Source organism: Hemitrygon akajei, unplaced genomic scaffold (genome assembly GCF_048418815.1).
Source record: "Hemitrygon akajei unplaced genomic scaffold, sHemAka1.3 Scf000133, whole genome shotgun sequence".
Classification (NCBI taxonomy): Eukaryota; Metazoa; Chordata; class Chondrichthyes; order Myliobatiformes; family Dasyatidae; genus Hemitrygon; species Hemitrygon akajei.
Genome location: NW_027332019.1, coordinates 1,309,208 through 1,453,386, shown reverse-complemented (window position 1 = coordinate 1,453,386; position 144,179 = coordinate 1,309,208).

The following is a 144,179-nucleotide window of genomic DNA, read 5'->3' as shown; positions in this document are numbered from 1 at the left end:
CCACTTTTTATCTAATATAAAGTCTCGGGTGGCTGGAAAACGATGCTGGAGAGGCAGTGACGGGAGACAAGGAAATGGCAGACAAACTGAATAAGTATGTTGTGTTTGTCTTCACTGAGGAAGACACCAGCATAATGGTGGAACTTCCAGGTGTCAGGAGTCAGAAGTTTGCTAAGTTACCAGAACCAGAGTGAAGGTTCTTGGGAAACTGAGAGGCCAAGTTAGATAAATCACGTGACCCAGATGGTGTACACCCCAGGGTTCTGAAAGAGGTGGCTAAAATGATTGTGTACCCATTAGTAATGAACATTCAAGAATCACAAGGTTCTGGAATAGTTTGGCAAGAATGGAAAATTGCAAATGTCACTCGACTCTTCAAGAAGGGAGAGAGGCAGAAGAAAGGAAACTATAGGCCAGTTAATCTGTCCTCAGTGATTGGGAAGATGCTGGAGTCGATTATTAATGATAAGGTCTGAGAGTACCGTGTCACAAGATAAAATAGGCCATAGTCAGCATGGTTTCCTGAAGGGAAAATCTTGCCTGACAAACCTGTTGAAATTATTTTAAGAAATAACAAGCAGGATAGACAAAGTAGAATCGATTGATGTTGTTCACCTGGATTTTCATACGGCTTTTGACATGATGCCTGACATGAAGCTGCTTTAACAACCCACGAGCCCATGGTATTGCAGGAAAGATTCCAGCATGGACAGAGCCGTGGCTGATTGAGAGGAAGCAAAGAGTGGGTATAAAGGGAGCCTCTTGACGAGTGGGTTCCACAGTGGTCTGTGTTGGGACTGATACTCTTTATGTTAAGTGTCAGTGATGTGCATGATGAAACTAATGACCTTGCTGCAAAGTTTTCAGACGATATGAAGATGGTTGAGGGTCAGGTCATTTTAAGGAAATAGAGAGGCTATGGAAGGTCTTCAACAGATGAGGAGAATGGGCAAAGAAGTGGGAGATGGAATACAGTGTCAGCAAAGGGTATCAACATGCACTTTGGTAGCAGAAATGACAGGGCTGACTATTTTCTAAATTGTCCCTAAAGGTCAATTTGCAGATCGAGTCTGTGGTGAAGAAGGCAAATGTAATGTCAGCATTCATTTCAAGATGAATGGAATATAAACGCAGGGATGTAATGTTGAAAATTTTGTAAGCACTGGTGAGGCCTCACTGGGAGTACTGTGAGCAGTTTTGGACACCTTATCTTAGAAAAGATGTGCTGAAACTGGAGAGTGTCCAAAGGAGATTCACGTAAATGATTCCCAAATTAAACGTGTTGTCATATGAAGAGTATTTGATGGCTCTGGGCCTGTGTTGATTGGAATTCAAAAGAATGAGAGGAGACCTAATTGAAATATATCAAATAGTGAAAGGATTAATAGAGTGGATATGGAGAGGATGTTTCCTATCTTGGGAGAGTCTAAGACCAAAGGACACAGCCTCAGAATAGAGGGGTGTCTTTAGAATGGAGATGAGGAGGAATTTCTTTAGCTACAGAGTAATGAATCTATGGACTCTATGGACAGTGAATCATTGGCAGCTGTGGAGGCCAAATCTTCATGTACATTTAAGGCAGAGGTTGATAGTTTCTTGATTGGTCAGGGCATGCTGGGCTTCCAGGAGAAGGCAGGAGATTGGGGCCAAGAGGGAATTTGGATCAGCTAAAATGAAATGGCGGAGCAGACTCGATGGGCCAAATGGCCTAATTCTGCTCCTATATCGTATGGTCTTAAAGCAACCTCTCATTTAACATCAGCAAGAGCCAGGAGCTGATTATTGACTTCAGGAGGAGGAAACAGGAGATCCGTGAGCCAGTGCTCATCAGAGATCAAAGGCGGAGAGGGTCAGCAACCTTAAATTCCTCAATGTTATCACTTTCCAGGATCTGTCTTGAGCCCAGCATCGAAGTGCAATTACGAAGAAAGCACAGCAACATCTCCATTTCCTTAGAAGCCTGCAAAGATTCAGCATGACATCTAAAACCTTGCCAAACCTCTATAGATGTGTGTGGAGAATATGTTCAGTGGTAACATCATGGCCTGGTATGGAAACACCAAAGCCCTTGAAAGGAAAATCCTACAGAAAGTAGTGAATACGGCCCAGTACATCACGGGTAAATCCCACCCCACCACTGCGCACATTTCTCTGGTGCGCTGTCATAGGAAAGCTACATCTATCATCAAGGAACCCACCAAGTGGCACATGATCTCTTCTCACTGATGCCATCAGGAAGAAAGAGCAGGGGTCTCAGGACCCACACCACCAGGTTCAGGAACTGTTATCACCCTTCAAACATCAAGTTCTTCAAACAGAGGGGATAATCTTACTCAAATTCAATTGCCCCATCACTGAGCTGTTCCTATAACCAATGGAAACTTTCGCAGATTCTTCATCTCATGTTCATGATAATTATTTCTTACTTATTATTTTCTATTTAATATTTGCACAGTCTGTTGTCTTTTGCACATTGTACTTTATCTACGATGTTGGGTTCGGGTTTTCATTGATTCAAAAATCATTCTTGGATTTACTGAGTTTGTCCGAAAAAAACAATCTCAGGATTGAACATGGTGACATGCGTGTACTTCGAGAATAAACTTACTTGGTAAATTTTGAATTCTACAATTAAATCTGTAAATACTCTCTCAAGCACATGTGTGATTTGTGATTTCTAAAGGTTCAGCATTTACAGGCTAAATTATTTGGCTCTGATCAGAATGATCGTCCCATCACTATGGCCCCTCTTCTGAGGTACCCCAGCTACAGGAAAGATTCCTGAATCAAACTGGGATCACTGTTTCAAGCGTGCACGCACACACACAGACACACAGCATTGATGAAGTGCTTTGAACGTTTGGTCATGTATAGAATCAACTGCCTGTGCATGGACCTGGACCCACTGCAATTTGCCGATTGCCACAATATGTCTACAGCAGATGCAATCTCACTGGCTCTCCACTCGGCCTTAGATCATCTGGACAATAGCAATACACAAGTCAGGCTGCTGATTACAGCTCAGCGTTCAACACAATCAGACCCTCAATTGTAATCAACAAGCTCCAAAACCTGGGCCTCTGTACCTCCTTCTGTAACTGGATCCACACCAGGAAACCTCAGTCTGTGTGAATCAGAAATAACATCTCCTCCTTGCTGACAATCAACACTGGCACACCTCAACGATGCGTGCTCAGCCCACTGATCTACTCTCTCTACACCCACGTCTGTGTGGCTAGGCTCATCTATAAACTTGCCGATGACACAACAATTGTTGCTGGAATTTCAGACGGTGATGAGGAGGAGTACAGGAGTGAGATAGATCAGCAAGTTGAGTGGCGTCACTGCAACAACCTTGCACTCAACATCATGAAGACAAAGGAATTGATTGTGGATTCAGGAAGGGGAAAGTCGAGGGAACACACACCAGTCCTCATCATGGGATCAGCAGTGAAAAGGGTGAGCAGTTTCCATTTCCTGCCTGTCGGCATCTCTGAGGAACTATCCTGGGCCCAACATATTGATGCAGTTACAATGAAGGCACAACATCAGCTACATTTCATTCGGAGATTGAGGGGAATCGGTCCGTCACTAAAGATACTTGCAAATTTCTACAGATGTACTGTGGAGAGCATTCTAATTGGTTTCATCACTGCCTGGTGTGGAGAGACCACTGCACAGGATCGGAAAATGCTGCAGAAAGCTGTAAACTCAGCCAGCTCCTTCATGGGCACTGGACTCCACAGCATCCAGGACACATTCAGAAGATGATGCACAAAAAGGTGGCATCATCATTAAGGACCCCCATGACCCAGGACATGTCCTCTTCTCATTGCTACCATCAAGGAGGATGTACAGGAGCCTGGAGACACTCTCACCGGTTCAGGAACAGCTTCTTCCCCACTGTCAGATTTCTGAATGGACAAAGAACCCATGAACATCCCCTCAGTATTTTCCGTCTCGTTTTGCACTACATTTTAAATATAATTTTACACATTCTAATTGTAATCTGTAGTTTTTATTACTAAATATTGCAATGTACCGCAGCCACAAAGGAACATATTTCACCACATTTGCCGGTGATATTAAACCTGATTCCAATACACAAACACACACAGCTGGGCTCAGACATACAGCACTCTCACATTCCTCCCTTTGTGACACCCTGCTTGCTCCGTGGCCCCCGGTATGAAGCTCAAACTGTTGCAACACCTGCCCTTTAAATTCATGGCTGAGGTTGTGTTGTGTCTGATCACTGTTTGAGTTCGATATTAAATGAAGAGCATTGAATGGGAAGGAAGGTTTGAATAGAAGAATAAAGATCTCCTCTGAAGGTATATGGGGTCCTGGTGACAGCGTACATGGAACACTGTACACAGATCTGGTCTCCCTCCCGGAGTCAGCCTGTGGTATGAAGGGAATGAAGAGATTTCCCAGATTGATTTAGTAGGTGAGGTAGTGTCCTCGGAGAGATTATACTGACCAGGCCTGTCTCAAAATTAAGAGAAATAAAAGGTCGTCTGACTGAGACAGACACAGTCTCACAGGGTATTGACAGGGTAGAGGCAGGAATGATGTTTCCTTTGGCTGTGGTGAGGAACCGGGGTCACAGAATCCGAGTTCACCTCAGCAGGACTGAGATGAGGAGATATTTCCTCACCCAGAGGGCAGTGAGTCTTTGGAATTTTCTCCACAAGGTTTCTAAATTTGAAGGACAAATTTTGGGGCTCTGCGATGCTGGGAACATTGCGCGAAAGTGGCGCTGAGGTCAAATATCAGGCATGTTCTGAGTGAAAGGCAGAACAGGCGCAAGAGGCCGAATGGCCTGCTCCAGTTTCTTATTTTCTAAAGTCCGAGTTTACCTTTGCGCCAGGTTCTCCCTTGACCTTCAGCCTGTCCTTTTACACAGGGGAGCGCTCACAGCACCGGAGTTCCATCGGCAGCCGCTGCGGGCCAGCTCACGGATCCCAGCAGCAGGAGACAGGACTGGGAGTAAACTCCGGACAATAGGCCCCGATCCACGGCGGGGAAAGACCGGGCACCCTCTGTGTGGCTGAAATATCTCACGGAATCTCCGCCCGAATCTTCACCTCCGCCATCGGAAGGATTCAAAACTCCGGCCGCTGTTGCAGCCTTTACACGGGGAGCTGCTCCCAATCTCGGGTCTCTCACCGGGTCCACTCGCTCCCGATTCCATTGTTCGGCCGCTCAGCGTCCCGCCCACTGACACTCCTCAGCCAATGGAGGCAAGAGTCTCCCAGTGTTGTTCTCTGATTGGCTGTGAGTGTATCCGAGGGCGGACTGCTGCCGGGAGATGGAGATTTCAGTCACAGTTTGTTCTCAGAATCAAAGCAAGTTCCCCGAGGCTCAAAGTTCAAGTAAATTTTATTATTATTTTTTAATATTTTAAATTTTTATTGAACACAAACAAAAACAGAAACACTAAACATATGCTAACAAAGCCAGGGAATCACACAAAAGCAGCAACAAATATATAACTATTAACTTTCAATATACAAATAAACAAGGAAATCCACTCTAAATACTGTTGGACAGAAGGAACTGTATCTAAGAGGAGTCACAAAACAGGAACATTAACAGAGATAACGCAAAACGTTCACAGATTTGTACAGTCTTTACAGCTTTCTGGTTACGGGAAGTTTTCAAAGTATAAACGTAGTTTGAAGTCTGACGTAAAAATCTAAATGATGGTTTCTTATTGCTGTGATTGCATTTATGGATATAAAATTTGCTGTAAATTAACAAAAGCTTTATGATAAAGGAATGATCCCTATGAGATTTGGTGTTATTAGTAAACCCAAATAAGACATTTTGAAAACAAAAAGTAAAATCCACATTAATATATTGATCTATAAATTGACAAACATCAACCCAAAATTTTTTAACATATTCACAATCCCAAAACAGATGAAATAAATCCTCTGGATATAAACCACAAAAAGAACAGTTAGTTTCAATATCAGAATTAACCCTTGTCAAATAAACACTGTTTGGATAATATCTATGTATAATTTTAAATAAGCCCCAAATACTCCTCCACCTCAGATTCCCCAAGCGACTATTCCAAAAACTAACAGAGTACATATAAGTCGCCACATACAACTCCTACAAACATACAGAGCAAAGCTACAGAACGGTAACTATACCTGGATCACTGAATGATCAACCAGAGTGCAGAAGACAACAAACTTCGCCAATGCAAATAAACAACGAGAACATGAAATGACAGCAGCGGCTGCCAATAGATGTCCGGTGCACTCAGCGCTCCCTGTTCAATCTGACAGGCCAAGATGCAGTGAGGTGCAAAGGTAAACTCGTGTTTCAGAAAATCAGAAATAGAGAAGGTGTGGCCATTCGGCCCCTTGCACCTCTTCTGCCCTTCACTCAGAACATGCTTGACTTTTGACCTCAACACCACTTTCCTGCAACTTTCCATCACCGCTGAGCCCCAGGATATGTCCACTCAATTTAGAAACCTTGTGGAGATAATTGCAATGATTCACTGCACTTTGGGTGAGGAAATTTCTCCTCATCTCAGTCCTGCTGAGTTGTCCTCGGATTTTGAGACTGTGAGCACTGGTTCCACACCTTATGGGAAACATCATTCCAGCCCTTCCACTGTAAATATCCTGTGAGATTGTATTTCTCTAATTCTGAGAGAGGGATGTGATCTGTCTCAGTCAAACCACCTCTTATTTCACTCATTTTGAGACAGCCCAGTACGATGATTTGTTGTGGGAGCATCTCTATGGACAGCAGGTGAGGGCAGTTATCCTGTGTTGTTCCACAGCCTGATGGTTGAGGGGTAGTAACTGTTCCTGACCCTGGTGGGGTGAGTCCTGAGGCTCTTGTACCTTCTACCTGATTGCAGCAGTGAGAAAAGAGCCTGCCTGTGTGGTAAGCCTGATCACAGCCGCCTGTATCACCGTCCCCTCTGGCCTGACCTATCCGGGACCAAAGGGATTGTGGAGAGTAAATGTGGCACTCTGTCGAGTATCACTGTGATCCGTCCCCTCTGGCCTGCCCTATGTGGGTCCAAAGGGATTGTGGAGAGTAAATGTGGTACTCTGTCGAGTATCACTGTGATCCATCCCCTCTGGCCTGCCCTATGTGGGTCCAAAGAGATTGTGGAGGGTAAATGCAGTATTCTGTTGAGTATCACTGTGATCCGTTCCATATGGGCCTGCCCTAGCCGGGACCAAAGGGATTGTGGAGAGTAAATGTGGTACTCTGTCGAGTATCACTGTGATCCGTCCCCTCTGGCCTGCCCTATCCGGGACCAAAGGGATTGTGGAGAGTAAATGTGGCACTCTGTCGAGTATCACTGTGATCCATCCCCTCTGGCCTGCCCTATGTGGGTCCAAAGAGATTGTGGAGGGTAAATGCAGTATTCTGTTGAGTATCACTGTGATCCGTTCCATATGGGCCTGCCCTAGCCGGGACCAAAGGGATTGTGGAGAGTAAATGTGGTACTCTGTCGAGTATCACTGTGATCCGTCCCCTCTGGCCTGCCCTATCCGGGACCAAAGGGATTGTGGAGAGTAAATGTGGTACTCTGTCGAGTATCACTGTCATCCGTCCCCTCTGGCCTGCCCTATCCGGGACCAAAGTGATTGTTGAGAGTAAATGTGGTACTCTGTCGAGTATCACAGTGATCCATCCCCTCTGGCCTACCCTATCTAGGACCAAAGGGATTGTTGAGAGTAAATGTGGTACTCTGTCGAGTATCACTGTGATCCGTCCCCTCTGGTCTCCCTGCCCCTTATTATTCTTGTCTGTGATTGCAGTGTGACAATTCCTGCCCCAATGTCCCCTCTTTCTGCAAACCCCGTTTCTGTCCTTAGCCAAGTGTCCTCTTCATCTGCACCGTCTGCACGATCCTGCCACCCGTTCTGGGTTCTTCGTCGGGACCCGAACTCCAACTCCTCACTACCGGTTCTCTGTGCACACTCTCGCTTTCCCCCAGTCCCTTTAAAGAGTCAATTGCGCTCCATATTCATCAAAATTTATGTCACCCGAGGCCAGGTCTGACACAGCAAATTGAGATTAGTTAACATAAAGGAATGGGCAGGCTTGGGTCTGAGACAGTATAGAAAAGTCTGCACTGCCAGCTGGACATACTGATCTGTCCAGGGGTCTGCCGGCATTGGACTCTCACATATCCTTAAAACGTGCTATAAAGTACGCAAGGGATTCTCCTTTTTTCTGTAGTTATCCGGTAAACTCACCAAAATCCGCATGCAGTCCGGCTGTCATTCAAATGGTTTCCCTTACCTCAGCGACCCACCGTGCCATGGCTTGTATTACATCAGCCCCTCTGGTGGTTCCCGGTCACCTTCGGGTATCTGCCTGGGAAAGGGGAACCCACTCCCTTTCCCTATCCGAGAGGTTCCATATATAACCCTGAGGAGTGACAGAAGTCCCCGGGCAGGGTCTGGAAAGGGGAACCCTCTCCCTGTCCCTGTCCGAGAGGTTCCATATATAACCCTGAGGAGTGGCACAAGTCCCCGGGCAGGGTCTGGAAAGGGGAACCCTCTCCCTGTCCCTGTCCGAGAGGTTCCATATATAACCCTGAGGAGTGGCACAAGTCCCCGGGCAGGGTATGGAAAGGGGAACCCACTCCCTGTCCCTGCCCGAGAGGTTCCATATATAACCCTGAGGAGTGGCACAAGTCCCCGGGCAGGGTCTGGAAAGGGGAACCCACTCCCTGTCCCTGTCCGAGAGGTTCCATATATAACCCTGAGGAGTGGCACAAGTCCCCGGGCAGGGTCTGGAAAGGGGATCCCACTCCCTGTGCCTGTCCGAAAGGTTCCATATATAACCCTGAGGAGTGGCACAAGTCCCCGGGCAGGGTCCGGAAAGGGGAACCCACTCCCTGTCCCTGTCCGAGAGGTTCCATATATAACCCTGAGGAGTGGCACAAGTCCCCAGGAAGGGTCTGGAAAGGGGAACCCACTCCCTGTCCCTGTCCGAGAGGTTCCATATATAACCCTGAGGAGTGGCACAAGTCTCCGGTCAGGGTCTGGAAAGGGGAGCCCACTCCCTGTCCCTGTCCGAGAGGTTCCATATATAACCCTGAGGAGCGGCACAAGTCCTCGGGCAGGGTCTGGAAAGTGGAACCCACTCCCTGTCCCTGCCCGAGAGGTTCCACATATAACCCTGAGGAGTGTAGACAAGTCCCCGGGCAGGGTCTGGAAAGGGGAACCCACTCCCTGTCCCTGTCTGAGAGGTTCCATATATAACCCTGAGGAGTGCAGGCAAGTCCCCAGGCAGGGTCCGGAGAGTTTGGCAAGTCTGTGTGAGTCAATTATGGAACGCCATTGGTTTTTTGAGCAGGTCAGAAGCAACATTAATCGTACTCCACATCTCACTGGGGTGCAGGGCTTTGAAATTGGAATATCTCCCACAGTTATTCAGGGAAACTGTCTGAAATTTCCCCAAAAGATCTATCTGCTGGCTCAGATCTTATTCCCTTTGATTTTGTCATCTGCCGTGTCTGTCCCCAGCTAACAGGTGTTAATTCGGGGAGCCATTCCGGCCCAGCCCCTCCGGGCGTGGAAACAACAGCCGATGCAGAGGGAGCATCGGCAGGTGGTTATCGAGGCCGCTGTTGGACGTCTGCAGCTACTTCAATGACCTCTGAGGGGTCTCCAATTGGTCACACAGGGGAGGGGAGCAGAAGGAGCCGGCAACTGTGGCCACCAGAAATATTGGTGCATATTGGACCAATAGCATAGGTAGGAAAGGTGCAGTCCTCAATAGATATACAAACACAGATGCCTGTGTTGATTTAGATGCATATCATATTTTTTTTACTGAGTTAAGTATTGTATGTAATTAGTTTTGCTACAGCAAGTGTATGGGACATTGGAAAAAAAGTTGAATTTCCCCATGGGGATGAATAAAGTATCTATCTATCTATCTATCAAACGTATTACGGAGTGATGTAGAACACTGAGAAGAGACCTTAAGCGTACTGATGCCTCGATTCTGCCTGAGCCACGTGCCAGTGAAGGTAAGAACAGGATGATTGACAGATGACAGTGTGGCTGTGAAACTGGTGCGGAGGGGCAGGGTCCGGGATCATTAGTGAACATAGGACCTGTACAACAGGGACTGTTTACACCTGAACTCGGGGGGGGTGGGGAGGGTTAGTGTCTGCTGATATCCATGCGGGTAGGATTGCCAGAGCTGTCCGAGAGGTTTTAAACTAATTTGACAGCAGATCTGAACTGGAGTGATAGGGCTGAGGAGAATGTTGTTAGTTTTCAAACAGCAGCAGTGTGTAGTGAGACTGCCACCATTGAGAGGCTGACGACAGGGCAACATTTCAGTGGGCGGGATGAGTTGCAATGCAAAAGGGCGAGAAAATGAAAAAGGTGATGAATACAGAACTGAAGGTTTTATATTTGAATGTGAGCAATACATGGAGTAAGGGAGATGAACTTGTGTCACAGTTACAGATTGGCATTGTGGGCATCACTGAATGGTGGCTGAAGGAAGATTATAGCTGGGAGCTTCATGTCCAACGATACAGATTGTACTGAATGGACAGGCAGGGAGGCAGAGGGGTGGGGAGGTTCTGTATGTAAAAATGAAACCAAATCTTCTATCTGGTGAAATGGGATTGCAAGGTTTAGAATACAGACATGTAGGGGTGAATACTGATGCACTCAAATATTTTCTATTTTATATATGTAATTCCTTTTTTCACTTTTTGGTGATCTATTTTCACACTGACACAAGAAAGTTTTTGTTCTGTTGATCAGTGTGAATAAAACAAATCTAAATGCACTCTGTCTCAATGTTGTAAAACAATAAAAGATGAAAACTTCCAAGGTGGCCGCATACTTTTTATAAGCACTGCAAGTGCAATTACGAAGAAAGCACGGCAGTGCCTCTCCTTCCTTTGAAGTTTGCAAAGCTGCAGCATCACACACACACACACACACACACACACACACACACACACACACACACACACGCACACACACACACACAGACACACACACACACACTCACACACACGCGCGCACACACACACACACACACACACACACACACACACACACACACACACACACACACACACACACACACACACACACACACACACACACACACACACACACAGAGTCATGACTAGAATCAACTCCTGTCTGTGCATGGACCTGGACCCACTGCAATTTGCCGATTGCCACAATATGTCTCCAGTAGATGCAATCTCACTGACTCTCCACTCAGCCTTAGATCACCTGGAAAATAGCAATACACAAGTCAGGCTGCTGATTACAGCTCAGCATTCAACACAATCAGACCCTCAATTGTAATCAACAAGCTCCAAAACCTGGGTCTCTGTACCTCCTTCTGCAACTGGATCCTCACCAGGAGACCCCAGTCTGTGTGGATCAGAAATAACATCTCCTCCTTGCTGACAATCAACACTGGCACACCTCAACGATGCGTGCTCAGCCCACTGCTCTACTCTCTCTACACCACGTCTGTGTGGCTAGGCTCATCTATAAACTTGCCGATGACACAACTATTGTTGCTGGAATCTCAGACGGTGATGAGGAGGAATACAGGAGTGAGATAGCTCAGCAGGTTGAGTGGTGTCACAGCAACAACCTTGAACTCAGCATCATGAAGACAAAGGAATTGATTGTGGATTCAGGAAGGGGAAGTCGAGGGAACACACACCAGTCCTCATCGTGAGATCAGAAGTGAAAAGGGTGAGCAGTTTCCATTTCCTGCCTGTCAACATCTCTGAGGAACTATCCTGGGCCCAACATATTGATGCAGTTACAATGAAGGCACAACATCGGCTATATTTCATTCACAGATTGAGGGGAATCGGTCTGTCACTAAAGACAATTGCAAATTTCTACAGATGTACTGTGGAGAGCATCCTAACTGGTTGCATCACTGCCTGGTGTGGAGAGGCCACTGCACAGGATCGGAAAATGCTGCAGAAAGTTGTAAACTCAGCCAGCTCCTTCATGGGCACTGGACTCCACAGCATCCAGGACACATTCAAAAGATGATGCCACAAAAAGGTGGCATCCATCATTACGGACCCCCATAACCCAGGACATGCCTTCGTCTCATTGCTACAGGACCCTGAAGAGACACTCAATGTTTCAGGAACAGCTTCTTCCGTCCACTGTCAGATTTCTAAATGGACAATGAACTCAAGAATATTTCCTCAGTATTTTCCCTCACATTTGCCACTACATTTCAAATTTAATTTTATAAATACTTGTTCTAATTTATAGTTTTTATTACTATGTATTGCAATGTACTGCAGACACAAAGGATCACATTTCATCACATATGCCGGTGATATTAAACCTGATTCTGATACACAAACACACACAGCTGGGCTCAGACATACAACACTCCCACATTCCTCCCTTTGTGACACCCTGCTTGCTCCGTGGCCCCCGGTATGAAGCTCAAACTGTTGCAACACCTGCCCTTTAAATTCATGGCTGAGGCTGTGTTGTATCTGTTCACTGTTTGAGCTCGATATTAAATGAAGAGCATTGAATGGGAAGGAAGGTTTGAATAGAAGAATAAAGATCTCCTCTGAAGGTAAATGGGGTCCTGGTGAGAGCGTACATGGAGCACTGTGCACAGGTCTGGTCTCCCTCCCAGAGTCAGCCTGTGGGATGAAGGGAATGAAGAGATTTCACAGATTGATTTAGGAGGTGAGGTAGTGTCCTCGGAGAGATTATACTGACCAGGCCTGTCTCAAAATTAGAGAAATAAAAGGACGTCTTACTGAGACAGACACAGTCTCACAGGGAATTGACAGGGTAGAGGCAGGAATGATGTTAACTTTGGCTGTGGTGAGGGAAGGGGTTCACAAAATCCGAGTTCAACTCAGCAGGACAGAGATGAGGAGAAATTTCCTCACCCAGAGGGCAGCGAATCTTTGGAATTTTCTCCACAAGGTTTCTAAATTCGATGGACAAATTTTGGGGCTCTGCGATGCGCGGAAGTGGCGCTGAGGTCAAAGATCAGACATGTTCTGAGTGAAAGGCAGAACAGGCGCAAGCGGCCGATTGGCCTGCACCAGTTTCTTATTTTCTAAAGTCCGAGTTTACCTTTGCGCCTGGTTCTCCCTTGACCTTCAGCCTGTCCTTTTGCTCAGGGGAGCGCTCACAGCACCGGAGTTCCATCGGCAGCCGCTGCGGGCCAGCTCCCGTATCCCCGCAGCAGGAGACAGGACTGGGAGGAAACTCCGGACAATAGGCCCCGATCCAAGGCGGGGAAAGACCGGGCACCCCCTGTGTGGCTGAAACATCTCACGGAATCTCCGCCCGAATCTACACCTCCGCCATCGGTAGGATTCAAAACTCCGGCCGCTGTTGCAGCCTTTACACGGGGAGCTGCTCGCAATCTCGGGTCTCTCACCGGGTCCACTCGTACCCGGTTCCAAACTTCGGTCCGCTCAACGTCCCGCCCACTAACACTCTTCAGCCAATGGAGGCAAGATTCTTCCAACGCTGTTCTCTGATTGGCGGTGAGTGTGTCCGAGGGCGGGCTGCTGCCGGGAGCTGGAGATGTCAGTCACCTTTCGTTCTCAGAAACAAAGCAAGTTACCCGAGGCTCAACGTTCAAAGTAAATTTTATTATCAGAGTACATATAAGTCGCCACATACAAATCCTACAAACATACAGCGCAAAGCTACAGAATGGTAACTATATCTAGATCACTGAAAGATCAACCAGAGTGCAGAAGACAACAAACTTCACCAATGCAAATAAGCAACGAGAACATGAAATAACCGCAGCGGCTGCCGATAGATGTCCGGTGCTCTCAGTGCTCCCTGTTCAATCTGACAGGACAAGAAACAGTGAGGCGCAAAGGTAAACTCGTGTTTCAGAAAATCAGAAATAGAGAAGGCGTGGCCATTCGGCCCCTTGCGCCTCTTCTGCCCTTCACTCAGAACATGCTCGACTTTTGACCTCAGCACCACCTTCCTACAACTTTCCATCACCGCTGAGCCCCAGGATATGTCTACTCAATTTAGAAACCTTGTGGAGATAATTGCAATGATTCACTGCACTTTGGGTGAGGAAATTTCTCCTCATCTCAGTCCTGCTGAGTTGTCCTCGGATTTTGAGTCTGTGAGCGCTGGTTCCACACCTTATGGGAAACATCATTCCAGCCCTTCCGCTGTAAATATCCTGTGAGATTGTATTTCTCTAACTCTGAGACAGGAATGAGATCTGCCTCAGTCAAACCACCTCTTATTTCACTCATTTTGAGACAGTTCCAGTACGATGATTTGTTGTGGGAGCATCTCTATGGACAGCAAGTGAGTGCAGTTATCCTGTGTTGTTCCACAGCCTGATGGTTGAGGGGTAGTAACTGTTCCTGACCCTGGTGGGGCGAGTCCTGAGGCTCTTGTACCTTCTACCTGATTACAGCAGTGAGAAAAGAGCCTGCCTGTGTGGTGAGCTTGATCACAGCCGCCTGTATCACGGTCCCCTATATGGGACCAAAGGGATTGTGGAGAGTAAATGTTGTACTCTGTCGAGTATCACTGTGATCCGTCCCCTCTGGCCTGCCCTATCCGGGACCAAAGGGATTGTGGAGAGTAAATGTGGTACTCTGTCGAGTATCACTGTGATCCGTCCCCTCTGGCCTGCCCTATCCGGGACCAAAGGGATTGTGGAGAGTATTTATGCTACTCTGTCGAGTATTACTGTGATCCGGGCTCTCTTCCTGCCCCTTATTATTCTTGTCTATGATTGCAGTGTGACAATCTCTGGCCCAATTTCCCCTCTTTCGACAAACCCCGCTTCTGTCCTTAGCCAAGTGTCCTCTTCATCTGCACCGTCCGCACGATCCTGCCACCCGTTCTGGGTTCATCGTCGGGACCCGAACTCCATCTCCTCACTACCGGTTCTCTGTGCACACTCTCGCTTTTCCCCAGTCCCTTTAAAGAGTCAATAGCGCTCCCTATTCATCAGAATTTATGTCACCCGGGGCCAGGTCTGACACAGCAAATTGAGATTAGTTAACATAAAGGAGTGGGCAGGCTTGTGTCTGAGACAGTTTAGAAAAGTCTGCACTGCCAGCTGGACATACTGATCTGTCCAGGGGTTTGTCGGCATTGGACTCTCACGTATCCTTAAAACGAGCTATAAAGTACGCAAGGGATTCTCCTTTTTTTCTGTAGTTATCGGGTAAATTCACCAAAATCCGCATGCAGTCGGGCTGTCATTCAAATGGGTTCCCTTACCTCAGCGACCCACCGTGCCATGGCTTGTATTACATCAGCCCCTCTGGTGGCTCCCGGTCACCTTCGGGCGTCTGCCTGGGAAAGGAGAACCCACCCCCTGTCCCTGTCCAAGAGGTTCCATATATAACCCTGAGGAGTGGCACAAGTCCCCGGGCAGGGTCTGGAAAGGGGAACCCACTCCCTGTCCCAGTCTGAGAGGTTACATATATAACCCTGAGGAGTGGCACAAGTGCCCGGGCAGCGTCTGGAAAGGGGAACCCACTCCCTGTTCCTGCCCGAGAGGTTCCATATATAACCCGGAGGAGTGGCACAACTCCCTGGGTATGGTCTGGAAAGGGGAACCCACTACCTGTCCCTGCCCGAGAGGTTCCATATATAACCCTGAGGAGTGCAGGCAAGTCCCCGGTCAGGTTCTGGAAAGGGGAACCCACTCCCTCTCTCTGCCGGAGAGGTTCCATATATAACCCTGAGGAGCGACACAAGTCCCTGGGCAGGGTCTGGAAAGGGGAACCCACTCGCCATCCCTGTCCGAGAGGTTCCATATATAACCCTGATGAGTGGCACAAGTCCCCGGGCAGGGTCTGGAAAGGGGAACCCACTCCCTGTCCCTGTCCGAGAGGTTCCATATATAACCCTGAGGAGTGCAGGCCAGTCCCCAGGCAGGGTCTGGAAAGGGGAACCCACTCCCGGTCCCTGTCCGAGAGGTTCCATATATAACCCTGAGGAGTGGCACAAGTCCCCGGGCAGGGTCTGGAAAGGGGAACCCACTCCCTGACCCTGCCCGAGAGCTTCCATATATAACCCGGAGTAGTGGCACAAGTCCCTGGGTAGGGTCTGGAAAGGGGAACCCACTCCATGTCCCTGCCCGAGTGGTTCCATATATAACCCGGAGTAGTGGCACAAGTCCCTGGGTAGGGTCTGGAAAGGGGAACCCACTCCCTGTCCCTGCCCGAGAGGTTCCATATATAACCCTGAGGAGTGTAGACAAGTCCCTGGGTAGGGTCTGGAAAGGGGAACCCACTCCCTGTCCCTGTCCGAGAGGTTCCATATATAGCCCGGAGTAGTGGCACAAGTCCCTGGGTAGGGTCTGGAAAGGGGAACCCACTCCCTGTCCCTGTCTGAGAGGTTCCATATATCACCCTGAGGAGTGGCACATCCCCGAGCAGGGTCTGGAGAGTTTGGCATGTCTGTGTGAGCCAATTATGGAACGCCATTGGTTTTTCTAGCGCGTCAGAAGCATCACTAATCATACTCCATAACTCATCAGGGTCCAGGGCGTAGGATTGAGATTCCTCTCACCATTATCTGGGGAAACTGTCTGAAATTTCTCCGATTGACCTATCTGCTGGCTCAGATCTTATTCCCTTTGATTTTGTTATCTGCCGTGTCTGTCCCCGGCTAACAGGTGTTAATTCGGGGAGCCATTCCGTCCCGGCCCCTCGAGGCGTGGAAACAACAGCCGATGCAGAGGGAGCCTCGGCAGGTGGTTATCGAGGTCGCTGTTGGACGTCTGCAGCTATTTCAATGACCTCTGAGGGGTCTCCAATTGATCAGACAGGGGAGGGGAGCAGAAGGAGCCGGCAACTGTGGCCACCAGAAATATTGGTGCATATTGGACCAGTAGCATAGGTAGGAAAGGTGCGGTCCTCAATAGATATTCAAACGTATTAGGGAGTGACGTAGAACACTGAAAAGAGACCTTAAGCGTAGTGATCCCTCGATTCTGCCTGAGCCACGTGCCAGTGAAGGTAAGAACAGGATGATTGACAGATGACAGTGTGGCTGTGAAACTGGTGCGGAGGGGCAGGGTCCGGGATCATTAGTGAACATAGGACCTGTACAACAGGGACTGTTTACACCTGAACTCGGTGGCGTGGGGGCGGGGGAGTCAGTGTCTGCTGATATCCATGCAGGTAGGATTGCCAGAGCTGTCCGAGTGGTTTTAAACTAATTTGGCAGCAGATCTGAACTGGAGTGATAGGGCTGAGGAGAATGTTGTTAGTTTTCAAACAGCGGCAGTGTGTAGTGAGACTGCCACCATTGAGAGGCTGACGATAGGGCAACATTTCAGTGGGCGGGATGAGTTTCAATGCAAAAGGGTGAGAAAATGAAAAAGGTGATGAATACGGAACTGAAGGTTTTATATTTGAATGTGTGCAATACATGGAGTAAGGGAGATGAACTTGTGTCACAGTTACAGATTGGCATTGTGGGCATCACTGAATGGTGGCTGAAGGAAGATTATAGCTGGGAGCTTCATGTCCAACGATACAGATTGTATTGAATTATATTATTTTCTATTTTATATTTGTAATTAATTTTTTCACTATTTGATCATCTATTTTCACATTGACACAAGTGAGTTTTTATTTCTGTTGATCAGTGTGAATAAAACAAATCTAAATCCACTCTGTCTCAATGTTGTAAAACAATAAAAGGTGAACATTTCCAAGGTGACAATAAACGGACTGAGTGTCCTCATAATCTAATCTAAGTGCAATTACGAAGAAAGCACGGCAGTGCCTCTCCTTCCTTTGAAGTTTGCAAAGCTTCAGTATGACATCGAAAACTTTGACAAACATCTACAGATGTGCGGTGGAGAGTATCTGCATCGTGGCCTGGTATGGAAACAGCAAAGCCCTTGAAAGGAAAATCCTACACAAAATAGTGGATACGTCCCAGTTCATCACAGGTAAAACCCTCCCATCCACCGAGCACATCTCTATGGAGTGCTGTCACAGGAAAGCAGCATCCATTAGGCAGGACACACACCAACAAGGACATGCTCTCTTCTCACTGCTGCCATCTGGAAGAGGGTGCGGGATCCTCAGGCCCACACCACCAGGTCAGAAACAGTGACTACCCCTGAACCATTAGGCTCACGAACCAGAGGGCATAACTTCACCGAAATTCAGTAACCCCTTCACTGAACCATTCCCACAACCTCTGGACTCACTTTCAAGGACTCTTCATCTCATGTTCTTCATCTTTATTTCTCATTTATTTATTATTATTATTTCCTTTACATTCACAGTTTATTGTCTTTTGCATTTAGTTTCTTGTCTGTCCTGTTGGGGTCAGTCTGTCAGTGATTCTATTATGGCTCCTGGATTTCCTGAATTTTCCCCAAAAAAATGAAACTAGGATTGTGCATGATGACATGCTTAAACTTTGATAACAAACTTACTTTGTAGATTTTAAATTGTATAGTTAAAGGGAGACATACACACACACACACACACACACACACACACACACACACACACACACACACACACACACACACACACACACACACACACACACACACACACACACACACACACACACACACACACACACACACACACACACACACACACACACAGAGTCATGACTAGAATCAACTCCTGTCTGTGCATGGACCTGGACCCACTGCAATTTGCCGATCGCCACAATATACCTACATCAGATGCAATCTCACTGATTCTCCACTCAACCTTAGATCACCTGGACAATAGCAATACACAAGTCAGGCTGCTGATATCAGCTCAGCGTTCGATACAATCAGACTCTCAATTGTAATCAACAAGCTCCAAAACCTGGGCCTCTGTACCTCCTTCTGCAACTGGATCCTCACCAGGAGACCCCAGTCTGTGTGGATCAGAAATAACATCTCCTCCTTGCTGACAATCAACACTGGCACACCTCAACGCTCATCTATAAACTTGCCGATGACACAACTATTGTTGCTGGAATCTCAGACAGTGATGAGGAGGAGTACAGGAGTGAGATAGATCAGGAAGTTGAGTGGTGTCACAGCAACAACCTTGCACTCAACATCATGAAGACAAAGGAATTGATTGTGGATTCAGGAAGGGGAAGTCGAGGGAACACACACCAGTCCTCATTGTGGGATCAGATGTGAAAAGGGTGAGCAGTTTCCATTTCCTGCCTGTCAATATCTCTGAGGAACTATCCTGGGCCCAACATATTGATGCAGTTGCAATGAAGGCACAACATCGGCTATATTTCATTCGGAGATTCAGGGGAATCGGTCTGTCACTAAAGACACTTGCAAATTTCTACAGATGTACTGTGGAGAGCATTCTAACTGGTTGCATCACTGCCTGGTGTGGAGAGGCCACTGCACAGGATCGGAAAATGCTGCAGAAAGTTGTAAACTCAGCCAGCTCCTTCATGGGCACTGGACTCCACAGCATCCAGGACACATTCAAAAGATGATGCCACAAAAGGTGGCATCCATCATTAAGGACCCCCATCACCCAGGACATGACCTCTTCTCGTTGCTACCATCAAGGAGGATGTACAGGAGCCTGGAGACACTCTCACCGGTTCAGGAACAGCTTCTTCCCCACTGTCAGATTTCTGAATGGACAAAGAACCCAGGAACACCCCCTCAGTATTTTCCGTCTCGTTTTGCACTACATTCTAAATATAATTTTACACATTCTAATTGTAATCTGTAGTTTTTATTACTAAATATTGCAATGTACTGCAGACACAAAGGAACAAATTTCATCACATTTGCCGGTGATATTAAACCTGATTCCGATACACAAACACACACAGCTGGGCTCAGACATACAACACTCCCACATTCCTCCCTTTGTGACACCCTGCTTGCTCCGTGGCCCCCGGTATGAAGCTCAAACTGTTGCAACACCTGCCCTTTAAGTTCATGGCTGAGGCTGTGTTGTGTCTGTTCACTGTTTGAGTACGATATTAAATGAAGAGCATTGAATGGGAAGGAAGGTTTGAATAGAAGAATAAAGATCTCCTCTGAAGGTATATGGGGTCCTAGTGAGAGCGTACATGGAACACTGTGCACAGGTCTGGTCTCCCTCCCGGAGTCAGCCTGTGGGATGAAGGGAATGAAGAGATTTCCCAGATTGATTTAGGAGGTGAGGTAGTGTCCTCGGAGAGATTATACTGACCGGGCCTGTCTCACAATTAAGAGAAATAAAAGGCCGTCTGACTGAGACAGACACAGTCTCACAAGGTATTGACAGGGTAGAGGCAGGAGTGATGTTTCCTTTGCCTGTGGTGAGGAACCGGGGTCACAGAATCCGAGTTCACCTCAGCAGGACTGAGATGAGGAGATATTTCCTCACCCAGAGGGCAGTGAATCTTTGGAATTTTCTCCACAAGGTTTCTAAATTTGAAGGACAAGTTTTGGGTCTCTGCGATACTGGGAACGTTGCGCGAAAGTGGCGATGAGGTCAAAGAACAGGCATGTTCTGAGCGAAAGGCCGAAAGGCCTGCTCCTGTATGTTATTTCCTAAAGTCCGAGTTTACCTTTGCGCCTGGTTCTCCCTTGACCTTCAGCCTGTCCTTTTGCACAGGGGAGCACTCACAGAACTGGAGTTCCATCGGCAGCCGCTGCGGGCCAGCTCCCGTATCCCAGCAGCAGGAGACAGGACTGGGAGGAAACTCCGGACAATAGGCCCCGATCCACGGCGGGGAAAGACCGGGCTCCCTCTGTGTGGCTCAAACATCTTACGGAATGTCCACCCGAATCTTCACCTCCGCCATCGGAAGGATTCAAAACTCCGGCCGCTGTTGCAGCCTTTACCCGTGGAGCTGCTCCCAATCTCGAGTCTCTCACCGGGTCCACTCGTTCCCGATTCCATTGTTCGGCCGCTCAGCGTCCCGCCCACTGACACTCCTCAGCCAATGGAGGCAAGAGTCTCTCAGTGGTGTTCTCTGAATGGCTGTGATTGTGTCCGAGGGCAGGCTGCTGCCGAGAGCCGGAGATGTCAGTCACTGTTTTCAGAATCAAGCAAGTACCCCGAGGCTCAAAGTTCAAAGTATTTATTATTATTTTTTTTAATTTTTATTAAGCACAATCAAAAACAGAAACACTAAGCATATGCGATCAAAGCCAGGGAATCACACAAAGCAGCAACGAATATATAACTATTAACTTTAAATATACAAATAAACAAGGAAATCCACTCTAAATACTGTTGGACAGAAGGAACTGTATCTAAGAGGAGTCACAAAACAGGAACATTTACAGAGATAACCCAAAACGTTGACAGATTTCTACAGTCCTTACAGCTTTCTGGTTATGGGAAGTTTTCAGAGTATAAACGTATAGCTTGAAGTCTGACGTAAAAATATAAATGAAGGTTTCTTATTGCTGTGATTGCATTTATGGATATAAAATTTGCTGTAAATTAACAAAAGATTTATGATAAAGAAATGATCCCTGTGAGATTTGGTGTTATTAGTAAACCCAAATAAGACATTTTCAAAACAAAAAGTAAAATCCACATTAATATATTGATCTACAAATTGACAAACATCAACCCAAAATGTTTTAACATATTCACAATCCCAAATCAGATGAAATAAATGCTCTGGATATAAACCACAAAAAGAACAGTTAGTTTCAATATCAGAATTAACCCTTGTCAAATAAACATTGGTTGGATAATATCTAAGTATAATTTTAAATAAGCCTCCACCTCAGATTCCCCAAGTGACTATTCCAAATACTAACAGAGTACATATAAGTCGCCACCTACAACTCCTACAAACATACAGAGCAAAGCTACAGAACGGTAACTATATCTCGATCACTGAAAGATCAACCAGAGTGCAGAAGACAACAAACTTTGCCAATGCAAATAAACAACGAGAACATGAAATAACCGCAGCGGCTGCCGATAGATGTCCGGTGCTCTCAGCGCTCCCCTGTTCAATCTGACAGGACAAGAAACAGTGAGGCGCAAAGGTAAACTCGTGTTTCAGAAAATCAGAAATAGAGAAGGTGTGGCCATTCGGCCCCTTGCGCCTCTTCTGTCCTTCACTCAGAACATGTTTGACTTTTGACCTCAGCACCACTTCCCTGCAACTTTCCATCACCGCTGAGCCCCAGGATATGTCTATTCAATTTAGAAAACCTGTGGAGATAATTGCAATGATTCACTGTACTCTGGGTGAGGAAATTTCTCCTCATCTCAGTCCTGCCGAGTTGTCCTCGGATTTTGAGTCTGTGAGCGCTGGTTCCACACCTTATGGGAAACATCATTCCAGCCCTTCCGCTGTAAATATCCTGTGAGATTGTACTTCTCTAATTCTGAGACAGGAATGTGATCTGTCTCAGACAAACCACCTCTTATTTCACTCATTTTGAGACAGTCCCAGTACGATGATTTGCTGTGGGAGCATCTCTATGGACAGCAGCTGAGTGCAGTTACCCTGCGTTGTTCCACAGCCTGATGGCTGAGGGGTAGTAATTGTTCCTGACCCTGGTGGGGCGAGTCCTGAGGCTCTTGCACCTTCTACCTGATTACAGCAGTGAGAAAAGAGCCTGCCTGTGTGGTGAGACACATCACAGCCGCCTGTATCACAGTCCCCTCTGGCCTGCCCTATCCGGGACCAAAAGGGATTGTGGAGAGTAAATGTGGTACTCTGTCGAGTATCACTGTGATCCGTCCCCTCTGGCCTGCACTATCCGGGACCAAAGGGATTGTGGAGAGTAAATGTGGTATCCTGTCGAATATTACTGTGATTCGTCCCCTCTGGCCTGCCCTATCCAGGACCAAAGGGATTGTGGAGAGTAAATGTGGTACTCTGTCGAATATGACTGTGATCCGTCCCCTCTGGCCTGTCCTATCCGGGACCAAAGGGATTGTGGAGAGTAAATGTGGTACTCTGTCCAGTATCACTGTGATCCGTCCCCTCTGGCCTGCCCTATCCAGGAACAAAGGGATTGTGGAGAGTAAATGTGGTACTCTGTCGAGTATCTCTGTGATCAGTCCCTTCTGGCCTGCCCTATTCGGGACCAAAGTGATTGTGGAGAGTAAATGTGGTACTCTGTCGAGTATCACTGTGATCCGTCCCCTCTGGCCTGCCCTATCCGGGACCAAAGGGATTGTGGAGAGTACATGTGGTACTCAGTCGAGTATCACTGTGATCAGTCCCCTCTGGCCTGCCCTATTCGGGACCAAAGGGATTGTGGAGAGTAAATGTGGCACTCTGTCGAGTATCACTGTGATCCGTCCCCTCTGGCCAGCCCTATCCGGGACCAAAGGGATTGTGGAGAGTAAATGTGGTACTCTGTCGATTATGACTGTGATCCATCCCCTCTGGCCTGCCCTATCCGGGACCAAAGGGATTGTGGAGAGTACATGTGGTATTCTGTCGAGTATAACTGTGATCCGTCCCCTCTGGCCTGCCCTATCCGGGACCAAGGGGATTGTGGAGAGGGAATGTGGTACTCTGTCGATTATTACTGTGATCCGTCCCCTCTGTCCTGCCCTATCCGGGACCAAAGGGGTTGTGGAGAGTAACTGTGGTAGTCTGTCGAGTATCACAGTGATCCGTCACCATGGCCTGTCCTATCCGGGACCAAAGGGATTGTGGAGAGTAAATGTGGTACTCTGTCGAGTATTACTGTGATCCTGGCTCTCTTCCTGCCCCTTATTATTCTTGTCTGTGATTGCAGTGCGACAATCTCTGGCCCAATGTCCCCTCTTTCTACAAACCCCGTTTCTCTCCTCAGCCAAGTGTCCTCTTCATCTGCACAATCCGCACGATTCTGCCACCCGTTCTGTGTTCTTCGTCAGGACCCGAACTCCATCTCCTCACTACCGGTTCTCTGTGCACACTCTCGCTTTTCCCCAGTCCCTTTAAAGAGTCAATTGCTCTCCATATTCATCAGAATTTATGTCACCTGGGGCCAGGAATGAACCAGCGAATTGAGATTAGTTAACATAAAGGAGTGGGCAGGCTTGGGTCTGAGACAGTTTAGAAAAGTCTGCACTGCCAGCCGGACACAGTGATCTGTCCAGGGGTTTGCCGGCATTGGACTTTCACGTATGCTTAAAACGAGCTATAAAGTACGCAAGGGATTCTCCTTTTTTCTGTAGTTATCGGGTAAATTCACCAAAATCCGCATGCAGTCGGGCAGTCATTCAAATGGGTTCCCTTACCTCAGCGACCCACCGTGCCATGGCTTGTATTACATCAGCCCCTCTGGTGGCTCCCGGTCACCTTCGGGCGTCTGCCTGGGAAAGGGGAACCCACTCCCTGTCCCCGTCCGAGAGGTTCCATATATAACCCTGAGGAGTGGCACAAGTTCCCGGGCAGGGTGTAGAAAGGGGAACCCACTCCCTTTTTCAATGAATTCAAGTAAAGCCCCTGGTCCGGACGGTTATACTGCTGAATATTTTAAATCCTTTTCTTTTATACTCGCTCCTTGTCTTTGTAAAATTTTTAAAGATGCGGTAACGGTAGGTAAATAACCACAACCTTTTTATGATGCCTCCATTTCTCCAATTCTTAAAAAAAGATAAAGACTCCATTGAATGTGAATCCTATCGGCCAATATCCTTGCTGAATACGGATTCTAAGATTTTTACCAAAATTTTGGCCACTACATTAGAAAATGTATTACCTCAAATTATCTCTGAAGATCAGACTAGATTTATTAAAACCTGTTATTCATCTTTTAACATTAGAAAATTAATTAATGTAATTTATACTTCTTCATCTAAAATACCAGAATGTCATTTCCTTAGATGCTGAAAAAGCGTTCAATAGATTTGAATGACTATATTTATTTAATACGTTGCAGAATTTAAATTTTAGCTAAAAATTTATATCATGGATTAAATTAATGTATTATAAACCTTTGGCTTCGGTTCATACCAATAATCAAAGATCTTTTTTTCAGTTGTTCCGTGGTGCGAGGCAAGGCTGCCCTTTACGTCCTCTATTATTTGACATTGGTTTGGAACCTTTAGCCGTTGCCATTCGTGAATCACCTAATATTTTTGGTATTAGCCGTGGGTAAGGGACATAAGTTGTCATTATATGCTGATGATTTGTTACTATACATATCTGACCCTGAGAGATCTATTCCTGCTATTTCATCCTTGCTTGCTCAGTTTAGTAGCTTTTCTGGCTACAAACTGAATTTTAATAAGAGTGAATTATTTCCATTAAATATGCAAGTTCCAATTTATAAACACTTACCATTTAAAGTTGTCACAGATCATTTTACTTATTTGGGTATTAAAATTACCAAGAAATATAAGGGTTTTTTTAAAGTTAATTTGTTCCCTTTAATTGAACAAATCAAGCAACTTGTTACCAGGTGGTCCCCATTATCTCTGTTATTGGTTGGTCGCATTAATACTATCAAGATGATAGTAATACCCAATTTTTTATATTTATTCCAAGCATTACCAATTTGTATTCCTAAATCTTTTTTTGATGTTATTGACTCCAAAATATCCTCGTATGTGTGGCAGAATAAAAATCGTAGATTAAGTAAAAAATATTTACAGAAGCCTAAGAAGGAAGGTGGTTTTGCTTTGCCAAACCTGAGATTTTACTATTGGGCAGTTAATATTCAATATTTAATATTCTGGACACAAGAATCGGTCATAGTACCTTGCCCACGGAGGGTAAATTTGGAGTGTAAATCTGTACAAGACTTCTCATTGTTTTCTATTTTAGGATCTTCCCTTCCTTTTGCTTTATCTAAACCGAATAAACAAATAACTAATCCTATAGTTAAACATACATTAAGAATATGGTTTCAATTTCGTAAATTCTTTGGCTTGAATAATCAAGCCCTATTATATCTAACTTCTTTTTCCAGCCCTCTTTTATGGACCAAGCCTTTGTGTTATGGAAAACAAAAGGTATAACATGTTTTCGTGATCTATTTTTAGATAACAGTTTTATGTCCTTTGAACAGCTATCCAACCTAAAACTCATTTTTTAAGATACTTGCAAGTAGAAATTTCTTGAATGTTAGTATTTTCTGAAATTATGTCCAATGGACATTACAGAAAAAATTCTAGCTCTGAATCCTTGCCAGAAGGGTTAAGTAGCCATCATTTATCATATGATCATGAAAATACAGCCAGGAGTATCAGAAATAATTAAGAAGGAATGGGAAAAAGAACCTCACTCTCTTATACCCACAGAGCAGTGGGAGAAAATTTTACAATTCGTCAGTTCTTCTTCTATTTGTGCTAAACATGCCTAATACAATTTAAGGTTGTTCATAGGGCTCACATGTCCAAGGATAAACTCGCTCGATTTTATTCTTATGTTAATCCAACCAGTGACAGATGTCATTCTGAAGTCGATTCATTGACCCAAATGTTCTGGTTTTGCCCCTGTTTGCAAAATTATTGGAAAGATATTTTTGGTATTACTTCAACAGTTCTGAATATCAAATTGCAACCGCATCCTATTACTGCAATTTTCGGTTTACCAATGGTGGATAATAGTCGTTTATCCCCCCTCAGCCCGGTGGATGATTGCACTTGTTACCTTAATGGCTAGAAGATCTATCCTATTGAATTGGAAAGAAATTAATCCTCCAACTATATTTCAGTGGTTTTCTCAAACTATTTCTTGTTTGAGTTTAGAAAAAATTACAAGTGTTGTCTTTGACCCTTCAGTTAATTATGAAGAAACTTGGAGACCATTTATTCAACATTTTCATATAAGCTAAACTGACTTTTCCTAAACCTTACTTTTACTATCTTTAATTATTTGGATTGAGGTGCAGAGTTATTGACGCTACTGTGTATAATTTATATAACGCAATGGCCCATGTCGGTTAGGATTTTTTTCATTTTTTGGGGGGTGAGGGTTTCTTATTTTCTCAATTTTTTGTAACCACTGTGAGTTTGGGAGGTTATTATCATTTGTACTTATACCTTAACCTATTAATTATGTACTCTCAAGCTCTTTGTATTCATGTTTCATTTGTGTTTCTTTAAAATCAATAAAAAGATTTAAAAAGAAAGGACTATTCTGAGGAAATGGTGGAATAGGCTCAACGGGCCGAGTGGCCAGACATGCTCCTGTTACTTATTTTCTAAAGCACGAGTTTACCTTTGCGCCTTGTTCTCCCTCGGGTTTCAGCCGTTTGGACGTACTTAGAAAATGTATAGAATAATGACCATAACAGAATCAGGCAGTGAAAGATCAGCCAGAGTGCTGAAGGTAACGAACTGTGCAAATGCAAATACGGAGAAACAGCGATAAATAACAAGAGCATGAAATAACCGCAGCGGCTGCCGATGGATCTCTGGAGCTCTCACCGCTCCCCTGTGCAATCCGAATGGCTGAAAACCAAATTACTGCAGTGGAGACGAGAGGGCCCCTCCCAGTCTGATCCTTGCTGCATGCCCGGAGATCACTCCCACAGCGCGCTGCCCCGAGATTACTGCAGTGGAGACGAGAGGGCCACTCCCAGTCTGATCCTTGCTGCATGCCCGGAGATCACTCCCACAGCGCGCTGCCCCGAGATTACTGCAGTGGAGACGAGATGGCCCCTCCCAGCCTGATCCTTGCTGCATGCCCGAGATCACTCCCACAGCGCGCTGCCCCGAGATTACTGCAGTGGAGACGAGAGGGCCCCTCCCTGTCTAATCCTTGCTGCATGCCCGGAGATCACTCCCAAGCGCGCTGCCCCGAGATTACTGCAGTGGAGACGAGAGGGCCCCTCCCAGTCTGATCCTTGCTGCATGCCCGGAGATCACTCCCACAGCGCGCTGCCCCGAGATTACTGCCGTGGAGACGAGAGGGCCCCTCCCAGTCTGATCCTTGCTGCATGCCCGGAGATCACTCCCGCAGCGCGCTGCCCCGAGATTACTGCAGTGGAGACGAGAGGGCCCCTCCCAGTCTGATCCTTGCTGCATGCCCGGAGATCGTTCCCACAGCGCGCTGCCCCGAGATTACTGCAGTGGAGACGAGAGGGGCCTCCCAGTCTGATCCTTGCTGCATGCCCGGAGATCGCTCCCACAGCGCGCTGCCCGGAGATTACTGCAGTGGAGACGAGAGGGGCCTCCCAGACTGATCCTTGCTGCATGCCCGGAGATCACTCCCACAGCGCGCTGCCCCGAGATTACTGCAGTGGAGACGAGAGAGCCCCTCCCTGTCTGATCCTTGCTGCATGCCCGTAGATCACTCCCACAGCGCGCTGCCCCGAGATTACCGCAGTGGAGACGAGACGGTCACTCACTTCTTTGCGGACTGTGGGCAGCCGAAGATCTGCGGAGAAAGATGCAAGGGCCTGTGCCACAGCAGCTGGGTGACAGAAGTCTCACTGATCCTCGGGCTGTTCCCAGGATCCACAGGAAAACGGACAGCGAATGCTGCTGGAAAATCATCAACTCGGGGAAAGACGCTCGAAACTTGTTGGCCTGCCATCACACCGAGATGTCCGGAGAGCACCGGTTCCCATCCTGGGGTCCACGGTTACTGGCATTGGTCTTTGGCATAAAAATGTTTGCGAAGCCCAGTCGTACAGGAATGCTGCCGACTGACACATTCCAGACTACAGGGACACCATTGGAACTACAGGGATCCTCTACACTGGACAGGGAGTGGCCGGGTTGGCTGAGGAAGCCTCACAGTTATTGTAGTAGTGAACCCTCCCAGGGGGGCACATGGCTTCTCCTTTCAGCGCAGGACTTCAATCGTCTTCCAGGGGAAGGTCGTTCCGACCGCAGGGATGAGGCCTTTGGAGATTCAGCTGAAGTTTTTGCCGCTCTAGGTTTTTACGGGATGGGGTTACTATGGCCATCCCTCCTCCGCTCGTAGCCGGGCTTAGACAGTCCTTGGCCGCGTTTTCTTATCTGTTGCCCGTTTAATGTGTTTTTGATCCCACACTAAACAAAGAAATGGCCAGAATTTCCACTGAACACATCCAACAAAACCATACACGACGAAATCTGCAGATGTTGGAAATTCAAACAACACACACAAAACGCTGGTGGAACACAGCAGGCCAGACAGCATCTATAAGGAGAAGCCCTGTCGACGTTTCGGGCCGAGACCCTTCGTCATGTTCATTCCCTGAGACTGCAGCGCGAGTAGTGGACAGTCGCGGTACTGCAGGGGATCAGCAGCTCCCCGAAAGTGAAAGCATTCTGAATCAGGAAGTGCTGGGAGTTAACATGGCTTCGAAAGGACCGGTCGAGAGTTTGAGCGAGGAGGCAATTTGTCCCATCTGCCTGGATTTCTTCACCGAACCCGTATCACTGGAGTGCGGACACAACTTCTGTCGCTCCTGTATCACACAGTATTGGGAAAGGGAGGAGAGAAACTCCTGCCCGGAATGTAGAGAGGAGATTGCTGACCGCACCCTCAGGGTCAGTCGGGCCTTAGCAAATCTGGCTGAAAAATTTCGAAATCTAAACCTGAATCCGAAAGGGAAGGAAAGTAAACGTCACTGCGAGGAACATGAGGAAGAACTGAAGCTGTTTTGTGAAACGGACAAGACACTGATCTGTGTGATTTGCGCAGCTGCGCAGGAACACAGAGAGCATCGATTCATGCTGATTAAAGAAGCTGTTAAACTCTACAAGGTAAAAACTAAACGTTACTTTAATACTTAACACATTTCCTTTGCCCTAGATTCCATTACACGAGCCTCCATAACCAACACATCATTCTTGGCAACTTGCGCCATCTCCAACGGGATTCTAGCATCTCTCCGTCCCACAGCCCACCTCCTCACCCCGCAACTCTCCGTTCTCTATACGGATCGCGCTCCACGTACTGTATCGCCCTGATCCACTCGCTCCTCCCCACTGATCTCCCTCCTGACACCGACACCTGCAAGCGGGACAATTGCTACACCTGACTCCTAATCTCCTCCCTTGTCACCATTCAGGGCCGCAAGCAGCCTAGTTCCTGCCGTTTCTTCCATGGTCGATTGTCCTCTCGTATTACATTCCTTCATCTCCAGCCATTTACCTCTTCCACCTGTCCCCTCTCAGCTTTTCACTTCATCACCCTCCCCCATGTTCCCCCTCACGTTGTCTCACCCGTCACCTGTCAGCTGGTTCTCGTCCCCAACCTTTTTATTCTGGCTTCTGTCCCATTCCTTCCCAGTCCCAATGAAGGGTCTCATCCCGAAACACCGACTGTTTATTTACCCTGAATAGATGCTGCCTGACTCACTGAGTTCCTCCAGCATTTTGTGTGATAATCGGGTTTGATCATCTGTTTCTTTTGATGCATCTTTGTTTCTATTTCCTTCACTCTCTGACTTCCAGGATCAGCTAAAATCTTCCTTAGACTCTCTCACAAAAAAGAAATCAGACTTCCAGGAAAAGGAGCAGCAACAGAAAGAGAAGATTTCCGGAGTTCAGGTGAGGCTTCCTGGGCGGAATTTCTGATATTACTGTCGAGATTTGCTCCATTTAATGAAGAATAGCCGAGTATCGCAGCTCCAGTGACCTGGGTTCGATCCTGACCTCTGCTGCTGTCTGTGTGGAGTTTGCATGCTCTCCCTGTGGCCATGACAGTTTCAGACACATCCTAAGGACATGCTGGATGAATGGTGAATAACAATTAACCCTGTGAAGGTGGAGGAGGTTGTATGTGAATCAGGTGGGAGTTAATGGGGGTTTATGGGTCAATGGGGAGAATAGGTTTCAGGAAAACGTGACTGAATGGGGTTGATGGGAATGTTTCAGAGCTAGCATGGACATTATTGGACCAAATGGTCTCCTTAATGTCATCAGGAAATACACACAGCAATTTAGTAAATTAATCTTCACCTTTCATCCGACAGGAACAATCACACAGCCTTCAGTCCCTCATCACATCCCAGTTTGCTGAACTGCGCCAGATTATCACTGAAAAAGAGCAGAGCTTACTCAGGGATCTCAGGGAAGAGGAGAAGAGGATTCTCAACCCAATGGAGAAAAATCTTCGAGAGATTCAAGAGAATATAAGGATTATTCAGGAGGAAATCACTAAGTTAAAGGAACAGATGGATCAAAAAGACAGTGTGATATTTCTCAAGGTGAGGGATTATATTTCAATTTGTTTCTGTCAAAGGGCACTAAATGAACAGTGGTATATTTGAAATAAACGCAGCACAGCGGCCAATTCTAACAAATCAATTGCCGCTGCTGGTGACATCACACAAGTTGTTATACTTGCATGATGCGCCCTCCCATCACTCCAATAATGACATTTCAAAATGTCCAAGAAGCAATGTCCTTTATCAGTAAAATACAATCTGGAAGCGATGAAACTTCAGGGTAATTTATTGTAAAGTAAGCTGCAACACAGCGGTCAAGAACAGAATGACATCCGCCCGTCCCCAGCTCAAAACCGCCCAGAACAAAGCACAGATACGTAACTTTTTCCCTTCACTTTTACCATGCCTGCACTCACGTGATGAGTTACCATAATAAACATGTAACACAGAATACAATACAGACGGAAACAGATTCGTTGCTCCTACACACAGCATTTACAAATGGCAGTAAACTGTTTCTCACCAGACAATTGATGCATCTATTCAGGATTATTGTTGTCCCATAATAATAAGATTATTAAGGGATTGGACACGCTGGAGGCAGGAAACATGTTCCCGCTGATGGGTGAGTCCAGAACTAGAGGTGACAGTTTAAGAATAAGGGGTAGGCCATTTAGAACAGTGATGCGGAATAACTTTTTCACCCAGAGAGTGCTGGATATGTAGAATGCTCTGCCCCAGAAGGTAGTGGAGGCCAAGTCTCTGGATGCTTTCAAAAGAGAGTTAGATAGAGCTCTTATAGATAGCGGAGTCAAGGGATATGGGGAGAGGGCAGGAACAGGGTATTGATTGTGTATGGTCAGCCATAATCACAGTGAATGGCGGTGTTGGCTAGAAGGGCCGAATGGCCTTCTCCTGCACCTATTGTCTATTGTCCCAAAACTGGACTTCCACAAATTCTGTACATCCCAGGACAGAATGCAAATTTCTCTGAAATTATTTACTCTGACCACAACAGAGAGCTGCTGACTGTGTCCTTAATTCTACATTAAATACCCTCTAAAACTCCCATTAACACCCAGTTCCAGTCACAGGCTGTGAGTGTGTCTGGTGCGGTTGGTGTGAGGGTCTCTTTGTCAATCAGTGAGAACAAAGAATTTGACCCACACATCAGACTTATCTTCTGTATCCGGTTTCCATCAGATTAGGGAAACTATTATTGTCTCTTTACTTTTACAGATAACATTCAAATGAACGTTCAATCGTTCAAAACATACCCAGGCCATTCGGCCCATTTTCTCCTCTCAATTTCCCTGCTTCACAATCCTCCTGCCACCTACTCACCACAACCAGCAACAGTGCCCCGAAATCTCTGGTCCCTCACGTGTTTATCCAGCCTCCCCATTACATTCAATCTCTGCTGTTCCATTTCAGCCAATCCTGTGGCACTGAGTTCCACATCCTCTTCACTAAATTTCATGTGTAATTTGTTAAAATCCATCTGGAATTACATCTCCCCATAAGGCTCCCCATAACTAGAGGTACTTCCTCCACCCGCACACAATCACATACATCACTGATCTTAAATTCCTCCATCCTATCACACTGACGTCATATCCAGATGATAATGCACAGCCTGTCCTGTCTTCCCTGTAAGTTTCATCCTCTCAGTAATGGTCTGACATTCAGAAACTTTCCCTGTCATTTACCCCGTGGTTCTGTATTGTCCGTGTGTGTGAGTGATTGCGGGAGTGGGAATTTTCAACACCTTGTAATGATTTGGATGAAATTCAGGATGTGGACAATAAGTCCAAGTCTAATCAGATTTGTGTTTTATTTATTTCAGGAGGAAGCTTGTCGGAACAGGAGGTAGGACATGGTCTTTACTGAAACCCTGAATGGATTTCTAAAATAGTTCAGAATAGCAATTTATAACCAGCAGTTTAATATTTACAGGATTAATGACGATGTCCAGGAATTGTCAGTGTCAGATGAGACCCTACCGGTTGAAAAATTGGATCACCTCTATTTGTTGAACACAGTGCTGAGAGAAACGCTTGATGCTATTAATCGAGGTAAAACTTACAAAGATTCATTTCTCCTTGTTTATGAAGCTCAATTTAGTTTCAATTTTGGGACAATGACATTGCAAGTAAAAGCAAAGAGTCCTGAAAATAGAATTTGGAGAGCTTGGTAGAAAGCTCAGAACCAGCACCCCCAGGGTTGTAATTTCTGGATTGCTGCCTGTGCCACGTGCTGGTGAGGGTAGAGACAGGATAATTTGACAGATAAACATGGCTGAGAAGCTGGTGCTGGGGACAGGGATTCAGGTTCTTGGATCATCGGGATCTCATCTGGTGGAGGAATGACCTGCTCAAAAGGGATGGGTCGCACCTGGACCCGAGGGAGAACAATATTCTCACAGAGAGGTTTGATAGAGCTGTTGGGGAGGGTCTGAACTAATTTGGTGGGGGTGGGGCTGCTCGGGAACTGGAGTGGAGAGATAGGACTGATGGTAAAATGCAAAGATAGCGTGCAGTCAGATTGTCAGATAGGGCGGACAGATGCGAGGACAAAATTGCGGCCAGCACGGTGAGTATCAGTGCATTAGGGACACAGAATTAAAAAGGGTAGCAGATACAGTACACAAAGTGTTATATCTCAATGCATGGAGTATGAGAAATAAGGTGGATGATCTTGTTGCACTATTACCGATTGTCAGGTATGATGTTGCGCCCATCACGGAATCGTGGCTGAAGGATGGTTGTAGTTGGGATCTGAATGTTCAAGGTTACACAATGTATCGGAGGAAGGAAGGAAGGCCGATGGGGTGGTGTGGCTCTGCTGATAAATCAGCAGCAAGATGTGACATAGGACTGGAAGATGTTGAATCTTGTGGGTTGAGGTAAGGAACTGAAAAAGTAAAAATGACACTGACAGCAGTCATATACAGGCCTCCCAACAGTCAGTGGGTTGAGGCCCACAGATTACAACTGGAAATAGAAAAGGCTGATGAAAAGGAAAATGTTATTATAATCATGGGAGATTTCAACATGCAGGTCAATTGGGAAAATCAGGTTGGTAAAGGATCTCAAGAGAGTGACTTTGTTGAATGCAATGTGATGGCTTTCTAGAGAAGTTTGTCGTTGAGCCTACTCGGGGAACAGCTCTACTGGATTGGATGTTATGTATTGAACCAGAGGTGAGTAGTTAAAAGAAACCTTAGGAAGCAGTGCTCACAACATGTCTGAGTTCAACTTGAAATCTGATATTGAGACAGTAAAATCTGACATTGTAGTATTTCAGACGATTAAAGAAATTACAGCGGTCTGAGAGAAGAGTTGGCCAAAGCAAATTGGAAGGAGATGCTGGCAGGGATGAGAGCAGAGCTGAAATCGTGTCAGTTTCTGGGAAAATGAGGAAGGTGACGGATAGATTTGTTCCAAAAATAAATAAATACTAAAATGGCAAAATAGTAAAACCGTGGCTGACAAGGTAAGACAAATTAACGTAAAGACAAAAGAGAAGGCATACAACTAAACAAAAATTAGTAGGAAGGCAGAGGATTGGGAAGCTATTAAATATCTACAAAGAGGAACTTAAAGGATGATCGGGAGGGGAAAAATAAACAAGAAATTGATTTGAATTGAATTGATTTTATTACTTACATCCTTCATATACATGAGGATTAAAAATCATTATGTTATGTCTCCACCTAAATGTGCAATGTGCAGTGTATAGTAATTTACGATAAACAATATGTATAACATGCTGGTCAATATAACATAGAAATACAGATGTGTCAGCACGAGTTAATCAGTCTGATGGCCTGGTTGAAGAAGCTGTCCCGGAGCCTGTTGCTCCTGGCTTTTATGCTGTGGTACCGTATCCCAGATGGCAGCAACTGGTACAGTTTGTGGTTGGGGTGACTCTGGTCTCCAAAGATCCTTTGGGCCCTTTTTACACACCTGTCTTTGCAAAACAAGTTAGCAAACAATATCAAATTGTTTTTCAGGTATTGTAAGAAAATAAAACAGAGACGAGAGTGGATATAGGACCGCTAGAAAATGAGGCCGGATATATAATAACGCGGGATAAGGAAATGGCAGATAAACCAAATATTTTGCACCAATCTTCACCGTGGAAGACACTAGCACTGTGCCCGGTGTTGAAGGCTGCGAGGGAAGAGAAGTGAGTGCAGTTACTGTTACAAGGGAGAAGGTGCTCAAAAAGCTGAAAGACCTAAAGGTACATAAGTCACCCGGACCAGATGAACTGCATCCTAGTTTTCTGAAAGAGGTTGTGGTAGACATTGTGGAGGCATTTCAAATGATCATTCGAAAATCATTGGACCCTGGCATGGTGCCAGAGGACTGGAAAATGGCAAATGTCACTTAGCTCTTTAAGTAAGGAGGAAGACAGCAGAAAGGAAATTATAGACCAGTTAGCCTCACCTCTGTGGTTGGGAAGAAATTGGAGTCAGTTGTTAAGTATGAGGTTATGGAATACTTGGTGACACTGGACAAGACAGGGCAAGTCAGCATGGCTTTGTTAAGGGAATATCCTGCCTGACAAACCTGTTGGGATTGTTTGAGGAGATTACAAGCAGAATAGATAAAGGGGATGCAGTGGATGTTGTATATTTGGAATCTCAGAAGGCCTTTGACAAGGAGCCACACATGAAGGTGGTGACCAGGTTAAGAGGCCATGGTATTACAGAAAAGTTACAGGCATGGTTAGAACATTGGCTGTTTGGTAGGAAACAGTGAATGAGAGTAAAGTGATCCTTGTCTGGTTGGCTGCCAGTGACTCGTGTTCCACAGGGGTCAGTGTTAGGACACCTTCATTTTAAACTGTATATCAAGATTTAGCTGATGGAATAGATGATAAGATATAGGAGCAGAAGTAGGCCATTCGGCCCATCGATTCTACTCCACCATTCAGTCATGGGCAGATCCAATTCTTCCAGTCATCCGCACTCCCCTGCTTTCACCCTATACCCTTTGATGCCCTGGCTAATCAAGAACCTACATATCTCTGCCTTAAATATGACTTGGCCTTCACAACCACTTGTGGCAACAAATTCCACAGATTTTCCACACACTGGCTAAAGTAATTTCTCCGCATCTCAGTTCTAAAAGGAAGTCCTTCAATCCTGAAGTCATACCCTCTTGTCCTAGAGTAGATGGCTTTGTTTCCAAGTTTGCATATGATAACGAAGATTGGTGGAGGGGCCGGTAGTGTTGAGGAAACAGTTAGGCTGGACAAGGACTTGAATGAGGAGAATGGGAAGGAAAGTGGCAAGTAATACACAAGGTTGGACAATGCATGGCCATGCACTGTGGTCGTAGAAATAATGTGCAGAATCTTTTTTCAAATGGGGAGAAAACCCAAAAAGCTGAGATGAAAATGGACTTAGCAGTCATTCTGCAGAACACCCTAAAGGTTAACTTGCAGGTAGAGTCAGTGGTGAGGAAGGAAAATCCAGTGTTAGCATTCAGTTCAAAGGGTTTTGATAGCATTCAATCCAAGATCAGGGATGTGATGTTGAGGCTTTATAAGGCAGTGGTGAAGCCTCACCTTATGTATTGTGAACAGTGTTGGGCTCCTCATCTAAGAAAAGGTGTGCTGGCATTGCAGAGTGTTCATTTCATAAGGATGATTCCAGGAATGAAAGGGTTATCATACGAGGAACATTTGATAGCTCTGTGTCTGTACTCGCTGGAATTTGGAAAGATGAGTGGGGATCTCATTGAATCCTTTTGAATGTTGAAAGTCCTAGACAGAGTAGATGTGGAAAGGATGTTTCCCCTGGTGGTGGAGTTTAGGACAAGAGGGCACAGCCTCAAGATAGAGGGGGGTCTATTTAAAACAGATGCGGGGAAATTTGTGCCAACAGCTGGTGAATTTGTGGAACTTGTTGGGTGTATTTAAGGCAGAGCTTGATAGGTTCTAGATTGGTCATAGTTATCAAATGTTACGGGGAGAAGACCAGGTAGTGGGGCTGAGGAGGGAAAAAAGGATCAGCCATGATTGAATGGCGGAGCAGACTCGATAGGCAAATGGCCTAATTCTGCTCCTATGTCTTACGGTGATCAGACCACTACATTGAAGCATTGTGAGAATGAGCTCGGACACACCAACAAGCATTGACATGGGTCAAGATTTCATCTCGGGAGAAGCACACACAGCATAACCGGCCTGGCAAAGCTCCCTCACACACATACACAGGAAGGATTGGCAGATTGTAGTCAGAGCCTCAGCAATGTACGTTGTTATTTCCCTCAGTAACCTGGAAACCAATCTCTTCAAAGACAGTCATTTATTCATTTAAACAACTCAATCAAGTGTGACACACGGCCACTGAAATAGGCACAAATTCCCATTTAGGATTGAAATCTGCCGTCCTTACCCAGTCTGTCTGTTCTGTGGCACTGAGCTGCCCTCTGACGTGACGTCACATCAACACTTCACAGACAGACTCCGGGGTGAGATTCCTCAGGAGGATGATCTGGGAGGGTTTGACGGGCGTTGAACTCACGGCCCACATCATCAATTTGCAAGACTAAGATGTCTTCTTGAGCCTGGCCTATTTGTGTGTGTTTACCCCCCTCCCCATCCCTCCAACCATTTCCCATCTGTGTATCTGCCCAAATTTATTTTAAAATATTTTATTTTTACCTGATTCTACAGCGTCACAGGCCTTGCTGAATTTCATGTGGACAGTGTGGAATAGGCTGATGAATACAGGACTGAAGGTGTTTTTTTTAGATTTGGACAAGAAGGGCGGCGTGGGAGCTAAATTCTGAAGGAAGGCAGTTTTTTAAAAACTTTGCGTACAAGAACGGCGAGACTGCGCAGGACAGCGCGGAGAGTTTAAACAGATAACCACCCTATACAGCGGGCAGCGGAGTGGCTGGCAGCAGAGTGTAGGGCTTTGGCTCAACGGGCTTAGGCGGTAACGGGAAGAGGCGAGAGCGAGGAACCGACTCTTTTTCTCCCCTTGGCAAATCGGCCCGGACGGACGGGGGAACAGCAGGGCACATTAACTAACGGTTTAAAAAGTTTGTGTGTTTGGCGAGGTAAGTGGGTGAGTCGACCTATCTTTCTTTGTTTCACTCCTGTAGAATTAGGTAGCATATCTGCAGGGTTAGTGCTTTGCTCAGGGTGTCAGATGTGGGAATCCTGGGAGACCTCCAGCCTCCCTGATAGCCACATCTGCACCAGGTGAACCGAGATTCAGCTCCTCGGAGACCGTGTTAGGGATCTGGAGCTGCAGCTTGATGACCTACTGCTTATTAGAGAAAATGAAGAGGTGATAGACAGGAGCTACAGGGAGGTAGTCATCCCTAGGCTACAGGGGTCAGAAAACTGGGTGACTGTCAGGAGAGGGAAGGGAAATGCCCGGATAGTGGAGAGCACCCCTGTGGCTGCCCCCCTCAGCAACAAGTATATCGTTTCGGATGCTGTTGAGGGGGATGACCTAACAGGGGACGGCCACGGTGACCGGGTCTCTGACATTGAGCCTGGCGCTGTTGTGCAGGAGGGAAGGAGGGAGAAGAGGAATCGGGTAGGCATAGGGGATTCCATAGTCAGGGGAACAGACAGGAGATTCTGTGAGCCTGGTAGAGATACCCGCATGGTGGGCTGCCTCCCAGGTGCCAGGGTACGGGATGTCTCGGATCAGGTCCAGAATATTCTGAAGGGAGAGGGCGAGCAGCCAGCTGTCTTGGTACATGTTGGTACCAATGACATAGAGAGGAAAAGGGAGGAGGTCCTGAAGAGAGATTTCCGGGAGTTAAGAAGGAAGCTGAGAAGCAGGACCTCCAGGGTAGTAATCTCAGTATTGCTACCTGTGCCACGTGCTAGCGAGGGCAATAATAGTAGGATCAGGCAGATGAATGCGTGGCTGAGAGTCTGGTGCAGGGGGCAGGGCTTCAGATTCTTGGATCATTGGGATCTCTTCAGGGGGAAGTATTGCCTGTTCAAAAAGGACGGGTTACACCTGAACCATAGCGGAAATGTTTAATAGAGCTGTTAGGGAGGGTTTAAGCTAATTTGGCAGGGGGATGGGAAACCGGAATGATAGAGTGGAGGAGGGGGAAAACAGAATTAGAGAGCAGTAAAGATGTCAGGAAGGACAGGCAGGTGATGGGGCAAATTTGCAGCCACTGGGATGAGTTGCAGTGCAATCAATGCAAAAAGTACCAAATACTGGACTTAAGATATTATACTTAAATACACACAGCATAAGGAATAAGGTGGATGATCTTGTCGTACAGCTACAGATTGGCAGGTATAATTTTGTGGCCATCACTGAGACGTGGGTAAAGGATGCATGTCTCTGACAGCTGAACGTCCAAGGATACACGGTGTATTGGAAGGATAGGCAGGCAGGCAGAGGGGGTGGCGTGGCTTTATTGGTAAGAAATGACATTAAATCATTAGAAAGAGGTGGCATAACATCAGAAGGTGCAGAACCTTTCTCGGTTGAGCTAAGAAATAGCAGGGGTAAAAGGACCCTGATAGCAGTTATTACAGGCCTCCTAATAGCTGCAGTGAGGTGGACTACAAATTACAACAGGAAATAGAAAAGGCTTGCCAGAAGGGCAGTGTTATGAGAGTTGTGGGGGATTTTAACATGCGAGTGGATTGGGAAAATCAGGTCGACACTGGATCTCAAGAGAGAGAATTTGTAGAATATCTACGAGATGGCTTTTCACAACAGCTTGTTATTGAGCCCACTAGGGGATCAGAGGTACTGGATTTGATATTGTGTATGACCCAGAGGTGATTAGAGAGATTGAGGTGAAGGAACCGTTAGGAGGCAGTGATCGTAACATGATTGAGTTCACTGTGAAATTTGAGAAAGAGAAGCCGAAATCCGATGTGTCGGTATTGCAGTGGAGTAAAGGAAATTACAGTGGCACGAGAGAGGAACTGTCCAAATTTGACTGGAAAGGGACACTAGCGGGAGGACGACAGAGCAGCAGTGGCTGGAGTTTATGCGAGAAGTGAGGAAGGAGCGAGACAGATATATTCCAAAAAAGAAGAAGTTTTTGAATGAAAAAAGGAGGCGACCATGGCTGACAAGAAAAGTGAAAGCCAAAGTAAAAACAAAGGAGCGGACATACAAGGAAGAAAAAAAATAGTGGGAAGACAGAGGATTGGGAAGTTTTTAAAAGCTTACAAAAGGAAACTAAGAAGGCCATTAAGGGGGAAAAGATGAACTATAAAAAGAAGCTGGCAAATAATATCAAAGAAGATACTAAAAGCTTTGTCAAGTATATAAAGAATAAAAAAACGGGTGAGAGTGGATATAGGACAGATAGAAAATGATGCTGGAGAAATTGTAATGGGAGATAAGGAGATGGCTGAGGAACTGAATCCTCACTGAGGAAGATATCAGCAGTATACCGGACACTCAAGGGTGTCAGGGAAGAGAAGTGTGCGCAGTCACAATTACGACGGAGAAAGTACTCAGAAAGCTGAATAGTCTCAGGGTAGATAAATCTCCAGGACCAGATGGAATGCACCCTTGTGTTTTGAAGGAAGTAGCTGTGGAGATCGCGGAGGCATTAGCAATGATCTTTCAAAAGTCAATAGATTCTGGCATTGTTCCGGAGGAGTGGAAGATTGCAAACGTCACTCTGGTATTTAAGAAGGGGGCAAGGAGGCAAAAAGTGAATTATAGACCTGGTAGCTTGAGAAATGGTTGGGAAGTTTCTGGAGTCAATTGTCAAGGATGAGGTTATGGAGTACCTGGAGGCATATGACAAGATAGGCCAAACTCAGCATGGTTTCCTTAAAGGAAAATCCTGCCTGACAAACCCATTGAAAGTTTTTGAGGTAATTACAAGTAGACTAGACAAGGGAGATGCAGTGGATGTTGTGTATTTGGATTTTCAGAAGGCCTTTGACAAGGTGCCACACATGAGGCTGCTAAACAAGATAAAAGCCCATGGAATTACGGGAAAGTAACGTACGTCAATAGAGCGTTGGCTGATTGGCAGGAAACAGAGAGTGGGAATAAAGGGATCCCATTCTGGTTGTCTGCCAGTTACCAGTGGTGTTCCACAGGGGTCCGCGTTGGGGCCGCTTCTTTTTACTTTGTATATCAACGATTTGGATTATGGAATATATGGTATTGTGGCTAAGTTTGCTGATGATACAAAGATAAGTGGAGGGGACGGTAGTACTGAGGAAACAGAGAGTCTGCAGAGAGACTTGGATAGATTGGGAGAATGGTCAAAGAAGTGGCAAATGAAATACAATGTTGAAAAGTGTATGGTCATGCACTTTGATAGAAGAAATAAACGGGCAGTCTATTATTTAAATGGAGAGAGAATTCAAAGTTCTGAGATGCAACGGAACTTGGGAGTGCTCATGCAGGATACCCTTAAGGTTAACCTCCAGGTTGAGTCGGTGGTGAAGAAGGTGAATGCAATATTGGCATTTATTTCTAGAGGAATAGAATATAAGAGCAGGGATGTGATGTTGAGGAGCTATAAGGAACTGGTAAGACCTCACTTGGAATACTGTGTGCAGTTTTGTGCTCCTTATTTAAGAAAGGATGTTCTGACATTGTAGAGGGTTCATAGAAGATTCACTAGAATGATTCCGGGAATGAGAGGGTTAACATGTGAGGAACATTTGACCGCTCTTGGACTGTACTCCGTGGAGTTTAGAAGAATGAAGGGGAACGAAATCATTGGCAGTTACAAACTTAGGCAGGTACGACTTTGGTCGAAGGAATAAGGCATAGACAATTCTGTAAACAGGGCGAAATTCAAAAATCAGAGGTGCAAAGGGACATGGGTGTGCTTGTGCAGGATTCCCTGAAGGTTAACTTGCAGTTTGCGTCAGTGGTAAGATTGGCAAACTCAATGTTTGCTTTCATTTCGAGAGGATTAGAGTACAAGAGCAAGGATGTAATTCTGAGGTTTTATAAGGCATTGGTCAGACCACACTTGGAGTATTGTGAGCAGTTTTGCGTTCCTTCTATCGGAAAACATGTACTGGCATTGGAGGGGGTCCAGAAGTTTCACAAGAATGATTCCGGGAATGAAAGAGTTAGCATATGAGGAGTGTTTGATGGTTCTGGGTCTGCACTCACGGGAGTTTAGAAGAATGGCTGATTTATTATCCCTCTCAACCCTATTCTCCCGCCTCCTCCCATGACTTTTGAGACTCTGACTGATCAAGAAGTTTATTTATTAACTTTTGCTTTAAAAATCAAACAGGAGAAAATCTGCAGATGCTGGTAATCCAAGCTACACAGGTCCTGATGAAGGGTCTCGCCAGATCTCTCTGACACCTGTCTGGAGAGAGTTGATGTTGGGAGGATGTGGGTGGGTCGAGAACGGTAAGCACAGCCTCCGACTATAGGGATGTCCATTTAGGACAGAGATGAGGAGGAATTCCTTTATCCACAGGATAGTGAGGATGTGGAGGCCAAATAATTGAGTATATTTAAAGCAGAGTAACACACACAAATTGTTGGGGGAACAGCAGGCCGGGAAGTTTCTATGGAAAAGAGTAAACAGTCCACGGTTCAGACTGAAACACTTCATCAAGACCTGTGTTGCTTAAGGGTTCCTGCAAATTCATCCCCTGTCCTAATATGGGGCTAAAGGGGATGGGGTTGTGGGAAAGGGGACAAAGTCATCCTCATCTCCCGTCTTTGCCCCCTCCACCCTCTCATTACGTCTACACACACAGTACACCCACGGGCTTTCCACCCCTCCCCATCCTGGTTCAATCTGCCATTCATCTCTCCCCTACTGGTTTCCATTAGCACCTCCTTTACTGTCTCAAACCATCACACTCCCCCACTTCACACTCACAAATTGTAGTGAGCAGTGTATGACGGGCCTGTTCCTGTGCTGTACAACAGTACTCTGTTCTCTGTTCCCAGTTTCGAAGAATGAGAGGAGATCTCTTGGAAACACAAAATTCTTTCAGGGGTCAACAGGCAGGAGTGAGGGAGGATGTTTCCCCTGTCCAGCGGAAAACCCTTGGGGAGACATTAGTTGTCCATCCGCTTTGTAGAGTTAAAGGTTCGTGTCGGCCACCCGACCGCACCTGAGGCCCAGCGGCCTTTCCCCCGATCCCCGGGGCCGCGCTGCCCGAGTCTCCCCCGATACCCGGGGACTCTCTAATTCTCTGCTTCTCGCCCCAGTCTCTGTCACCCTGGATGTGGAAACGGCAAGTCCGCTGCTCGAGGTGTCTGAAGATCGGAAGAGTGTGAGACGGACCCGGACCTGGAGGAATCTCCCTGACACCGGGAAGAGATTTACAGACCGGCCTTGTGTGCTGGGATCGGAGGGATTCACATCGGGGAGACATTACTGGGCGGTGGAGGTGACGGGGATTCGAGTCTGGTGTCTGGGAGTCGCCGCAGAGTCTGTGGAGAGGGAGGGACTCATTCTGAGTCCGGAGACCGGATTCTGGGTCATCAGGCGGTATTATAACGTGTTATATCGGGATTGTGACGTGCTTCGTGTTCGCACCTATCCCGAGTCCTGTCTCAATGCCGATCTCATTCCCGGGAGGGTGGGAGTTTGTCTCAGTTACGAGTCCGGAACAGTTTCATTTTACAACGCGGTGACCAAGTCCCATCTCTACACCTTCACTGGGAATAAATTCACGGGGAAACTTTATCCTTTCTTCTGGACTTGGGATGGAATCCAGTGGCTGAGAATCTGCTCTTGTTCCGCTCCGGGTCTGTAAACGGGTCGGGTCCCGGGACCGGCATCAGGAGTGAAGTCCCTGTAAATATAAATGTGCGGAGAGTGCAGCTAAATACGTGGCTAAGGAGATGGTGCAGGAGGGAGGGCTTCATGTTTCTGGACAATTGGGCTTTGTTCCCGGGAAGTTGGGGCCTGTTCCGACGGGATGGTTTGCCCCTGAACTGAAGGGAGACTAATATTCTTGCGGGTAGATTTGCCTGTGCTACTCCGGGGGATTTAATCTAGATTTGCAGAGGGAGGGGAACCAGAGTGTTAGAGCAGATAGTGAGGTGGAGGAGGATAAGGAACGTGAGAGGACTGCATGTATAGACGGAAATGAAAAAAAAAGCTTTATGCATGATATAAATATTCTCAGGTGCATCTATTTCAATGCTCGGAGTATTGTAGGTAAGGCAGATGAGTTTGGGGGTGGATTGACACGTGGGATTACGACATTACTGCTCTCAGTGAGACGGTGGCAGGAGGGGCAGAACTGGCAGCTTAATGTTCCGGTAAAATTGGAGAAGGGCCAATTTTGTGGAAATGAAAAAGGATCTAGGAAGAGTGGATTGGGATAAGTTTTTTTTTCTGGCAAGGATGTGTTCAGTAAGTTCAAAGGTGAAATTCTGAGAGTGAAGTTTGAACGTTCCTGCCAGGTTTACAGGCAAAGTTAACAGGCATCGGGATCCTTGGTTTTCAAGGGATATTGGCGATCTGGTTAAGAAAAAGGGAGAAGTGTATAGCAGGTATAGGCAACAAAGAACAAATGAGCTACTTGGAGAGTATAGAAAATGTAAGAAAATATTAAAGAAGGAAATCAGGAAGGCAAAAGACATGAGGTTGCTTTGGCAGATAATGTGAAGGAAAACCTGAAGGGTTTCTACAAGTATATTAAGAGTAAATGGATAGTAAGGGACAAAATTGGTCCCCTAGAAGATCAGAGTGGTCGTCTATGTGTGGAGCCTCATAAGATGGGGGAGATCTTAAAGAGTTTTTTTGCATCAGCATTTACTCAGGAAACTGGCATAGTGTATATGGAAGGAAGGGAAACAAGCAGTAGTGTCATGGAACATTTGTAGATTAAAGAGGAGGAGGTGCTTGCTGCCTTACAGCACATAAAAGTAGATAAATCCCCCGGGCCTGACTTGATATTTCCTCGGACCTTGAGAGAGACTAGAGTAGAAATTGCAGGGGCCCTGACAGAAATATTTAAAATGTCCTCAGCCACGGGTGCAGTGCCGGAGGATTGGAGGGTAGCTCATGTTATTCCATTGTTTTAAAAAGGCTCCAATAGTAAACCAGGTAAATACAAGCCAGTGAGCCTGACATCAGTAGTATGTAAAGTATTGGAAGATGTTCTGAGAGATCGGATATACAAGTATTTGGACAGCCAAGGGCTGATTAAGGACAGACAGTATGGCTTTGTGCATGGTAGATCGTGTTTAATGAATCTTGTAGAGTTTTTCGAGGAGGTGACCAAGAAAGTAGATGAAGGTAAGGCTTGGATGTTGTCTACATGAACTTTAGTAAGGCCTTTGACAAGGCCTTACTAATGGGAGGTTAGTTCAGAAGGTTCAGACACTAGGTATCCATAGAAAGGTTGGAAACTGGATTCGAAATTGGCTGTTTGGGAGAAGACAGAGAGTGGTAGTGGATGATTGCTTCTCAGACTGGAGGCCTGTGACTAGTGGTCTGCCTCAGGGATCTGTGCTGGGACCATTGTTTGTTGTCTGTATCAATGATATAGATGTGGTAAATTGGATAAGCAAGTTTGCTGATGATACCAAGATTGGAGGTGTTATGGACAGCGAGGAAGGCTTTCAAAGGTTGCCGAGGCATCTGGACCAACTGGAAAAATGGGCCAGAAAATGGCAGATGGAATTTAATGCAGACAGGTGCGAGGTGTTGCATTTTGGAAGGACAAACCAAGGTAGGACATACACAGTAAATGGTAGGGCACAGAGGAGTGCGGAGAAACAAAGGGATCTGGGAGTTCAGGTACATAATTCCCTGAAAGTGGTGTCACAGGTAGACAGGGTTGTATACAAATCCTTTTGCATCCTGGCATTCATAAATCAAAGTACTGAGTATAGGAATTGTGATGTTATGCTGAGGTTGTATGAGACACTGGTGAGGCCAAATTTGGAGTATTATTTGCAGTTCTGGTCACCTAACTATAGGAAGGAAACTATAGGGTGAAAGGGGAAAGGTTTAGGGGGAACACGAGGAAGAACCTCTTCACTCAGAGAGTGGTGGGAGTGTGGAACGAGCTGCCATCTGACATGGTAAATACGGGCTCACTCTTACGTTTTAAGAATAAATTGGATAGATACATGAATGGGAGAGGTTTGGAGGGTTATGGACTGGGTGCAGGTCAATGGGACGAGCGGAATAAAGTTTCCGCACAGACTAGAAGCGCCAAATGGCCTGTTTTCTGTGTTGTAGTGTTCTATGGTTCTACGGAGTGAAATAAACACGAGATGAGAATTATTGATCGATTAATTTTAACTCGTTCACCGCATCCGTCAACGGAACAGAAACACCGGGGATTCAGCAGCAGCTGTGGGCGGCGGGTCCTGAGCTCCCCCGGGTCCTAAAGTCCACTTGTAATGAGACAGGTTAAATGGGACAAGTGGGGGCGGTGCTGACCGGAAAAGACAGTGAAGATTGTTCATTAAGTTCATCTGCCATTTCTTTGTCCCCCATTACTACTTCACCAGCATCATTTTCCAGTGGTCCAGTATCAACTCTCATCTCCCTTTCACTTTTCATGTAACTGAAAACTAAACTTATAGTATCCCGATTTATATTACTGGCCAGTTTGCCCTCATATTTCGTCTTGACCATTCTTATGGCTTTTTCCATTGCCTTTTGTTGGATTTTAAGAGCATCCCAATAATTCAACATCCCACTCACCTTTGCTACCTTATCTGCCATTTCCTTAGGTTTAACACAATTATTACATGCCTTTTCCTGCTCAAACTGTGAATTAATTTAAAGTCAGTCCCATAATTTAATAAAGTTTTAATCTGAAAACTATCTACCCTCGCAAAGATTGTACTGAAGATTGCACTTGATTTTTCTTCAGCCTTATACGCTTCACATTGAAATAGTATGTGTTTCGACAGTTTCATAATGACAAAATGTACATGACACAGAATGAAGTTTTCCAATTAGATACAAGGCATAATTAAGAATAGTGTGGGCATTTCTATGTCATGTCAATATCATTCCTTCCCTTGTTTTAAGCCCTTCTTCTATAAACCCAACCCAGGTTTATGTAATGTGTAAAGGTGTCTGTCCTTATGTCCATTATCCTATGTCTTGCCATAAGCCCCTAATTCTTAACACTACCAACGCTTTAGCTTCTAATTTGCTCAGATGAAGGTCGATAACCACAGCTTAACATTTAACAGCTTTTGATGCTAAACAGTCAACCCCATCATTTCCCTCAACCGTGTGAAGCAAACTTAATATATGAAATACAGTTTGACAAGTTTCCAACAGTCAATCTGACCGACTGCCAGAATGACCTGTTTAAGACTCATCAAAACCGAAATGTATTCTGAGCAAATTATAAGGACCAATTTCCTCCACCCACTGTAAGCCTAAACTGTTGGCAAAGTATTCTGCCTTCTATGCTGATAAATGACTATAAGTTATTTCTTTATCATTACCTGCAATTCAGGCACATAAAAATAGCCACACCAACATCCCCAGTTAACTTTTCTTTTGATTCGTCTGTAAAAATGTTTACTGTAGGATAATAACTTTCATTAATATACTGATGAACCAACAGACTCTCAGGCAGAACTGAATCCGATCGTGTAACCTAAGATCAACTGAAGCCATGGGAAAAAACAAGGTGGGGTTACAGAGAAAGCTACAGTGGGACATATTGTATCATCAAATACACCCATATTCCCAGCGTGGTATGAACCCAGCCACCCAAAACAAAAAACCCTCTTCTTGTGATGTCCTCAACCGTCCTCTAGCACAACTTTAACAGGATGATCATTTCCTTGCCCCCGCAAATTAATCCAGTATGTTGACATCAACTTTAACCTCTGTTACTTTGAGAGCAATTGTCCCATTGCAATCAGTAAAGCCAGAACACGAGACAACATTACCGTACCAGAACACAATCTTTAAGTCTGTAATTGTATCACATAAAAACATTTTTAATTTGAAGATGAAGCTGATCCATAAGCCACACAGACATAATCAAAAACAGATCAAATTAAACAAATATAATTGGTCAACAAAGATTTTCAAATTGCACCCAAGAAAACCCACATAGTTGTCTGAGGAGATTTAAAGACGAAACATGCTTTGACAGGGAGAGAGCGAGGACCAGTGACTACAACTCCCAGAAGCCCCACTGATGACATGGTGGTGTTGTTTAGGGGTAAAGTATAAAAGCAAAATGGAGGAAAATGTAATGCATTACGTTTTCTGTACTGTGTCGTGCCTTCAATAAAAAAATAAATTAAAAAAGTGATTCCAGCGAGAAATAGATACAATATAGAACAATACAGCACAGTACAGGCCCTTTGGCCCACAATGTTGTACCCACCGTTAAATTCTGCCTCCCTAAGCTTAAATTCCTCCACATACCTGTCTAGTAGGCTCTTAAACTTCACTAGTGTATCTGCCTCCACCACTGACTCGGGCAGTGCATTCCACTCACCAACCACTCTCTGAGTATAAAATATTTCTCTAATATCCCCCTTGAACTTCCCTCGCCTTACCTTAAAGCCATGTCCTCTTGTATTGAGCAGTGGTGCCCTGGGGAAGAGGCACTGGCTGTCCACTCTATCTGTTCCCCTTAATATCAACTATACCTCTATCATTTCTCCTCTCATCCTCCTTCTCTCCAGAGAGTAAAGCCCTAGCTCCCTTAATCTCTGATCATAATCCATACTCTCTAAACCAGGCAGCATTCTGGTAAATCTCCTCTGTACCCTTTCCAATGCTTCCACATCCTTCTTATAGTGAGGTGACCAGAACTGGACAGAGTACTCCAAGTGTGGCCCAACCAGAGTTTTATAGAGCTGCATCATTACATCGCCACTCTTAAACTCTATCCCTCGACTTATGAAAGCTAACACCCCATAAGCTTTCTTAACTACTCTGTCTACTTCTGAGGCAACTTTCAGGGATCTGTGGACATGTAGCCCCAGATCCTTCTGCTCCTCCACACTTCCAAGTATCTTGCCATTTACTTTGTACTCTGCCTTGGGAGTTTGTCCTTCTAAAATGTACCACCTCACACTTCTCCAGGTTGAACTCTGTCTGCCACTTCTCAGCCCACTCCTGCATCCTATCAATGTCTCACTGCAATCTCTGACAATCCTCTGCACTATGCACAACACCAGCAACCTTTCTGTCTTCTGCAAACTTGCCAACCCATCCTTCTACCCCCACATCCAGGTCGTTAATAAAAATCACGAAAAGTAGGGGTCCCAGAATTGATCCTTGTGGGACACCACTAGTCACAACCCTCCAATCTGAATGTACTCCCTGCAGCACAACTCTCTGCTTTCTGCAGGCAAGCCAATTCTGAATCCACCTGGTCAAACATCCCTGGATCCCATGCCCTCTGACTTTCTGAATAAGCCTACCGTGTGGAACCTTATCAGATGCATTACTAAAATCCATGTAGATCACATCCACTGCACAACCCTCATCTATATGCCTGGTCACCTCCTAAAAGAACTCCATCAGGCTTGTTAGACACGATCTGCCCTTCAGAAAGCTATGCTGACTGTCACTGATCAGACCATGATTCTCTAAATGCCAATAGATCCTATCTTTTTGAATCTTTTCCAACAGCTTTCCCACCACAGATGTAAGGCTCAGTGGTCTAAAATTATCCGGAGTATCCCTACGACCCTTTTTGAACAAGGGGAGAACATTCGCTTCCCTCCAATCATCCGGTAACATCCCCGTGGACAATGAGGACATAATGATCCTAGCCAGAGGCTCAGCAATCTATTTCCTCGCCTCGGATGCAGAACTGGGAAGTGGCAGATGGAGTTCAACACAGATGGAGAGATTCATTTCTGCAGGTCAAATTTGAACACAGAATATAATATTAATGGTAAGACTCTTGGCAGTGTGGAGGGTCAGAGAGAACTTGGGGTCCATGTCCATACGACACTCAAAGCTGCTGTGGAGGTTGGCAGTGTTGTTAGGAAGGCGTCTGGTGTGATGGCCTTCATCAACCATGGGATTGAGTTCAAGAGCTGTGAGGTGATGTTGAAGCTATATTTCTCCTAACCTGTACATAAGTAATTGTACCCCAACACGGCAGGGGTTGTACCCCAACACGACACCCCAAAACAATAGGATATTTTAAGAGATTCTTCGATAGGTACATGGAGCTTAGAAACATAGAGGGTTATACTTTCTAGAGAGATCTTATGCAGTTTCTGGAGTAGGTTACATGGTCGGTACAACATTGTGGGCTGAAGAGCCTGTAATGTGTTGTAGATTTCTGTGTTCTGTGTCAAAGACAGGCAGAGGGATTAGTTTAAATGGACATGAGGACAGCATGGAAAGGTTGGGCCGAAGGGCCTGTGTTAGTGCCGTAAGGGAGGGGTTCTGTCCCAATCATCGACTCTATTCCCCTCAACAGATGCTGCCTGACTTGACAATGTTGTTGAAAAGTTACATTGAGTTCCGCTTAGCATTCTGTACAAAGGACGTTTTGTGCTGGAAGACAGCAGAGGAAATTCTTCATGAATGAGGGGGCTTGTGTCCAGAGACCTTCAGTGATAGGAACAGACGCAGGCCATTCAGCCCATCGAGTCTGCCGCATTTCCGTCATGGCTGATCCCGGATCGCATTCAACCCCATGCACCTGTTTTATCGCCATATCCTTTGATGCCCTGAACGATCAGGAAACGATCAAGTCCCGCCTTGAATATACCCACGCACTCGGCCTCCACCGCAGTCTGCGGCAGAGCATTCCACAGATCCAATACTCCTTGGCTAATAAAAAAAAAATAACCTGCTTACCTCTGTTTGAAAAGGTGGCCACTCAACTTTGTGGCTGTGCCCCACCACAGGAAATACCCTCTCCACATCCACCTTATCCAGTCCTTTCAACATTCGGTAGGTTTCAATAAGATGCCCCGCATTTTTCTGAGTTCCAGTGAGCACAGGGTCAAAGCTGCAAAGTGCTCCTCATTTTTTTAACCCCTTCGTTCCCGATATCATCCTTGTGAACCTCCTCTGGACTCTCTCCAATGACATCTTTCAGATGACATTTCAAATTTCAGAAAGATGACCTGCCATCTTTCAGATCACGCTGCTAACTGGCCTAAATCTCTCTGCAAGTTTTGAAATCCTACTTCATTATCCACAACGCCACCTATCTTAGTATCATCTGCATACTTACTAATCCAATTTACCACCCTATCATCCAGATCATTAACGTATATGACAAACAACATTGGACCCAGTACAGATCCCTGAGGCACACCACTAGTCACTGTCCTCCAACCTGACAAACAGTTATCCACCACTACTCTCTGGCACCTCCCATTCAGCCACTGCTGAATCCATTTTACTACTTCAATATTAATACCTAACGATTGAACCTTCCTAAACAGCCTTCCATGTAGAACTTTGTCAAAGGCCTTACTGTAGTCCATATAGTCAACATCCACTGCTTTACCATCGTCAAGTTTCCTAGTAACCTCTTCAAAAAGTTCAATAAGGTTTGTCAAACATGACCTTCCACCCACAAATCCACGTTGACTGTTCCTGATCATGCCCGACATCAGATAACATGGCGAGTCCCGGTAGCTTCTTTACTTGTACAGTTGTAGCAGTGTATACTCATAAACCTACTCTCAAAATTCCAACCTGATCACCATGGAGCAGCCTGGGGAGGCCATAATAAATGAAATACCGCTCCCATGAAAATCTGGCCACCGTGGACGCCCTCTGATCCTTGGTAGGGAAAGCCTGCGCATATCTGGTGTAGTGGTCCGTGATGACTAATACATTGGCCGCGTTGTTGCATCGGGGTCTATCAACAGGAAATCCATACACACCAGGTCCAGAGGCCCTGCACTCTGCAAATGTGACAAGGGAGCTGCCCGCGTAGACAGTCTCTTCCGTCTTATGGATCGAATGCACCACTTGCTGTATTCTTCGCCCTCCAGCTTCATTAGCGGCCGGTAGAACCAATCTCTGAGCAATCGATTGGTCTTTTCAAACCCCAAATGGCCAGAGTCATCAGGAAGTGACTTCAACACTGTCCTCCGATACTTCTCAGGCTGAATCGGCTGAGAAGGCCGAGGCCGGTCCGAAGGCGACATGACCCGGTATAAACACCGCAGCAGGGACAAAAGAGACACAGGCCTTCAGTTAATCTGCTCTACTGGTCTATAAATGAAAAAAAAAAGATGATTGCAGACACAGTAATTTCAAATGGTTTCATTTATTTTCACTCACACGGTTACCGCAGTTTGTAGACAGTACAATGGCCCCCAAAGATCCGAGGGACCGTCTGGGGTGTCCTGATATAATACCTGGGTTAGTGGGGTCAGGTGACCCACACCTTGCACAGGTGACACCGCTGGTGGGGAGGGCATTATTACTCTATATTCAACTGAGCATGTGGACACTGATCTATGAGCTTAGCTGAAGCATTTGTTGTGCGAAAAAAGTTATTACTGTCCGGTCACGTGACCCTCAGACCAACAGTAGAATTTCCTGATCCTTCTCGGCCAGACGGAGGCAGAGTTGAACCCTCAGCCTGCCTTTGCTGGAGATGGTTTAGAGGTTGGATGTGACGTTTGGTCTATGTGTGGCCTCTGTCGGTCGTGGTCCACCATGGGTACTGCGCCTCCGGTAGTCACCGGGAGTGGCCTCTCCAGGGTGCAAGCCAGGGCAGAGTTGATATGGAGATCCGCCTGTTGCCCATGCAGTGGGACCCCCCCCACCCCCCCCCCCCCCACGCTGATGACAGGTCCAAAGCAACGACGAAAGTCGATACTGTTTGGTGACAGCAGCATCGCAGGAGCTGCCGTGCCGGTGCTGGGTACAGCAGTCAGCCGCCTTCGGGACTCCGACCCGGGATTTTTCCTCGGAGATTACTCCCAAAGCCTTTCCCGTGAGCGGATACAGCCGCAAGGCAGCGGAGGTTTGAAATCGGAGTTTTCCCTCTCCTAGATGAGCTATCATCCGTGGTTAACGATCCCCATCCGCCCGGGGCAACTGGTTTCAAGGCGCCAGTGGCCCTCCTTTGCCTCTTCTCCTGTCAGTGAGAACAGCTCCGCCACGTGAAGGCCAGGAGTCGGATCTGGTTGTCAGAAGCTGTTTGAAACGCGCGCCATGAAGAGCATTTGTTTAGCAGTGGGAACTCCTCCCCACTACCACCCTTCGGCTGTGACCATCTTTGGAGTCTAGAGAATAGTTATATGGGAAAGGTAAAAAAAAAAGTTGTTATTGTGGTGCAAACCACTGTATATTTATAGTATTTTTCTACATAAGAATGTTTTCATTTGTTTCTTTGTAAATACTTTTCTTCAGTACAACTTTTTGGCAGCTTTTTTACTTTTCCATCTTACATTAAATACACCCCCTTGCACTAACGTGCTGGTGAGGACTGATATCGGTTTGATTTTCAACTGGTGACCCTCGTCGTGTACACTTCCCCTCACCTGATAGCGAGGTGTGACACCCCCAAATACACATTAGATTTTCCCAGAGCAAAACCCATTTCAAACAGTTCACAAATTAGCTGCCTCCACCTTACAGAATAGCAAAACCAAAGTTCAAAGTTCAAACTGTATTTATTAGAAAAGTACCGTGAGATTCATCACACTCCAATCCGTGTGTACCCCAAATCTACAGACACACCTCCAAATCTACCCACTCACCCAAATCTACAGGCACACCCCCAAATCTACCCATACACCATATCTGACCGGACAATCAAATTCGAGTGTACGCGCTTATTCGATAATACAGCCATAAATGTAGACACATCCCCATATCAGTGTATATCCCCATATTAGCCTACACATCCCTAGATCTGTGCCCATTCCAAGATCCATGTGCAACTCCGAATCCCAATGCATCCCACAAATCAGTGTGCATCGTCAAATCCACCGACATCCCTAAATCTGCGTGCAAACATAAATCTATCTGCTCCCTGAAATCCGTGTGCAGCCCAACCCCGCTGACAGCCCCACCTAAAAAATAGATTATCCAGAGCAAGAACAGTATCAAACAGTTCACAAAATAGCTAGCTCCACCTTACAAAAGTAGCAAGAACAAAGTGCAAAGATCAAAATGTATTTATCAATAAGGTACCTATGAATGAAACAACGCTGAGATTCATGACACCTCAAATCGACCTGCACCCCCTAATCCCCCACATTCGCTGCCACACCCCTAAGTCTGTATACTTTCCCAAACCTGTGTGTAGTCCTAAACCCACTGACACCCCACATACACATTAGATTATCCCACAGCAAGAATCATTTCAAACTGTTCAGTAATTAGCTGCCTCCACCTTAAACTAACATCAAGAACAAAGTTCAAAGTGCATTTGTTATTAAGATATGAAAAATGAAAAGCGTTCTTTTTCATCACGACCCCAAATCTGTGAGCACCCCCGAATCGGTGTGCACCCACTTAACTATGCGCATCCCCGAAATCAGTGTACATTCCCAAATCCGTGCTCACCCCAAACCCACTGACACCTTCAAAGTGCACATACCAGAGCAAGAATCATTTCAAACATTTCCCAAATACCTACCCCACCTTAAAAAAATATCAAGAACAAAGTTCAACGTCCAAAATGTATTTATTATTACAGTTTTTATAAATAAGCATCTATAAATAACAACCTCACTCTAACGGGACAGGAACGACACGCTGATGGGTCAAAGCGTTTGTTTCTGCACTGCGGTTTCTTTGCCTCTCGCGTGAGCGGAACAACAGGGTGACGGGCCGGAGGGTAGTCTATGTGCTGTGGTGTTTGTGACTGACTCTAACGTTGGGAAATTATACGCAGAATTAAAAGGGTTAAAACCTAACTGAGTTATTGGCAGCCTGACAAGTCGTGCTGTGAGAATAATGTATGAACAAAGAAGTGTTTGCTACATGAGAAGCTGCACAGTGTCCCTGATCAGAGTGTGTGTGTGATAAGGAATATTTAAATCAGCTGCGCACTCTGTACTCAGAAACAGACCCTTCGTACATCATCCTGGCTGTGAGAGTGAATTACAGACACAACACCACATAGACCGTTAGGCCCCTTATCCTGCTGTTCATGTCACATTAGAGTCAGGCACAGACGTGAGAGAGAAGGAAAGGCGTTTCGGCACATCATCATGCAGATTCTGTCCCATTACATTGAAACACAGACACGACAGCACAGAAACACTCTTTCATCTCATCTTCCTGCTCGTTCTATCCCATTGTCCACAGACACTGTAGCACTGGGAGAGACGCTTCAGCCCATCAAGGTACCCATTCTATCCCATTATCAGTCGAAACTATAGCACAGGAAAAGACATTTCGGCCATTACTCCTGCCGCATCTCTCCCATTAGAATCAGTCACAGATACTACGCAATAGAAACAAACTCTCCGGCCCATTTCCCTGTTGTTCCTTTCACGTTAGAGTCAGTCACGGACACAGTACAGCAACGAAACAGACTGTGACTGAACAGGTTGGTAATGATAATTCTCCGCTAACCTTGACCCTTTGCCCGGTTAGTCACCCCCCCTCGTTCTGTCCATGGTCTAGTTTCCCCAATGTTTCACGCCCTTTTCCCTCCCGTTCCGCAGTTCCTGGGAGTTCACCGTTAAACAGCCCACAGTGAAACAATGGCTAGCTTGGCTAATCGAAACAATCCTTTCATTTAACTTGTACTGCTGGTCTATAACTCATAAAAATAAGGATTCTAGACACAGTCATTCCAAACAGTTTCATTTGTTTTCACTCACACCGCTACAGGAGTTTGTAGACAGCAGAACTAACTGGGTCAGTGGGGTCAGGTGCCCCACACCGTGCACAAGTAACACCACTGGTGGGGAGGGAGTTATTACTTTATATTCATCTGAGCATGCGTACACTGTTCTATGGATTTAACTGTGGCAATACTGTGAAATAAAACGCTAGCATGTTAGAATCTCAGCCAGGCGGAGGCAGTTTTAAACCCCCAGTCTTTCGTTGCGAGGTCGGATTTGACGGTTGTGGAATAGTTATAAGGGAAAGTTAAAAGACAAAGTTTGTCTTTGAGAAAGCATCTGTATATTTGTACTTTTTGTGCATGGGCGTTTGTTTTCATTTGTTTCTTTATAAATATTTTTTTCTCTGCACACGTTTTCGGCAGCTTTTGTACTTTTCCCTCCGGCCCTACATAAAACTCCTTGCTGTTGCGGCCTGCCATCCGTCGGTTTGTCTTTCAACAGGTGACCTCGTCGGGTTCTCTCCCCACACCTGATAGAGAAGTGTGACGCCCCCAAATGCACATCAGATTATCCCAGAGCAGGTATCATTTCACACAGCTCACCAAATAGCTGCCTCCGCCTTACAAAAATAGCAAAAAAAGAACAAAGTCCAACTTCAAGATTTATTTATCCATAAAGTACCTTGAGAGTCATCACATCCGAAATCGACCTACACCCTCAAATCCGTGTGTACACTGCAAATGCAACGAGGCACACAAATCTGTGCGCTCTCCCACATTCGTGTGCAACCTCATATTTGATAACACACCCCAGATCAGTGTGTGCCCACAAACTGGCCGACACACTCCTAGATCTGTGTGCATCCCAAAATCCATATGCACCCCACACGTCACTGTGCAGAGTGAAATCCACCGACACCCCCAAAACAGTGTGCAGCCCCTGTTTAGGGACACCCCTAAACCTGTGTGCACAAAATCTATCTGCACCCCTAAATCAGTGTGCAGCCCCAACACGCTGACACCCCACCTGCACATCAGATTACACCCCCCCGAGCAAGAACAATTACAAACCGTTCACAAAATACCTGCCTCCACCTTACAAAAACAGCAAGAACAAAGTTCAGAATTCAAACTGTATTCATCAGTAAAGTATCTTTGAATGAAACAACCTTGAGATTCGTCACACCCCGAATCGACCTACACGCCCTACTTCCCCATGTTTGCTGACACACCCCTGAACCTGCGCTTATCCCCAAATCTGAGCGCACTCCTCAGCCCAGTAACACCCCTCATACATGGAATATTACCTCAGAGCAATAATCATGCCAAACTGTTCAGTAAATAGCGGTCTCCACCTTAAACTAACAGCAAGAACAAAGTTCAAGGTGCATTTATCATTAAAATATTCAAAAATGGAACAATCTTGTGTTTTGTCAAAGTACTAATTCCGCAGACACGCCGAATCCGTGTGCACCCACATATCAGTGTGCACCTCCAAATCTATGTACACTGCCGAATCCGTGCGCACCCCAAACCCGCTGACACTCTCCACATGCCCATTCGATTATCCCAGAGCAAGAATCATTTCAAACAGTTCACAAATAGCTACCCCACCCTAAAAAATAGCAATAACAATGTTCAAACTTCGAATTGTATTCATTATTAAGGTATCTATAAATGAAACGACCTTGAGATTCGTCACACCCTCAGATGCGCCGACGCTGCCACATCTGCTTTGTGTGAGAAGCCAGAGTGTGGTATTAGATGGTCTCCTCTCTGAATAAAGGCCTGTGACCAGTGGAGTGCCGCAGCGATCGGTGCTGGGTCCGTTGTTGTTTACCATCGATATCAACGATCTGGATGATAATATGATACAGTACATCAGCAAGTTTCTGAATGCCACCAGGATTGGGGGTGTAATGGACAGTGAAGAAGGTTTTCATGTTTTTTTTTCAGCATGATCTGATCCAGCTGGAAAAATGGGCTGAAAATAACAGATCGAATTCAGTGCAGACAAGAGGGAAGTGTTGCTCTTCCATAGAACCAAACAGGGTCGGTCTTACCAAGTGAACGGAAGGGCACTGAGGAGTGTAGAAGATCAAACGGATCTGGCAATACAGGTCTATAATTCATTCAAAGTGACTTCAAAAGTATACAGATTGTTCGGAACATTGGCCTTCATAAATCAATGTATCGATTATAGGAGATGGGATGTAACGTGTGAGATACTGATGAGGCCTTGCTACGAGATCTGTGTTCAGTTATCGTCACCGAGCTACAGGAAAGCTGTAAATAAGGTTGAAAGGGTACAGGGGAAATTTACAAAGATGTTGCCAGGTCTGGATTATCTGAGTTAAAAACTGAATAGCTTAAAACTTTATCCTTGCAAAGTGCAAGATTGAGAGTAGATTTGATAGAGGTATACAGAATTATGGGGGTATAGATCGGCAAGGTTTCTCTGCTGACGTTGTGTGGAACTACAACCAAAAGTCATGGGCTAATGGTGAAAAGTGAGAAGCTTCAGCGGAACATGGCAGGTAGCCTCTTCACTCAATAGTTGAAATAGTTGCCAACAGCTGGTCATTGTGAGCTCGATTACAAGGTTTAAGCGAAGTGTGGATAGGTACACATATGGTAGAGGTAGAGAAGACTATTTAATGGTTCAGCGTGGCCTGCGCGTTGCAAATGGCCTGATTCTTTGCGGTACTTCTCTATGATTCCATTTCTATTTTTTGTCCCTAATTAGGCCATACGTTTCCAAATCATTACAAATGGTTACACATCCTTTCAGCAGTACTAATGGGAATTCACCAATTCGGGGGACAGACTGTGGGTTCTGTTGACGAGAATGAGACTCCGGAAAGGAATGTTGAATCTCACATGCCCGGGTGAGAAACACCTCGGATCGAGGATGTAGTGTTCCTCAGTGAGTGGATGAGATGCTGGAGGTCGTAGTTTACAAGTGACAGAAATGTGTGTCCGGGAAACCTCTGTATCTAGTGATCATAATTCTATCAGTTTCAAGATAATTGTGAAGATTGATATAACTGGTCCTCGGAATCTGACTGTAGTTTGGAAGCACTACAATTTCGATGTCATCAGCAGAGTTCAGGCCGGTGTAGATTGGGTTACAATGCTTTCTAAGTTGAAAACATTCAGCAGTGCAGAGTTTATATGTTCCTGTTGGAATAAAGGCCAAGGCTTCAGGGATCTTGATTTTAGAGACATACTGATGGTCTGGTTAAGAAAACGAAAGAGGCATAGACAGCTCGGATGAAATGAGTCACTCGGGAAGACGTTTCAAGGGACAGGATATAGAAACTTCTGAATATCAATAGTATTCTGTTAAACTGGTTTTGCAGATGACACCTAAATTCAGAGCGTGAGTAGGTAGCGAAGTAGGTGATCAAAACTTTCAGCATGAATTAAGCAGCTGGAAAGAATTTCTAAAAATGACAGATGGAATTTAATGCAGATCAGTGAGAGGTGTTGCACTTTGGGAAGACCAAGCAGAGAAGGACATGCACAGTGAATGGTAGGCAATTGAGGAGTACGGGAGAATGGAGGAATCTGGGAATACAGATCCATAATACCTAGGCAGGTCATAGATTGGGTCATAAATTGAGCTTTTGTCACATTGACCATCATAAGAGCAGATGATTCTACACGTGATAAAACTAAATGAAGATCCACATTGACTCTTAATACGACAAAGGGATCGATCCAGGGACCATTTATGTGAACATCCTGTGAGCCCTCTCCAACGTCAGCCCATCCTTCCTAAGATAAGGGGCACAAAACTGCTCACAATACTCCAAGTGAGGCTTCACCAGTTGTTTATAAAGTCTCAACATTCCCTCCTCGCTTTTATATTCTAGTCTTCTCGAGGTTAATGCCAACACCGCACTTGCCTTCCTCATCACCGACTCAACCTGCAAATTAGTCTTCATGTAATCCTGAAGGAAGACTCCTCATTTTTAAAAAAACCTATCACCTAATAAATAGTCTACCCTTTTATTTATTCTACCAAAGTACATTATCATAAACTGCTTGACAATATATTCCATCTGTTACATTCTGCCCTTTCTTCGGATCTGCCTAACACCTTCTGTAGCCTCTCTACTTCCTCAAATCTATCTGCGCTTTCACCTATCTTTGTATCATCCGCAAACTTGGCCACAAATCGCTCAATTATGCCATCCAAGCCATTGACATATAATGTGAAAAGAAGCGGCCCCAACACAGCCCGCTGTGGAACACCACTAGTTACCGGCAGCCAACCAGAAAAGGTTTCCTTTATTCCCACGCTTCGTAACCCGTCAAACAGCCAATGTTTTCTACATACCAGCAGCTTTTGTGTAATACCATGTGCTCTTAATTTGTTTTGCAGAGTCATGTGTGGCACCTTGTCAAAGGCCTTTTGAAAATCCAAGCAGACAAATTCCTCTGTTTCTCTTTCGTCTACCCTGATTGTTATTTCCTCAAAGAATTCCAACAAAGTTTCAGGCAAGATTTTCCACTGACAAACCATGCTGACTACGGGCTATTCTATCATGTGCCTCCAGGAACCCCGAAACCACCTACTTAATAATCAACTGCAAACCACCGGGTAATACGATAATATTTAACCTGACTCGGAATGTTTAAAGGAGATGTGCGATGCAAGTTTTCTTTTCACACTCATAGTGGTGGGTGCCTGGAATGAATGCCTGGGGAGGTGGTGGAGGCATCAAACGCGATAGAGGCTATTAGATACCATGTGAGTGTGAGGCGAATGAGGGATGTGGACCTTGTGCAGGCAGGAGAGTTTGGTATAGTAAGGCATTGAATGACCAGTTCAATTGGTTCAGAACAACACAGTGAGCAGAAGGGCCCGTACTGCTCCAAGTTGGTGAGATCACAGCTGGAGGACCGTGCGCACCTCTGGTTGGTCACCTCTGGAAGGACGTGATTAACCCGGAACGGCGGAGTAGGGATTCACGGCTTTTGCCGCCGGGACTGCAGGACTGGAGTCAGAAGGAGACTGGACAGTGACTGTCGCAGACAAGAGAAAATCTGCAGTAATCAAGGAGGTATCCTCCTTTTTCAAAGAAAGAGGCTACCTTTCTACCATAAACGCTGCCCTCAACCGCATCTCTTCCATTTCACGCACGTCTCCATCGCCTCTCTCTGCTCCTCTTTCCTCTTTTTCTTTCTTTCATGGCCTTCTGTCCCTTTCACCAACCAACTTCCCGATGAAACTCCCTCTCCCACTTTTACCTATCACTTAGTGTTTCGCACTCTCCTCCGCTCACTTTTTAAATCTACTCCTCAGTATTTTTCTCCAGTCCTGCCGAAGGGTTTCGGCCACAAACGTCACTGGGCATTTTCCATAGAGGCTGCCTGGCCTGCTGAGTTCCTCCAGCACTTCGTGTGTGTTGCTTGGATAGTGACAGCATCCCGCACACTGACACTCCTCAGCCAATGAGGGCAATCTACTCACAGCGCTGGTCGCTGTGTGTGTGTGTGTGTGTGTGTGTGTGTGTGTGTGTGTGTGTGTGTGTGTGTGTGTGTGTGTGTGTGTGTGTGTGTGTGTGTGTGTGTGTGTGTGTGTGTGTGTGTGTGTGTTTGTGTGTGTGTGTTGTGTGTCTGTTTCTCAGGACGGGCGGAGGCAGGGAGCTGGAGATGTCAGTCACAGTTAGTTATCAGAATCAAAGGAGTTTCCCGAGATTCAAAACTTCAAAGTAAATTTTATTATCAGAGGACAGATAAGTCGCAAATTGACCACCGAGATTTATTGTCCTGCGAATATACACAGAAAATCTACAAACAGTAACTATACCAGGATCAGAGAAAGATCAGCCAGAGTGCAGAAGACAACAAACTATGCAAAAGCAAATATGCAGAGATAGCGATAAATAACGAGACATGAAATAACCGCAGCGGCTGCTGATAGATCTCTGGAGCTCTCTGGAGCAATCCGACAGGCTGAAGGCCAAGGGAGAACAGGGCGCAAAGGTCAACACGTGTTTTACAAAACAAGAAACTGCAGCAGGGGTGGCGATTCGGCCACCTGCGCTGCTTTGGCCCTCACTCAGAACATGACCGATCTTTGCCCTCAGTGCCACTTTCCTGAAACGTTCCCAGCGTCGCGGAGCCCCTAAATTTGCGCTTTGAATTTAGAAACGTTGTGGAGAAATTTTCAAAGATCCGCTGCACTTTGGGTGGGGACCTTGGATTTTGAGTCTGTGAGACGCCCCAGCCAAGGGAGACAGCATTCCTACCCCTACCCTGTAAATACCCTATGAGAATGAGTCTGTCCCAGTCAGACCACCTCTTATTTCTCTAATTCTGAGACAGGCCCACTGCAATAATTGATTGCGGGAGAATCTCAATGGATGGGCAAGCGAGTGTTTTTCACCTGTATTGTTCAAAAGCCTAGTGGCTGAGATATAGTAACTATTCCTGAACCTGGTGCGAGTCCTGAGGCTCTTCTACCTTCTACCTGATTGCAGCAGCGAGAAGGGAGCCTGGCCTGGGTGGTGAGCATCTCTGATGATGGATGCGGCTTTGCTATGATAGCGTTTCATTCCGATGTACTCGATGTTTGGGAGGGATCCACCCGAGATGTACCGGGCCAAATCCAATACGTTGTGTCGGTTCATCAACCCTGCCACTTTCCTTATAAAACTGGCAACACCACCTCTCTACCAACTAACCTGTCAAGCCTAACGACAAAATAATCCTGAACAAGAATAAAAACTTAAAATGTGCTGGTTTCCTGAACAGATATAACATCCGAAGAAACTGAAAATCAGAAATGAACTTCTTAAAGTCTTGACCATTATAAATCAGAGTACTCGCATTTCATTGCAATATTTTAATCCTATTATGTATGCTCCCAAGTACACTGGGATACAGATACCCCAGCCAACAAAACTTCATTTAAAGCTTCCCACAAAACACCAGTTACACCGAGATACCTTTCTGCAGCTTTCACAATAATTTTAATTTCCTCAGCAGGATGAGATGTCTGAGCAGTACAATTCACCTCATCGATTATAAACATCAAAATCTTCATTTTATCCAGCAGTGAAGTATCTTTGGTGAGAGAACTGTGATGTCGGCATATATCCACTGACGACACAGTCTGTTCTCTGAGTGGGATCACTTTATCCAGTTTACCTGCTCTGCTTGCTGTACTTGTCCTTGAACAGGCCCTTCTGCTCACTGTGTTGTTCTGAACCAATTGAACTGGTCATTTCATGCCTTACTAAACCAATCCCTTCTGACTACACAAGGAACACATCCCTCCATTCTACTCACATTCACGTGGTATCTAATAGCCTCTATCACATCTGCCTCCCCCAGCACCCCTGACATTCACTCCAGACACCCACCACTATGGGAATGAAAAACAAAACTTGAAACGGAAATCTCCTTTAAACATCCTGAGTCAGGTTTTTAACATCATTGTCTTTTAATAATTGTTTTGTTTTTCAACAGCAGCTATGCAGAGAAAAGATACAAAATGCACTAAATTACAAAATACTTCAATAGTGCAAAAAGGACCAATGAGGATGTGTTCCCCCTTTCTCCTGAAGTGCATGCCCACTGGCATTGGACATTTCCTCCTTAGAGAAAAAATCCCGGCTGTCCACTCTGTCTGTGCCTCTCACATTCCTGTAAACGTCTGTCAGACCTCCCTCAGCCTCTGTCACTGCGGAGAAAATTACCCGAATTGTCCGGTTCCACTTTATCCAGGCAGCATCCTGTGAAGCCTCTTCCACTCACCATCCAAAACCTCAGCATTATTCCTGTATTCGAATGCAATTCTCCAGATGTGGTTCAGCTAGAGATTTATACAACTGCAACATAACTGCCTGACAATGGAACCACTATCTGGGAGTTATGAACTCGGATTCCGAGATCTCCCTGTAGATCAACACAGACCAATCTCGCCCCATGAATATAACAGCGAAGAGATAATGCTGAGGCTTTATAAGACACTAGTCAGGCCGCACTTGGAGTATTGTCAACAGTGTGGGGCCCCACATCTCAGACAGGATGTGTTGCCATTGGAGAGAGTCCAGAGGAGGTTCAGAAAGATTATTTTGGGAATGAAGGGGTTAAAGTACGAGGAGCAGTTGGCAGCTTTATCCGTGTTCACTGGAACTCAGAAAAATGCGGAGCATCTCATTGAAACCTACCAAATGTTGAAAGGACTGGATAAGGTGGATGTGGAGAAGGTATTTCCTGTGGTGGGACACAGCCACAAAGTTGAGGGGCCACCTTTTCAAACAGAGGTAAGCAGCTTATTTTTTTTATTAGCCAAGGTGTATTGGATCTGTGGAATGTTCTGCCACAGACTGCGGCGGAGGCCGAGTGTGTGGGTATATTCAAGGCGGAAGTTGATCGTTTCCTGATCAGTCAGGGCATCAAAGGATATGGCGGGAGGTCAGATATCTGTAATTCAGTGCGATCTGGGATCAGCCATGATGGAAAGGTGGCTGACTCAGTGGGCTGAATGGCCTAATTCTGTTCCTATGCCTTATGGATTATAAACATACGCCCACTCTATCATGATGAATCTCCTCTGCACTCTTCCAGCACAAAACATCCTTTGTACAGAATGCTAAGCGGAACTGAATGCAACTTTTCAAGAACGTTGTCAAGTCAGGCAGAATCTGCTGAGGGGAATAGAGTCGATGATTGGGACAGAACCCCTCCCTTACGGCACTAACACAGGCCTTTCGGCCCAACCTTTCCATGCTGTTCTCCTGTCCGTTTAAACTAATCCCTCTGCCTGTCTTTGACACATAAAACAGAAATATACAGCACATTACAGGCTCTTCAGCCCACAATGTTGTACCGACCATGTAACCTACTCTAGAGACTGCCTAGGATTTCCTGATCGTATATCCCTCTATGTTTCTAAGCTCCATGAACCTATCTAAGAGACTCTTAAAATATCCTATTGTATCCACCTCCACCATCGCTGCAGGCAGTGCATTCCATGCACCCACCACTCTCTGTGTAAGAAACTTACCCCTGACATTCCCTCGGTACCGACTTCCGAGCAGCTTAAAACTACGTCCCCTCGTGTTAGTCACTTCAAGCCTGGGAAAATGCCTCAGGTTATCCAGATGGTCAAAGCCTCTCATCATCTTATACACCTCTGTCAGGTCACCTCTCATCCTCCGTCGCTCCAAGAAGGAAAGGCCAAGTTCACTCAATCTATTCTCATAAGGCATGCTCTCCAATCCAAGAGCAACATCCTTGTAAATCTACTCTACACTTCCTATAGTATCCACATCCTTCCTGTAGTGAGGCCACCAGATCTGAACACAGGACTCCCAAGTGGGGTCCAACTAAGCCCACAGCCCTGCTGTGTTGGGGTACAATTACTTATGTACAGGTTAGGAGAAATATAGCTTCAACATCACCTCACAGCTCTTGAACTCAATCCCACGGTTGATGAAGGCCATCACACCAGACGCCTTCCTAACAACACTGCCAACCTCCACAGCAGCTTTGAGTGTCGTATGGACACTCTGACCCTCTGATCTCTCTGACCCTCCACACTGCCAAGAGTCTCACCATTAATATGATATTCTGTGTTCAAATTTGACCTGCAGAAATGAACCTCTTCATCTGTGTTGAACTCCCTCTGCCTCTTCCCAGTTCTGCATCCGAGGCGAGGAAATAGATTGCTGAGCCTCTGGCTAGGATCATTATGTCCTCATTGCCCACGGGAATGGTCCCGGAGGATTGGAGGGAGGCGAATGTTGTCGCCTTGTTCCAAAAGGGTAGTAGGGTCAGTCCCGATAATTATAGACCATTGAGCCTTACATCTGTGGTGGGAAAGCTGTTGGAAAAGATTCACAAAGATAGGATTTATTGGCATTTAGAGAATCATGGTCTGATCAGTGACAGTCAGCATGGCTTTCTGAAGGGTAAATCGTGTCCAACAAGCCTGATGGAGTTATTTTAGGAGGTGACCAGGCATATAGATGAGGGTATTGCAGTGGATGTGATCTACATGGATTTTAGTAATGCATTTGATAAGGTTCCACACTGTAGGCTTATTCAGAAAGTCAGAAGGCATGGGATCCAAGGATGTTTGACCAGGTGGATTCAGAGTTGGCTTGCCTGCAGAAAGCAGAGAGTTGTGGTGGAGGGAGTACATTCGGATTGGAGGGTTGTGACTAGTGGTGTCCCACAAGGATCAGTTCTGGGACCACTACTTTTCGTGATTTTTATTAATGACCTGGATGTCAGGGTAGAAGGATGGATTGGCAAGTTTGTTGAAGACACAAAGGTTGGTGGTGTTGTGGACAGTAACGTGGATTGTCAAAGAATGCAGAGAGACATTGATAGGATGCAGGAGATGGCTGAGAAGAGGCAGATAGCGTTCAACCTGTAGAAGTGTGAGCTGGTACACTTCAGAAGGACAAACTCCAAGGCAGACTACAAAGTAAATGGCAGGATACTTGGAAGTGTGGAGGAGCAGAGGGATCTGGGGCTACATGTCCACAGATCCCTGAAAGTTGCCTCACAGGTAGACAGAGTAGTTAAGAAAGCTTATGGGGTGTTAGCTTTCATAAGTCGAGGGATAGAGTTTAAGAGTCGCGATGTAATGATGCAGCTCTATAAAACTCTGGTTGGGACACACTTGGAGTACTCTGTCCAGTTCTGGTCACCTCACTATAGGAAGGATGTGGAAGCATTGGAAAGGGTACAGAGGAGATTTACCAGAATGCTGCCTTGTTTAGAGAGTATGGATTATGATCAGAGATTAAGGAAGCTAGGGCTTTACTGTATGGAGAGAAGGAGGATGAGAGGAGAAATGATAGCGGTATAGTTGATATTAAGGGGAATAGATAGAGTGGACAGCCAGCGCCTCTTCCCCAGGGCACCACTGCTCAATACAAGAGGACATGGTTTTAAGGTAAGGGGAGGGAAGTTCAAGGGGGATATTAGAGGAAGATTTTATACTCAGAGAGTGGTTGGTGCGTGGAATGCACTGCCCGAGTCAGTGGTGGAGACAGATACACTAGTGGAGTTTCAGAGACTACTGGACAGGTATATGGCGGAATTTAAATTTAGGGAGGCAGCGTTTAAGGGTCGGCACAACATTGTGGGCCGAAGGGCCTGTGCTGTGCTGTATTGTTCTATGTTCTATCTATTTCTCGCTGGAATCTCTCTTTTAATTAAATTTTTTATTGAAGGCTCGAAACAGTACAGAAAACATTGTGGTGGCCCCTGAACACCACCACAATGTCATCAGTGGGACCTTCTGGGAGTTGTAGTCATTGTCCTTGCTCGCTCCCTCTCAAAGCATGTTTCGTCAGCCACCACAGACGTCACCGAAACAGACCCACCGAGGTGCGAAGGGGAATCACACCGGTCCTTGCGGGCGCCGAGGCCGGCGACACCGACAGAAGCGAATAGATGAACTCCGCCATGGCGATGGAGCGGAAGAGGAGGGGCTGATCATGGGCCGATTTCCTCCAGCCTATCGTAGCTCAGAGTTAACACTGACCCCTGCTGTCATTGGCTGTAGAGACTGTCGCTCAAATGGGAACTCGGAGGGTGATTAGTTTATGTGAACGTCAGTCAGCCTTCCTGTCTTTATGAGTTTTGATTTGGATTTATAACGGGACAGGAAGCAAATTGGGAGAAATGTGAGTTTTTATGTGATGGTGCATCAGTCTCCGAGTTACATTATTAACAATAAAAGTGCAAAGGCCGTTGTGAGGAAGGAGGTTATTTACTGGAGGTTATATGGAGATAATATTGGAAGGGATATTAAACTTGCAATTGTTAAGAACATGATTTAGAAAATGGGGGGGATTTGTGGGGATCATAATATTCCAGAGTTGATTAATGAGGGCAAAATTATTGTTACTGAAACAGGGAAGGTTGTGTTACTGGCTGGGTCATTTGCTGAGATTCACAATCAGAATAATTAATGTGAAGAAGTTAAACAATGTAGGGATATGTTTTTCAGTGAATACCCTGATGTGCTGGAAGTCAGCTGTAGCAATGATAGTATCACTGATGGAGAGATTTCTTTGTATGAATTTAAGAAGTCTATTAATAATGCAGGTCAGGTGTCCCCAGGAAAGAGTGATATTTGAAATTGTAATTGTATATAATTCTCTTTTGTGAAAATATTAAATGTTTGAATCGTGCATCTACTTTCCTCATGGAAAATGGAAATAGTAGTGCCTATTCTAAAACCTGGCAGATCCCATTTGATCCTTCTAGTTAAGGGGCCTATATCGTGAATGTCTCATTTATGTAAACTTATGGAATGTATGGTAATCAAGCGCTTGAGTTACATTTTGGAAAGAGTGGTGATAAAGAGTTTTATTAGAGTGGATTTTGGAAGGGTGAAATGACGTTAGCTTCAGTTTTAGGTTATGAAGATGATATTCGGAAATGACAATTAAATAAAGATGTTGTAATAGGTGTATTTCTTGATACTGAAAAGGGAAATGATATGGAAGAAAGGACTTTTGATTAAATTAGGAGTGAGGGGGACATTGTATAATTTTTCTGAGGTTTTGTTTTTGGATGGACTGTCCAAGTACCGGTCGGCATGTTATGTTTGTGTTTCTATGAGATAGAGAATGGGATCCCACAAGGCAGTATTTGTAGCCCTTCATTATTTAATATTATGATTAATGATATTTTCTCTGAGATGGGAAAATGGGATACCCTGGGTAAATCACAATAGACAGATGGCGTAGCTTTATAAATTCGAGGTATTAATTGCAATTTACAATTAATAGGTCAAACAGTGGGCAGATTGATGAGGATTTTAAGCTTTCAGTCGTTAAAACACATTACGTGGTTTACAAATATCATTAATAAACTTGCACTTGATTTTAAATTATATGATTAATATTTTGAGTAAGTGTCAGTGGTAAGATTTCTCAGTATGTGGATGGATAATAAGCTGACATGGAAGCACCTATCAGTAAAATAATTGATACATGTAAAGGAGCTTTAAATCTCCTCAGACATCTATGTGGGTATTCTTGGGTGCAACATGAAAATCTTTGTTGACCAATTATATTTGTTTAATTGGATCTGTTCTTGATTATGTCTGTGTGGCTTATGGATCAGCTGCACCTTCAAATTAAAGATGTTTCTATGTGATACAATTGCAGACTTAAAGATTGTGTTCTGGTCTCCTGTTTTGGATAAACTGATTGCAATGGGAGAATTGCCCTCAAAGTAACAGAGGTTCAAGTTGATGTCAACATACTGGATTAATTTGCGGGGGCAAGGAAATGATCATCCTGTTAAAGGTGCGCTGGATGACGGTTGGGGACATCACAATAAGAGTGTTTTTTGTTTTGGGTGGCTGGGTTCTTACCACGCTGGGAATATGGGTGTATTTGATGATACAATATGTCCCACTGTAGCTTTCCCTGTAACCCCACCATGTTTTTTCCAATGACTTCAGTTGATTTTAGGTTACACGATCCGATTCGGTTCTGCCTGAGAGTCTGTTGGTTCATCAGTATATTAATGAAAGTTATTATCATACAGTAACCATTTTTACAGATGAATCAAAAGATAAGTTAACTGGGGATGTTGGTGTGGCTGTTTTTGTGTGCCTGAATTGCAGGTAATAATAAAGAAATGACTTATAGCCATTTATCAGCAAAGGAAGCCGAATTCTTTCCCAACAGTTTAGGCTTACAGTGGGTGGAGGAAATCGGTCCTTATAATTTGCTCAGAATACATTTCAGTTTTGATGAGTCTTAAACAGGTCATTCTGGCAGTAGGTCAGATTGACTGTTGGAAACTTGTCAAACGGTATTTCATATATAAAGTTTGATTTATATGTCTGCACATTATGGGCCCTGCACATCACACTGTTTTTGGGAAATGATGATGTTGACTGTTTAGCACCAAAAGCTGTTAAATGTTAAGCTGTGGATATTGACCTTCCACTTAGCAAATTAGAAGCTAAAGGGTTGGTAGTGTTAAGAATTAGGGGCTTATGGCAAGAAGTAGGATAATGGACATAAAGACAGACACCTTTACAGAATACATAAACCTGTTGGGTTTATAGAAGCAGGGCTTAAAACAAGGGAAGGAATGATATTGACATGACATAGAAATGTCCACACTATGCTTAATTATGCCTTGTAACGAATTGGAAAACTTCATGCTGTGTCGTGTACATTTTGTCATTATGAAACTGTCGAAACACATACTATTTCAATGTGAAGCTTACAAGGCTGAAGAAAAATCAAATGCAGTCTTCAGTACAATCTTTGCTAGGGTAGATAGTTTTCAGGTAAAAACTATTAAATTATGGGACTGACTTTAAATAAATTCACAGATTGAGCTGGAAAAGGCATGTAATAATTGTGTTAAACCTAAGGAAATGACATATAGGGTAGCAAAGGTGAGTGGGATGTTGGATTATTGGGATGCTCTTAAAATCCAACAAAAGGCAACGAAAAAAGCCATAAGAATGCTCAAGACGAAATATGAGGGCAAACCGACCAATAATATAAATCAGGATACTAAACGTTTAGTTTTCAGTTAGATGGAGAGTGAAAGGGAGATGAGAGTTGATACTGGACCACTGGAAAATGATGCTGGTGAAGTAGTAATGGGGGACAAAGAAATGGCAGTTGAACTTAATGAACAATCTTCACTGTCTTTTACGGTCAGCACCGCCCCCACTTGTCCCATTTAACCTGTCTCATTGTCCCATTAATCCCCGCAGCTGCTGCTGAATCCCCGGTGTTTCTGTTCGATTGACGGATGCGGTGAACGAGTTAAAATTAATCGATCGACAATTCTCATCTCGTGTTTATTTCACTCCATAGAACCATAGAACACTACAGCACAGAAAACAGGCCATTTGGCGCTTCTAGTCTGTGCGGAAACTTTATTCCGCTCGTCCCATTGACCTGCACCCAGTCCGTAACCCTCCAGACCTCTCCCATCCAGGTACCTGTCCAATTTATTCTTAAAACTTAAGAGTGAGCCCGCATTTACCACGTCAGATGGCAGCTCGTTCCGCACTCCCACCACTCTCTGAGTGAAGAAGCTCCTCCTAATGTTCCCCCTAAAGCTTTCCCCTTTCACCCTAAAACCATGTCCTCTCGAATTTATCGTTCCTAATCTAAATGGAAAGAACCTACTCGCATTTACTGTCTATATCCCCCATAATTTTGTAAACCTCTATCAAATCTCCCCTCATCCTTCTATGTTTCAAGGAATAAAGTCCTAACCTGTTCAATCTTTCCCTGTAACTCAACTCCTCAAAACCTGGCAACATCCTAGTAAATCTCTGCACTCTTTCAATCTCTCCAACTTCTCCATGGATACCTCATGTCTGAACTAACCTCCCATGTGGGACCTTGTCAAAAGCCATACTGACTATCCTTAATCAGCCCTTGGCTGTCCAAATACTTGTAAATCCGATCTCTCAAAACATCTTACAATAATTTACATACTACTGATGTCAGGCTCACTGGCCTGTAATTACCTGGTTTACTATTGGAGCCTTTTTTAAACAACGGAATAACAAGAGCTACCCTCCAATCCTCCGGCACTGCACCCGTGGCTGAGGACATTTTAAATATTTCTGTCAGGGCCCCTGCAATTTCTACTCCAGTCTCTCTCAAGGTCCGAGAAAATATCAAGTCAGGCCTGGGGTATTTATCTACCTTTATTCGCTGTAAGGCAGCAAGCACCTCCTCCTCTTTAATCTACAAATGTTCCATGACACTACTGCTTGTTTCCCTTCCTTCCATATACACTATGCCAGTTTCCTGCGTAAATACCGATGCAAAAAAACTGTTTAAGATCTCCCCCATCTCGTAAGGCTCCACACAAAGACGACCACTCTGATCTTCTAGGGGACCAATTTTGCCCCTTACAATCCTTTTACTCTTAATATACTTGTAGAAACCCTTCAGGTTTTCCTTCATATTATCTGCCAAAGCCACCTCATGTCTTTTTTTTTCTTCCTGATTTCTTTCTTTAGTATTTTCTTATGTTTTCTATACTCATTTGCTTTTTGTTGCCTCTACCTGCTAAACACCTCTCTCTTTTTCTTAACGAAATCACCAATATCCCCTGAAAACCAATGTTCCCTATGCCTGTTAACTTTGCCTTTAATCCTGGCAGGAACATGCAAACTCTGCACTCTCAAAATTTCGCCTTTGAAGGCCTTCCACTTACTGAACACGTCCTTGCCAGAAAAAAAATTATCCTAATCCACTCTTCCTAGATCCATTTTCATTTCCACAAAATTGGCCCTTCTCCAATTTAGAACTTCAAATCGAAGACCAGACCCATCCTTATCCATAATTAACGTGAAACTAATGATATTATGGTCACTGGACCCAAAATGTTCGCCTACACATACTTCTGTCACTTGACTGTCTGGTTTCCTAATAGGAGATCAAATATTGCATCCTCTCTTGTAGCTACCTATATATATTGATTTAGAAAACTTTCCTGAAAACATTTCACAAACTCCAAGCCATCTAGCCCTTTTACAGTTTGGGAGTCCCAGTCAATATGAGGAAAGTTAAAATCCCCTACTATTACAACTTCCTGTTTCTTACATCGGTCTACTATCTTTATACAGGTTTGCTCCTCCAATTCTCTCTGACTATTGGGCGGTCTGTAATACACCCCTATTAGTGTGGTCACACCTTTCCCGTTCCTCAGCTCCACCCATATGACCTCTGTAGACAAGCCCTCCGGGCTGTCCTGTCTACGCACAGCTGTGATATTTTCCCTGACTAGTAATGCCTCTCCTCACCCTTTCATCCCTCCCCCTCTATCACATCTGAAACAACGAATCATGTATAAACCTTAGGTGAGAGGTTATCTTTTTGTATTAATGTATTAAAAATAAATTATAAATTCTACCAATGTAACCTCTTACTAAAGGATTCTTATTCAAAACAGTATCCAACAAATCAGATTAATATATGTAAACTTAGATAATTATTTTGTAAAAACTGTCTAACCTGAAGATATTGCAGAAAATGTGTATGAGAAAGAATATTTGCTAATTAACTCTTCAAAAGTCATCAATCTACCATCACAAAATAAATGAAAATAAAAATAAATAAATCTGCAAAAAGAAAATCAGATCCCCTTAATCAATAAAAATTAAACAAGATTGGGAGAGAGAACTTAATATGACTTTTCCTAATGAAGATGGTCAATTCTTCTTTGATATGTGCCAAACAGTGTTTATTCAATTTAAAATTGTTCACTGTTACTATTTAACAAACGAGAGACTGTCCAAAATATTTCCTAACATAGACAATTATTGCAATAGGTGTAAAACTGAAGTTGCCACTTTTTCACATATGTTCTGGTCATGTTCTTCATCAAAATCTTTCTAGAAATCTTTGATTTCCACAATTTCTAAAGTTCTGAAAATTAATTTACAACCTAATGTACAAACCTTTGATTTCTGTCTATACATGCAGTCCTCGCATGACCTTTATCCTCCTCCACCTCACTATCTGCTCTAACAATCTGGTTCCCCTCCCTCTGCAAATCTTTTTTACCCCCCCCCCACGAGCAGCATTGGCAAATCTACCCGCAAGGGTGTTATTCCCCCTCCAGTTCAGGGGCAAACCGTCCCATCGGAACAGGCCCCACCTTCCCGGGAACAAAGCCCAATTGGCCAGAAACATGAAGCCCTCCCTCCTGCACCATCTCCTTAGCCACGTATTTAGCTGCACTCTCCGCACATTTATATTTACAGGGACTTTACTCCTGACGTCGGTCGCGGGACCCGACCCGTTTACAGACCCGGAGCGGAACCGGAGCAGATTCTCAGCCACTGATTTTCATCCCCAGTCCGGAAGAAAGGATAAAGTTTCCCCGTGAATTTATTCCCAGTGAAGGTGTGGAGATGGGACTTGGTCTCCGCGTTGTAAAATGAAACTGTCCCGGACTCGTAACTGAGATAAACTCCCACCCTCCCTGGGATGGGACCGGCAGCGAGACGGGACTCGGGGGAGGGGAGAACGCGGGTCACGTCATAATCCCGATGTAACACGTCATCAACGGGCCTGATGACCCAGAATCCGGTCTCCGGACTCAGTCTGACCAGTCCCTTTCTCTTCACAGACTCTGCAGCGACTCCCAGACCCCAGAGCAGATTCCCCGTCACCTCCACCTCCCAGTAAAGTCTCCCCGATGTGAATCCCTCCGATCCCAGCACACAAATCCAGTATGTGAATCTCTTCCCGGTGTCAGGGAGATTCCTCCGGGTCCCGGTATATCTAACACTCTTCCGATCCTCAGACACCTCGAGATACGGACTCGCCGTTTCCACATCCAGGGTGACAGAGACTGGGGGGAGAAGCAGAGAATTAGAGAGTCCCCGGGGATCGGGGGGAGACTCGGGCAGCGCGGCCCCGGTAATCGGAGGGAGACTCGGACAGCGCGGCCCCGGGGATCGGGGGGGAGGTTTGACCCGACGAAAGCGGGTGGACAACTAATGTCTCACCAAGGGTTTTCCGCTGGACAAGGGAAACATCCTCCCTCACTCCTGCCTGTTGACCCCTGAAAGAATTTTGTGTTTCCATGAGATCTCCTCTCATTCTTCGAAACTGGGAACAGAGAACATAGAGCAGTACAGCACAGGAACAGGCCCTTCATTCAATGTTCACTTTCATTTGTGAGTGTGAAGTGGGGCAGTGTGATGGTTTGAGACAGTAAAGGAGGTGATAATGGGAACCAGTAGGGGAGAGATGAATGGCAGATTGAACCAGGAGGGGGAGGGGTGGAAAGCCTGTGGGTGAACTGTGTGTGTAGACGTAATGAGAAGCTAGAGGGGGCAAAGATGGGAGATGAGGATGACTTTGTCCCCTTTCCCACAACCCCATCCCCCGCAGCCCCTCATTAGGACAGGGGATGAATTTGCAGGAAACCTTAAGCAACACAGGTCCTGATGAAGTGTTTCTGTCTGAACCGTCGACTGTTTACTCTTTTCCTTAGAAACTTCGCGGCCTACTGTTCCCCCAACAGTTTGTGTGTGTTACTCTGCTTTAAATATACTCAATTATTTGGCCTCCATAGCTGCCTGTGGCAGATTCACTATCCTGTGGATAAAGGAATTCCTCCTCATCTCTGTCCTAAATGGACATCCCTATAGTCGGAGGCTGTGGTTACCGTTCTCGACCCACCCACATCCTCCCAACATCAACTCTCTCCAGACAGGTGTCAGAGAGATCTGGCGAGACCCTTCATCAGGACCTGTGTAGCTTGGATTACCAGCATCTGCAGATTTTCTCCTGTTTGATTTTTGAAGCAGAAGTTAATAAGTAAACTTCTTGATCAGTCAGAGTCTCAAAAGTTACGGGGAGGAGGCGGGAGAATAGGGTTGAGGGGGATAATAAATCAGTGATTCTTCTAAACTCTCATGAGTACAGGCCCAGAACCATCAAACACTCCTCATATGTTAACTCTTTCATTCCCGGAATCATTCTTCTGAATCTTCTGGACCCCCTCCAATGCCAGTACATGTTTTCCGATAGAAGGGACCCAAAACTGCTCACAATACACCAAGTGTGGTCTGACCAATGCCTTATAAAAACTCAGAATTACATCCTTGCTCTTGTACTCTAATCCTCTCGAAGTGAAAGCAAACATTGACTTTGCCAATCCTACCACTGACACAAACTGCAAGTTAACCTTCAGGGAATCCTGCACAAGGACACCCTTGTCCCTTTGCACCTCTGATTATTAAATTTCACCCTGTTTACAGAATTGTCTATGCTTTTATTCCTTCGACCAAAGTCGTACCTGCCTAAGTTTGCACCTGCCAAACTCTACCTGTGCTACAAGATCCTTATTCCGTACACTGGTGCATTCAAATAAGACCATAAGACAAAGCAGCAGAAACCGGCCATTTAATCATGAGCCGATCCATTCTCTCATTTAGTCCCACTCCCCCACCTTCTCACCATGACCTTCGATGCCCTGTCTACTCACATACCTATCAATCTCTGTCTTAAATTCAGCCAATGACTTGGCTTCCACTGCCGCAAGAAATTCACAGATTCACCACCCTCTGGCTAAAAAACATTTCTTTGCATCTCCCTTCTGAATGGGCGCCCTTCAATCTTTAAGTCATGCTCTCTTGTACTAGACTCCCCCACCATCGGAAACAACTTTGCCACATCCACTCTGTCCATGCCTTTTAACATTCGACATGTTTCTGTGAGGTTCCCCCTCATTCTTCTAAACTCCACGGAGTACAGTCCAAGAGCGCTCAAATGTTCCACGTATCTTAACCCTCTCATTCCAGGACTCATTCTAGTGAATCTTCTCTGAACCCTCTCCAATGTCAGAACATCCTTTCTTAAATAAGGAGCCTAAAACTGCACACAGTATTCCAAGTGAGGTCTTACCAGTGCCTCAACATCACATCCCTGCTCCTATACTCTATTCCTCTAGAAATGAATGCCAACTTTGCATTCGCCTTCTTCACCACCAACTCAACCTGGAGGTTAACCTTAAGGGTATCCTGAACGAGCACTCCCAAGTCCCATTGCACCTCAAAACTTTGAATTCTCTCTCCATTTAAATAATAGTCTGTCCGTTTATTTCTTCTACCAACGTGCATGACCATACACATTTCAACATTGTATTTCATTTGCCACTTCTTTGACCATTCTCCCAATCTATCCAAGTCTCTCTGCAGACTCTCTGTTTCCTCAGCACTACCGGCCCCTCCACCGATCTTTGTATCATCAGCAAACTTAGCCACAAAGCCATCTATTCCATAATCCAAACCGTTGATATACAACGTAAAAAGAAGTGGCCCCAACACGGACCCCTGTGGAACACCACTGGTAACTGGCAGACAACCAGAATGGGATCCTTTATTCCCACTCTCTGTTTCCTGCCAATCAGCCAACGCTCTATCCACATATGTAACTTTCCCGTAATTCCATGGGCTCTTATCTTGTTTAGCAGCCTCATGTGCGGCACCTTGTCAAAGGCCTTCTGAAAATCCAAATACACAACATCCAGAACATCTCCCTTGTCTAGCCTACTTGTAATCTCCTCAAAAAGTTTCAGTGGGTTTGTCAGGCAGGATTTTCCTTTAAGGAAACCATGCTGAGTTTGGCCTATCTTGTCATATGCCTCCAGGTACTCCGTAACCTCATCCTTGACAATTGACTCCAACAACTTCCCAACCACCGATGTCTGACTAACAGGTCTATAATTTATTTTTTGGTTCCTTGCCCCCTTCTTAAATAGCAGAGTGGCATTTACAATCTTCCACTCCTCTGGAACCATGCCAGAGTCTATTGACTTTTGAAGGATTATTGCTAATGCCTCCGCGATCTCCACAGCAACTTCCTTCAAAACTCAAGGGTGCATTCCATCTGGTCCTGGAGATCTATCTACCCTTAGACTATTCAGCTTCCTGAGTACTTTCTCTGTCGTAATTGTGACTGCGCACACTTCTCTTCCCTGACACCCTTGAGTGTCCGGTGTACTGCTGATATCTTCCTCAGTGAGGACTGATGCAAATACTCGTTCAGTTTCTCAGCCATCTCCTTATCTCCCATTACAATTTCTCCAGCATCATTTTCTATCTGTCCTATATCCACTCTCACCAGTTTTTTGTTATTCTTTATATACCTGAAAAAGCTTTCAGTATCTTCTTTGATATTATTTGCTAGCTTCTTTTTATAGTTCATCTTTTCGCTCTTAATGGCCTTCTTTGTTCCCTTTTGTAAGCTTTTAAAAACTTCCCAATCCTCTGTCTTCCCACTAATTTTTGCTTCCTTGAATGCCCTCTCCTTTGCTTTTACTTTGGCTTTCACTTCTCTTGTCAGCCACGGTCGCAACCTTTTTCCATTCGAAAATTTCTTCTTTTTTGGAATATATCAGTCTTGCACATATCTCACTTCTCGCATAAACTCCAGCCACTGCTGCTCTGCTGTCCTCCCGCTAGTGTCCCTTTCCAGTCAAATTTGGCCATTTCCTCTCTCGTGCCACTGTAATTTCCTTTACTCCACTGAAATACCGACACTTCGGATTTCGGCTTCTCTTCCTCAAATTTCACAGTGAACAAAATCATGTTACGATCACTGCCTCCTAACGGTTCCTTCACCTCAATCTCTCTAATCACCTCTGGGTCATTACACAATATCCAATCCAGTACCTCTGATCCCCTAGTGGGCTCAACAACAAGCTGTTCTGAAAAGCCATCTCATAGACATTCTACAAATTCTCTCTCTTGAGATCCAGTGTCAACCTGATTTTCCCAATCCACTCGCATGTTAAAATCCCCCACAATTATCATAACACTGCCCTTCTGGCAAGCCTTTTCTATTTCCTGTTGTAATTTGTAGTCCTCCTCACTGCAGCTGTTAGGAGGCCTGTAGATAACTGCCATCAGGGTCCTTTTACCCCTGCGATTTCTTAGCTCAACCCAGAAAGATTCTTCCGATCCTATGTCACCTCTTTGTAATGATTTAATATCATTTCTTACCAATAAAGCCACTCCACCCCCTCTGCCTACCTGCCTATCCTTCCGATACACCGTGTATCCTTGGACGTTCAGCTCTCAGAGACATGCATCCTTTAGCCACGTCTCAGTGATGGCCATAAAATTATACCTGCCAATCTGTAGCTGTACGACAAGATCATCCACCTTATTCCTTATGCTGTGTGTATTTAAGTATAACACCTTAAGTCCAGTATTTTGTACTTTTTGTTTTGATTGCACTGCAACTCATCCCAGTGGCTGCAAATGTGCCCCATCACCTGCCTGTCCTTCTTGACATCTTTACTGCTCACTATCTTAGATTTATTTCTGTTTTCCCCCTAAACCACTCTATCATTCCGGTTTCCCATCCCCCTGCCAAATTAGTTTTAACCGTCCCTAACAGCTCTATTAAACTTTCCCGCTATGATATTGACCCCTTCGGGTTCAGGTTAACCCATCCTTCTTGAACAGGTAATACTTCCCCCTAAAGAGATCCCACAGATCCAAGAATCTGAAGCCATGCCCCCTGCACCAGTCTCTCAGCCACGCATTCATCTGCCTGATCCGACTATTTTTGCCCTCGCTAGCACGTGGCACAGGTAGCAATCCTGAGATTACTACCCTGGAGGTTCTACTTCTCATCTTCCTTCCTAACTCCTGGAAATCTCTCTTCAGGGCCTCCTCCCTTTTCCTCTCTATGTCATTGGAACCAACATGTACCAAGACAGCTGGCTGCTCGCCCTCTCCCTTCAGAATATTCTGGACCCGATCCGAGACATCCCGTACCCTGTCACCTGGGAGGCAGCAAACCATGCGGGTATCTCTACCAGGCTCACAGAATCTCCTGTCTGTTCCCCTGACTATGGAATCCCCTATGACTACCGCATTCCTCTTCTCCCTCCTTCCCTCCTGCACAACAGCGCCAGGCTCAGTGCCAGAGACCCGGTCACCGTGGCAGTCCCCTGTCAGGTCCTCCCCCTCAACAGCATCCGAAACGATATACTTGTTGCTGAGGGGGGCAGCCACAGGGGTGTTCTCCACTATCCGGGCATTTCCCTTCCCTCTCCTGACAGTCACCCAGTTTTCTGACCCCTGTAGCCTAGGGATGACTACCTCCCTGTAGCTCCTGTCTATCACCTCTTCATTTTCTCTAATAAACAGTAGGTCATCAAGCTGCAGCTCCAGATCCCTAACACGGTCTCCGAGGAGCTGAATCTCGGTTCACCTGGTGCAGATGTGGCTATCAGGGAGGCTGGAGGTCTCCCAGGATTCCTACATCTGACACCCTGAACAAAGCACTAACCCTGCAGACATGCTACCTAATTCTACAGGAATGAAACAAAGAAAGATAGGTCTACTCACCCACATACTTCGCCAAACACACGAACTTTTTAAACCATTAGCTAATGTGCCCTGCTGTTCCGCCGTCCGTCCGGGCCGATTTGCCAAGGGGAGAAAAAGAGTAGGTGCCTCGCTCTCGCCTCTTCCCGTTACCGCCTAAGCCCGTTGAGCCAAAGCCCTACACTCTGCTGCCACCCACTCCGCTGCCCGCTGTATAGGGTGGTCATCTTTTTAAACTCTCCGCGCTGTCCTGCGCGCAGTCTCGCCATTCTTGTACGCGAAGTTTTTTTTAGAAAACTGCCTTCCTTCAGAATTTAGCTCCCACGCCGCCCTTCTTGTCCCAATCTAAAAAACACCTTCAGTCCTGTATTCATCAGCCTGTTCCACACTGTCCACATGAAATTCAGCAAGGCCTTTGATGTCGATGATAGACCACACTTGGAGCATTGTCTGCATTTACGGTTCCCGAATATGGGGAGGATGTCATTACACTGGACAGGAGGCTTCAGGAGGATGTTACCAGGACTGGGGGCTTGGGTTAAAAGCAGAGAGTGGGTAAGCTTGGGCTGTTCAGCTGTAGTGTAGGATGTTCAGGTATGACCCCTGATCAAGGTAAATAATTCATAAGGAGCTTAAATAACGTTTCTTTTTCCAAGAAATGGGAGTACAGAACCAGAGGCCTCAGATTGAAAGTGAGACGGGAAATTTTTCTGAGTGGTCTATCGGGTAACATTCTCATAGAGAGGGAGGTTGGTAAATGGAAGTTGCCCTCAGACGCTGCAGAAACAGGTATAAATAAAATATTTTAAAATAAATTTGGGCAGATACACAGATGGGAAATGGTTGGAGGGATGGGGAGGGGGGTAAACACACACAAATAGGCCAGGCTCAAGAAGACATCTTAGTCTTGCAAATTGATGATGTGGGCCGTGAGTTCAACGCCCGTCAAACCCTCCCAGATCATCCTCCTGAGGAATCTCACCCCGGAGTCTGTCTGTGAAGTGTTGATGTGACGTCACGTCAGAGGGCAGCTCAGTGCCACAGAACAGACAGACTGGGAAAGGACGGGAGATTTCAATCCTAAATGGGAATTTGTGCCTATTTCTGTGGCCGTGTGTCGCACTCTGATAGTATATCGTGTATGTGTGTGTGTGTCAAATTTATTCGTATCTGTTTTAAATAGACGCCCCTCTATCTTGAGGCTGTGCCCTCTTGTCCTAAACTCCACCACCATGGGAAACATCCTTTCCACATCTACTCTGTCTAGGACTTTCAACATTCGAAAGGTTTCAATGAGATTCCCCCCTCATCTTTCTAAATTCCAGCGAGTACAGACACAGAGCTATCAAACGTTCCTCGTATGATTACCCTTTCCTTCCTGGAATCATCCTTATGAAATGAACCTTCTGCAATGCCAGCACATCTTTTCTTAGACGAGGAGCCCAAGTTCGCAATACACAAGGTGAGGATTCACCAGTGCCTTATCAAGCCTCAGCATCACATCCCTGCTCTTGAATTGAATACTTTTCCAAACCCCTTGAATTGAATGCTAACATTGGATTTGCCTTCCTCACCACTGACTCTACCTGTAAGTTAACCTTTAGTGTGTTCTGCAGAATGACTACTATGTCCATTTTCATCTCAGCTTTTTGAGTTTTCTCCCCATCTGAAAAAAATCTGCACAATATTTCTACGACCATAGTGCATGGCCGTGCATTTTCCAACATTGTATATCATTTGCCATTTTCCTTCCCATTCTCCTCGTTCAAGACCTTGTCCAGCCTAACTGTTTCCTCAACACTACCGGCCCCTCCACCAATTCTGTATCATATGCAAACTTGGAAAAATGCCATCTACTCTAGGACAAGGGTGTATGAATTCAGGATTGAAGGACGTCCTTTTAGAACTGAGATGTGGAGAAATTACTTTAGTCAGTGTGTGGAAAATCTGTGGAATTTGTTGCCACAAGTGGCTGTTAAGGCCAAGTCATATTTAAAGCAGGTTCTTGATTAGCCAAGGCATCAAAGGGTATAGGGTGAAAGCAGGGGAGTGGGGATGACTGGAAGAATTGGATCTGCCTATGGCTCGATGGGCCGAATGGCCTACTTCTGTTCCTATATCTTATGGTCTATTCCATCAGCTGAATCTTGATATACAGCATAAAATGATGGTGTCCTAACACTGACCGCTGCGGAACACAAGTCACTGGCAGCCAACCAGAAAAGGATCCCTTTTCTCTCATCCGCTGTTTCCTACCAATCAGCCAATGTTCTTACCATGCCTGTAACCTTTCCGTAATACCACGGCCTCTTAACCTGGTTACCACCTTCATGTGTGGCTCCTTGTCAAAGGCCCTCTGAGATTCCAAATATACAACATCCACTGCATCCCCTTTATCGATCCTGCTTGTAATCTCCTCAAAGAATCCCAACAGGTTTGTCAGGCAGGATATTCCCTTAACGAAGCCATGCTGACTTGTCCTATCTTGTCCAGTGTCACCAAGTATTCCATAACCTCATACTGAACAATTGACTCCAATTTCTTCCCAACCACAGAGGTGAGGCTGACTGTCTATCATTTCCTTTCTGCTGTCTTCCTCCTTACTTGAAGGGCGAAGTGACATTTGCCATTTTCCAGTTCTCTGTCACCATGCCAGGGTCCAATGATTTTTGAAAGATCATTTGAAATGCCTCCATAATTTCTACTGTGACCTCTTTCAGAACACTAAGGTGCAGTTCATCTGGTCCGGGTGACTTATGTACCTTTAGGTCTTTCAGCTTTTTGAGCACCTTCTCCCTTGTAACAGTAACTGCCCTCACCTCTCTCCCCTCGCACTCTTCAACACCGGGCACAGTGCTAGTGTCTTCCATGGTGAAGACTGGTGCAAAATATTTGGTTTATCTGCCATCTCTTTATCCCGCGTTATTATATATCCAGCCTCATTTTCTAGCGGTCCTATATCCACTCTCATCTCTGTTTTATTTTTTTACAATACTTGAAAAACAATTTGATATTGTTTGCTAACTTGTTTTACAAAGACAGGTGTGTAAAAAGGGCCTGAAGGATATTTGGAGACCAGAGTCACCCCAACCACAAACTGTACCAGTTGCTACCATCCGGGATACGGTACCACAGCATAAAAGCAGCAACAGGCTCCGGGACAGCTTCTTCAACCAGGCCATCAGACTGCTTAACTCATGTGGACTCATGTGCACATTGCACATTTAGATGGAGACGTAACATAAAGATTTTTAATCCTCATGTATATGAAGGATATATGTAATAAAGTCAATTCAATTCAAATCAATTTCTTGTTTATTTTTCCCCTCCCAATCATCTTTTCAGTTCCTCTCTGCAGATATTTAATAGCTTTCCAATCCTCTGTCTTCCTACTAATTTTGTTTAGTTGTATGCCCTCTCTTTTGCCTTTACATTAACTTGTCTTCCCTTGTCAGCCACGGTTTTACTATTTTGCCATTTGAGTATTTATTTATTTTTGGAATACATCTATCCTTCACCTTTCTCATTTTCCCAGAAACTGACACCATTTCTGCTCTGCTCTCATCCCTGCCAGCATCTCCTTCCAATTTCCTTTGGCCAACTCCTCTCTCAGACCACTGTAATTTCTTTCACTTCTCTGAAATAATACAATATCAGACTTTACTTTCTCCTTATCAGATTTCAAGTTGAACTCAGTCATGTTGTGAGCACTGCCTCCTAAGGATTCTTTTAACTACTCACCTCTGGTTCAATACATAACACCCAATCCAGTAGAGCTGTTCCCCGAGTAGGCTCAACGACAAACTGCTCTAGAAAGCCATCACATTGCATTCAACAAACTCACTCTCTTGAGATCCTTTACCAGCCTGATTTTCCCAATTGACCTGCATGTTGAAATCTCCTATGATTATTGTAACATTGTCCTTTTCATCAGCCTTTTCTATTTCCAGCTGTAATCTGTGGGCCCCAACCCACTGACTGTTGGGAGGCCTGTATATGACTGCTGTCAGTGTCATTTTTACTTTTGCAGTTCCTTACCTCAACTCACAAGGATTCAACATCTTCCAATCCTATGTCACATCTAGCTGCTGATTTACCAGCAGAGCCACACCACCCCATCGGCCTTCCTTCCTTCCTCCGATACATTGTGTAACCTTGGACATTCAGCTCCCAACTACAACCATCCTTCAGCCACGATTCCGTGATGGCCACAACATCATACCTGACAATCTGTAATCGAGCACAAGATCATCCACCTTATTTCTCATACTCCATGCATTGAGATATAACACTTTCTGTACTGTATCTGCTACCCTTTTTAATTCTGCATCCCTAATGCACTGATACTCACCTTGCTGGCTGCAATTTTGTCCTCTCATCTGTCCGCCCTATCTGACAGTCTGACTGCACGATATCTTTGCATTTTTACCATCAGTACTATCCCTTCACTCCACTTGCAAACCCCACCCCACCAAATTAGTTTAAACCCTCCCCAACAGCTCTATCAAACCTCTCTGTGAGAATATTGTTCTCCCTCGGTTCGAGGTGCGACCCATCCCTTTTGAGCAGGTCATTCCTCCACCAGATGAGATCCCAATGATCCAAGAACCTGAATCCCTGTCCCCAGCACCATCTTCTCAGCCATGTTTATCTGTCAAATTATCCTGTTTCTACCCTCACCAGCACGTGGCACAGGCAGCAATCCAGAAATTACAACCCTGGGGGTGCTGCTTCAGAGCTTTCTACCAACCTCTACAAATTCTATTATCAGGACCTCTTTGCTTTTACTTCCAATGTCATTGTCACAAATTTACCAAGGTATCTGGCTCTTTTCCCTCCCTCTCTAAAATGCTGCGGACACGATTCGAGGCATCCCTGACCCTGGCACCCAGGAGGCAACATACCATTCGGGTGTCCCGTTCACATCAATAGATTCTCCTGTCTGTTCCCCTGATAATTCAGTCCCCGATCACGACCACTCCCCTCTTCTGCCTCTAACAACAGTGAGAGTTGCTGATCCGGAAGTGGGAAGAACTGTGTCAGTCAGAGTCTGTACTCACAGGGCACATGAAGGACTTGTGTATTTTCCTGGCAATCCCTGACACCACACTGATACCTGCTTTTATTCCCTACAATATTATCGTCAGTATTAAATTCTCAGCTCCTCTGGTAGATTCAAGCTCATGTTTTGGCGTGCTAATGCAGTGTTCCTGGGATTGGAACACAGTGGTTCATCTGCCAGTCCCGTGTATTGGTTGTATTGTGACACTGTGCTGATGTGTTCAGGGTCTGACATCTCCAGCTGACCATGTGACAGTGATGCCTCCCAGTCAAGGAACAAGGATAAATGAATCTTTGTAAGTTTTACCTCGATTAATGGCATCAAGCGTTTCTCTCAGCACTGTGTTCAACAAGTAGGGGTGATCGAATTTTTCAACCGGTAGGGTCTCATCTGTCACTGACAATTCCTGGACATCGTCATTAATCCTGTAAATATTAAACTGCTGGTTATAAATTGCTATTCTGAACTATTTTACAAATCCATTCAGGGTTTCAGTAAAGAGCCTGTCCTACCTTCTGTTCCGACGAGCTTCCTCCTGAAATAAATAAAACACAAATCCGATTAGACTTGGACTTACTGTCCACATCCTGAATTTCACCCAAATCATTACAAGGTGTTGAAAATTCCCACTCCCGCAATCACTCACACACACGGCCAATACAGAACTACGGGGTAAATGACAGGGAAAGTTTCTGAATGTCAGACCATTACTGAGAGGATGAAACTTACAGGGAAGACAGGACAGGTTGTGCATATTCATCTGGATATGACGTCAGGCTGATAGGATGGAGGAATTTAAGATCAGTGATGTATGTGATTGTGTGCGGGTGGAGGAAGTACCTCTATTTACGGGGAGACTTGTGGGGAGATGTAATTCCAGATGGATTTTAACAAATTCCACAAGAAATTTAGTGAAGAGGATGTGGAACTTGCTGCCACAGGGGTGGTTGAAATGAAAAAGCAGAGATTGAATGTAATGGGGAGGCTGGATAAACACGTGAGGGACCAGAGATTTCGGGGCACTGTTGCTGGTTGTGGTGTGTAGGTGGCAGGAGGATTGTGAAGCAGGGAACTTGAGAGGAGAAAATGGGCCGAATGGCCTGGTTATGTTTTGAACGATTGAATGTTCATTTGAATGTTATCCGTAAAAGTAAAGAGACAGTAATAGTTTCCCTAATCTGATGGAAACCAGATACAGAAGATAAGTCTGATGTGTGGGTCAAATTCTTTGTTCTCACTGATTGACAAAGAGACCCTAACACCCACCGCACCAGACACACTCACAGCCTGTGACTGGAAATGGGTGTTAATGAGAGTTTTAGAGGATATTTAATGTGGAATTAAGAACACAGTCAGCAGCTCTGTGTTATGATCAGAGTAAATAATTTCAGAGAGATTTGCATTCTGTCCTGGGATGTACAGAAGTTGTGGAAGTCCAGTTTTGGGACAATAAACAATAGACAATAGGTGCAGGAGTAGGCCATTCGGCCCTTCTAGCCAGCACCGCCATTCACTGTGATCATGGCTGATCGTACACTGTCAGTATCCGGTTCCTGCCCTCTCCCCATATCCCGTGACCCCGCTATCTATAAGAGCTCTATCCAACTCTCTCTTGAAAGCATCCAGAGACTTGGCCTCCACTGCCTTCTGTGTGAGGTCGCCAGAGCGACAATTGATTTGTTAGAATTGGCCTCGGTGCTGTGTTTATTTCGAATATACCACTGTTCATTTAGTGTCCTTTGACAGAAACAAACTGAAATATAATCCCTCACCTTGAGAAACATCACACTGTCTTTTTGATCCATCTGTTCCTTTAACTTAGTGATTTCCTCCCGAATAAACCTTATATTCTCTTGAATCTCCTGAAGATTTTTCTCCATTGGGTTGAGAATCCTCTTCTCTTCTTCCCTGAGATCCCTGAGTAAGCTCTGCTCTTTCTCAGTGATAATCTGGCGCAGTTCAGCAAACTGGGATGTGATGTGGGACTGAAGGCTGTGTGACTGTTCCTGTCGAATGAAAGGTGAAGATTAATATACTGCATTGCTGTGCTCTGTTTCCTTTTGTCGTTAAGTTCAGTCTTTTGGAGTCCATGCTACTTCTGAGAGCATTCCCGTCAACACCATTCCTTCACGTTTTCCTGAAACCTCACTTATTGACCCGTAAACTCCCATCTGCTTTACGCACCCCCTCCCCACCTTACAGGGTTAACGGTAATTAGCCATTCATCCGGCATGTCGTTGTGATGTGTCGGAGTCTCTCGTGGTCACAGGGAGAGCATGCAAACTCCACACAGACAGCAGCAGAGGTCAGGATCAAACCCAGGTCACTGGAGCTGCGATAATCTGCTATTCTGCATTAAATGGAGCAAAACTCGACAGTAATATCAGAAATTCCGCTCAGGAAGCCTCACCCGAACTCCGGAAATCTTCTCTTTCTGTTGCTGCTCCTTTTCCTGGAAGTCTGATTTCTTTTTTGTGAGAGAGTCTAAGGACGATTTTAGCTGATCCTGGAAGTCAGAGAGTGAAGGAAATAGAAACAAAGATGCATCAAAAGAAACAGGTGATCAAACCCGATTATCACACAAAATGCCGGAGGAACTCAGTGAGTCAGGCAGCATCTATTCAGGCGAAATAAACAGTCGGTGTTTCGGGATGAGACCCTTCATTAAGACTGGGAAGGAATAGGACAGAAGCTAGAATAAAAAGGTTGGGGACGAGAACCAGCTGACAGGTGACGGGTGAGACAACGTGAGGGGGAACATGGGGGAGGGTGATGAAGTGAAAAGCTGAGAGGGGACAGTTCGAAGAGGTAAATGGCTGGAGAAGAAGGAATCTAATACGAGAGGACAATCGACCATGGAAGAAACTGGAGGAACTGGGCTGTTTGCGGCCCTGAATGGTGACGAGGGAGGAGGTTAGGAGTCAGGTGTAGCACTTGTCCCGCTTGCAGGTGTCAGTGCCAGGAGGGAGATCAGTGGGGAGGAGCGAGTGGATCAGGGCGATACAGTACGGGGAACGATCCGTATCGAGAGCAGTGAGTTCCGGGGTGCGGAGGTGGGCTGTGGGACGGAGAGATGCTAGAATCCCGTTAGAGATGGCGGAAGTTGCAGAGACTGATGTGTTAGTTATAGAGGCTCGTGTGATGGTATGCAGGACAAAGGAAATATGTTAAGTATTAAACTAACGTTAGATTTTACCTTGTAAATTTTAACAGCTTCTTTAATCGGCCTGAAGCGGTGCTCTCTGTGTTCCTCCGCCACTGCACAGATCACACAGATCAGTTGCTTGTCCGTTTCACAAAACAGCTTCAGCTCTTCCTCATGTTCTTCACAGTGACGTTTACTTTCCTTTCCTTTCGGATTCAGGTTTAGATTTCGAAATTTTTCAGCCAGATTTGCTAAGGCCCGATTCACCCTGAGGGTGCGGTCAGCAAACACCTCTCTACATTCCGGGCAGGGGTTTCTCTCCTCCCTTTCCCAACACCGTGTGATACAAGAGCGACAGAAGTTGTGTCCACACTCCAGAATTACCGGATCAGTGAATAAATCCAGGCAGATGGGACAAATTACCTCCTCGCTCAAACTCTCGACCGGTCCTTTCGAAGCCATGTTAACTCCCAGCACTTCCTGATTCAGAATGCTTTCGCTTTCGGGGAGCTGCTGATCCCCTGCAGTACCGCGATTGTCCACTACGCGCGCTGAAGTCTCAGGGAATGAACATGGTTTTGCTGGATGTGTTCAGTGGAAATTCTGAACATTTCCATGTTTAGTGTGGGATCAAAAACACATTAAACAGGCAACAGATAAGAAAACGCGGCCATGGACTGTCTAAGCCCGGCTACGAGCGGAAGAGGGTTGCCCGTATGGCTACTAACCCATCTCTTAAAAACCCGGTGCGACAAAAACGTCAGCTGAATCTCCAAAGGCCTCATCCCTGCGGTCGGAAGGACCTTCCCCTGGAAGACGATTGAAGTCCTGCGCTGAAAGGAGAAGCTATGTCCCCCCCCCCTGGGGTGGTTCACTCCTACAATAACTGTGAGGCTTCCTCAGACAACCCGGCCACTCCCTGTCCAGTGCAGAGGATCCCTGTAGTCCCAATGGTGTCCCTGTAGTCTGGAATGTGTCAGTCGGCAGCATTCCTGTAAGAAAGCAGTTCCCAAACCTTTTTTTTTATGCCAAAGACCAATACCAGTAACCGTGGATCCCAGGGTGGGAACCGCTGCTCTCCGGACATCTCGGTGTGATAGCAGGCCAACAAGTTTCGAGCGTCTTTCCCCGATGACCTTCCAGCTGCATTCGCTGTCCGTTTTCCTGCGCGTCCTGGGAACAGCCCGAGGATCAGTGAGACTTCTGTCACTCAGCTGCTGTGGCACAGGCCCTTGCATCTTTCTCCACAGATCATCGCCAGCCCACAGTCCGCAAAGAGGCGGGTGACCGTCTCGACTCCACTGCAGTAATCTCGGGGCAGCGCGCTGTGGGAGTGATCTCCGGGCATGCAGCAAGGATCAGATTGGGAGGGACCCTCTCGTCTCCACTGCAGTAATCTCGGGGCAGCGCGCTGTGGGAGTGATCTCCGGGCATGCAGCAAGGATCAGACTGGGAGGGCCCCTCTCGTCTCCACTGCAGTAATCTCGGGGCAGCGCGCTGTGGGGGTGATCTCCGGGCATGCAGCAAGGATCAGACTGGGAGGAGCCCTCTCGCCGCCAGTCAGGCGAGGTCGGTGCCTGTTGGTGAGATCTGGTGATGAGGCATTCTGCCAGATAGTCTGAACTGTCTGCTCAGGGAACCACTCCGCTGTGTCCATCCAGTCCTTCTCCTGCAGTAACTGCAGGACATTCCGTGCTGACCACTGCCTGGTGTTCTTGTGGTCAAAGCTGCTGGTCTGAAAGAACTGTCACCAATTTCATTAACACAAGGTTCACATGGAGAAGCTTCCTGATTGAGACAGACACAGTCTCACAGGGTATTTATAGGGTAGGGGCAGGAATGATGTTTCTCCGGGATGGGCAGTGGAACCAGGGATCACAGACTCAAAATCCGAGATCACCTCAGCAGGACTGAGATGAGGGGAAATTTCCCCAACACAGTGCGGTGAATATTTGGAGTTTTCTACACAGGTTTTCTACATTAAACGGACATATTTAGGGGCTCGGCGATGTTGGGAACGTTGCAGGAAAGTGGCGCTGAGGTCAAAGGGCAGCCATGTTCCGAGTGAGGGGCAGAACAGCGCAACGGGCCGAATGGCAACGCCTGCTCCTGTTTCTTATTTCCTAAATCACGAGTTTCCCTTTGCGCCTTGTTCTCCCTCGGCCTTCAGCCTGTCGGATTGCACAGGGGAGCGGTGAGAGCTCCGGAGATCCATCAGCAGCCGCTGCGGTTATTTCATGTTCTTGTTATTTATCCTGTTTCTCCATATTTTCATTTGCACAGTTTGTTACCTTCAGCACTCTGGCTGATCTTTCACTGCCTGCTTCTGTTATAGTCACAATTCTATATTTTTTCTAAGTACGTCCGCAGGAAAATGCTTCTCGGGGTTGTATTTGGTGACTTATCTGTACTCTGATAATAAAATTTATTTTGAAATTTGAGTTTCGGGAAACTTGCTTTAATTCTGAGAACAAACTGTGACTGACATCTCCAGCTCCCAGCAGCAGCCCGTCCTCACACACTCACAGCCAATTAGCGACCACCGCTGGGAGAGGGATGCGTTCATTGGCTGAGGGGTGTCAGTGGGCGGGACGCTGAGTCCCCGGCTGGGCCGGAGTTTGGAACCGGGACCGAGTGAGGCCGGAGACCGGGAGCTGCGCCTCGGGTTTCGGCTGCAACACCGGCGGGTCGTGAATCCTTTCGAAGGCAGAGCTGAAGAGACCGGCGGAGATTCCGTGAGATGTTTCAGCTACACGGAGGGCGCCCGGCCTTTCCCCGCCGAGGATCGGGGCCTGTTGTCTGGAGTTGTCTCCCAGACCCATCCCTTCCTGCTGGGAGACGGGAGCTGCCCCGCAGCGGCTGCTGATGAATCTCAGGAGCTCTCACCGCTCCCCTGTGCAATCCGAATGGCTGAAAACCAAGGGAGAACAAGGCGCAAAGGTAAACTCGTGCTTTAGAAAATAAGTAACAGGAGCATGCCTGGCCAATCGGCCCGTTGCGCCTATTCCACCCTTTCCTCAGAATAGTCCTTTGTTTTTAAATCTTTTTATTGATTTTAAACAAACATAAATGAAACATGAATACAAAGAGCTTGAGAGTACATAATTAATAGGTTAAGGTATAAATACAAATAGATGATAATAACCTCCCAAACTCATAGTGGTTACAAAAAATGGAGAAAATAAGAACACCCCCCCCCCAAAAAAAGGAAAAATACCTAACCGACATGGGCCATTGCATTATATCAATTATACACAGTAGCGTCAATAACTCCGCACCTCCATTCAAATAATTAAGGACAATAAAAGTAAAGTTTGGGAAAAGTCAGTTTAGCTCATATGAAAATGTTGAATAAATGGTCTCCCAGATTCGTCATATTTAACTGAAGGATCAAAGACAACACTTCTAATTTTTTCTAAACTCAAACAAGAAATAGTTTGAGGAAACCAGTGAAATATAGTTGGAGGATTAATTTCTGTCCAATTCAATAGGATAGATCTTCTAGCCATTAATGTAACAAATGCAATCATCCTGTGGGGCAGTGGGGGGGGGGGGGGATAAACGACTATTATCCACCATTGGTAAACCGAAAATTGCAGTAATAGGATGCGGTTGCAATTTGATATTCAGAACTGTTGAAATAATACCAAAAATATCTTTCCAATAATTTTGCAAACAGGGGCAAGACCAGAACATGTGGGTCAATGAAGCGACTTCAGAATGACATCTGTCGCTGGTTGGATTAACATAAGAATAAAATCGAGCAAGTTTATCCTTGGACGTGTGAGCCCTAGGAACAACCTTAAATTTTATTAGGCATGTTTAGCACAAATATAAGAAGAACAGACTAATTGTAAAATTTTCTCCCACTGCTCTGTGGGTATAAGACAGTGAAGTTCTTTTTCCCATTCCTTCTTAATTATTTCTGATACTCCTGGCTGTATTTTCATGATCATATGATAAATGATGGCTACTTAACCCTTCTGGCAAGGATTCAGAGATAGAATTTTTTCCTGTAATGTCTATTGGACATAATTTCAGAAAATACTAACATTCAAGAAATTTCTAACTTGCAAGTATCTAAAAAAAATGAGTATTCGGCTGGATAGCTGTTCAAAGGACATAAAACTGTTATCTAAAAATATATCATGAAAACATGTTATACCTTTTGTTTTCCATAACACAAAGGCTTGGTCCATAAAAGAGGGCTGGAAAAAGAAGTTAGATATAATAGGGCTTGATTATTCAAGCCAAAGAATTTACGAAATTGAAAACATATTCTTAATGTATGTTTAACTATAGGATTATTTATTTGTTTATTCGGTTTAGATAAAGCAAAAGGAAGCAAAGATCCTAAAATAGAAAACAATGAGAAGTCTTGTACAGATGTACACTCCAAATTTACCCATTGTGGGCAAGGTACTATGACCGATTCTTGTGTCCAAAATATTAAATATTGAATATTAACTCCCCAATCGTAAAATCTCAGGTTTGGCAAAGGAAAACCACCTTCCTTCTTAGGCTTCTGTAAATATTTTTTACTTATTCTAGGATTTTTATTCTGCCACACATACGAGGATATTTTGGAGTCAATAATATCAAAAAAAGATTTAGGAATACAAATTGGTAATGCTTGGAATAAATATAAAAATTTCGGTAATACTATCATCTTGATAGTATTAATTCGACCAACCAATGACAGAGATCATGGGGACCACCTGGTAACAAGTTGCTTGATTTGTTCAATTAAAGGTAAAAAATTAACTTTAAATAAACCCTGAAGTTTCTTGGTAATTTTAATACCCAAATAAGTAAAATGATCTATGACAACTTTAAATGGTAAGTGTTTATAAATTGGAACTTGCATATTTAATGGAAATAATTCACTCTTATTAAAATTCAGTTTGTAGCCAGAAAAGCTACTAAACTGAGCAAGCGAGGATGAAATAGCAGGAATAGATCTCTCAGGGTCAGATATGTATAGTAACAAATCATCAGCATATAATGATAACTTATAAGTCCCTTACCCACGGGTAATACCAAAAATATTAGGTGATTCAGGAATGGCAAAGGCTAAAGGTTCCAAAGGAATGTCAAATAATAGAGGACTTAAAGGGCAGCCTTGTCTCGTACCACGGGACAACTGAAAAAAAGGAGATCTTTGATTATTGGTAAGAACCGAAGCCAAAGGTTTATAATACATTAATTTAATCCATGATATAAATTTTAAGCTAAAATTAAAATTCTGCAACTTATTAAATAAACATAGCCATTCAAATCTTTCGAACGCTTTTTCAGCATCTAAGGAAATGACATTCTGGTATTTTAGATGAAGAAGTATAAATTATATTAAATAATTTTCTAATGTTAAAAGATGAATAACAGGTTTTAATAAATCCGGTCTGATCTTCAGAGATAATTTGAGGTAATACATTTTCTAATGTAGTGGCCAAAGTTTTGATAAAAATCTTAGAATCCGTATTCAGCGAGGATATTGGCCGATAGGATGCACATTCAGTGGAGTCTTTAACTTTTTTAAGAATTGGAGAAATGGAGGCATCATAAAAAGATTGTGGTTATTTACCTACAGTTAACGCATCTTTAAAAACTTTACAAAGCCAAGGAGAGAGTATAGAAGAAAAGGATTTTAAAAATTCAGCAGCAAATCGTTCGGAACAGGGGCTTTACCTGAATTCATTGAAAAAGGGAGTGGGTTCCCCTTTCCAGACCCTGCCCGGGGACTTGTGCCACTCCTCAGGGTTATATATGGAACCTCTCGGACAGGGACAGGGAGTGGGTTCCCCTTTCCAGACCCTTCCCGGGGAATTGTGCCACTCCTCAGGGTTATATATGGAACTTCTGGGGAAGGGACAGGGAGTGGGTTCCCCTTTCCAGACCCTGCCCGGGGACTTGTGCCACTCCTCAGGGTTATATATGGAACCTCTCGGACTGGGACAGGGAGTGGGTTCCCCTTTCCAGACCCTGCCCGGGGACCTGTGCCACTCCTCAGGGTTATATATGGAACTTCTGGGGCAGGGACAGGGAGTGGGTTCCCCTTTCCAGACCCTCACCGGGGACTTGTGCCACTCCTCAGGGTTATATATGGAACCTCTCGGACAGGGCCAGGGAGTGGGTTCCCCTTTCCCAGGCAGACGCCCGAAGATGACCGGGAGCCACCAGAGGGGCTGATGTAATACAAGCCATGGCACGGTGGGTCGCTGATGTAAGGGAACCCATTTGAATGACAGCCCGACTGCACGCGGATTTTGCTGAATTTACCCGATAACTACAGAAAAAAAAGAGAATCCCTTGCGTACTTTATAGCTCGTTTTAAGGATACGTGAGAGCCCAATGCCGGCAAACCCCTGGACAGAGCAGTATGTCCAGCTGGCAGTGCAGACTTTTCTAAACTGTCTCACACACAAGACTGCCCACTCTTTTAAGTTAACTAATCTCAATTCGCTGTGTCAGACCTGGCCCCAGGGTGACATAAATTCTGATGAATATGGAGCGCAATTGACCCTTTAAAGGGACTGGGGAAAAGCGACAGTGTGCACAGAGAACCGGTAGTGAGGAGATGGAGTTCGGGTCCTGACGAAGAACCCAGAACGGGTGGCAGGATCGTGCAGACGGTGCAGATGAAGAGGACACTTGGCTAAGGACAGAAACGGGGTTTGTAGAAAGAGGGGACAATGGGCCAGAGTTTGTCGCACTGCAATCACAGTCAAGAATAATAAGGGGCAGGAAGAGAGACTGGATGATAGTGATACTCGACAGAGTAACACATTTACTCTCCAGAATCCCTTTGGTCCCGGATAGGGCAGGCCAGAGGGGACGGATCACAGTGATACTCGACAGAGTAACACATTTACTCTCCACAATCCCTTTGGTCCCGGACAGGAGAGGCCAGAGGGGACGGTTCACAGTGATACTCGACAGAGTACCACATTTTCTCTCCACAATCCCTTTGGTCCCGGATAGGACAGGCCAGAGGGGACGGATCACAGTGATACTCGACAGAGTACCACATTTACTCCCCACAATCCCTTTGGTCCCGGACAGGAGAGGCCAGAGGGGACGGATCACAGTGATACTCGACAGAGTACCACATTTTCTCTCCACAATCCCTTTGGTCCCCGATAGTGCAGGCCAGAGGGGACGGATGACAGTGATACTCGACAGAGTACCACATTTTCTCTCCACAATCCCTTTGGTCCCCTACAGGGCAGGCCAGAGGGGACGGATCACAGTGATACTTGACAGAGTACCACATTTTCTCACCACAATCCCTTTGGTCCCGGATTGGACAGGCCAGAGGGGACGGATCACAGTGATAATCGACAGAGTACCACATTTACTCCCCACAAACCCTTTGGTCCCGGATAGGGCAGGCCAGAGGGGACGGATCACAGAGATACTCGACAGACTAACACGTTTACTCTCCAGAATCCCTTTTGTTCCTGATAGGGCAGGCCAGAGGGGATGGATCACAGTGATACTCGACAGAGTACCACATTTACTCTCCGCAATCCCTTTGGTCCCGGATAAGGCAGGCCAGAGGGGACGGATCTCAGTGATACTCGACAGAGTACCACATTTTCTCTCCACAATCACTTTGGTCCCGGATAGGACAGGCCAGAGGGGACGGATCACAGTGATACTCGACAGAGTACCACATTTTCTCTCCACAATCCCTTTGGTCCCCGATAGGGCAGGCCAGAGGGGACGGATTACAGTGATACTCGACAGACTAACACATTTACTCTCCAGAATCCCTTTTGTTCCTGATAGGGCAGGCCAGAGGGGACGGATCACAGTGATACTCGACTGAGTACCACATTTACTCTCCACAATCCCTTTGGTCCCGGACAGGAGAGGCCAGAGGGGACGGATCACAGTGATACTCGACAGAGTACCACATTTACTCCCCACAATCCCTTTGGTCCCGGATAGGGCAGGCCAGAATGGACGGTGATACAGGCGGCTTTGATCAGGCTCACCACACAGGCAGGCTCATTTCTCACTGCTGTAGTCAGGTCGAAGGCACGAGTGCCTCAGGACTCGTCCCACCAGGGTCAGGGACAGTTACTACCCCTCAACCATCAGGCTGTGCCACAGTAAGGGATAAATGCACTCACCGGCTGTCCATAGAGATGCTCCCACAACAAATCATCGTACTGGCTCTGTCTCAAAATGAGTGAAAAAAGAGGTGGTTTGTCTGAGACAGATCGCATTCCTGTCTCAGAATTAGAGAAATACAATCTCACAGGGTATTTACAGCGGAAGGGCTGGAATGATGTTTCCCATAAGGTGTGGAACCAGCGGTCACAGACTCAAAATCCGAGGACAACTCAGCAGGATTGAGATGAGGAGAAATTTCCTCACCCAGAGTGCCGTGATTCATTGCAATTATCTCCACAAGGTTTCTAAATTGAATAGACATAGCCTGAGGCTCAGCGGTGATGGGAAGTTGCAGGAAAGTGGTGTTGAGGTCAAAAGTCAAGCGTGTTCTGAGTGAAGGGCTGAAGAGGCGCAAGGGGCCGAATGGCCACGCCCTCTCTAATTCCTATCTTCTGAAACACCAGTTTACCTTTGCGCCTCACTATTTCTTGGCCTGTCAGATTGAACAGGGTGCGCTGAGTGCACCGGACATCTATCGGCAGCCGCTGCGGTTATTTCATGTTCTCGTTGTTTATTTGCATTGGCGAAGTTTGTTGTCTTCTGCACTCTGGTTGATCTTTCACTGATCCTTATATAGTTACCGTTCTGTAGCTTTGCTCTGTATGTTTGTAGGAGTTGTATGTGGCGACTTATATGTACTCTGTTAGTTTTTGGAATAGTCGCTTGGGGGATCTGAGGTGGAGGATTATTTGGGGCTTATTTAAAATTATACATAGATATTATCCAACCAATGTTTACTTAACAAGGGTTAATTCTGATATTGAAACTATCTGTTCTTTTTGTGGTTTATATTCAGAGAATTTATTTCATCTCTTTTGGGATTGTGAATATGTTAAAACATTTTAGTTTGATGTTGGTCAATTTATAGATCAATATATTAATGTGGATTTCACTTTTTGTTTCCAAAACGTCTTATTGGGTTTACTAATAACACCAAATCTCATAGGGATCATTTCTTTATCATAAATCTTTTGTTAATTTACAGCAAATTTTATATGCATAAATGCAATCACAGCAATAAGAAGCCTTCATTTATATTTTAATGTCAGACTTCAAACTATACGTTTATCCTCTGAAAACTTCCCATAGCCAGAAAGCTGTAAAGACTGTACAAATCTGTCAAAGTTTTGGGTTATCTCTGTAAATGTTCCTGTTTTGTGACTCCTCTTCGATACAGTTCCTTCTGTCCAACAATATTTAGAGCGGATTTCCTTGTTTATTTGTATATTTAAAATTAATAGATATATATTTTTTGCTGCTTTTGTGTGACTCCCTGGCTTTGTTAGCATATTGTTAGTGTTTCTGTTTTTGTTTGTGTTTAATAACAATTAAAAAAATGAAAAATAATAATAATAAAATTTACTTTGAACTTTGAGCCTCGGGGAACTTGCTTTGTTTCTGAGAACAAACAGTGACTGACATCTCCAGCTCCCGGCAGCAGCCCGCCCTCGGACACACTCACAGCCAATCAGAAAACACCACTGGGAGACTGTTGCCTCCATTGGCTTAGGAGTGTCAGTGGTCGGGACGCTGAGCGGACCGAGGTTTGGAATCGGGAACGAGTGGACCTGGTGAGAGACCCGAGATTGGGAGCAGCTCCCCGGGTAAAGTTTGCAACAGCGGCCGGAGTTTTGAATCCTTCTGATGGCGGAGGTGAAGATTCGGGTGGAGATTCCGTGAGATGTTTCAGCCACACAGAGGGTGCCCGGACTTTCCCGGCCGTGGATCGGGGCTATTATGCGGAGTTTCCTCCCAGTCCTGTCTCCTGCTGCTGGGATACGGGAGCTGGCCCGCAGCGGCTGCCGATGGATCTCCGGAGCTCTCACCGCTCCCCTGTGCAATCCGAACGGCTGAAAACCAAGGGAGAACCAGGCGCAAAGGTAAACTCGTGCTTTAGAAAATAAGTAACAGGAGCATGCCTGTCCACTCGGCCCGTTGCGCCTTTTCCACCCTTTCCTCAGAGTAGTCCTTTCTTTTTAAATCTTTTTATTGATTTTAAACAAACATAAATGAAACATGAATACAAAGAGCTTGAGAGTACATAATTAATAGGTTAAGGTATAAATACAAATAGATGATAATAACCTCCCAAACTCATAGTGGTTACAAAAAATGGAGAAAATAAGAAAACGTCCCCCCCAAAATAATGGAAAAAATCCTAACCGACATGGGCCATTGCATTATATCAATTATACACAGTAGCGTCAATAACTCCGCACCTCCATCCAAATAATTAAGGACAATAAAAGTAAGGTTTAGGAAAAGTCAGTTTAGCTTATATGAAAATGTTGAATAAATGGTCTCCAAGTTTCTTCATATTTAACTGAAGGGTCAAAGACAACACTTGTAATTTTTTCTAAACTCGAACAAGAAATAGTTTGAGAAAACCACTGAAATATAGTTGGCGGACTATTTTGCAAATTGGGGCAAGACCAGAACATGTGGGTCAGTGAAGCGAATTCAGAATGACATCTGTCACAGGCTGGATTAACATAAGAATAAAATCGAGCAAGTTTATCCTTGGACATGTGAGCCCTATGAACAACCTTAAATTGTATTAGGCATGTCTAGCACAAATAGAAGGAGAATTGACTGATTGTAAAATTTTCTCCCACTGCTCTGTGGGTATAAGACAGTGAAGTTCTTTTTCCCATTCCTTCTTAATTATTTCTGATACTCCTGGCTGTATTGTCATGATCATATGATAAATGATGGCTACTTAACCCTTCTGGCAAGGATTCAGAGCTAGAATTTTTCTGTAATATCCATTGGACATAATTTCAGAAAATACTAACATTCAAGAAGTTTCTAACTTGCTAGTATCTAAAACAAAAATGAGTTTTAGGCTGGATAGCTGTTCAAAGGACATAAAACTGTTATCTAAAAATAGATCACGAAAACATGTTATACCTTTTGTTTTCCATAACACAAAGGCTTGGTCCATAAAAGAGGGCTGGAAAAAGAAGTTTGATATAATAGGGCTTGATTTTTCAAGCCAAATAATTTACGAAATTGAAAACATATTCTTAATATATGTTTAACTATAGGATTAGTTATTTATTTATTCGGTTTAGATAAAGCAAAAGGAAGCGAAGATCCTAAAATAGAAAACAATGAGAAGTCTTGTACAGATTTACACTCCAAATTTACCCATTGTGGGCATAGCACTATGACCAATTCTTGTGTCCAAAATATTAAATATTGAATATTAACTGGCCAATAGTAAAATCTCAGGTTTGGCAAAGCAAAACCACCTCCCTTCTTAGGCTTCTGAAAGTATTTTTTACTTAATCTAGGATTTTTATTCTGCCACACATACGAGGATATTTTGGAGTCAATAATATCAAAAAAGTTTTAGGAATAAAATTTGGTAATATTTGGAATAAATATAAAAATTTGGGAAATACTATCACTCTGTTCACCCTGTACACATCAGACTTCCAATATAACTCGGAGTCCTGCCATGTGCAGAGGTTCGCTGATGACACGGCCATAGTGGGGTGTGTAAGGAATGGACAGGAGGAGGAGTATAGGAAACTGATACAGGACTTTGTGATATGGTGCAACTCAAACTACCTGCGTCTCAATATCACCAAGACCAAGGAGATGGTGGTGGACTTTAGGAGATCTAGGCCTCATATGGAGCCAGTGATCATTAATGGAGAATGTGTGGAGCAGGTTAAGACCTACAAGTATCTGGGAGTACAGTTAGACGAGAAGCTAGACTGGACTGCCAACACGGATGCCTTGTGCACAGAGTCGACTGTACTTCCTTGGAAGGTTGGCGTCATTCAATGTCTGCAGTGAGATGCTGAAGATGTTCTATAGGTCATTTGTGGAGAGCGCCCTCTTCTTTGTGGTGGCGTGTTGGGGAGGAAGCATTAAGAAGAGGGACGCCTCACGTCTTAATAAGCTGGTAAGGAAGGCGGGCTCTGTCGTGGGCAAAGTACTGGAGAGTTTAACATCGGTAGCTGAGCGAAGGGCGCTGAGTAGGCTACGGTCAATTATGGAAAACCCTGAACATCCTCTACATAGCACCATCCAGAGACAGAGAAGCAGTTTCAGCGACAGGTTACTATCGATGCAATGCTCCTCAGACAGGATGAAGAGGTCAATAATCCCCAATGCCATTAGGCTTTACAATTCAACTGCCAGGACTTAAGAACTTTTTTTTAAAGCTATTATTAATGCTTTTTGAGTTAGTGATTTAGATGCATATCATATTATTACTGAGTTAAGTATTGTATGTAATTAGTTTTCGCTACAACAAGTGTATGGGACATTGGAAAAAATGTTGAATTTCCCCATGGGGATGAATAAAGTATCTATCTATCTATCTATCTATCTATCTATCTATCTATCTATCTATCTATCTATCTATCTATCTATCTATCTATCTTGATAGTATTAATTCGACCAACCAATGACAGATATCATGGGGACCACCTGGTAACAAGTTGCTTGATTTGTTCAATTAAAGGTAAAAAATTAACTCTAAATAAACCCTTATGTTTCTTGGTAATTTTAATACCCAAATAAGTAAAATGATCTGTGACAACTTTAAATGGTAAGTGTTTATAGATTGAAACTTGCATATTTAATGGAAATGATTCACTCATATTAAAATTCAGTTTGTAGCCAGAAAAGCTACGAAACTGAGCAAAGAAGGATGAAATAGCAGGAATAGATCTCTCAGGGTCAGATATGTATAGTAACAAATCATCAGCATACAATGATAACTTATAAGTCCCTTCCCTACGGGTAATTCCAAAAATATTAGGTGATTCACGAATGGCAACGGCTAAAGGTTCCAAAGCAATGTCAAATAATAGAGGACTTAAAGGTCAGACTTGCCTCGTACCACGGGACAACTGAAAAAAAGGAGATCTTTGATTATTGGTTAGAACCGAAGCTAAGGGATTATAATACATTAATTAAATCCATGATATAAATTTAAAGCTAAAATTAAAATTCTGCAACGTATTAAATTAATATAGCCATTCAACTCTATCGAACGCTTTTTCAGCATCTAAGGAAATGACATTCTGGTATTTTAGATGAAGAAGTATAAATTATATTAATTAATTTTCTAATGTTAAAAGATCAATAACAGTTTTTAATAAATCCGGTCTGATCTTCAGAGATAATAGGAGGTAATATATTTTCTAATCTAGTGGCCAACATTTTTGGTAAAAATCTTAGAATCTGTATTCAGCAAGGATATTGGCGGATAGGATGCACATTTAGAGGGGTCTATATCTTTTTTATGAATTGGAGAAATGGATGCATCATAAAAAGATTGTGGCTATTTACCTACAGTTAACGCATCTTTAAAAATTTTACAAAGCCAAGGAGCGAGTATAGAAGAAAAGGATTTTAAAAATTCAGCAGTTTAACCGTCTGGACCAGGGGCTTTACCTGAATTCATTGAAAAAGGGAGAGGGTTCCCCTTTCCAGACCCTGCCCGGGGACTTGTGCCACTCCTCAGGGTTATATATGGAACCTCTCGGACAGGGACAGGGAGTGGGTTCCCCTTTCCAGACCCTGCCCGGGGACTTGTGCCACTCCTCAGGGTTATATATGGAACCTCTCGGACAGGGACAGGGAGTGGGTTCCCCTTTCCAGACCCTGCCCGGGTACTTGTGCCACTCCTCAGGGTTATATATGGAACCTCTCAGACAGGGACAGGGAGAGGATTCCCCTTTCCAGACCCTGCCCGGGGACTAGTGCCATTCCTCAGCGTTATATATGGAACCTCTCGGACAGGGACAGGGAGTTGGTTCCCCTTTCCAGACCCTGCCGGGGGACTTGTGCCACTCCTCAGGGTGATATATGGAACCTCTCGGACAGGGACAAGGAATGTGTTCTCCTTTCCAGACCCTGCCCGGGGACGTGCCACTCCTCAGGGTTATATATGGAACCTCTCGGACAGGGGCAGGGAGTGGGTTCCCCTTTCCAGACCCTGCTCGGTGACCTGTGCCCTCCTCAGGGTTATATATGGAACCTCTCGGACAGGGACAGGGACAGGGAGTGGGTTTCCCTATCCAGACCCTGCCCGGGGACTTGTGCCACTCCTCAGGGTTATATATGAAACCTCTCGGGCAGGGACAGGGAGTGGGTTCTCCTTTCCAGACCCTGCCCGGAGACTTGTGCCACTCCTCATGGTTATATATGGAACCTCTCGGACAGGGACAGGGAGTGGGTTCCCCTTTCCAGACCCTGCCCGGGGACTTGTGCCACTCCTCAGGGTTATATATGGAACCTCTCAGACAGGGACAGGGAGTGGGTTCCCCTTTCCAGACCCTGCCCGGGGACTTGTGCCACTCCTCAGGGTTATATATGGAACCTCTCGGGCAGGGACAGGGAGTGGGTTACCCTTTCCAGACGCTCACCGGGGACTTGTGCCACTCCTCACTGTTATATATGGAAACTCTCGGGCAGGGACAGGGAGTGGGTTCCCCTTTCCCAGGCAGATGTCCGAAGGTGACCTGGAGCCTCCAGAGGGGCTGATGTAATACAAGCCATGGCACGGTGTGTCGCTGAGGTAAGGGAACCCATTTGAATGACAGCCCGACTGCATGCGGATTTTGCTGAATTTACCCGATAACTACAGAAAAAAGGAGAATCCCTTGCGTACTTTATAGCTCGTTTTAAGGATACGTGAGAGTCCAATGCCGGCAAAACCCTGGACAGATCAATATGTCCAGCTGGCAGTGCAGACTTTTCTAAACTGTCTCACACCCAAGCCTGCCCACTCCTTTAAGTTAATTAATCTCAATTTGCTGTGTCATACCTGGTCCCAGAGTGACATAAATTCTGATCAATAGGGAGCGCTATTGACTCTTTAAAGGGTCTGGGGAAAAGCGAGAGCGTGCACAGAGAACCGGTAGTGAGGAGATGGAGTTCGGGTCCTGACGAAAAACCCAGAACGGGTGGCAGGATCGTGCGGACGGTGCAGATGAAGAGGACACTCGGCTAAGGAGAGAAAAGGGGTTTGTTGAAAGAGGGGACATTGGGCCAGAGATTGTCGCACTGCAATCACAAACAAGAATAATCAGAGGCAGGAAGAGAGCCTGGATGACAGTGATACTCGACAGAGTACCACATTTACTCTCCACTATCCCTTTGGTCCCGGATAGGGCAGGCCAGAGGGGACGGATCACAGTGATACTGGACAGAGTACCACATTTACTCTCCACAATCCCTTTGGTCCCGGATAGGGCAGGCCAGAGAGGACGGATCACAGTGATACTCGACAGAGTACCACGTTTTCTCTCCACAATCCCTTTGGTCCCGGATAGGGCAGGCCAGAGGGGACGGATCACAGTGATACTCGACAGAGTACCACATTTATTCTCCACAATCCCTTTGGTCCTGGATAGTGCAGGCCAGAGTGGACGGATCACAGTGATACTCGACAGAGTTTAACATCGGTGGCTGAGCGACGGGCGCTGAGTAGGCTACGGTCAATTACTGAAAACCCTGAACATCCTCTATATAGCACCATCCAGAGACAGAGAAGCAGTTTCAGCGACAGGTTACTATCGATGCAATGCTCCTCAGACAGGATGAAGAGGTCAATACTCCCCAATGCCATTAGGCTTTACAATTCAACTGCCAGGACTTAAGAACTTTTTTTAAAGCTATTATTAATGCTTTTTGAGTTAGTTTTTACTGAGTTAAGTATTGTATGTAATTAGTTTTTTTGCTACAACAAGTGTATGGGACATTGGAAAAAAGGTTGAATTTCCCCATGGGGATGAATAAAGTATCTATCTATCTATCTATCTATCTATCTATCTATCTATCTATCTATCTATCTATCTATCTATATATCTATCTATCTATCTATCTATCTATCTATCTATCTATCTATCTATCTATTTACTCTCCACAATCCCTTTGTTCCTGGATATGGCAGGCCAGAGGGGACAGTGATACACGCGGCTGTGATCAGTCTCACCACACAGGCAGGCTCTTTTCTCACTGCTATAATCAGGTAGAAGGTACAAGAGCCTCAGGACTCGCCCCATCAGGGTCAGGAACAGTTACTACCCCTCAACCATCAGGCTGTGGAACAACACAGGATAACTGCACTCACCTGCTGTCCATAGAGATGTTCCCACAACAAATCATCGTACTTGGACTGACTCAAAATGAGTGAAATAAGAGGTGGTTTGATGAGACAGATCGCATTCCTGTCTCAGAATCAGAGAAATACAATCTCACAGGATATTTACAGCGGAAGGGCTGGAATGATGTTTCCCATAAGGTGTGGAACCAGCGGTCACAGACTCAAAATCCGAGGACAACTCAGCAGGACTGAGATGAGGAGAAATTTCCTCACCCAAAGTGCAGTGAATCATTGCAATTATCTCCACAAGGTTTCTGAATTGAATAGGCATAGCCTGGGGCTCAGCGGTGATGGAAAGTTGCAGGAAAGTGGTGCTGAGATCAAAAGTCAAACATGTTCTGAGTGAATGGCAGAAGAGGCGGAAGGGGCCGAATGGCCACGCCTTCTCTATTTCTTATTTTCTGAAACACGAGTTTACCTTTGCGCCTCACTGTTTCTCGGCCTGTCAGATTGAACAGGGAGCGCTGAGAGCACCGGAAATCTATCGGCAGCCGCTGCGGTTATTTCATGTTCTCGTTGTTTATTTGCATTGGCGAAGTTTGTTGTCTTCTGCGCTCTGATTGATCTTTCAGTGATCCAGATATAGTTACCATTCTGTAGCTTTGCTCTGTATGTTTGTAGGAGTTGTATCTGGCGACTTTTATGTACTCTGTTAGTTTTTGGAATAGTCGCTTGGGGGATCTGAGGTGGAGGATTATTTGGGGCTTATTTAAAATTATACATAAATATTATCCAACCAATGTTTATTTGACAAGGGTTAATTCTGATATTGAAACTAACTGTTATTTTTGTGGTTTATATCCAGAGGATTTATTTCATTTGATTCGGGATTGTGAATATGTTAAAACATTTTGGGTTGATGTTTGTCAATTTATAGATCAATATATTAATGTGGATTTTACTTTTTGTTTCCAAAATGTCTTATTTGGGTTTACTGATAACACCACATCTCACAGGGATCATTTCTTTATCATAAATCTTTTCTTAATTTACAGCAAATTTTATATCCATAAATGCAAATACAGCAATAAGAAACCGTATTTATATTTATTACATCAGACTTCAAACTATACGTTTATACTCTGAAAACTTCCCATAAACAGAAAGCTGTAAAGACTGTACAAATCTGTGAAGGTTTTGGGTTATCTCTGTAAATGTTCCTGTTTTGTGACTCCTCTTAGATGTTGTTCCTTCTGTCCAAGAGTATTTAGAGTGGATTTCCTTGTTTATTTGTATATTTAAAGTTAATGGTTATATATTTGTTGCTGCTTATGAGTGATTCTTTGGCGTTGTTAGCATATGTTTAGTGTTTCTGTTTTTGTTTGTGTTCAATAAAAATTTAAAAAAAATTAAAACAAATAAAATTTACTTTGAACCTTGAGCCTCGCGGAACTTGCTTTGATTCTGAGAACAAACAGTGACTGACATCTCCAGCTCCCGGCAGCAGCCCGCCCTCGGATACACTCACAACCAATCAGAGAACACTACTGTGAGGATCTTGCCTCCATTGGCTGAGGAGTGTCAGTGGGCGGGACGCTGGGCGGACAGAAGTTTGGAATCGGGAACGAGTGGACCCGGTGAGAGACCCGAGATTGGGAGCAGCTCCCCGGGTAAAGGCTGCAACAGCGGCCGGAGTTTGGAACCCTTCCGATGGCGGAGGTGAAGATTCGGGCGGAGATTCCGTGAGATGTTTCAGCCTCACAGAGGGTGCCCGGTCTTTCCCCGCCGTGGATCGGGGCCTATTGTCTGGAGTTCCCTCCCAGTCCTTTCTCCTGCTGCTGGGATACGGAGCTGGCCCGCAGCGGCTGCCGACGGAACTCCGGTGCTGTGAGCGCTCCCACGTGCAAAAGGACGTGGCGCCACATTCCCAACGTCGCAGAACCCCAAAATTTGTGCTTCGAGTTTAGAAACCTTCTGGAGAAAATTCAAAAGATTCACTGCCCTCTGGGCGAGGAGATTCCTCCTCATTTCAGTCCTGCTGAGGTGAAATCGGATTCTGTGACCCCCGTTCCTCACCACAGCCTAAGGAAACATCATTCCTGTCTCTACCCTGTCAATACCTTGTGAGACTGTGTCTGTCTCAGTCAGACGACCTTTTATTTCTCTTATTTTGAGTCAGGCCCGGTCAGTATAATCTCTCCGAGGACACTACTTCACCTCCTAAATCAGTCTGGGAAGTCTTTTCTTCATTCCCTTCATCCCACAGGCTGACTCCGGGAGGGAGACCAGACCTGTGCACAGTGTTCCATGTACGCTCTCACCAGGACCCCATATACCTTCAGAGGAGATCTTTATTCTTCTATTCAAACCTTCCTTCCCATTCAATGCTCTTCATTTAATATCAAACTCAAACAGTGAACAGACACAACACAGCCTCAGCCATGAATTTAAAGGGCAGGTGTTGCAACAGTTTGAGCTTCATACCGGGGGCCACGGAGCAAGCAGGGTGTCACAGAGGGAGGAATGTGGGAGTGTTGTATGTCTGAGCCCAGTTGTGTGTGCTGGGTATCAGAATCAGGTTTAATATCACCGGCGTATGTGGTGAAATTTGATCATTTGTTTCAGCAGTAGATTGCAATATTTAGTAATAAAAACTACAGATTACAATTAGTATGTGTAAAATTATATTTAAAATGTAGTGCAAAAAGAGAAAGAAAATCCTGAGGAAGTGTTTATTGGCTCATTGTCCATTCAGAAATCTGATGGTGGGGAAGAAGCTGTTCCTGAACCGGTGAGTGTGTCTCCAGGCCCCTGTACATCCTCCTTGATGGTAGCAATGAGACGAAGGCATGTCCTGGGTGATAGGGGTCCTTAATGATGGATGCCACCTTTTTGTGGCATCATCTTTTGAATGTGTCCTGGATGCTGTGGAGTCCAGTGCCCATGAAGAAGCTGGCTGAGTTTACAACTTTCTGCAGCATTTTCCGATCCTGTGCAGTGGCCTCTCGACACCAGGCAGTGATGCAACCAGTTAGAATGCTCTCCTCAGTACATCTGTAGAAATTTGCAAGTGTCTTCAGTGACAGACCGATTCCCCTCAATCTCCAAATGAAATATAGCCGATGTTGTGCCTTCATTGTAACGGCATCAATATGTTGGGCCCAGGATAGATCCTCAGAGATATTGACAGGCAGGAAATGGAAACTGCTCACCCTTTTCACTTCTGATCCCACGATGAGGACTGGTGTGTGTTCTCTCGACTTCCCCTTCCTGAATCCACAATCAATTCCTTTGTCTTCATGATGTTGATTGCAAGGTTGTTGCTGCGACACCACTCAACTTGCTGATCTATCTCACTCCTGTACTCCTCCTCGTCACCATCTGAAATTCCAGCAACAATAGTTGTGTCATCGGCAAGTTTATAGATGAGCCTAGACACACAGACGTGGGTGTAGAGAGAGTAGAGCAGTGGGCTGAGCACACATCGTTGAGGTGTGCCGGTGTTGATTGTCAGCAGGAAGGAGATGTTATTTCTGATCCACACAGACTGTGGTCTCCTGGTGAGGATCCAGTTGCAGAAGGAGGTACAGAGGCCCAGGTTTTGGAGCTTGTTGATTACAATTGAGGGTCTGATTGTGTTGAACGCTGAGCTGTTATCATCAGCCTGACTTGTGTATTGCTATTGTCCTGGTGATCTAAGGCTGAGTGGAGAGTCAGTGAGATTGTATCTGCTGTAAATATATTGTGGGATCGGCAAATTGCAGTGGGTCCAGACCATCATAGACCACACAGCGGCAATGCTGCAGATTCTCAGTTCCTGCACTAACACTTGTATTTACGTCCTGACTCAGAGAAAATTCCGAGAGGAACTGAAGAATGCGGTGAACTACCCATTGAATCTGATTGTGAAACTCATGAAACGTTACAGATAAATGCTGACAATTCAGCTGCCTTCATGCTCCCTAATGTATCCCCCCCCCCACTTGTGACTATATGGAAACAATGTGATGAACGAGTTACAAAACAAACACAAGAAAATATTCATTCTCTCGAAATACAAAACTACACGCACAAAATCAGATCATGATGAAGTGTCTTGCCACGACACGTCGACTATTTACTCTTTTCCTCACACAAATGCTGGAGCAACTCAGCAGTCTTGGGAGCATCTATGGAAAGAATGAACTGTCGACCTTTCGGTCCAAAACCCTTCCTCAGACTCCTGTCAACTGTTTACTCTTTTCCATTTTGTGTATGTTGCCTTAGAGTTACAAAAGCTGTTTGCAGCTGATCCCAACGGCATCACTGTCCCAGAGAAATCCCCTTTGCATCTCACCCCCCCCCCCCGCCCCCCGTTTCCCCTGCTCCCCGGTTCTGACAAAACTGCCTGATCTTGGAGTATATTTTCCTCTCTATCAACCACTCCTGCTCCCGTCAAAACCCGTCCTTTCCCTCACCTTCTTTTTCTCCTCCCTCTCTACCTGTAAGTTCTCTTTTTCACTGACAACTTGAACTATCTTCCTGTAAAAGAGCTTTCCTGTTTTACAATTTAAGACAAAGCACCATCTGTTACACAAGGGCGACGGAGGAGAACCCAAGTGCAGGACACTGGCAGTTGGGGAGTCTGGCGTAGACCTGAACTTAGAGCAGGAAACCAGAGGGATCTTGACAACGAGATGGGATTCACAGGGACTCTCTAGAAACTAGAGCGGAACTTAGAACTACCAATCCTAATCGGAACAGGGAACGAAGTATCACACGAGAATTGATAACGAACTGGCAACCTGTGATAGAGTCGTCCTCGTGTTTATTTCCCAGTCTCTGATGAAAGCCAGGTGTACGATTATTGGGTAACTAGCAGCAATTGACTGAAACTGGGGCATGATCAGAGAGAAAGAAGTGTTAATGGGGAACGATCAACCGGAACCATGACACCGTCACCTTCGCTTGTCTCTCTGTGAGAGATAGAGAGAAAAAGTGAGCGCGAGGGCTGAGGGCGCGCAGGAGAGAGCGATTGAGACATTGCGAGGAAAGGGCACGCGGGAGAGTACGTAAGGGAGAGGGCGCCATGGAGATGACGATAGAGTGAGCATGATGTGGAGGGTGTGAGCGCGTGGGGTAGAGCGCACGAGGGAGTTGGCGTGAGGGAGAGGACGCGAAGGAGAGCACGTGAGGGAGAGCGCTAGGAACAAGACGCGAGTTGTCGCTGGAGTGAGCGCGAGGGAATAGGTGTGTTGGAGAGGGAGAGAAAATAGAATGAGAGAGAAGGTGAAGCGACTAAGACATCCTGAGGCAGACGGCAGAGAGAAGGAGAGAGAAAGAGGCAGAGAGAGAGACAGAGAGAGAGGCAGAGACTAAGACAAAGAGAGAGAGAGAGAGAGAGAGATTGATTGATTGATTGATTGCCGGATCCGTCGTTCCGCTCTTTCACAGAGATCGGCTTGTTTAGTGGATGAGATTATTTTGAATTGTGTACAACTACTATATTAACTTTTTAACAGAAAATAGACATTTTAGACATTTTAGCCATTAGTTGTTTGTGTTCTATATTAAAATCGTAAGAGTTCTAACAAATTCTGTGGTTTCAACTCGTGTGCAGTCTGCAGTTTGCAATTGCATAAGTAAATTGACTGAGCTGAATCAAAGGAGAATACAATGAATGGATTTTCAAACAATATTCATTACAAACAGGTTCAAAACTGATGAAAATATATGAATCACATGGAGCACACACTTCAGCGGGGGCACAGACAGGAGTCTGTGTGTAAATGAGTGAGATTGCATGATGATGCGTTACCCCAATCATGCCATGGCCAACGATGTCTCTGACAACGTACAGTCCATTCTGAAAGGGCAGGGTGAACAACCAGAGATCTTGTTCCTTTTTAGAACTATCAAGAGTCCTGCAAAGAGAATTTACGGAGTTCGGCAGAAAGTTAGGAAATAGGAACTCTCGGGTGGTGATTTCAGGACTATTTCAGATTTCACTTGCTTGCGAGGTAAGATATGGTACGTTGGTACACTTAAATGTGTGGCTAACAATTTGGTGGAGGAAGAAGGGCATTGGGAACACTGATCATTGGGCTATCCTCCAGGATACGTGGGACTGGTGTAACAGGGATTGGTTACAGTGAAGGGGAAGTTATATTCTCACAGGGAAGCTTGCTGGAGCCACCCTGACGATTATTATCGTGCGGCATGTGGAGGGGGTGTTGGAAGCCAGAGCTACAGGTCAGTCAGTAGCATTGAGCGGTTGGGGCATTATTTGTATGGTTTGTTCCGGATGGTTTCCAGTAACAGAATGCAGATGGTCCACCCGGGAGGGATACATGCTCGGTAGGGCATTGGGAAATGAAGCTAGCAAGATGACTGTTTAATTGGGAAAGATTTATGGATCTTCATTCTGGAGGGATTCAGATGGTTATTGCTAAGAATATGTTTGGACCTGCAGGTCGATGATATTATTTGTGGAAGAATTGGGCAGGTGTCATAGAGAGTCGTCTGAGAACTGATGTTACTGATTGTTACTGGATGGAGCTGATGTTAACTGATGTCTGACATGTGAGACTCATGTACTGCACAGCCGGTAGGAATTTAGAAATTCCCTGTCATGTGAAGAAGGTAGAGAATGACGGGAATGGTCAGAAACTTAGGGTGATGAGAAATATTGTGTTTATTTAAAAATATATGAGGAGCCATATGTAACGACAAGGAAGATGAAATTGGACAGTCTTGGAACATACCGGAAGCAAGAAGCAAGTCACACAGTGTATCAGGAGAGTGAAGAGTTACCAGGAAATGTCCTGATTCAGGAAGATCAGTGAGAATCCCAAGGCATCTAATGCATACACAGGAAACAACAGTATAGTGGGAAGAGGACAGGACCTCCCTAGTATAAAGGTGGGAGTTTATGCCTGGAACCAGAGTTAGCATAGGCGGTAAAAATTGAATGCTGGTGTTCACTAAGGAAAAGGAGAGGGAGAAAAGCGTGATGAGAATGGTGGTATGGTGATATTCTCTGATGTGTTGATACTAAAGAGGAGGGTTTCTCAAACCACTTTGGTGGGTAGGTCCTTCTGGGGAATTTAGTACATTGGGAGACACAGACCACATGCAGTTAAATATGATTTTTAAACTGATGGCACTGTACTGTAAGAACAGAGATCTTAACAACATCTGGACCATACTGCAAGGGAAGGAAATGGTCTACCTCTGTTATAAACATGCCCTGCATATGTGACTGCTCATGAAAAGTCAACATTTGACTACAGGGACGGTGAACTTTACAATATCTAGACCTTCACTACGAGGACACAGAACAATAAAACTCACAGCCCTGTGCAGTGAGCACACGGTCCTGTACACACCCAGCACTGTACACCACCGTTAAACACCAGAACAACCACAGCACTTCAAGGACAGGGAAGTGTACAACCGTGATATTGGACTTCAATTCATGTACATTATCTATTCCCTCAATCCCACTGGGCATCTCTCAAGATGTAACAAAGAGTTGACAAAGGAGAACCTTGAATGATGTGTGCTTCAATTTCTAAAGACTTTTGAAACGCCAGCAGCAGAAAGAGGAACAGAAATGTAGGCAGGTTCTGGAAAATAGTAGAAGCAACAGAGTGGTGAGTGACTATAATTTCCCCAACATTGACTGAGATTGTCTTAGTGTCGAGGCTCCGAGGAGCGGAGGTTGTTGGTATCGTGGAAATATTTCCCAGCATTTACAATCTCTGCTATGTCAGTTTGTGCATATTGAACATGTGATCTGAAACTTGGATAATGTTCTCCAGATCTACAGTGGAGAATAGCCTGACTGGTCTGGTTTAGAAACACCAGTGCCCTTGAATGCAACAACAACTGAAAAGTTGTGTATGCAACCAGTCCATCACAGTTAAAGCCGTCCTCATCACTGAACACATCTACAAGGAGACCTGTTACAGGAAAGCAGCGTCCATCATCAAGGACTCCATCATTCAGGCGATGCTCTCTTCTCCGTGCTGCCATCGAAAAAGAGTTACAGGAGCCTCAGGTCCCACAGCACCGGGTTCAGGAAATGCCATCACCCCTCAACGATCAGGCTTTGGAAGCAGAGGCGATAATGTCACACAGCGCAACAATTAACTCACATTCAGGGGTTCCATGTCTCATCTTCCTGATAGTTACTGTATGTTTATTATCATTTTGCTCTGCTTTTTTGTTTACATACACAATTTATTCTCTTTGTTGTATTTTCTACATTGCTGTTTTGCCAGTCTTTGATGTGTGCAGTTTTGCATTGATTCATTCGTGTTTGCACACACAAGATCACACGCACACAAGGCATTTGTATTTACTGTGCATCCCCGCAACAAAATGTACATGATGACCATGACATTTGTACTTCGGTAATAAATTTACTTTGAACGTTGAAATTCACAGAAAATATCTTATGAGGACAGGTGGAGTAAGATAGGGCTTTTATCTTTGTCTGGAAGCAGGATGAGAGGTGACTTGATGGAGGTATACTAAATGATAGGAGGCATCAAATGAGTGGAAATCCGAAAGAATGATTCCCAAATTGGAAGTCGCTAAAACAAGGACGCATAATTCTAAGGTGATTAGAGAAAAGTGTATGGGAGGTGGGGTGGGGAAGTGTGAGGTCAACTTTTAAACACAGAATATGTGTGGAGTTTACTGCTAGGGATGGTGGTAACGGCAGATGCTTTAGGGCCTATTAAGAGACATTGCACTGGGGCATGACCCTTGCAATTGGTGAATTTCAGTGGGAGAACATTTTGATACAGTCATCCTCAAAGAAGGACACAATATTAAGGGAATCTGCTTAACTAAGAGCAAGTTAATGGTCACCTACCACCTTGTACTTCATCCCCACCTTCCACTGTCTTCTTATCCTGATCTCGCGTCTGTTTTTTCCCAGTCTTGTTAAAGGGCCTCAGTCAGATACGTTGACAGTTTACTATTTTCCATAGAGGCTAAGATCCTCCAGCATTTTGTGTGTATTGCAAGCTAACGAGAATTATGTTAGGCAAGAACTGAGAAAAGTAGAGACCCGGGCACCGAATAGAAGAGTTAGGATGTATTGTCACAACTATACAATATTTTGTTGAGACTGTAGTTGGATTGTTGCTCAGCAACAGAAAGGATGTGATACAGCCGCAGAGGGTACAGTAAAGAGTCACAAGGAGCGACTGGGACTGAGTTACAAGGAGAGACTGGAAAGACTCAGTCTGTGCTCCCGGAATGTAGAAAGCTGAGTGTTGAGCGTATAGAAGTGTATAAACTCTGAGGGACATGGCTGATAAAGTGAATGGCTGCAGACTTTCTCCACAACAAAGACCATCTAAAACTAGATGGAGTTGATCTGTGGTGAGAGGAGAATGATTTAAAGGACATATGGGGAGAAAATTTTTTGCACATTCCTCTTCCCATCTTTTACATTCCCCCCTAGTCACATGTGAACCATCTACACCTGGAGTGAGGAATCTCTAGTGCTGTCCATCTTCCACTCAGTTTCAGAAATGCACAGGACAAAAATGCGGCTATACTGACCACGGTGTGTATCCCAGAGTTCCATTTAACCTGTGTTTGGCCCATTTCCCTCTCAACCTCTCCGATCCATTCACCTGTCTGAATGTCTGCTAAACATTGTGATTGTTTCTCCTCTGCAGCTTCTTCTGGCAGCTCGTACCGTACACCCACCACTGTCTGTGTGGAAGAAGTTGTCCGAGTGACCCTTTTGATCTTTTCTCTTTCAAAACATTCTGCCCTTTCCCAGCTCAGTGATTATCATCCTATAACTGAGCCACCAGAGCTGCCCACAATACATTGTGGTCACACCAATGACCCGTACTGTCACAACATGAAGTCCCATCTCCTGTCCTCCAAACTCTAACTGATGAATGCCTTCTTCACCACCCTATCTACACTTCCAGAGCACTGTGTACTTGTAATCCTTGGTCTGTCTGCTCTGTAAAACTTTTGAGGATCCGACTAGCTGCCACAGATACCCCTGTCGGTGCCCCTTGTTAAATAGTTTTCTGTCACTGAGGCTCACTCAGAACACTGAACAGTGCGGTATAGGAACACATACTTCTTCACACCATGTCTGTACTGAACACAATGCCACATTAAACGGAATCTCTTTTCTCCCTTCAACGTCACTATCATCTCTGCTTCCATCACTCCCCATAGCAGCACATACCGGGCCCCACCACTCTGTAAATAAAACCAATCTACTACTTGCCCTGTTCACCATCTTTAAATGATCACCCTGTCACTGTAAAGGCAGCCTTCTTGAATTTGACATTTCCACCTGGGAAAGTGACTCTGACTGTTTCCCTTATCTGCAACTGCATAGTTTTATAAACTTCGGTCAGGTCCCCCCTCAGCCTCCTTCACTCCAGCGAAAGCAGCCCCAGAGTGTCTGATCTTTACCTGTAACACAAGACCCCAGTCCAGGCGACATTTCTGTGAACCTTTTCTTAACCTTTCCAGCTTAACCACTTCTTCCTTATTGTACTGCCCAGAATTGTACAGGTTACTGCAGCTGTGTTTTAATTAATATTTTGTTCAACTGTCATGAGATGTTGCAAATCCTCTGTTGCCAAAGGGAAGTATGCTGTTCACCTACTTCACAACATTGACAAGCTGTGTTGTGACTTTTCGGGAACCCAAGATCTCTCTGTACACTAACACTCCCCATGACATTTCGTATGTCCTGGCCTGCTTTAACTTCCCAAAATCCATCACTGTGCCCCTGTCTTACACTGTAACAACACGTCCCTGTCTCTGTGCACAAATCACACAGAAATAAATGTCCATCGGCCATTCAATGCACCTGTCTGCTGTTTGTGTGTAACTTGTAGAGACAACACCTGGCCCCCTCCGTACTTGAATCATGTGGTGTTTTTCTCCATATAAATAATCGTCTGCGTTTTGATTCTGTCCATCACTGAACACGCCATCGCTTTTTACTACATTAAGCTCCATTTTCTAAATATTCTCTCTTTTACCCAGCGTCTCTATATCCTGTGGCAGAGACCAAATGTCCCATCACAACATTACCCCCACCACATCCTATGTCATTGACAGACACCCTTGGACACCACACACTCTGTCCCCTCGTCCGGGTAATTTATATCAATTGTGAGTAATTGACGGCCCTCAACTTACCCCTGCTCCCTTAGAAAACCCATTCCCAACCCAACCTCCGCCCACTCCACCAAAATTTTCATATTGATAGTATGTAATTGAGGGTGGATTTGATCCGTGGATATTCCAGTAGTTACATCCTCCAATCCGGAAACAAATCTGTTACCTGAGTTTCTGTCTTCTATGTAAAAACCAGCCTTTTATTCTTGTGAACTCGTCTTGTGGTTTCTGGCGTTGAGCAGCAGCCCTTCATGTGGCACCTTATTAGATACATTCTGAAAACCCAACCACATCTATAGGTTCCTTTCTAGCATCTAGACAAATTCTCTTCATGTTAATCAAACGTAAGTTGCCTTTCACTCAATGAGCTGACAGGGTCTCAAATTGGGTCAAAGACTGGGAAGTTGATGATGAAACGTTTGGACACTGGCCTTGATCAGTCAATGCACAGAGGAAAGAGGCCGGGGTGTTATGTTGCATTTGTATAATATGTGAGTTTACATTGAAATATCGTGTTTTGTTTTGGTCACACTATCACAGGAAAGATGTCACTAAGCTGGAAATAAGGAAGGGGAAGTTTACAAGGTCATTGTTGGGTCACAAATGACTGAGATATGAGCAGTTTAGGATTGCTTTTTCTTGGAATGTGGGAGAATGAGGGGCAATATTGTAGAGTTGTATGAATCAAGGAAGTTCACAGATAGTGTGGATGCATAGAGACACGACATAAAGAAACAGGGATGTGGAATCCGCTACTACAGGGCACCAGATTGTGAGAGGGCAGAAATTAAATAGAAATCTGTTGCTCTATGTCTCTCAGTCAGACGGTGGTCAGTTCCGCACATCATGCCCACTGGGGCATAGACCACTGCCCCGAGTTCTCTGTGCTGTGCCAGTCTTTCACGCTGTCCCCAGGTGCAGCCAGTCTTCGTGATGGATACATCCTTTCTCAGAGATGAAGACTTCGGAGCTTCTGTGGCTCCGGGTTTTTGTGGGATTGGATTGCTGATGTCCAACTCTACTCTATTTGCATCCGGGCTTCGGACAGTGCTGGAACACTGAGGTCCCTCTCCCGGTCTACCTGCAACCATCTCCCTGCAAGAGCTGTAAGATCAAACACGTTTCTCACAATACAATGCATTCACCCACCCTATCTATACCTTTCATAATTTTGCATACCGCCGTTAAAGTGCTCTGTGCTAATATCCCGCGAAACATCAAACTAGCCCTTTTCCCCCTGTCTCCTACTACCACATTTCAGGCTGCAGCAATACATGTTGAGGGACACACTGAGGCTCGGTGTAGCCGACTGTGTCCCTGTAGAATGATGTGAGTAGAGATGTGCACAGTCCAGCTCTCATCAGCCTCATCAGAGAGTACATATCTGTATTGTAATCCATTTGTCACTCTGTGTCCCTCTTCCCCAAATGGTCAGGGTCTCCCTGTCATCTATAATCGCCTTCATGAACTCCTATTTAACTCTCTAATCTCCCGGACCCTATTGAATGTCGCTCAGGTGGTAATGCAAAGATCCTCTTTCCTCGTTCTACCTGTGTTGTCGGTGCCCACATGCACCTCCCGCTGCAAGTTCCTCTACAGGGCAGATAAGGCGACCCGAACCCGGGCATAGACAGGCAACACTGTCGGTCTGTGACTCTGCTACAAGTTTTTCCACCATATCCATATCCAGTGTACATCAGTAAGCAGGGGATACAGCATGCTCAGATAAGGCGTCCCGAACCCGGGCATAGACATGCAACACAATCTGTGACTCTCCCACCATATCCAGTGTACATCAGTAAGCAGGGGCTACAGCATGCTCAGGTGTAACCTGCAGGCTAGTGGTGGGATGGAGCGCCTTACGTCTATTCTATTAGGTCTACCGACACAGAAATAATTCCGGACATTGTCCGTGGAGGAGTGGAAAAAGAACCTACAATCTGAAAAGAGGTGCAGCTTGTGTTCAATGATGCGGATAATGAAACACACTGGGGAACATAAAAATATCGAGTCTCCATCACTTACAGCTTTACACAGCTGCTTCTTTTTCTGATCTCGCATACCGGCAAGAACAGAATAAATAAATACAATTGTTAAAACATCGCGCATGGAGGTAAACATACGTATAACGTAGTTAAACACTCAGCAATATTGTGAATAGTGCTGCAAATAAACGTTCAGGTTGATGTTGTTCCGAGCAGGCTGTGCACAACAAAGAAAATTATTGCGCATCACAAATCAGATTAATTACAGTCAGAAATAGATGTTGTTAACCCGTTGTAGTTCAGCACATGCAGAAATACGGGATACACCACATGTCGGTATAAAATGAAAATAGGACATATTTAATAGTTACATTGTTAATGTTAATAGGACATTAAAGGTTTTGTAATAATTTTATTTGTTGCTCTGATAGGAGTAAACATTCCAACGATGATTTCTCTGCAGAAGGGGAAGGATGTGAAACACAGACTTGATGAATCTGCCCAAAATCTCCACTAGTCACACTCAGACTCTTCTCTCTGACCTCCTGGAGAACCACTTCCTGGATTGGAACTGCAAGACAGCGGACACGAACAGACACATTGAGTGTGAAGCGGGAACGGCAGAACGGTTACGGGCTCTTGTATTCAATATGCAAAATGGTCTGTACTTTCAAAGCACGTGACTGAGCACTCTGATGTCGTCATTGCTTCTCTGGATCTTAGCTCACTGAACTGAGATGATGATATCACTGCCGCCAAGCTGCCGAAGTCATTAATATTCCACGCGCACCGTTGACCATGATGATAATGTTGCCTCTGGAGCCTTCACACTGACTACAGTGGTATCGTTACAGTAGGTCCCGGTCATTCCCAAGACCGCCATGTTTGAAATTCCTCCTCTCTGAGATTTGAGAGTTATCCAATGAGAGTTCCGCGCAGTCAGCTGGTCGTGAATATCTAGCTCAAAGGCACCTATAAATGGTGTACATCAGCGATTCTCAACGGGTGTCATATGGCTTCTTTGGGGGCACTGGCACATTTGAAGCGGGCCACCGACTGAGAACTGTGAGAAGGGGAGCCCCGAGGGTTCATGGGGGACTTGGTAACTGAAACGATGAAATACCGAAACATCAACCTTCATTGGAGTCAATAGTTTCCCTCCTATTTATAATATCTTTCCAACACACCGTTTGAATTCGGTGTACCTGGTACATTCATTGTTTAAGCTCAGCCCACACAGCTTCACTTCAGAGTCAGTCACGAATCAGACTGCACTGGGTCAACATATTCAATCAAGAGTTCTCGCATCCATTACCGCCGTCCTTCATTCTCCGAAGATCAGCGTGTATTGCTAGGACATTTTTTTTTGCCTAGTAACTTTAAAGTATATGTGTTTGTATATATTATACGTTAAGGTAGGTTGTGAAAAGTGTTTAGTACTGCATATGACGTCACTGAAAAAGAAAATTCCTGGCTCCGGGTGACAGCATTTTTTGTCAGTAATGTATCTGTATTTCGCGCGCTCATTCCCGACTCAAAAAAGTTTACGCAGCCTTCCTAAACCATTTCCCAATCAATGTTGTCAATACAGCGAGGGGAAAAAAAATCATTTTTGTTTCATTTTTGGTAGCTTTTAGCAAATGTGTATGACAAGGAAAATTGAAATATTGCATTATTATACATTTATACTATGCAATTTGCTAAATCGCAGTTGAAATTGTAAATTTTCACGGTAATTGTGTTAATTTGGTTGTATAATTTAATCAGTCAGTTTCAAAAAGATTTTTGAATCAAGAATGATCTGCTGAATAAATGTACAACGCAGTGGGAAAAATCCCAATATCTTTAATTGCCTTTCCCTCAACATATCTGGGTGAGAGCGGATTCTGGAAGTCTCTGGAAACCAACCAGAAAAGGCCCCTTTAATTCACAGACGCTGTCTCCTGCCTGTTAGCCATTCCGCTGTCCGTGTCAGTATCTTTCCCGTAACGCCATTGGATTTCATCTTGTTACGTAGTCTGATGTGCGGCACCTCATCAAATGACTTCTGAAAATCCAAGTCAGTGACAAACTCTGCCCCTCCTTTATCCACACAGCTTGTTACTTCCTCAAAGAATTCGAACAGGTTCATCAGGGAAGATTCCTTTGACGGAATCTGTACTCACTTTGACTTATTTTATCATCCGTCTCCAAGTACCTCCAAAGATCATCCTTAATAAGACTCCCCCACCCCCCATACCAGACAGTGATGCAGCCTGTTGGCATGCTGTCCATGGTACATCTATAGAAGTTATTTGTTGATCTCCAAAATCTCTTCATATTCCTAATCAAGTATAGCTGCTGTATTGCCTTCTTTATAACGGTATCGATATATTGGACCAGGTTAGATCCTCAGAGATCCTGACACCCACCTCTGATCCCTCTATGGGGATTGGTATGTGTTCCTTCATATTACCGTTCCGAAGGTTACAATCAGTTTTCATCGCACTGACGTTGAGTGCAAGGTTGTTACTGCGACACCGCTCCTCTAGTTAGCATATCTCACTCCTGTCCGCCCTCTCGTCACCGCCTGAGATTCCACCAACAATGGTTGTATCATCAGCAAATTTATAGATGGCATTTGAGCTGTTCGAAACCACACAGTCATGGGCATATAGAGAGTAGAGCACTGGGCAAAGCACACTCCCCTGAGGTGCGCCACCGTTGATTGTCAGCGAGGAGGAGATGTTATAACCAATCGGCACAGGTTGTGGTCTTCCGGTTATAAAGTCAAGGATCCAATTGCAGACGTAGTGTCACGTACCCCGTGACCGGGTTAAAGAACCTGCAGAAATGGAAAACACTCCGGAGTCTGGTATTTCTATTAACTAATAGTGTTTATTAGTAATTAAGCAATAGCGTAGTATAATTGCAAATTTATCAAACAGGTTAGCAACGATATATAGATATATTTGTGTGGAAATAGGAGCAAAACTAGGCTCTTTCAAAACTAGGGGTAAATGAGTACAGTCTTAAGATGTGATGAAGAGAGTTCAGTTCAGGTCGAGGTAGTTAGTTGTGTGACATTGGAGAGAGAGAGAGAGAGAGAGAGAGGTGAGAGGTGAGCGGTGAAGTTCTCGATCTTCCCGTTGTCTTTCGAAGTCCTGTTGTAGTCACCGGCTATGACCATGATACGTACAGCCTTTCTTCAGTGGGGGAATTATCACGCAGACGAGGGTGAACACACAAATAATTCCCCGACGGTCGCACCTTTTCCACACTGTGAGCCACCGATCGATTTCCCCGAATCGATCCTTAAAAAAACCCACTTTCGAGTGGGTGCAACAAAGCTCGTTCAGTGTCCGCGCTGTGTGTGTCTCACGGTGTGTCTGTCTGTGTAACAGCGGACCTGGCTTTTACCTCTCCATGTTGGACACCCGCTGTCAATCAACCTGCTCTGCGCTCCACTTTCTGCAGGAACTTTAACGAGCAGGTAAGTGACCTCGGGGAAAAGGTGAACAAGCTGGCAGAGAAACTGTAACATCAATCTTTCGAGCAGATTCTCTCTCTCTCTCTCTCTCCCTCTCCCTCTCTCTCTTAATAGCAGCACAGAGCATAGGGTTTATTCTGGGACCCGTTTCAAACTAGGTTTCCTGGGCAGCAGGAACAGAGCCCGAATTTTGCAACAGCTCACTCAGGATTATGCTGAGCAATGAACAACATCCTGACATGGGTGTTTGTGTGCTAAAGTCATCAGCCCTGTTCCGTCTCAATCTTCCCTCCGCTCTCCGCCGCATTCATCTCACCTTCCATGTATCCCGCGTAAAGCTTATCATGAGCCACCCCTGTGTCCTGTCCCAAGAACACCCCCCTGAGTAGAGGTGCTGGGTCCCCGCCCGTTACATCCTGGAGGCCTCTCTCATCAGGGACTTCCATCACCAGCACCCAGCTCTACCTGCCGTGACGCCGGGAGGAGTCCGTAGTGGGTGTGCAGAGGGCGGGGGTACTGTCAGTACCTCCAGTTGAACTCTGTCTTTTTGTGTGTTTCCCCCAGCTATCAGTCTGTGGTTTTGCATTGCCATGTGCTCCTGTCCCCGCTCCTGCTCTACTCCAGCCCCTGTGTTACTGAGTACTCCGTCTCTCATCTGTTTCTCATTATTACCTGTATTGCTGCCACCTGTGTCTCATTGTGCTTCACCTATCACCTGCCGCTCTGTTTATTGCTCAGTGTATTTCAGTCTGGTACTTTCACCGGTTTGTTGCCAGATTGTGTCAGTGAATTTTCCTCAGCGTTTCCAGCATTCGTATCTGTACCCTATCCGTCTGATATCGACTCTGCCTGTTTCCCGATTCTGGTGTTTGGATTTCTCTGGATGTTTTGATCTCTACCTGAATTTTGACGCTGACTTTGTTTGTACCTCGGGATTTGTGACTCAGTATATATCACTGTGTGCACTGTACTGGGTCTGCGATTGGATCCCTGCTCCAGAGCCTTGACAGAAATAGCAAACATGAATTGCTCTGCTCACTCACCAGGAACTCCAATGACAGCAATGAACACGTACAATATTTTCTCCACACTCAAGTACCTATCCAACATTGCAGACATTTTCTCTGTCCTGTGGTTTGTCCTCCTGTGCTACAGACGATCTCTCGGAATGAGATGTTGAGATTACACATGCCTGAGGTTTTTAATATCATTTAGCAACTCCACGGAGACAGATTTCAACAGATTTAAAAGAAAATATGTTTAATTTACTTACAGGCCAATTACCTCCAGCAGGTGCAATCCTCGCTGTGACAGATTCAGAATAAACTGATGAATTTATATTTAGACCATTTGTGGGAGTTAGTTTGTCCCAACAATGGTGACTGAACCTTCTGAGGTTCATCGTCCATCGTCAATGACCCGCCCCTAACACTGACATATCGCCATCAAAGTCACCAGTCTAGTGTGGGGGAGAATGTTTCAATCGTAACACCCTGAATGTGTTAAATAACACGGCTGAGAGCCGAAGAGGCGGTAATAAAGTAAGAGTGTGTGTGTGTGTGTGTGTGTGTGTGTGTGTGTGTGTGTGTGTGTGTGTGTGTGCGTGCGTGCGTGCGTGCGTGCGTGCGTGCGTGCGTGCGTGCGTGCGTGCGTGCGCGTGTGTGTGTGTGTGTGTGTGTAGAGCCATTGTCTCTGCCTGACCTTGGATGACGACACATTGTCCGATTCCAATTCAGTTTATCCCTCTTGGTTCATGCCCCTAATTTAACCTCCCTAGGCATTTGATAAGGTACCCCATGCAAGGTTTATTGAGAAAGTAAAGAGGCATGGGATCCAAGGGGACATTGCTTTGTGGATCCAGAACTGGCTTGCCCACAGTCGGCCAAGAGTGGTTGTCGACGGGTCATATTCTGCATGGACGCCGGTGACCAGTGCTGTGCTTCAGGAATCTGTTATAAGACCATAAGACCAAAAGATTTAGGAGCAGTAGGCCGTTCTGCCCAATAATCAAGAACAGAGGTCAAAATTCAAATTGCATTTATTATTTTTTTTATGTACAAATGAAACTGCCTTGAGACTCGTCACCTGTCCAGATCAGCAGACACCCCCACATGGACAGAGCAAGAATAATTTCACATAGTTGACAAATCGTCTGTCTCCATTTAACAAAAGCAAGGACAGAAGTCAAAGCTCATATTGCAGTTATTATTGAAGTCTGTATAAACAGAACAACTTTCAGATTCGATACTGCTCAAAATCCAACGGCTCCCAAAAGTCAGTGTACACCCCCGAATCCGCCAACACACCCAACTCTGTGCAAATCAGTGTGAGCCCACAAATCTGTGCTCACTGGTAAACGCGCATGCAACCCTTAAATCAGAGTGCATCCCGAAAGCAACGGACACCTCAAAATCCCTGTTTACCCACCCATTCGCTTCCATACCCCTAAATCTTAGCACATTCTTAAAGCAAGATCAGCTGCCGAATCACTCCTGCCTCCCCGGGTCTCCACTGTGTCCCGTTCCCAGTGCATTCAACATTCGATACCTTTCAAACTGATTTCTCCCTCATTTTTCGCACAGAACCATCAAACGCTCCTCAAAGGTTCACTCTTTCATTCCCTGTTCAACCTCCTCTGAGTTAAGCCCATAATATTGCTGTATCCCTTCCAAACAATGCAATGCTATATAGTTCCCCGGACCAGTGTACACACATCCCTCTGTTGTCCTCGCCAAGTGTTCTCAGTAGCCAAGCCGTCACGACAAAGCGCCAGCGTTGTTTGCTAGCACTCTCTGACACAAAGACACACACGCGAACTCAGATAAACACTCAGAGATGCAGACACACAAAGACAAATTAATTATGAACTTTGAACTTTATAAGATGGAGGCAGATATTTCGCGAACTGTTTGAAATGAGTTTTGCTCTCGGAAAATCTAATGTGTCTGTGGCGATGTCAGCGGGTTTCGGGCTGCACATTGATTTGCTGATGTACGGACATTTCAGGGTATGTTGGCGAATACGGGTGTGCACACTGATTTCGGAGTGTCAGTGAATTTCGGGGTGCACACAGCTTTGGGCGTGTGAGGATTCACAGGGCTTTGGGAGTGTGAATCTATTTGAGGCACCGCACAGAACTGAGTGTGTCGGCGGATTTGAGGATGCACACAGATTGGGGTGACCTTGGATTTAGGGATGTGATGAATCTTAAGATTGTTTCATTTACAGATACTTTAATAACAAATGCACTTTGAACTGTGTTCCTGCTGTTTGATTTAATGTGGAGGCAGCTATTTTGTGATTTGTTTGAAATGTATTTTTTCCTCTGGAATAATCTAATGTGCATGTGGAGTTGTCAGCAGGTTTGGGGTGCGCTCAGGTTTGGGTATGTCGGTGGATTTGGGGGGTGTCTGCGGGTTCGGCGAGTACACGGATTTAGGGGTGCACACAGATTTGAGGATTGCGCTGACTTACTGATGGTTTGGTTAATATGGGGGTGCACAGGGATTTGTGAATGTGAGAAGACATTTGGATTTGTCAGCGATTATGGGGGTCGGTGGCTGTGGGAAACCCACTGATGAGGGGATAAAGCTGGGTTTGGTGAGGTGCGCAGATTTAGGGGGATTTCAATGATTATAAGAGGGACATGCATGTGGGCTTGCATGTGTTTGAATTTAAACTTTGCTCTTGCTATTTTTAAGTTGGCAGCAGCTATTTTGTAAAGTTGTTGAGAGAATCCTTCTCTGTGAGAGTTTAATGTGTAGGTGGCATACGGACTTGTGGTGTGCATGGATTTGCGGATGTGCGCATATTTCGAGAGCAGCCGGTGAATCACGGATTTGGCGTCGAATGTTGCTTTCCGGATGTGCACAGATTAAAGGGTATGTCACAGAATGTGTAATTGCACTGGATTTTTCGGGTGTTGGTTGCTTTTGGGGTGCATGGTGATTTGAGGGTTGAATGAAGTTTTGCCAGTGAGCACAGATTTGTGGGTTCACACTGATTTGCACAGAACTGGGGGTGTTGGCGGATTCGGGGGTGAGCACTGGCTTGGAGGAGCCGGTGCATTTGGAGGTGTGTCAGAACTCAGGCTTGTTCCGTTTTTCATGCAATAATAATCAGTTCAATATGAACTTTTACCTTTGTTCCTGTTTATTTTATGGAGACAGCTATTTTGTGAACTGTTTCAACTGATTCTTGCTCCGGGATATTCTAATGTGCATGTGGGGGTGTCTGCCGAAATTGTGCTGTGACGAGTCTCAAGGTTGTTTTATTTCTACAGACATTAATAACAAATTTGAAATTTGGCCTCTGTTCTTGCTTTGCTATGTTTCAGTAGCCATTTTGTGAAGCGCTTGAAATGAGAATTCGAGAACATCTGCATTGCGGAGACAGATAGGAAGGGGCTGAACCAAGGGGGATAAACTGAATTGGAGGTGTACGGGCACGTGTATAGTCAGGCAGGGACAAGCAGGGACACAGACAGACACACACACACACACACACACACACACACACACACACACACAAACACACACACACACACACACACACACACACACGCACACTCACACACACACACACACACACACACACACACACACACACACACACACACACACACACACAAAACTGCACTTTCTTATCAGCCTCTCCAGTTTTTGACACATCCGGAGTGACATGATTAAAACATACCCCTCCCCCACTAGACTGCTCAATTTCATGGCATGCGTTCGGGTTGGGGATTGGTCCTGGATGAGCCCCCAAATGATCTGCGTGTGACTAAGTCACTGAAGCAATTGGAGGATTTAGTGGATATGAAATTGTGTTTATTCAACAAGACAAACAGACATTTTCTTCGAGGCCTCTCAGTAGAGGCACACAAGCACAAACTACATCAAGAGTTTATACTCTTGAGGAAAATGGTGATTCAGTACAATTTCTCAAAATACAATGAAATAATTTACTTCAATATTCTGTGTCAGCCAACTGGTTCGTTTGAAGTAGATATTTACAGTGGAAACACATTTAATTGATCAGACACCTGGGACGGTTCAGTCGCCTTTGTAGCAATAAACTAACTCCCACAAATGATCGAAATATTATTCATTAATTTAATCACAATCTGTCATCGCACCTGTCTGACGTAATTGGATTGTAAATAATTTAAAATACTTTATTTTAGAAATCTGTTGAAATCTGTCCCTGTAGAATTGCTAAATGGCTTTAAAAACCCCAGGCATGTGCTTCCTTAATGTTTCATTCCGAGAGATCGCCTGTCGCACAAAGAGACAAATCACTGGCCAGAGAAAATGTCTACAATGTTGGATAGGTATTTCAGTGTGGATAAAATATTGTACATGTTCATTGCCGTCATTGGAGTTCCTGGTGAGTGAGCAGAGCATTTCATTTTCGTTATTTCTGTGTGTTAACCGATGTGAACCTGTTTAAGATAATGTTACAAGCTTACAACCCCTGATCATCATTGTACAGATATCCATCAGAGATATCGATCCTGTCAATTTCACATTCTGAATTTTCATATTTAATAACAAGTGGAACTAAGTCTATGTTTCTCCACTAACTCATGGGATCGAATTGAACGCTGTTCCTGCCTTTAATGACATCTTGTCCAGAGATGTCCCAGTGCTGGGGCCAGGGATCTCTCCGCGAAGTTGTGACTAGGAGATGTTTGCATTTTGAAGTACACTTTTCCTAAGTTATTGATCAGAGGGAAACACTAGTCCTGCGCTTCACGTCTCCCTGTGGAGTCTGTCACAGTCGGATCCCACTGTCTGTTGGTCAGTTATTGGGGCTGATCACATGAACCAGTGTTCACGGATCTTCTACCGTGTGTTATCGAATTAAACTGCGCTGTAGAATTAATCCATTAACTGAGCAAATCAGCCACAGGTCACTAAGTGGTTCCTTCTTTCCCTCTGACACCCGTCATAAATCGGGGCAGCGCTTCGTCCTGAAGGAGGGTCTCGACACGAAACGAAAGATGATTCAATTCCATGGATGCTATCTGATCTGCTGAGTTCCTACAGTTTTTTTTGTGTTGCTCCTCTCTGTATCCCTTCTCGGCCTCATCAGATGCTGATTTTCCAGAGTCCTCATCAGTCACAGTTAATTCAGTGAAACCGGCTCCATCAGCGACTGGAATGGGGATCAGCACCGATCGTTGTTGTTCATGCAGATCGTTTTTATCGCCAACGATTCCCCACACATCGTCTTATCTCCACACTGAAGAAGACAGGTCAGAGACAGTGCAACCCATTTCTGGTGTTAGATTAGTAGCCGTTTACTGACTCTAGCACTCCCGAGTTTTAGCTAAAACCGTGTTAATTCCCGGAGAATGTTTTCAGTAATGCCCAGTGTCTGTTCTCTCTCTAGTGAATTTACTGGCGATTGTGATCCTGTCCCGGAGAAAGTGCGGCCTCTCTACCTGCACCACTCGCTACCTGGTGGCCATGGCATCGGCCGATCTACTGACCATTGTCACCGAGGTCATTTTGATTCGAATTAGATTCTCTTACTTCCCGTGGAGTTTTCTGAGCATCACCCCTGTGTGCAGTGTTATCGATGTACTGAGCTACACAGCTGCACAATGTTCTGTCTGGTTCACCGTTACTTTTACCTTTGATCGGTTTGTCGCCATTTGCTGCCAGAAGCTGAAAACAAGATATTGCACCGGGAAAACTGCGGCTGTGGTTCTGACAACAACCGGCGTACTGTCGTGTCTGAGAAGCGTTCCCCGATACTTCATACGGGAGCCCAGAGTGATCATCAACAATGTACTGTGGTTCTGTATTATCAAGGACCATTATTTCACTGACCCCTGGTGGGTGGTATATGACTGGCTCGATACGGTTTTAACTCCGTTCCTCCCTTTCGCTGGGATCCTGCTGCTCAACGCTCTGACAGTCAGACACATTTTAGTGGCCAGTCGGGTCCGTAAGGGGCTGAAGGGTCAGAGCAAGGGGGAGAACCGCAGTGACTCGGAGGTGGAGAGCAGGAGGAGGTCTGTGGTTTTACTCTTCACCCTCTCCGGCAGCTTTATCCTCCTGTGGCTGACGGTGGTTGTAAATTTCATATATTATCAGGTCTCAGGAAAAGGATTCGATTTCAATGATTCTGAATTGATCTTTCACTACGTCGGGAATTTCCTGATGAATTTCAGCTGCTGCACGAACACATTTATTTACGCGGTGACTCAGTCGAAATTCAGGGAGCAGGCGATCAGCGCGGTGACATATCCCGTCACTTCGATGCTTCAGTTGATTAATGGCGCCGCATCCTGAGTAGTCGCCAGAGGCGGCGGCAGAGTCTCCAGTCCGGGCTCCAGCTCCTCAGATTCACCGCCTGATCTCCCAGGTGTTATTCCCGGGCGGATTGTCCCATCGACCGGCAGTCCGGGACGTTAAGATAGTGAGTGTGGGGGGAGGGGCAATGCACCGTCCAAGAGAGTCAGAACCTCATTCTTCCCGCCAGATGCCAGACAAAGAACTACTCCGGAATGCCGTCCGCACATTCGTCTGCGGATATCTCCATCTATTCCCATTCCGCTCACCAACTTCACTGTCAGACATTCCCACAAGACCGCGCGGGACGAGTCTGTTGCTCATTTAATAACCCAATGTGAATCACACCAGTCTCCACCATCTCGTTTAATGATTGGCAAAATTAAGGCACTACAACTTAAAGGCGCATTCCCGTTATCAACTGGACTGGACGGGGGTGTAGAGAACTGGGAAATAATAGAGAACTGCTTCTGTCTTCTAATGAAAGCTAAATTACCCCCAAGATATCCTATCGATTATACGTAATGAAACACAATACTACCAATTAAATTAAAGTCACACCCATGACTTAAGAAAGCGGTTAAATGAAATCAGCTAAGGCCCCCAAAATTGCAATAAAGCCTGTATGATTTCTTTCCTGATATGCTTCACCCTGAAATGGCCTGTGTTCATAATGAAAAAGTCTACACAATCCAGAAATATGGTTTGGAACTTGACAAAAGGAATAATTAAGCTTAGTAAGTCATGGCGATATACTTCATTCGCTTCTTGCTTCTCCCATAAACCCAGCACTTTCATGTTCCCACTCTAGTTCATGTCAATATAATTCCGTCCGTTCTTGTTTTACCCCTTTCTCCCCATACACCCAACACGTTTATGTATTCTGTAAAGGTGTACCCATTTTCCCATCAGTCTTTCCATCAGCTCCTAATTCTCAACATACATAACTCTGAACTTCTGATTTGTTAAGTGAAGTGTCTTTATCCACAGTTAAACTTTTGTAACTCACAGTCAACCCACTCATTCCCCTCAATACACCTGTGTTCAGGGACCTACAAGACAAAAATATATAAACAAGTACTTGAATATGAATTAATGCCTGGTGAGTTTAGGTTTACTAGTCACAGACGTGTTAAACTTTTTGAAGGCCTCTGGGTAAGACACGTACAACTGTTCTTTAACCTGTTGAACTGCAACTGCCTCTGTTTTCATTAGGCAACATTTTCACATTTTCACTTCTCCCTATGACTGACGTTCACATTAACTAATCTTCTCAATTAACCGATAGGCATCTCAGCCAGTGACAGCAGGGGACAGCGGTCGGTCTGAGCTACGATAGGCCGGGTGGAAATCTGCCCCATGCTCCGCCCTTCTTCTTCTGCTCCATCGCCGTTGCGGAGTTCAGAGAGTAGCTGCTGTCGGAGTCTCCGTCCTCGGCATTCACAAAGACGGGCGTGGTTCCCCTTCGACGCCTCGGTGTCCAGCGATGCTTGTGGTGGCGGAGTAAAAGTGTTTTGCTAGTTGTTTCTTTTTTACACAACATCAGTGTGGAGAAAAGATATGAAATACACTATATTTAAAAATACATAAATAGAGCAAGAATGGATTCATCAGTTATTGTTCCCCGTTTCAACTTAAATTTATGCTCTCGGGAATTAGACATTTCCTGCTTGTGCAAATTACAGGTTGTCCACTCTGTCTGTGCCTCTCACATTCCGATAAACGTCTGCCAGACCTCCCTCAGCGTCCACCGCTCCAGAGAAAATAAGCCTAAACTGCCCAGTCTCTCCTTATCCAGGCTGCAACCCGGTAAACCTTTTCCACTCACTGTCTAAAACCTTCACATTCTTCCGATGATAGAATTGCAACTCCTCAGATGCAATGAAACTAGAGATTTATGAAACTGTAACATACCTACCTGACACCGAAACTCAGTGCCTCGGCTACTGACGACAAGCAGGCCGGACATCGCCTTTACCATCCCATCACCCTGCGCAGCCGCTTTCAGGGGGTTACACACAGGGATCCTCCATATCCTGGTGCATTTCCTCTGAAGTCATCTGTAGAATATATCCTTTGTGTGGAATGTTAAACAGAACTGAATGCAATATTTAAAGAAACATACCAATTCAGGCACCATCTATGGAGAGGCATAGAGCTGACGTTTCGAATTAGACACTTTACTTTCAGCTTTAACACTGGAAGTTCCTTGCCGACTTGGTGCCCAACAAAATAGTCCCGTCTGCTGCGTGTATCCCATCTCCTCTGGGCATGAATTAGCTTGAATAGTCACATGAGCACAGGAGCTGAAGGATACTTTTCCCCTGTAAGAGTCTTTGACTTAATCTTTCTTATTTGGTACTTAACGACAATGTACTTTAACTTTGTATAATTACAAAGGATGGATTATTAACGTGAAACGTTTGGTTTATTAACGGGGAATAAAGTGGGCAATTTCCTCAGAACCTGTTGGGATATAATGCAGATTATTGAGAGCCAAAAATAAGATCGCAGAAAAGTGATTATAAATGTTTTAAGTAGGGGCTAGATCATCCTGGAAAATATAAACTCACGCAGTGGTAGGAAAGTTTTTGGAAACGATTCTTAGGGATAGGATATAGAGTTACGTAACACCACATGGATAAACAGACCAACAGTCTCTTCCAATCTGTGATGACCTGTTTTCTGGCCGAGTCCTTTCGACCTGCACCAGGACCATATTCGTTCATACTCCTCCCGTCCATGTACCTATCCAAATGTTTTCACCACTTTCTCTGGCAAATCCACACTCACACTGCTTTCTGAATTAGGAAAGCATCTCAACTTCCCCTTCAGCAACACACCTTTTACACTTAACTTATGACCTCTTGTTCTAGTCTCGCCCAAGTTGAGGTGGCAAAACCATTTGAATCATTCTCTCCAACTCAGGTCCTCAAATCCTGGGAAAATCATTATAAATGTTATCTGTAATCTTTCAATCTCCTTGATATCTTGCCCATGGATAGGTGGCCCAAACTGCACACAATACTCCAGGATCGTCCTCACTACCGTCCTTTACAACCTCAACATAGCATTCCAATTCGTGTTAACAGTACTTATATTTATGAATGCCAATGTGCCAAAAGCTCTGTTCATGACTCTACCTTGAGGTATGGGACTATATTGCCAGATCCACCTGTTCTCCACAGGGGACAATCCCCCGCCAGTCACTGTGTTAGTTCTACCTGGTTATTCCTGGCTAAGTGCAACACCTCACAATTATCCACATTATATTCCAGCTGCGAAATCTTCAGCCCATTTATCTAGCGACTACAGTGCCCAGTGACGTCACACTCTGTTCTCTGTCTGGGAACAATTTATCAAGCTGACCAGTCGGAAACTGGTTTAACTTTATGTAAGGCCTCGGAATATGACACGCAACTGAACTTCAGCGTGTTGAACTGCATCTGCCTCTATTTTCTCAAGGCGACATAGATACTATTTAGATGCATATCATATTTTTTACTGAGTTAAGTATTGTATGTAATTAGTTTTGCTACAACAAGTGTATGGGACATTGGAAAAAAAGTTGAATTTCCCCATGGGGATGAATAAAGTATCTATCTATCTATCTATCTATCTATCTATCTATCTATCTATCTATCTATCTATCTATCTATCTATCTATCTATCTATTTTCACATCTCCACCTCTCTCGTGAGTGACGGTCAGATGAAATATTTGAATGACAGGCAGCTCAGCCAGTGAGTGCACGGGACAGCAGTGGGTCTGACCTACGATAAGCCGGGTGGAAATCTGTGCCATACACAGCCCCTCCTCTTCCACTCCATCACCCTTCCGGACTGCAGCGAATTGCTGCTATCGGTGGTATTAAGAAAAGATACAAAATTACACTGAATTACAAAATACCTAATTAGTGCAAAAATGACTCATCAGTTAGGGTTCTAGATTTTACCTTAAGTACATGGGCTCTGGAATTAGACTTTTCCTCCTTAGTGACGAAGATACATGTTGTCCACTCTGTCTGTGCTTCTCATATTCCAATAAACCTCTGCCAGACAACCCTCAGGATCTGCCGCTCCAGGGAAAATATCCTTAGATTTTCCAAACTGTCCTTATCTACTCAGAATCCTGGCAAACCTCTCTACCCACCGTCCAAAACCTCCATATTTTCCTATAATAGAATCGCAGCACTTGAGATGGGATTAAACTGGACATTTATAAAACTGCAAAATACAGTATCTACCTGACACTGGAACCCAGTGCCTCGACTGCTAAAGACAGGCAGTCCCGACACCGCCTTTACCACCCACCCTGAGTAGCCACTTTCAGGGAGTTATACACTGGGATCCGCCACAATCCCGCTTGATGTCCCGCGGTATCCTCCAGCACTAACTATCCTTTGTATAAAATGCTAACGGGAACTGAATACAGTATTTCAGGAAACATACCAGGTCAGGCACCATCTAATGAGCCGATGTTTCGGATGATACCCTTCACTTTCAATATCGCCACCGGCACTTTGCAGGCCGAACTTGGTGTCCACCAAGACAGACCAGGGATCACCATTGCAAACTTTTGTCTGTATTCTACAAGCTTCCTGATATTTTTCCTGCGTTCCCAGATTCCTCTGCTCTCTGCAGACCACAATCTCCTACCATTCACCCTACACTGGTTGTTCCTGGCAAAGTGCAACACCTCACACTGGTCCACATGTCATTGCACTACAAAATCTTCAGCCGATTTACCCAGCTGCTACAGACATCTTCAACTTTCCATAATCTACTTCGTTGTCCACTCGCGCTCTGAATCTAGGTGTCATCTGTAAATCCAGTTTACCATATTACCACTGAAATCCAAATACTTAAAGTGGCGTGCAAAGGTTTGGGCACCCCTGGTCAAAATTTCTGTTACTGTGAATCGCTTAGTGAGTAGAAGATGAACTGGTCTCCGAAAGTCATACGGTTAAATACGAAACATTCTTTTCAACATTTTAAGCAAGATTAGTGTATTATTTTTGGCTTGTACAGTTTTAGAGTGAAGAAAAGGAAAGGAGAACCAGGCAAAAGTTTGGGCATCCCAAAAGAATTAAGCTCTCAGATAACTTTTACCAAGGTGTCAGACCTTTATTAGCTGTTACGATATGGCAACAATGAATATAGAATTGAGACAGGCCTTTTTTTAAATCATCAAATAAATCTTTTATTAAACACTGCTCAAGAAAACATAAAAGTAAACAAACGACTTACTTAACCGGAAGTGGAATGCTATACGGCAGCTCGAACAGTTCTTATAACGAGAAACACGAACTCAGTTATTTAAAGTAGTAAATGCAAAAGTCCAATTGATTTACACAGTCAATTAGGAGAGACTTTCCTTGAAGTACTAAATTATCCTACGACGTGACGTTACTGCTGATCTCAGTGAAAAATGTCTTCCCCGAAGGATTTACGTTGAAGGAAATAAAACGGCTTAAAGGCGCTGACCTTTCCTTGGAGAAACCCTGCTCCAGTCCTTTCTGCTCTTTAGCCGGGACTATCTTGGATTGCAGGTTACTGATTCCTTCCGAATGAAGATTAAGTAAGTTCGAAACTGTTGTATCGCCGACAACAACAACTTTTCTCCATCCTTCAGCTTCCCAAATTTAGATAATTCTCACTCTCCGACTGGAGCTTAACCAGCAGTGATTTTCAGAACTGCCGGCATAACTTTTCTTACAGTAGAAATGAAAACTCCACTTTCGAAACGAAACTGCGGCATAAAATCAAATGCGCAGCAGAACGAAGTCACTGACGAAGTCACCCTCTCCAAAATGTCAGCATCCTTCCAAAAGTGGGATGACCAGAACTGTATGAAATACTCCAGACGTGGCCGAGCCAGAGTTTTAAAAAGTTGCAGATTAATCTCCTGACTTTTCACCTCAATGCTCTTCTCCGAGCCTCTATCAGGATCAATCGTCAAGCTGACGGCCATCGCTCCAAGGCCCCACATTGCCGACAGGGACAGCGTGTGTGGTTTTCAACTTCAGACCTACCCCGCAAGGTGAATCCCCACAAATTCGTACCACCCCCACCCCCCCCCCCCCGCTTCATCGGCCTCTTTGCCATTGCTAAGTCAGCAGCCATGCTGCAGTCCGTCTCAAACTCCCCTCCATTCTCTGCCGTATTCAACTCACCTTCCATGTCTCCCGCATAAAGCGTATTATAGGCCACCACTGTGTCTTGTACCAAACCCCCGTCCCTCCAGGCTCATCGATGGGTCAGAGGTGTTCACGGTGCGTCGGCTGCTGGACGTTCGTCACCGGGGGCGTGGCCTCCCGTACCTTGTGGACTAGGAGGGCTACGGACCTGAGGAGAGGTGCTGGGTCCCAACTCGTAATATCCTGGAGGCCTGGCTCATGAGGGACTTTCATCGCCAGCACCCAGCTCTACCCGCCGCGACGCCAGGAGGCGTCCGTAGTGTGTGTGTGCCGGGGTCGGGGGTACTGTCAGTACCTCCAGTTGAACTCTGTCTTTTTGTGTGTTTCCTCCAGCTGTCAGTCTGTGGTTTAGCATTGCCATGTGTTCCTGTCCCCGCTCCTGCTCTACTCCGGCCCTCGTGTTACTGAGTACTCCGTCTCTCATCTGTTTCTCATTATTACCTGTATTGCTGCCACCTGTGTCTCATTGTGCTCCACCTATCACCTGCCGCTCTGTTTATTGCTCAGTGGATTTCAGTCCGGTACTTTCACCGGTTTGTTGCCAGATTGTGTCAGTGAATTTTCCTGAGCTTTTCCAGCATTCGTATCTGTACCCTGTCCGTCTGAATATCGACTCTGCCTGTTTCCCGATTCTGGTGTTTGGATTTCTCTGGATGTTTTGATCTCTACCTGAATTTTGACGCTGACTTTGTTTGTACCTCGGGATTTGCGACTCAGTACATATCACTGTGTGCGCTGTACTGGGTCTGCGATTGGATCCCTACTCCAGAGCCTTGACAGAAATAGCGAACAGGAATTGCTGTGCTCACTCACCAGGAACTCCAATGACCGCAATGAACAGGTACAATATTTTCTCCACACTCAAGTACCTATCCAACATTGCAGGCATTTTCTCTGTCCAGTGGTTTGTCCTCCTGTGCTACAGACGATCTCTCGGAATGAGATGTTGAGATTACACATGCCAAAGGTTTTTAATATAATTTAGCAACTCCAGGGAGACAGATTTCAACAGGTTTTAGAGTAAACATTTTTAATTTCCTTACAAACCAATTACGTCAAGCAGGTGCAATCCTCGCTGTGACAGATTCAGAAAAAACTGATGAGTTATTATTTTGAACATTTGCTGCATTTAGTTTGACCCAACAATGAAGACTGAACTTCCCGAGGTGTCTTAGCAGCTAATGGTGCTTCCACTGTACATATGCACCATTTGTCTGACACAGAATATGGAAGTAAATTATGTCATAGTAGCTTGTGAAACTGTATTGAATCACCGACCCTTACCAATCTCCTCAAGAGCATAAACTCTTGATGAAGTTTATGTTTAGGGGACTCTACCGAGGGGTTTTCCAAAATAATGTCTGTCTGTGGTGATGATTAAACACTTTTCTATCCATGAAACGCTCAACGACTTCAGCGACTCAGTCATACTCAGAACATTTGGGGGCTCATCCAGGACCCACCGCTAACCCTGACAAATCGCCATCAAACTCACCAGTCTAGTGTGGGGGAGCATGGTCTAATCATAGCACACTATATGTGTCAAAGAACACGACTGAGTGCGCAGAGGCGGTAAGAAAGTAAGTGTGTGTGTGTGTGTGTGTGTGTGTGTGTGTGTGGTTGTGTGTGTGTGTGTGTGTGTGTCTGTCTGTCTATACGTCTTACTGTGTGTCAGTGTGTTTCTGTGCGTGTTTCCCATTCCTCAATTCCACCCAAATAGCCTCCCTAGACGAGCCCTCTGAAATCAATTTGAAAGCTATCGAATATTGAATTCACCTGGAACGGAACATAGTTAAGACCTGGGAAAGCAGGAGTGATTTTTAATTGATAAGACACCTGGGACGGTTCAGTCACCTTTGTTGTATAATCTAACTCCCACAAATGAGCTAAATATTATTCATTAATTTAATCACAATCTGTCATCGCAAGGATTGCACCTATCTGAAGTAATTGGTTTGTAAATAATTTAAAAACCTTTATTTTTCAATCTGTTGAAATCTGTCCCTGTGGAATTGCTAAATGGCTTTAAAAACCCCAGGCATGTGCTGCCTTAACATTTCATTCCGGGAGATCACCTGTCGCACAAAGAGACAAATCACTGGCCAGAAAAAAATATCTGCAATGATAGATCGGTAAATCAGTGTGGAGAAAATACTCTACATGTTCATTGCCGTCATTGGAGTTCCTGGTGAGTGAGCAGAGCATTTCATGTTCGGTGTTTCTGTGTGGTAATCGGTGTGAACCTGTTTAAGATAATGTTACTAGCTTACAACCTGATCATCACTGCGCAAATATCCATCAGAGATATTGATCCAGTCAATTTCACATTCTGAATTTTCATATTTAATAACAAGTGGAACTAAGTCTATGTTTCTCCACTAACTCACGGGATCGAATAGAACGCTGTTCTTGCCTTGAATGACACCTTGTCCAGAGATGTTCCAGTGCTGGGGCCAGGGATCTCTCCGGGAAGTTGTGACTAGGAGATGTTTGCATTCTGAAGTACACTTTTCCGAGGTTATTGATCAGACGGAAACTCTAGTCCTGCGCTTCACGTCTCCCTGTGGAGTCTGTCACAGTCCGATCCCACTCTCTGTTTCAGTAATGCCCATTGTCTGTTCTCTCTCTCCAGTGAATGTAGTGGCGATTGTGATCCTGTCCCGGCGAAAGTGCGGCCTCTCTACCTGCACCACTCGCTACCTGGTGGCCTTGGCAGCAGCCGATCTACTGACCATTGTCACGAACGTCATTTTGACTCGAATCAGAATGCATCAATTCCCGTGGAGTTTTCTGAGCATCACCCCTGTGTGCAGTGTTATCGATGTACTGAGCTTCACAGTCACACACTGTTCTGTCTGGTTCACCGTCACTTTCACCTTTGACCGGTTTGTCGCCATTTGCTGCCAGAAACGGAAAAGAAAATATTGCATCGGGAAAACTGCGGCTGTGGTTCTAACAACAACCGGCGTACTGTTCTGTCTGAGAAACATTCCCTGATTCTTTGTACGGGAACCCAATGAGATCATCAACAATGTACCGTGGTTCTGTGTGATCAAGGACAATTATTTCACTGACCCCGGGTGGGTAGGATATGACTGGTTCGATACGGTTTTAACTCCGTTCCTCCCTTTCGCTGGGATCCTGCTGCTCAATGCTCTGACAGTCAGACACATTTTAGTGGCCAGTCGAGTCCGTAAGGGGCTGAAGGGTCAGAGCAAGGGGGAGAATCGCAGTGACCCGGAGATGGAGAGCAGGAGGAAGTCTGTGGTTTTACTCTTCACCCTCTCCGGCAGCTTCATCCTCCTGTGGATGACAATAGTTGTAAATTTCATATATTATCAGGTCTCAGGAAAAGGACACGATTTCAATGATTCCGAATTGATCTTTCATTACTTCGGGGTTTTCCTGATCTATTTCAGCTGCTGCACAAACACATTTATTTACATTGTGTCTCAGTCGAAATTCAGGGAGCAGGCGATCAGCGCGGTGAAATATCCCGTCACTTCGATGCTTCAGTTGATTAATTTCGCCGCATCCTGAGTAGTCGCCAGAGGCGGCGGCAGAGTCTCCTGTCCGGACTCCAGCTCCTCAGATTCACCGCCTGATCTCCCATGTGTTATTCCCGGGCGGATTGTCCCATCGACCGGCAGTCCGGGACGTTAAGATAGTGTGTGTGTGGGGAGGGGCAAAGCACCGTCCAAGAGAGTCAGAACCTCATTCTTCCCACCAGATACCAGACAAAGAACAACTCCGGAATGCCGCCCGCACATTCGTCTGCGGATATGTCCATCTTTTCCCATTCCGCTCACCAACTTCACTGTCAGACATTCCCACAGGACGGATTGGGTCAAGTCAGATGCTCATTTACTAACCCAATGTGAATCACACCAGTCTCCGCTATCTCCTTGAATGATTGACTAAATTATGAAGTAGGTCAGGCATTGGGTAAACGGCGGCTGTCACTCCAACTTAACGGCGCTTTCTCGCTGTCCACTGGACTGGACTGTGATGTAGACAATTGGGAAATAAGATCTTGACTACTTCTGTCTTCTAATGAAAGCTAAATTACCCCCAATAAATCATATCGATTATACGTATTATACAATTATACGTATATACGTAATTGTACGCACAATATTGCGAATTTAATTAAAGTCACACCCATGACATAAGAAAACGGTTAAATGAAATCAATCAAGCCCTCCCAAGATTGCAATGAAGCCTGCATGATTTATTCCCTGATATGCTTCACCCTGAAATGGCCTGTGTTCAACCGTTTCATAATGAAAAAGCCTGCACGATCCGGAAACATGTTTTGCAACATGACAAAAGGAATAATTAAGCATAGTAAGTCATGGCGATATAATTCCTTCCCTTCTTGGTTCTCCCATAAACCATAAACTTCTATGTTCCCATTCTAGTTCATATCAATATAATTCCGTCCATTCTTGTTTTACCCCTTTTTTCCCCATACACCCAACACGTCTATGTATTCTGTAAAGGTGTACCCATTTTCCGATCAGTCTTTCCATAAGCTCCTAATTCTCAACATACGTAACTCTGAACTTCTGATTTGTTAAGTGAAGGGTCTTTATCCACAGTTGAACTTTTGTAACTTACAGTCAACCCACTCATTCCCCTCAATACCTCTGTGTTCGGGGACCTATAAAAAGAAAACATATAAACAAGTACTTGAATATGATTTAATGCCTGGTGAGTTTCCAACAGTAAATCTGACCGGCTGCTAGCATACCATGTTTAAGAGTCATCAAAACCGAAAAGTAATCTGAACAAATATAACGTTAGGTGGGAAAAAAAAGTCTTCACCCAACTTAAGCTTAAAATGATGGTAACCGTTGAGCTGTATATACTGATAAATGGTTGCAAAGTAATTTCATATCATTTTCTGTACTTCAGGCAAAAAGAATGCGCTACTCCAGCATTCCCAGTCAAATTATCTTTCGTTCCAGCTGTAAAAATGCTGACAAACTTGACACGATTCGTAACGATTGATGGTTAACATATCATAATGATTTTCCTTAATATACCGATGAGACAACAGATTCTCCGGCAGAACAGAATATTTACATTGTATTAAACTGTTCAACCTAAAATCGACTAATGTGTTTGGGAAGATAACTAAGTAGAGTTACTGAGAACGCGACACTGGGACATATTGCATAATCCAGCAATCCCATACTCCAAGCGTGATAAGAGCCCAGATATCCAAAACTGAAAACTCTCTTCCTGAGTGTTCCCAACCGTCCTCTAACACACTTTCAACAGCATGATAATGTCTCTGCCCCCTGAAATTAATCGGGTATGTTAATATCAATTTCAGCCTCCGCAATTGTGAGGGTGATTATCCCATTTCACCCAGTAAAACCGAAACATGGGACGACTTTACTGCATAACAACACAATCTTAAAGTCTATGCTTGCATCACATCCAAACATTTTAAAGCTGAAGATGAAGCTGATGCATAAGCCACACAGTCAGAATCTAGAACAGATTTAATTAAACAATTCTAAATGATTAACAAAGATTTTCGTGTAACACCCAAGATTATCCACATGGACAGCTGAGAATATTTAATGCTCCTTTTTATTGATCAGTTATTATAACGATGTAGCGCTTCCTTGTCAACTTATTGTCCTCCCATATGCTTGTAAATCTTTGTACCGGCACGTCTTCAAGAGTTTGACCATATAAGTTCAAATTATCTGCAGATCAATTAATCTTATTTGTAAAACACATAACTTATATTTAGCTACTGAAAGCTTACATCGTCATATATTTCTTTTTTTTTCAAACATATTAATAAATAATTGCAGCTCCATACACTAAAATTCAAATTTCTGCCTCTAATCCAGAAAGCTCCTTCATCTGTACATAGTAATTTACCGACGCTACCTGGGGAAATATCATTAATCACATTATTAAATAATAAAGGGTTACAAATACTGTCTTGTACGCTCCCATTCGCTATCTCATACAAACCAGGATATATCTTTCCCACCCTTACTTGCAGGGACCTTCCAAATGACAAAAAAAAAAACAGAAAAAATGCTGCAATCTCCCCTCTCCTAATTTCCAAAAGTCCTTCCTTCCATAAATATTACATGCCTTTTCAATGTCAAAAGTTCTGTCATTGCAACAACTTACTTTAACTGTGCTTTCCTAATATCGTATTCCAAATACAAAACTGAATCCAATATCATTCTCCCCTTCCACAATATACTCTGATAAAATGATAAATTGCCTCCCTCTTCAAAAATATGATTCAACCGTTTCAGTACTATACGTCCATAAGTTTACATAAATGAGAGATAACCATATTGGTCCATAACTGGAAGGATCAGACGAGGAGCTCCGAGTTTAGAATAGGCAATACAAGTCATTTTCTACAAGTTGTTAAAATGAACCACTTTAATACCCCATCTGTTGAATGGTATATTTCTACTACATATGCCACATACGTTTAACTCACATTCACAACTCTATACGCTGCCCTTTTGCTTATAAAACTGGTAACACCAGTTACACCAAGATATCTTTCTGCAGCTGTCACAATAATTTTAATTTCCCCAGTAGGACGAGGTGTTTGATCAGTACAATTCACTGTTGCATGCGACGACTGAGGAAAACCCAAGTGCGGGACACCGGCACGTCGACTGAGTTGGGGATGCTGGCTTAGACGTGAACGTAGAACAGCAAACCGGAGGAATCTTGACGAGGAGACGGGATTTACAGGGACTGTCTTGAAACTAGAGCGGAACATAGAACTAACGGTTCTAATTGGATAAGGGAACGAAGTATCAAACGAGAATAAACCAACAAACTGGCAGCTTGTGATAGTGACGCCATCGTTATTATTTCACAGTCTCTGATAAAAACCAGGTGTATTGTAATACTAGAGCAATTGGAAATCTAGTGAGTGATATTAGGGCATAAATCAGGGATAAAGGAGTGGTAAAGGTGAATAACCAAACGGAAACATGACAGTACCCCTCCCTCAACGGGAGGCTCCAGGCGACCCCCCAGGCTCGTTTGCATGATCCCAATTGCGATCCGAGATGACAGAAGGGTCCAGGATAAAGGAGAGGGGAATCCAGGAACGTTCTTCCGGGCCGTACCCCTCCCAGCCGACCAGGTACTGGAGACCCTCCCTCTACGGCGAACATCCAATAACTGCCGGAAGGTGTACGCCGGATGGTCGTCGATGATCGGAGGGTAGGTGGGGTTAGAGGGGGTTCGGTCGGAGGGCATATCGGGCTGACAGAAACCGGTTTTAACTGGGAGACGTGAACTATAGGGTGGATCTGCATTGACGTAGGTAGTTTGAGCCGGATTGCCTTGGGATTGATAATGCTCTCAAACTCGAAGGGTCCCAGGAAGCGGGTGGCGAGCTTCTTGGGCTCGTTCTTGAGAGGAATGTCTCTAGCCGAGAGCCACACCATATGCCCAGGTCGATACTCAGGAGCAGGGGTACGATGGCGTTCGGCAATTTTTCGGTTATGGTTGGCTGAGCGAAGCAGGGCCGTGCGTGTGTCTTCCCAGATCTTTCGGCACCTTGTATATGGGCCTGGACCGAGACTTTTCCCCGGGCGCAGACGGAACATGCAGAGACACAGGAACGGGTGTCGGCGTCCATGGAGGGTCATCAGAAATGTCTCTTCAGGAGGGTCAGAGTCCGATCGATCCCGGGATGGCAGGCTAAACGAGAAGTGTGCCCCCACTGGAGAACCTGCGATCGAGCAGAGTCGAGTACAAACAGGCGATTGGGAGATCCGATGCCTGGGTCAGGTTGAGTCCGTTGGGCCTCCGTGACTCTAGACTCGATCTCCCAGGCGAGGGCAGCCACTACACAGGATGGTGGAAGGATGGACTCGGGGTTGGGAAGGTCCTTCTCGGAAACGTATTGACGGGAGAGAGCATCGGGCTTCCCGTTCTTGGACCCCGGACGAAAGGTGAGGGTAAACCTGCACCGGCCAAAAAATAATGCCCCACGGGCCTGACGGGAATTGAGGCGTTCGGCGGTCTGGAGTTATTCAAGGTTCTTGTGGTCTGTAGAATGAGGGGTGACCCGATTGAAACCTACCGAATGGTGAATGCCTCTGACAGAGTTGTTGTGGAGAGGATCATACCTCTGGTGGGAGAGTGTAAGACTAGAGGACAGTCTCAGATTGGAGGGGCATCCATTTAGAATGCAAGCAAGAGGAATATCTTTAGCTGGAGAATGGCGAATCTGTGGAATTCGCTCGTTGTCACAGGCAGCAGTGGGTGCAGTCCATACGTATATTTAAGGGAGAGGTTGACAGGTTCTCGACTGCTCAGGGCATGAACGGATATGGAGAGAAGGATGGAGATGGGGGCCAGTGGCGAACAGTAAATGGATCAGCCATGATGAAATGGCAGAGCAGACACGATGGGACAAATGGCCTAATTGTGCTCCTGTATCTTATAGTTTAATGGGCTCAATCAGGGCAGATCAATTTCCAATTAGTGACAAGACATCGCATCGACCCTTGTGGAAGTCGAGTCCGGAAACTGCAGGGGTCTCAGCCTGTATCCAGGAGTATTTAAAATGTCTTTACACACCTCTGAGGTGCTGTAGATTAGCTTCCATTGTTCACGAAAGGCTCTGACGATGAGCCGGGAAAGTAGAGGCGGATGAGCCTGACACCAGCGGTTAACTTATTGTCAGACATTCTAAGGAACAGGATATAGAAGTATTTCAAATGTATCAAATGTTTCAAATGTGTAGTTAATGTAAGAGAAATGTTTACAATATACAGCCTGAAATTCTTCTCTTCGCAACCATCCACGAAAACAGAGGAAAGCCCCAAAGAATGAATGACAGTTAAATGCTAGCACCCCAAATTCCCCCCAGTTCACCCCACCCACGCATAAGCAGTAGTAAAGCAACCATCTCCCCTCCACCCACCAGTAAACGAAAGCATCAGCGCCCTCCCCCCGAGCGTGAACGTGCAGCAAAGCGTCAATAGGGACACAGACTTGCAAAACCCCAAAGAGTGCACGTTCACCCGGTAATTCAACATACCAGTCTCTCTCTCTAATAAGGGAAAAATGGGTGTCCCCGTTTCACAACGACAGGGGGGACATAACTAACAGCTTATGTTAGCTGTCCAGAGCCACGAAATCCCGGAATACTGAAGGCGCGCTGGTGTTTTAGCCCTCGTCCTTGGTATATCGAATAACGGCCAGTCGTCAGACTCCGAGAACAGGTCCCATTCCCGCAAAGAACCAAAGTCAGTTTGTAATTCCAGGTCGGGGTCTTGAAAAGAAATATGAAAGGGAAAAATCGAGATATTAAAATAGAACTAGAGCTCTTTCCGAAGTTGCAAACAAGGAGTCGCCGTTTGGCGCCATCGTCTTCCTCAGCTCCACGTAACTTTGGATTTCAATGGGAATATGGTAAACTGGATTTGCAGCTGACACCTGGATACAGAGCGTGAGTGGCAGTGAGGCAGATGATCAAAACTTGGAGATGAGTTTAGCAGCTGGATAAATGGGCTGACGGTTTTGCAGCTGGAATGTAATGAGGACCGATGTGAGGTGTTGCGCTTTGCCGGGAACAACAGGGTCGGACTCAGACAGTGACTGGTCGGGGATTGTGGTCTGCGGAGAGCAGAGGGATCCGGGAATACAGTTCCATAGTTCAGGGCAGGGTCATGAAGAGAGCCTTTGGCACATTGGCCTTCATGAATCAAAGTACTGAGTACACGAATTGCAATGTTATGTTGAAGTTGTAAAGGACGTTACTGAGGACAATTTTAGAGTATTGTGTGCAGTTTGGATCATAGAAAACCTACAGTACAATATAGGTCCTTCGGCCCACATAGCTGTGCTGAAACTGTCCTTACCACAGAACTGCCCAGGCTTACCCATAGCCCTCTATTTTTCTAAGCTCCGTGCATCTATCCAGGGTCACCCATCTACACGAAGAAGTACCAAGAACCCTGAACGATTAGAGCGAACATTTATAATGATGTTTCCAGGAGGTGAA